The 144,179-nt window shown below is 43.7% G+C and overlaps 6 protein-coding genes and 2 long non-coding RNA genes across 8 annotated transcripts; 6 read left to right on the top strand and 2 right to left on the bottom strand.

The window, feature by feature from the left end:
* Positions 1-39,238: 39,238 nt before the first annotated feature.
* LOC140582753 (uncharacterized) lies at positions 39,239-40,440 on the top strand. Its single transcript, XM_072707066.1, has 4 exons — positions 39,239-39,696; positions 39,780-39,899; positions 39,981-40,141; positions 40,233-40,440. Exons 1-4 carry the CDS (start codon positions 39,499-39,501, stop codon positions 40,438-40,440), a joined length of 687 nt encoding a protein of 228 aa, XP_072563167.1. The 5' UTR covers positions 39,239-39,498.
* A 5,911-nt stretch (positions 40,441-46,351) lies between these two features.
* Positions 46,352-51,314, top strand: LOC140582752 (uncharacterized). Its single transcript, XM_072707065.1, has 9 exons — positions 46,352-46,415; positions 46,574-46,869; positions 46,948-47,164; positions 47,248-47,367; positions 47,450-47,610; positions 47,702-47,895; positions 48,182-48,280; positions 48,379-48,842; positions 51,294-51,314. Exons 2-9 carry the CDS (start codon positions 46,844-46,846, stop codon positions 51,312-51,314), a joined length of 1,302 nt encoding a protein of 433 aa, XP_072563166.1. The 5' UTR covers positions 46,352-46,415; positions 46,574-46,843.
* A 9,894-nt stretch (positions 51,315-61,208) lies between these two features.
* On the top strand, positions 61,209-62,765 carry LOC140582751 (uncharacterized). The gene is made up of 6 exons (XM_072707064.1): positions 61,209-61,272; positions 61,431-61,725; positions 61,804-62,020; positions 62,104-62,223; positions 62,306-62,466; positions 62,558-62,765. Exons 2-6 carry the CDS (start codon positions 61,700-61,702, stop codon positions 62,763-62,765), a joined length of 732 nt encoding a protein of 243 aa, XP_072563165.1. The 5' UTR covers positions 61,209-61,272; positions 61,431-61,699.
* A 143-nt stretch (positions 62,766-62,908) lies between these two features.
* LOC140582674 (N-lysine methyltransferase KMT5A-A-like) lies at positions 62,909-63,879 on the top strand. The gene is made up of 2 exons (XM_072706918.1): positions 62,909-63,136; positions 63,235-63,879. Exons 1-2 carry the CDS (start codon positions 62,968-62,970, stop codon positions 63,828-63,830), a joined length of 765 nt encoding a protein of 254 aa, XP_072563019.1. The 5' UTR covers positions 62,909-62,967; the 3' UTR covers positions 63,831-63,879.
* A 16,901-nt stretch (positions 63,880-80,780) lies between these two features.
* LOC111841233 (uncharacterized) lies at positions 80,781-93,769 on the bottom strand. The gene is made up of 6 exons (XR_011985821.1): positions 92,225-93,769; positions 81,974-82,031; positions 81,743-81,835; positions 81,505-81,625; positions 81,210-81,359; positions 80,781-81,097 (listed from the first exon to the last, which is right to left on the bottom strand). It is a non-coding gene; the product is annotated as an uncharacterized lncRNA (long non-coding RNA).
* A 13,590-nt stretch (positions 93,770-107,359) lies between these two features.
* LOC111834122 (uncharacterized) lies at positions 107,360-110,544 on the top strand. The gene is made up of 9 exons (XM_072707642.1): positions 107,360-107,557; positions 108,025-108,546; positions 108,844-108,927; positions 109,036-109,096; positions 109,259-109,309; positions 109,388-109,432; positions 109,534-109,598; positions 109,679-109,787; positions 110,034-110,544. Exons 2-9 carry the CDS (start codon positions 108,401-108,403, stop codon positions 110,163-110,165), a joined length of 693 nt encoding a protein of 230 aa, XP_072563743.1. The 5' UTR covers positions 107,360-107,557; positions 108,025-108,400; the 3' UTR covers positions 110,166-110,544.
* An 830-nt stretch (positions 110,545-111,374) lies between these two features.
* Positions 111,375-112,740, top strand: LOC140582678 (uncharacterized). Its single transcript, XR_011985489.1, has 2 exons — positions 111,375-111,934; positions 112,271-112,740. It is a non-coding gene; the product is annotated as an uncharacterized lncRNA (long non-coding RNA).
* A 3,873-nt stretch (positions 112,741-116,613) lies between these two features.
* On the bottom strand, positions 116,614-118,970 carry LOC140582750 (uncharacterized). Its single transcript, XM_072707063.1, has 7 exons — positions 118,906-118,970; positions 118,611-118,827; positions 118,408-118,527; positions 118,166-118,326; positions 117,871-118,074; positions 117,607-117,743; positions 116,614-116,651 (listed from the first exon to the last, which is right to left on the bottom strand). The coding sequence occupies exons 1-7, from the start codon at positions 118,929-118,931 to the stop codon at positions 116,614-116,616; spliced, it is 903 nt and encodes a 300-aa protein (XP_072563164.1). The 5' UTR covers positions 118,932-118,970.
* Positions 118,971-144,179: the final 25,209 nt, after the last annotated feature.

The following is a 144,179-nucleotide window of genomic DNA, read 5'->3' as shown; positions in this document are numbered from 1 at the left end:
ATCGCACATATAAAATGTGTGTTTTTATAAAGTCAGTCAGACTGATTGTCAAAACAGCCTGAAAATAAACGACATTCTCAACCTAAAGGAAGCGGAAATTTGCTGTGATGTAATTTGCATATCCTGCCGGCAACATTCATAAAATGCCTTACGGCTGCACATGTCTGAAATAGATCTCCGCGCCATTAACTGCTTAAAACAAACAGGTACGTGTTCATCCATTTCCATCACTGTTATTACAAACAATATTATCAAACTGTTTTATGATGTCGGTTGATACTGATGTTGTCACGATCCGCTCCGAATGATCCTCATGTGTGCCACGCCCCCTCATTACCTCATGTTACTTCCTGATTGTTCCCACCTATGTCTAGTTAATTCCAACCTGTCCTGTGTATTTAGTCCGCGTCTAAGTTCCGTCTAGTCAGATCTGTCATTGTCGTCTAATGCTTGTGAGTACCAGTCCTGTCAGTCCTTCCGTAATAAACCCCGTTCTTCGGTCAACCTGGCTGCTCTCGCCTCCATTGCCTGTTCGCCGCTCGCCGATCCTGACAGAATGACAGATCTCTCGAACAACGCAACGCAGCAGGGCGAGGACCTCTGGCTCGTCCTGCTGCATGAGGTCACGTTTTGGGGAGAGCAGACAGAGATCAAGGAGGACCCCACGCTGTTCGGCTTGGTCGAACGGAGCCAGGATCTCCTCCAGGGAGTAAACCCTCGGACAGAGGAGCGCAACATGGAGGAAGTGCGCTCCCTCCTGCAGCAGCTCGTCCGCCGGGTAAGGGAGAAGCGGCTCCAGCCGCTTGCCTGCACGGAGGTAACTCCGCCCCCACCTACCGGTCCCGGACGGCGAAAAAAGAAGAGGCGAAGGAGAAAGGGTGAAGAAGCCGCCCCGACCCTCTTCCTGGGGGCCTGCTCTCTACTCCTCACCTGGGATGACCCCGCCGCTACCCACCTGATCAGCACCCACCCGGAGAAGCCGCCTCCGATGGAGGCGTATCAGGAATTGGTGGTGCCCGCTGCAGCTCTGCCCGAGGTCCCGGCTTCACCTCCGCCTGCAGCTGAGGACACCGCTCTGCCTGCGGCACCCGCAGAGGCGCCCCCTGCTGGCCGCATGCCCGAGGTGCCCGCAGAGGCGCCCCCTGCTGGCCGCACGCCCGAGACGCTTGCCCAGGCGGTCCCTGCTGACCACGTGACGGCGGCGCCCGCCAAGGCGCCCTCTGCTGGGCACACGCTCGCGGCCCTGCCTGAGGCCGCCTCTCCCGTCCAGCCCGCGGCCCTGCCTGAGGCCGCCTCTCCCGTCCAGCCCGCGGCCCTGCCTGAGACCGTCTCTCCCGTCCAGCCTGTCCAGCCCAGCTATCCCGTCCAGCTCGTGGCTCCGGCTGCACCAGAGGCCCTGCCTCTAGTTCCCCCAGCCCTACTGACTCCCTCACCCTTGCCTCAGCGAGGCCAACGCCACCTGGGACCTCGCCTTTCATTGTCCCGTAAGGGACGGGGACATAGGTGTCGGGCCCAGGTCCCGCCAGCCCTGCCCCCTGGCTCGCCCGTTCGACCCCTGGCTGTGGCTCAGTGGCTGCCTGCGGGTCCTGCGTCTCGGGGTCGGCGGTCTCCGCCGGGTCCCCCCCTGGATCCTCGGTCCCGCCTCCGGGTCCGTGTCGGCCGCCTCCGGGCCCCCCTGCTCCGGCTTGGCGTCGGACGGCGCCTTCCCCGGCTCTGGCTGCGCCTCCGCCTGCCGCGGCTTCCCCCTCCTGCCTGCCTGCACCGGTGTTCCCTCCTGCTCCCTCCGTGTCCCCTCCGTCACTCCCTCGTCCCGTTCCCTTGGCCCCTGGGTTGTCCCCTCCTGCTCCCTCCTCCCTCTCGCCTGCGGCCCCTCCGGCCACTGCCCGTCGCCCGTCTGGGTTCCTTCGGGCTCCCCTTCTTCCTCATCCCTTTCCCTTCGTCCCACCTGTGTTTGCTCCTCGTCCCTGTGTTCCTCCTCTGTTCAACCCTGGCCCCTTCATGTCGCCTGTGGGTGTTCCTTCTGTGCCCTCTGTGTCTCCCTTCTCTGTCTGTCTGTCCGCGTTTCCTGTGCTTTGTCGGGTCTTGTCCTTCTTCTCGTCCCTGTTTCTGTTTTGTGTCTCGGTCCTGTTTCCTGTGTCTCGTTGATGTTTTGCTTTTGTTTTCCAGGTTTTGGGCCCCTCGTCTCGTCCGTCGCCTCCCCTCGGGCGCCCGGTGTGCGCGCCTTTGAGGGGGGGTTATGTCACGATCCACTCCGAACGATCCTCATGTGTGCCACGCCCCCTCATTACCTCATGTTACTTCCTGATTGTTCCCACCTATGTCTAGTTAATTCCAACCTATCCTGTGTATTTACTCCGCGTCTAAGTTCCGTCTAGTCAGATCTGTCATTGTCGTCTAATGCTTGTGAGTACCAGTCCTGTCAGTCCTTCTGTAATAAACCCCGTTCTTCTGTCAACGTGGCTGCTCTCGCCTCCATTGCCTGCTCGCCGCTCGCCGATCCTGACAGATGTGTTATTATGACAAAATGCACGATTGTTAGCCTAAATGAGATGGCCGCGCCATAAACTAATAAACTGCAAACTAACAGGTAACTTGTATGTCCATCCATTTCCATCATTGTGATTTCATGTCTGTTGATCCAACTGCTTTTATGATAGAATAGCCATTAGGGCTGGGAGATGCATTGAATATTAGAGATAATATCACAGTAATTTTAAGGACATTGTAGAATTTTGGAATATCGGAAATTTAGTATAATTTAAGTTCAAGCATGCTTAACTAAAACATTGTTCCAAGTGTCCAGTATTGCCCCTTTTTATATTCATTTATATATTTTATACATTTGCATTTTACTCCCTTAATAGCTGTTCTAAAATGGTTCTTTTTTTTATCAGACTTCAAATCATGGACCCTGATTTCAATGAATTTGTGAACCTGACTTCCACAACTGGTGTTCAGAACAAAAGCACCCTTAAGGTCATCAAACTCTTTGACTCTTTAGCAGTATCTCCATCTCCCTCATCATGTGACACAGACATTCTGTCTTCAAGATCATCCTCTGAAGTATCACCACCTTCATCCCTTGACCCCCAAGAGTTGACTTCGAATACAAGGTGTTCTTGGCCAACATGTTTTGTTGTGCCCCGTTTCTCCTATGATGCAGAAATTAAGCTGGAGCAAGGCAATTCTGAATACCAAAAAACTGGCTTTCTACTGAATCCAGACCCAAAGCTGAAATCAGACATTTTGGATGGACTTGCTGAAGAAATAATAAAATTCAAAGTGTACCTCTCTGATGCTGAATTTGATGAAGTGGCTGAAGCCCTTATAAAACGGAATCCTTGCCTGAAGGAACAGGGATCCTTAACAGGCTGCAGTGGCTGGAAAAGAAGCCTTAAATATAAAATGTCAAATTACAGAACCAAGCTGCGAAATCTTGGTTGTAGTGAAGTGACCGTTAATTCCATGCAGCACAAACCTATGGGTGTAAGCAATCCAGCTTTTGGTGTCAAGAAGCCACGCAAAGCTGAAGTTAACTTTTGTCCCTCATTTCTTCCTGGTGAAACTCCTGACAGCATGGAGCAAATCAGAGTCTCCCTAATTTCTGAGGTTAAGAAGAAGAACAACGAGCAAACTGTGAGAAGATTAATGGACCTTTCATTTGCATTGAGAAGACAAGAGGTTGTCAAAGAATCTCCACTTATTGCTGACTTTAAGAGCAGATGGCCGGCTTTGTTCCAAGAAAACGAGGTAATTCTCCCTGTCTTTATGTGAGATTTTACATAAAATTAAAATGCCAATAAGTCAAAATAAAATAATTTCACCATATAAGCAAGTTAGAACACAGGCTAGCTAGCTTTTTTTTGGCATACATTAACGTTGTGGTGTTTTTCTATTTTTGTGTTTTAGGTTTGTGCTGAATTTGCACCGATAACAACTGTCGCCTTAATTTCAAAATTCTTCTCAAAGCTGGATGAACACACTCCAAGTCTTCTGAGGATCTTTGCCAAGAGAGGTGGAGCTCAGGGACAAAGGATAAGGAAACTTCTTGTGCCACTTACACAGGTATGATAACTTTGAAAATTGTTTTTCTAGATAAATTAATCTTTGTTTCTCACTTATGACTTGTGTGAATTGAAGATGTATTTGTTGATTGGTACATGTTGCTAATTTTTCTTTATTTTCCCTAGTGTGACTGCATTAATGTTAAGAGGGAGTGTGTCCTCAAAGCCCTGTTTGTCTACCTAAATGAGGATCCTGACAATCTCATCAAGGAGTACGTGGTATTATTGCCTAAATATTTTGACAATATTTTTTGTGTATAACAATATATTTTATAGTACATTATTATTAATGTACTTTGTTCTGTTTATAGGATGCAGATTTTTCCAGTGCTGAAGCTGCAATCAAAGAAATGGTGATGGGTGTTTTTGTCATCAGATGTGAAGGTTGTGAAGTTGGTGATGAACCTGCGGATGTTGGAGTAGTTCTTGATGGAGTTACAGCACTAGAAGGGCTTGGTAATGTAGCAAATGGTGTTGCATTGCTGATTGGGCTTATATATGCCCTAAATCTAAGTTATCCGAAGGAGTTTCGATACACCTTTGAACTACTGCAAAAAGTGTTCCTGGAGCTTGATGGACATAAACTCTCCACCAAAGTTCAAGCGCTCAAGACCAAGCTTTTTACACCTCATTAAAGGACTGATGAACAGACTGACCTTTACCATGGAACTATGTTTTTGTGTCAAATAGTCAAAACATGTTCATACTTCATGTTCACACATTGTTTTTTATTGTCTTTTTTTTTTGGTACATCAGGGTATATGTGAAGAGGAATAGTTTCCTAAAAATTACATTTGTCCTTAACTCACCCAATTAAGTCAGAAGCTCAAGGCAAACCATCAAGGGTTTCAATGACTCATGGGTTAGTTAATGGTGACTATATTTTAATTTTTTTGTTTAACTTGTCCTTTTAAACGCCTTTTCTTTTTTAAATGATAGTTTTAATGGCTTCTGACTGTTCTTGAAGGAAAGACGTTTGAATGTTTTAAATAGTTTTCAAAGATGTTCCACATAGCACACATTGTGTTTGCTTATAACTTTACAAAAGTTACCCAGGCACATTTTGGAATTGGAATAGATTTACAGACTGCTTGATGGACACACAGTTTAGTAAAGTTTTGCATTTGAGTGGAGGGCTGATGAACAAAAATATATATATATATATTTTTTTTTTACTGTGGAATTGCAGATGTTACGTTCTTGTTGTGAAATGCATTAAAAGCAAGCACCCTTTGCTAAGTTTTTTTTTTAATATTAACAGGTTGTACATGTAGGAATGTGAACCTGTTGGTTTCATTTTGCATTGTGAAAGAAAAACTTTCTGTACACATTTGTTTTATATAAATTGTCACAAATGCAGGCTTAATGTGTTTAAGTGTTTGAAATGTTTTTGAAAGTGTAACACCTGCAGAAGCTGTTCCCTAGTAAAAAGGATTTATTACATATTTACTGCCTCTGTAGTCGTCATTGAAGTATGGGGAAAAATGGGTGATATTCATTATTTTATAACGTATAGTAGTAACTTGACTAAATGGGATTCATTAAAAGTGATGTAAACATATCGGCTTAACAACAAGGATTAAATTTAAGATGGCATGATTAATTGAAGTTCAATAAAAACCATTAATTCAAGTAAAAAATAAGTATTTAAATCATGTTTACTCAATGTCATCTGTTCATGTAAAATGAACACAAATACTTCAAGCTGGTTTAACATCATCCAGTGGTGTTAAGTTAATGTGGTGTAATCACGTGGAACCACTGTCCACGATTAAATCATGTTCAACCAAAGTGCTATTTTTTTGAGTGTAGTATTGAACAAGGGAGCCATGGTTTGAACAAAAGAGGCTCTGTGATGCACTTTGTGTGAGAGAATGGAAGGGAATAGCTGTGCAGACATCTGACATGGGATTAATGCCTACAGAAGGTCAGGATGACGATAATTATGGGATGGAGTATCTAAGGGGGTAACCCAGGTGATTACACAATCACGTACAAGAAAAATTGAGTCATTTGAAGGGAACTTCGATTACCTGTTCAGTAATGAACAAACACCAGTTTATTAGTAATAGTAATAGACAAATTTTAACTAATTATTCATCCACAGGGCGAAGCTGCAGCAATTTCACTGGGACTGGGCACTACCTGAACTGGGTTCAGTGATATCAGGTCAGCTGCCTTCCGCCATCTCCTCTTTCAATGTCCAGTGAAAGCGAGCAAAGCAGCTGTGTGCTTTGGGGAGTCAATGGAAGAATTTGTGGAGAGTTTCGAGGCACCATGCTGCAGAGAAGTGATGTGTTGAGTGGCCTTCCATGGCTGAGTTCCAGGGAGCCGGACCTTCTCGGCAACAAGAGGGAGCAGTAAGGGCAGGTTGTCTGCGTCACTACTAGAAGCCCAGTAAGGTCTTCCTCTTCCTTGGGCTCCTCCAGTCGCTATCGCTCCATGGATCAATTAGTGGACTGTTGACGATCCACTGAGGTGTGCAGGCCAGTGGCTTGGGCCAAGGCAGGAGGCTGGGTGCTGGGGCCAAAACAGATACCAAGGACTGGGGCTCTGACCCCATCACCACTGGGTCACCTGCAGGAGCAAAGGACACGAATCCCAGCAGAAGGGGTGTCACAGAGTCTGGGGATCATCCTGCTTAGGGAGTCATTCTGTCATGGCGTGGCATGACAGAGATTGCAGAACTATTCAACTGCTCCAGTTACTAATTTAATCCAATGTATGATATTTGTAAACATTCTTTAATAGACATTACCACCAAAATTCCTGTACTAATTAACAGCTATTTTAGAGCGGAATTCCAAAAATGTTACGTGTTTCCACAGTTTTGGCCACTAGTGTAGACTGTGGGGCCAGTTGCAATATTGTTTCTGTACACATAGTAATTCCTGACATTCTGACTGAAAAGACAAATCAGTTACTAGCAATGTATAACAAAAGTACACTGTAGCCCTTCGTCTGATGTAAACACGTACTGAAGAACCTAGAAATATGAAAAGGTATCATGTAGTCTTCATGGACTATGAATCTGTTGAAGGTGCAGTAAGAGAATATACTGGCACTAGACAGTGCTGTGACAGAAGATTCCACAGAAGGGCCATGGACAGTGGAGCACATTAAAGCTACGTATCCTGATGTTTTCAAAGGCGATGGCTGCTTGGATGGAGAATATGAGATAGAAGTAGACAGGAGGGCAACACCAGTCAAGCTATCAGAGAGACAGGTTCTGCTTTCCATCATGTCTGCTTTAAAGGAAGAGCTGCTTCACCTAAAGAGGAGGGGAATAGTAACACCTGTGGACAAAAGCATGGAGTGGATCAGCAGCCTAGTCCTCACAAAGAAGCCAAACGGTGAGCTCAGCGTGTGTACAGAACCTAAACCACTGAATAAAGCACTGAAGAGGAACCATTTTCCTCTCCCTACCATTGATGACATCTTGCTAGATCTAAAGAAGCTTTTCAGTGTGTGACATCAGAAATGCCTGTTGGCCTGTCAAGCTGGAGGAAAACTTCAGCTACCCGACCACTTTCTCGCCCCCTTGTGGCAGGTACAGGCGGCTGTGCATACCTATGGGCATCAGCACTGCTCCAGAGATTTTCCAAAGATGACTGAGCCCTGGAACGGCTTGGAGGGAGGTCATGTGATTACAGACGGCATTTCGATCACAGGTGAGGGAGACACAATGGAACTGGCAGAGAAAGATCGTGACAGAAGACTGACGTACTGTAATTTATGGACAGATGTACTGAGAAAAACATCAGGCTAAATGCAAAGTAAGACTGAGACAGACGCTGTTCCATTCATAGGATATTTACTGACAGTGGATGGACTTCAAATTGATCCAGAAAAAGGCAAAGCAATCCAGCAGATACCCAACACATGTTGTTGGGTTGAGATTGTGTATATATTATCACTCATGTGTATTCTTATGAATGTATACCTTGTTTTATGTGGCAACTGTGTAAGTGCTTAACAAGTAATTTTCTATCACGTGCAGCAGACGAGCCCACCTCTGCTGTATGTTCTGTTGTTCCTATTTCCACTCCCACTTCCACATCCCATTCTATCCCACTCGAATTGTTGTTCACACCCACAATGTAACCTGATCACCTTAAAGTATAAATAAACCCTCTCGTGGTGCCACACCCTTGTAGCTACACCGCGGTGTGCACCCTTGCAAGTAAAACAGCGCTTGTCTCATACTCTGTGGGCCAGCAGCCAGGGGGGGGCTGATCACTCTCTCCGACACATGTTAAGGGGGGCAAAGACTCCTAAAAATGGTAAATTTCTTAGCCAAGTTTTGCAGCCACCGTTCAGACCAGTGTGAGCCTCTGCGACAGCCGACCCATAAAGGCAGTTTGTGGGAGTGGACAGACATTCAGGATGCTGCATTCTCCAAAATCAGAGAGTCCATTGTGAATGCACCGGTACTGAAATATTATGATCCCAAGGAAGACTTGATTCTCCAGTGTGATGCTTCAGACACCAGTTTGGGTGCAGCTGTGATACAATGCAGAAAACCAGTGGCTTTTGGGAGCAGAGCACTCATGCAAACTTAGCAAGGATACAATAGATACTTCATTGATCAATACTGGTGACTAGAGGGGGTACCTGACTACCTAAGAGAGAATCGGATTTATCCAGGACTGGGTCATGGACAACATTAGCATCTGTTCCTGTAATGAACTCATAATCGTGGAGTTTAAGGATATGGCTTGAGAGGTCCAGGAAGAATGAGCTTTGTGGGGGGTGGGGGCATAAGCAGAAGCGAAACAGATCTTACTTCACCCAACTCAGACAGGATAGAATTAGAACATTTCTGTGCACTGCTGCCACATGGTGGACACAGAAAAGACTGCAGTCAATTCTAAAATCAGTCAGTCAGTCTTTACTCTGAGTATAACCTCTTACCTGACATTAATCCATAGGAGATGCCCGTCCATCAGAGGGCTCATACACAGTTAAGGGCGGAACTACATGCTGTCAAATTATAGTGAATTTGTACATTTTCCTAGGATGTCTGCTGTTAGTCATTATAAACAGGAAGTGAAAAAACAACCAACCTAAAGTAAGTGATTCTCACCTGGTGGCCCATCAGAGGATGAAGAGGAGCATCAGAGGAGCCTTTTTATGTGTCTCACTCACCTCAGATCTGTGGAGACTGACACTCACGTCCCAATTTTCCGTAACTTCACTGTTCCTCTGTCTTCTCTATGCTCACATACAGCAGTCACAGTAAAGAGGGAAGGGTCACTTTACACATCACACAGGAAGTGATGCAACAACAATGATGTTTCGTACACAATGGGGTCCCTGGTCCTCCTCAGTTATATCCAGGTTTTCATGGTTCATCATCATGAGTTTGACACTGTAATATTACTTGTCAGGGTTGGTGCCCGTCTGGCCCTGTACTCTGTGCCTTTTCCCTGTCTGATGTTGCCTTAGTCAGGCCGCCGCGTGGCTCAGTGGGCTGAGTGTGCAGCTCAGAGGCAGACATCCCTCCTTCATCAGCTTGAGGTCTGAGTTCAGTCTCACCTTCTGTGTCATATTTTGGTTTTATTTTATCTGTATCCATTCCTCACTGGAATACCAGGGTCTCTCTCTGCAGTGCTTCCCTTACAACTTTGCTATTTGCTTTTAAAGCACTCAGTGGATTAGCCCCACAATACATTTCAGATCTGCTATTTCCATATTCAACCCCCCCCCGGTCTTTCTCTGTAGCTGCCCCCTGACTTTGGAATAGTCTCCACATTAAGCCCTGCACTACTATTGAAGAGTATAAATCTTAAGTTAAAGATCCACCTTCTCTCTTGCTTTCCAGGTTCTCCTGTGGTTTTTGTCATGAAGTTTTTAATGACACATTTCATTTAATTTTAATTAACCTCTTACTCTTTACATCTGTTACTTATTGTACTACATTTCCATATTTTTTTTTTTCTTATTTCTTATATGCATGCTTTCATGTAATTTTATTTATACATTTTACCATCAATATAGTACTTGCTAATCAGTTCTCTCTAGACTGGGAAGCACTTTGGATAAACTCCTGTTGTTTTTAAATGTGCTCTATAAAATGACGACTTCCTGAGGCATCAGATCCCTTGGTTTAGATGGTTGGTTTTGAGCACAGGTGTCAAACTCCAGTGCTGGAGAGCAAGAGCCCTGCACATTTTTGGGTTTCCCCTCATTTAACACACCTGATTCAACTCCATGTGCTAATTACCACACAGCTCTTGAGCTGAATCATTTGTGGTGGAACAGGGAAAGAACTAAGCTATACAACCTCCAGGACTGGAGTCCGACACCCCTGGTTTAGACGGTGTGTTTAGTTTAGACGGTGTGGTCTGCTGGGGCAGCAGCATCTCTGCTGGGGACAGGAAGAGACTAAACAGGCTGATCCAGAGGGCCAGCTCTGTTCTAGGATGCCCTCTGGACCCAGTGGAAGGTGTGAGTGACAGGAGAATGGTGGCTAAGCCGCCATCCCTGTTGGATAACATCTATCACCCCATGCAGGAGACTCTGACAGCACTGAGCAGCTCCTTTAGTGGCCGGCTGCTGCATCCACGATGTGGGAAGGAGAGATTCAGAAGGTCTTTCCTTCCAACTGCTGTCAGACTCTATAACAAAGTCCTTGCAGCTGACCACACACACACACACACACACACACACACACACACACACACACACATAGACTAACAAAACACACACATCCAATACACCATGGGGTTTTCTTATGTGCAATATTTCTTTGAGTGCAATTCCACAGTGTTGTACATATATTTATGTTTATATTTTTATATCCACTCTGTTTTTATCCTATTGTTTTTCATTTTTGCTGCTTTATTCTTGTACTGTCCACTTTCTCCCGTGACAATGCAAATTTCCCACTTGATATAAAGGATATCTTATCTTATCTCATCTTATCTTATCTTATCTTATCTTATCTTACCTTATCTTATCTCCTGTGTGTGACTGCCCTCTAGTGGATAAACAAAATTCAGCTACATAAGTCAATATTACAGTTTTTTCCAATCATTTTCACACTTGTCTCAATACCATGTCCACTTTTTCCAAACACTTCACACTGTAAACTTTACAAACATGCACCTGAGCATATCAGCTAACTTTCGGTGCAAAATGCACTAAAACCACCAGAACACTTCACACTTCGCCCAAAAGTGACACATGCTGCCAAACCTATAGCACACGCACTCTCTCACAAGACGACTTTGTCACACAAAGTACAATGCATGAAAAAACACAAACAACTTGAAGCGCTGCAAAATGCATATATATGATGTGTTGTTGTATCCTATATTTTCACACGTTTATCGCAAAGTAAACATTGTAATACAAACAAATAATACAGTAAATAAATTCAGCTGCGCAATACACTGGAAAAGAAAAATACATTACAACCACCTACTGAAAGTACATTACATTCAATGCAAAAGAAAAAAAACCAAAACAAAAATCGCCAAATAGCAAATTTTCACTGTATACAGTTACGTATACTGTTGTCCTGGACTAATCCATTCGGTCCCTTGCATTTGGCCATAAATTTTCATCGACATCACACTGAATATTTTCTCTTGCAATACACCAAGGAAAAAATCTCTTTGAGTGCCTTATCCAGCTCTGGATGTCCTCCACATGGATGTCCACACACCCAGCAGCCATTGCATCTAAAAGCGACATCTGATCATGTGGCCGATGGTCATATACCTTCCATCCCCATGCAGAAAAAAATCCTTCAATCGGGTTGAGAAATGGAGAGTATGGTGGCAAGAATAATGACATCATCCAGGGATGGGTTATAAAGCACTCTGTGACTTGGTGGGAGTGATGAAAGGCCACATTGTCCCACACAATCACAAATACTGGTAAATTCTTCCTCTCCCTCCTGTGGGAGGTAAATGCTAAATCCTACAGTAGTGGGTTACAGTAAAGACAAACATGCATCGATGCGTCAGTTTTTTCCTGGAGACTTTTCTCAAATCACACCGCTACAGTAATATACACATCAATCAAATGCCTTCAGTCAGAATTCTCTAAATAGTGTATAGTATTTGTTGCTTTGTCTGAAAATCCTGACAATTGATGCCTCTGTGGATCTAGGCAGGTGGGGTTGAACTCTTAGACCCGCTTTCCTCAGGGACAGACCATGATTTCCAACATGGTCAAATACTGTGGCTCTGATTTCATCAGTAGCCATGGTTCTTCCTCTTCCTCTCCGTTGATGTCTTCTTGCTCTTCCTCTGCCTCTTGCTGCATCCATTGTTAACTGGCTAAAGAAAAATGGCAATGGAAAATGCGGATCCAAAGATTTGTACATATGGCAAATTGGCACTAACCACACAAATTCCTAGATAGGTGCTTAGCTGAAATTACAGGCAGGTATGTGCTTTCATTCAGCTTTCCAGCTTCAAGCATTGTAAAGTGCTTGGTGGTGATCTAGGGGGATGGTGGTGGTCTAGTAGTTAGGGATCTGGCTGGGCTCCCATTAGGAACACCGGAAGCTTGTGAGTTCACTCCCAGGGGATGCCACCATTGTGCCCCTGAGCAAAGGCCCTTGACCCCAACTTGCTCCAGAAGGACTGTCCCTGTAGATACAGTACTTCACTGTAAGTCGCTTTGGAAAAAAAGTACCTGCTAAATGAATAAATGTGAATGTTTTACTATAATATATGTGTTGCCATACCCAGTATTTATGCACAGAATACATTGTGTTGCGATGCAAAAAGGAAAGAGACACTCTATGACCTCATTTGTATAAATGGTAACAAAGCAGCAAACAAAAGCAAAATTATAAAATTTCTGCTAAAAGCATAATTATTTGTGTTAGTGCAAGTGCATAGTGTCCTTTGTCTGTCAAAATGGAGCATATTTCAATTTATAGTGCAATAAAATTTAATTTAAATTCACTGAAAGTTAACTGTTTTGAACAGATTATCTAAACGTCTGAAAAATCGGCTGTAGTTGTACAAAGTTTTGCTGGTGGCGAACACTGACTGAGAGAAGTATTCATAAAATTTGGGGGAAGTGGTGATTGAATGCATATCGTGTCAAAGCAATGCAAACATATACATAGTTTAGCTCACATAGTCCAATTTTATGGTGCATGTGTTAAGTGTTTGGAAAAAGTGGACATGGTATTGAGACACGATTGGAAAAAAGTGTAATACATTTAACCCAAGTGTGTTTCATGGCTTCACTGTGAGGCTTGACTGTATTTTCCTCCTCAATGATTAGTTTAATCTAGCTGGTGAAGCTGAAGGCAGAGAGGGAAATTAGTTTAGTCATGACTTCAGAAGTTACCCTGACAAGCGATTCTGTACAATCAGGGATGGAGCTGTTGGTTTGGCTGGTCATCGCCTGCTTTTTCTGATTGATGTAGGTCTGAATGTAAAGTATCAAACTGCTTTATTTGTATTAATCTGTTTTATAATGTTCACACAAAAAGAGCTTTTAATGTGTGTTGCACCTTACATCTCCTACTGTACAATGTGCTTCTGCATTTGATTCCTCCTTGACTGGGGGGTAAAGAGAAATAACTAGCAAGAGTGACAGAGAAAAACTTTTTGGAGGTGCTATTTGTCACGGTACGGGATGAAGGCGAGCAGGGAAGCAGGGAAACGGAGCCAGGGAGTCGGGTAAAGCGGGGATTTATTGGGCAGGAAAGGACTGGGGAAGCAGGACGGCAAACAAAGGGTAACACTACAATGACAAGTCTGGGGAAGACTGACTCAGACAAGGACTAAATACACAAGATAAGCTAGACTTAATAGGACACAGGCGATCACATTTAGGGCTGAACACGAGGTAATGAGGGGGGCGTGGCACACATCGGGATCGTACGGAGCGGGATGTGACATAACCCCCCCCCAAAGGCGCGCACACCGGGCGCGCCCGAGAGGAGGCGACGGACGAGACGGAACCGGGGAACAGGACCTGGAAGACAAAGCAAAACATCAACCAAAAACAGGGAACAAGACAGAGACACAAAACAGGAACAGGGACGAGACGAAGGACAGAACCCGACAAAGAACAGGGAAAGCGGACAGACAGACCTGGAAGGGAGACACAGAAGGGGAGAAAGGCGGAACAAAAGGGCCAGGAGTGAACGGAGGAAGAACAAAAGGACGAGGAGCAGAAACAGGCGGGACAAACGGAAAGGGAGGAGGAACAAGGGGAGCACGAGGGAGCCCAAGCGGGCGACGGGCAGCGGCCGGAGGGGCCGCAGGGGAGAGGGAGGAGGGAGCAGGAGGGGACCACCCAGGGGCCAAGGGAACGGGACGAGGGAGTGACGGAGGGGACACGGAGGGAGCAGGAGGGAACACCAGTGAAGGCAGGCAGGAGGGGGAAGCCGCGGCAGGCGGAGGCGCAGCCGAAGCCGGGGAAGGCGCCGTCCGACGCCCAGCCGGAGCAGGGGGGCCCGGAGGCGACTGACATGGAGCCGGAGGCGCGACCGAGGACCGGCACCGCGGATCCAGGGGGGGACCCGAAGGCGACCGCCGACCCCGAGCCGGAGGAACCGCAGGCGGCCCCGGAGCCCCAGCCAAGGCGAGCGAGGGCGAGCCAGGGGGCAGGGCGGGCGGGATCCGGGCCCCACGCCTATGGCTCCGTCCCTTTCGGGACACTGACAGGCGGGGTCCTGGGGGGCGTCGGCCTTGCCGGGGTAAGGGCGCGGGAGTTAGGAGGGAGGCAACCAGCGGGGCAGCCAGAGCCTCGGGCGTGGCCGCAGGCGGGGCAGCCAGAGCCTCGGGCGTGGCCGCAGGCGGGGCAGTCAGAGCCGCGGGCGTGGCCGCAGGCGGGGCAGTCAGAGCCGCGGGCGTGGCCGCAGGCGGAGCAGCCAGTGCCGCGGGCAGGACGGGAGAGGCGGCCTCAGACATGGCCGCGGGCAGGACGGAAGAGAGGGGGCCTCAGACATGCCCGCGGGCAGGACGGGAGAGGCGGCCTCAGGCATGGCCGCGGGCAGGACGGGAGAAGCGGCCTCAGGCATGGCTGCGGGCAGGACGAGAGAGGCGGCCTCAGGCATGGCCGCGGGCAGGACCGGAGAGGCGGCCTCAGGCGGGGCCGCGGGCAGGACTGGAGAGGCGGCCTCAGGCGGGGCCGCGGGCAGGACGGGAGAGGCGGCCTCAGGCGGGGCCGCGGGCAGGTGGCCAGCAGGGGGCGCCTCGGCGGGCTCCGCCAGCACGCGACCAGCAGGGGGCGCCTCGGCGGGCTCCGCCAGCACGCGACCAGCGGGGAGCGCCACAGCGGGCGCCGCCATCACACGGCCAGCAGGGGGCGCCACCGCGGCCGCCACAGGCAGTTCAGGAGCCGGCAGGACAGGCGAGACAGGCAGTTCAGGAGCCGGCAGGACGGGCGCCGCCCTCATGCGGCCAGCAGGGGGCGCCGCCGCGGGCGCCGCCATCACGCGGCCAGCAGGGGGCGCCGCAGCGCGTGCCGCCATCCCGCGGCCAGCAGGGGGCGCCGTCGCGGGCGCCGCCATCACGCGGCCAGCAGGGGCGCCGTCGCGGGCGCCGCCATCACGCGGCCAGCAGGGGGCGCCGCGGCGGGTGCCACAGCCAGAGTGGTGCCTGCTGCAGGCAGAGCAGGCAGGTCAGGCGGGACAGGCGGGTCAGGCAGGACAGGCAGGACAGGCAGGACAGGCAAAGCGGCGGCATCAGCCGCAGGCGGTGCCGCGGGCAGAGCGGCGGCGGCATCAGCAGTAGGCAGCGGTGCCGCGGGCAGAGCGGCGGCATCAGCAGCAGGCAGCAGAGCCGCGGGCAGAGCGGCGGCATCAGCAGCAGGCGGTGCCGCGGGCAGAGCGGCGGCATCAGCAGCAGGCGGTGCCGCGGGCAGAGCGGCGGCATCAGCAGCAGGCAGCGCAGCCGCGAGCAGATCGGTGGCGGCAGCAGACAGCGCAGCCGCGGGCAGATCGGCAGCCGCAGGCAGAGCGGCAGCAGCAGGCAGATCGGCGGCGGCAGCAGGCAGCGCAGCCGCGGGCAGGTCCGGAGCATGCAGGTCCGGAGCAGGCAGGAGGGATGCCGAGCGTGTTGGCGCTGTTCCTTTAAGGGCTCTCGGCACCCGGGGAATAGCGTCTCTCACGGCGCGTATTCCTCCGTGTCCCAGACGCTCCGGCCGGTAGAAGTACGCTTCTAAGGGAGGCGGCTTCTCCGGCGGGAAGCTGGCCAGGCTGGTTGCGGCGGTGTCCTCCCAGGCGCGGAGCAGAGAGCAGGCTCCTAGGTAGAGCGTTGGAGTTGCTTCCGCCAGCTCTCTGCTCCGCTTCTCCCGGCTGCTAACCAAGCGCTGGCTCAGGCGGCGAAGGCACTTACGTGCCCTCTGCAGCGGGTACTGTTGTCCGGGCGGGCGCTCTTCCTTGAGGAGGTCCGCGCCCCGGGTGGCCAGCTCCAGGGCTACCGGATCCTCCAGGACCTCGGGCTGGGATCGCCAATACACGAAATCTTGCAGGAGACCGAGCCGGTGGTGCTCGGTCTCCCGCGTCGTGTTGTCGTGGAGACTTGTCATTCTGTCACGGTACGGGATGAAGGCGAGCAGGGAAGCAGGGAAACGGAGCCAGGGAGTCGGGTAAAGCGGGGATTTATTGGGCAGGACAGGACTGGGGAAGCAGGACGGCAAACAAAGGGTAACACTACAATGACAAGTCTGGGGAAGACTGACTCAGACGAGGACTAAATACACAAGATAAGCTAGACTTAATAGGACACAGGCGATCACATTTAGGGCTGAACACGAGGTAATGAGGGGGGCGTGGCACACATCGGGATCGTACGGAGCGGGATGTGACACTATTGTCCAAAGTTGAACTGATTGTCCAAAGCCTTTTGGTTGTCAAATGTAAAAAAACCTATTACCCACTGTAATCCTTTCTATACCCACCTCTGTATGACATCACAGAGCATCACTACCAACAAAATAAGAGGGTTACAGTTAAAGTAGGTGAAAAAATTTCATGTAAAATTTGCCAATCCAGGTTTTCAGCACCATGGACAGCAGCCTACGGTTGCTTAAAGGGCATTATTATGCTCACTTTCAGTTTATAATTTTATATCTATGATCTACTAGAATAGAGTATGCATGCTTCAGTGTTCGAAAAGCACATATTGTTTTCTCATAATGCACATGTCTATTCACCCTCTGTCTAATCCCACCCCCAATGAGTCCAGTGTGGTTTGATTGGTCGGTTAACCCTTCATTCCCCTGTCTTTCAGTCTGCAGACAGATCCTTGCAGGTAGGCAGACAATAAGGATTGTGTTATAAGGTGACCTCATCATGTCATGGAAGTAAGGGCTGGAATTCCAATGAGGTGTTTTAGGCAGATGAGAGATGAGTGGTTTCTGTGGAGAGTTACTCCCTTTGCTATGTACTTTGCATATCTAAAGACTTTGCAGACCGTTTACATGCAGTTGAAGCCATGTAACACACTAATAGAAAGGGAAAAGCATAATAGGTCCCATTTACTGAGTGTTAGCAATATGCAATATATTATTTTATATATAAATTTCTTTTGACGTTGATCAGAAGGTATGTGATACCCCCCTTATCAGATAAGTAAGAGCTGCTGTCAGCTGAGACAAGCTGGTGTGATTCATTTCAATTCAATATTACTTGTGTCGCGCATTTTCACAACATTACATTGTCTCAAAGCACTTTACCTTATCCCTGCCCAAAGCCCACAAAGCGCAAGCCAGTGGCAAGGAAAAACTCCCTAGAAGGAAGAAACCTTGGGAGGAACCAGAATGAAAGGGGAAGCCCATCCTGCAAGTGCTGGCAGAGGAAGTGATATGAGCAAAATGGCAAAGTTCCAATTCACACTGTCCATATTTTAAGATTAAAATGAGTAAAAAGTGGGCGGTCCTGATTTCGTGTCCTACATCACACTCCAAGCACTGGCTGTACAGGTTCCCAGGAGACAATCCAACACTGCAGATAAACCTCCCTGTTTAACTGACTGCCATGGTATGACTACACAGATTGAGCAGGGCCGCATGAGAGAGGTCTCACTGCAGTTAGCGTAACCATTTATTTTACAACTCTTCTCGTCTCATTCTGCTTCATAAAGGTCACACCCCACTTCCAACTTCCTCTGACGCAAGGAGATTCATGCACAAATGGCTACAGCATAAACTGAAACAATAATGATATATAAAAAGGCATTTTATACAAACACAGCATAACAAACTACATGTCACTGCAGGGCTTTAGAGAATAGCTACTTCAATAATTGCATAGTGATATTGAAGAAGAACATGTCATCGACTATGCCCACTAATCATGGCAGCCTTAATGCATATATCAATAAAAGTTTTTACATTATTTATACGTATTGTCTCTGTTTACGTGATAACGAAGACCTAAATATATATTTGCTTTAAATATGTGACTCATGTTAGAGAAAATATAAGTAAACCATGAGGACAGAAAAGTCACTGAATAACAGGAATGACCGACATATAGTGCCAAACAGATAAGGTGCAAAGACTGTACTCATAGTACAGACAAAGTAAACGTAGGGCACTATGTAGGGTAGGTTGTAAATTTGTTTGCACTTTGCAGCTTACCTTGCGTTGACTCTTTGTAATATGGTTCCCACGACGGTGGTGGAAATAAAAGGGGCTGGTTATCAGGGGGCATGGATTTTGTGGCAGTTTCTATAATGGCGTTGCTGGTGGAGGGAGCTGCATTTCTGGGTTTGGATTCTGCAATGGCTTGAATGTCCTGTGTATTAAGGTGAACACGCGGACGATTACATCGTCCACACAGCATAGAATTAATAAGACTTGTTCACTGTCCTCCTGTTACTGTAATATTCTGGGAAGTTGTGATTGTTCAACTCCACTGCGCACAGTTAGGAGCAACTCCACCTAGCAGACATACGTACGAGGTGATTGATGTATGGAATGATTCTGTCCCTGTATGGACTAATCATCCCCAAATTCTATTGCGTCCATGATTCACCCATATCATTGTGCCAAGGTTGAGCAGCACAACATGTTTTTCCAAGCCTCAGATCACAAGACCCACGGATAGTGAGGATAGCTGAGAAGATCATTAGACTCTCTCCCCTCCGTCATGGACATTCACATCACACGCTCCATCTGCAATGCCACCAACATTGTGGATGACCCCACCCACCCCTCACATTATCTTTTCACACTCCTAGCGTCTGGAAAAGCATTCAGGCCTTCACACCCAGACTCAGAAACATGGCATCAGACTACTGAACTCTCAGGGACTGATCTGATACCACACACAACACACACACACACACACACACAGGTTTGTAATTATATTTTTGTGGGGACTCTCCATTCATTTCTATGGAGAAAACTGTAATCCCAACATGACATACCACACACACACACACACACACACACACAGAGAGAGAGAGAGAGAGAGATTAGGTATCTGAATATTTGTGGGGATTCTCCATTCATTTGTATGGGCATAACCCCAATCCTAACTATGGCAACCTTAATCCTTAATCCTTACAGTAGTAACCAAGAAGTAACAGTAAGTAAGCAAACAAAACACAAGACTTTGACAATTCCTTTGATTGCATTCACAGAATTCTATAAAATTGAGTTTTTTCATTTGGGCACCAAAAACATGTCCCTACAAAGTCAAAATAACATGTTTTTATAACACTGTGGGAACATTTGGTCCCCACAACATAATATATACATTACCACCCACCCAAACACAGACTGGCTTACCTATATCCTCTATAGATTCCTGAATGAAATATCTGCAAAGCAGTTATTATGGCATGGCGTTAGGTTTGAACATTTGAACATGCAGTTTTTAAGGACACTGCACTAATTCTGAAGGAAACACTGCACTAGTTGTAAAATGGTTTTAAATGAACTTTATTTAACATAAAATAAAATAGAAATCAAACCAAAATTTTGTCTCTCAAAAAACTAGAGATATGACATATCTTCGAAATTAAAAACACCAGGATACTGAATTTGAATAAAAAGAACTATAGTCTTCTTTCTCAAAAGCGTAAACAACTATCTGAAGACCTACTAGTTCCTGAATTGTAGATGTTGCCTATGAAATTCGTTGAGAGTTGACGTCGCCCTACCAATGTTGCTAAAATGCTAATTGCGTACACCCCCAATACAGCGGTATTACGCATTACCGTAATGCTGCCTAGCAAAAACATAATGTCATAAGAAAATTACAGACAGACTTTATAGAGAGAGCTGCGTGGTTACCTATTGACAAGTAGATACATGATTTGGGGGCTTGAAAGGCGGATAGATATTCAATCACGCCCAGCTACAGTAAGCACAATCTAAAGATACTGCTTCTGATTGGACCAGCTTCAAATTCGTCCCTCCCTGACAATTAATTCTTGTTTTCATTCGTTGAACATAATGTCAGTACATCGCTTCATACTTTTCGACCAATTAAATATTTCGATGGTTTCCATAGAAACAAAATCATTGCAGGTTAAAAACAAACATTCTGACAGAGAGATGGCGCAGAGGTGAGCAGCATCTCTTCGTATGTTTCTTGCTATTTCTTCAGATTATGTTTTGTTAGCATATTTAATTTTATATTTGATTTTATGTCCTGATATTGTACATGCAAATATTGCGGCACAATATCGTTGAAATATATTTATTATTAGTAGTTTAAACTGTAGATGCTGTGGCCATTATTCTTAATATGATTGTTTATATTTAAATGGTAAGAGAAAATATTTGTGTTAAACTTAAAAACAATAAGACTTATGGTTGATATGATTGGTTATACTCATCCGGCCTGTGATAATGCATTTCATGTGAAGATGTTATTCTGAAAAGATCGCCTATACCAGTGGTTCCCAACCTTTTTTAACTCACGGCCCACACAGCCAAACACATATGTTTCCGCGGCCCACTGCAAAAGAATTTAAACGATCCCGCTTTTTGTGTCGGGTTAACCAAGTACTCGGAAGCAAGGCTGTTAATTGTCTTTATTGAATAAACTGGTAATGTATTGAATAAACAGAAAATATACATAACGGATCAGCAAGCCCCCACAGGCTCAGGTTGACATTTCGAAAACGGGAAAACGAAATCCAGGCAGAGGTCGGCAGCGGGTAGAACGTCAGCGAGCCGAAGAGCCGTCAGAGGGAACAGGCAGAGCTGGGTTGAAACGAGCAGTCAAAACCGGCAGAGAAATGGAGCACTGGACAAAGCAAGACTAGAGTCAGACTCGAGTGACAAGCGCAAATCGAGAGCAGGCAAAAAAAAAAAAAAAAAATATTAAAAAGACACATTAAAGGGAAACGGAACTGCAATATGTAAATAAATTTAAAACAACAACCATGAAACAAATTTAGCTAAATTCTAGTCGCTACTATATTTTCTTCGTTTAGGTTTATTTTGAGGCTTTTCAGTGTCAGGCTTACTTGTTGCTGAAGAAACGTCTGTATTTTTTCTTTTCAGCGATCCTGTTGTCAACCATTTATCCATTTTTAAATCTGCTTCAGCATGTATGAATCAAAACTATTTTAGATAGTCTAAGTTGGCGGGTTGTTATTAAACCAATCAGCGAGCTCGAATAGTGAACGCATAGTAACAGTTTATTATTTAATTTCTCATTATTTAATTATATATCAAATTATGATTGATTTGATTTTGACTAGACCTTTTTTATTATATTAACAATATTACAATTTCTATTAATAATAATTGGCGGCCCCCCTGCAATACCGTCGCGGCCCACTAGGGGGCCGCGGCCCACAGGTTGAAAACCTCTGGCCTATACGTTTACTTTTTAAATGTCCCATGTTCCTGAGGTAAGATTAACCTTTTGCTAGGTTCGGTAACATGGCGATGTTATACAGTAGCGTATCGAAGCAGCGTCATAATTTCGCAAGCTTTACTGTATTGTGAAGCAGTTTTAGCAATTCGACCGTTACTGCCGGAGTAGCCTCGACGCCACGAGCAGCTAATGAAGGCTCCATCTCTTTCCATAGGCATTCTTGATGAATAGCATTTAGGAATGAAGTTTAAAAAATACAGTGCAGATTTGGCTTTGCGAGTATCACATATGGCTAGTTAATTATATGTCTTGTTTATTCACCAGAATGAGAATTGCGAGAGCTGTTTCCTGGACCAACGACCAGCACTGGGGAGCCTGGGACCTGTGGGACAAGGTGATCGACTGGGGAGATAAGGAAGGTTTGGAGGAGTACTCACCAGCGACACCCCCCACTGTCCAGGCTGGGGAGGTTATGGGGGAACTGGGAGGTGTGACTGACTGGTGTAAGGGAGGGGAGGGTGTGAGCATGAAAAGCTCTGAGGCTCTTCAGAACAATTACGGCCTGACATCTGAAGAGTGGGAAATTTATAAGACGTACTACCTTCAGAAAAAGAAGAAGGTCAGGAAGAATAGGAGCACTCAGGGGATAGGTGAGGTAAAGGGTGCGATTAGTGGGGAAAAGGTGGAGGTGGCAGAGAGGGAGAAACATGTGGGGGTGACCTCCAGTGTACAGGTGGAGGCCGCAGACCTGAATGTAGGCATTAATAAAATGCAAAATGGAAGCAAGGGGAAGCAAGGTGAGGTGGGGGTGAATGTGAAGGTGGTTAAGGTGGAGGGGGGGGGGGAAATTTACCTGAAGGCAGAGGATATGAAAGGAAATGTGAAGGTGGAGGCTGTGCAAGTCCAAGTGTGTGAGTTTGGGTTTGCAGAAGTAAAATCTGGGGATGTAAATGTTGAGATTGTGGGGGTAGAATTAGGGGAGGTAATTATTGAGGGTGCGGACATGGTGAGTGATGTAACCATGTTGGAAATAATAGTAAGTGATGTACTAGTTGAGATTATAAATAGAGAAGGAGGTCAGGAGGAAACTGGCGGTGTAGAGATAGATGTGGGTCAGGTAGAGATAGAAGAGGTAGAAGTGGTGGGAAATTAATATTAAAGTTGAGCTTGTAGAGCTCTTGACACAGAGAAGAGCCAAAATACGAAGAAGATGAAGTTGTGGTTCTGCTGCTGCTATTTGGGGAACATTAAATAATTGAAAGAGTATCACAGATAATGAATTAATGATAAATTGTGATAAATTTTGAGATGTATATGTGGAATGTTTCATAATAATGTTTAACGTTTATTAAGAGAATAATGTATATTTCTAAGTAGATTTTTAAACTACTCTTTAAAGTATTATTTTTCCGAATTCCAGAATTACCAAAATCTCCAGGTAAGTTACTTTGATTTCATTGTTTAAACTGCACACACATAAAAACGATTAGCCCTGTTATGTATTTGTGTTTTATTTATTGTTTATTTATTAAGCACTGTATCCCTCATTAAGGGCATGTTGTACAGTTCACCTGTGTTCCCATAAACTTTAACTTGTCTTGCAGTCTTGTTCCCCCCACACCCTCTGCTTGTTCCCTTCCTCTGTTTCTGTCTTCACTCCAGGTCCAAGACGTCTCCAGCCCACTGTCCTTGGGAAAAGCCACCATCCTTGGCCACTGCTCCAGCTTCTCTGGGCCCTCCTGCCCTGCAGGCCCCTCTGGTTCCTGTTCCTGCCCCCGTCCATGTCCTTGCCCTGCAGGTTCCCCTTCACCCTCAGGTCCCAGGCTTGCAGTACCGACGGTGCCCCTCCCGCCTTGTGGTCCCAACGACGGCCCCCTTCCTGCCCTGTGGTCCTGACAGCGCCCCCCAGCCTTACAGTCCTGGTGATGCCCACAGTGCCTCTCGGCCCCAACCCTGCCTTCCCATTGGCTGGATCTGGCCCTTCTGGCCTCCCGAGACCCAGCAGGGGCTCGTGTCCCAGGGTCAATGCCCTGCTTTCTGGGGACCAGCAGACCCCCTAGCTCAGTCCTGTCCCCTCCTGCCTCAGTTAAGTTTTTGCCCCAAGGTCGTGTCCCACCTTTGTTCTCCCAAAGCCCATTTCCAGTTCACCCTGTAGCGCCCCCATGTTTGTTTACTTGCCCTGCCCTGCCTCAGTTCCTGCCCCAGTGCCCTATCCCACCTTGACTCCTCCTGGGCCCATGGTTCTCCCTTGTCTGTCTGTCCTTCAGCTGTCCACCCTGTGATGGTCTGTGTGTCAGTTGTGCCCTGCGTTCCCTGTCTTTTCTGGTTTCTTGCCCGTGTTTGGTTCCTGTTAGTGTGGTGCCCCTGTCTGCGCATCATGTTTGCCCTGCTGTGTACCCAGTGTGTCTCTATGGTGTTCTGTTGTGTTTTCGTCCCGGTCCTAGTTCTCTCTTACCCGATCGTGATCCATTTCCTTACTCCTGCGTGGTCTTGTCCTGTCGGGTCTGCAGTCCATATAGTTCCTTGCCCCGCTTGTGTCCTCTATCTGGCCCCGTTAATGGCCTGTCTTGTCTTCCCCGGCTCCTGTAACCCACACGAAATGTTTCTTGTCCCGTGTTATCACTCGTATGTGGACCTGTCCTGCTGTGTGATGTACCTGTTATCATCCTGGTTGTCCCTAGTCTGGCCCCAGTTCTCCTAGTGGTGTCCCGTCTTGCCCCCAGAGTGCCCTGTCCTGGTGCTGCCCCTGCCTTCCCTTGTCTGTCTCGTCCCCTAGTGGTGTTCGGTCTCTGCGCCCTTGTCCCGCAGCAGTGCCCATCTGGTGTCTTGTCCTGCCCTCTTCCACTCTGTCTCCCATCTTAGTGTATGTATAGCCTGCTGTCTTCCCCGCTGTCCCATCTGCTCCCTCACATGCCCTGTAAAAAGTGTCCTTCAGTCCTGCGATCCTCAGTCCAGTCATTGATGTTGCTGCCTGCATGTGCTCCCCAGTGTGTCCTGTGTCTAGTGTTCTTGCCTGATCCTCCCTACCCTGTTTGGACCCCTTGTGGTCTGTTTCCTTTGCCCTTCCTGTAGTGTAGTTTTCTTTAATAAAGCCCCTTTTGGTTTTCCTCCATGCCTGTCTTCGCCTCTGTCCTTGCCCTCGACGTGACACCATTACAGTGTGACCAGGTAAATGCTGCTAGCTGGACACCACACTACTGTAAATGCTGCTGAAGGCTTACCTCAGTTTATCATTATTCCCTTCATCTTGAAAGAGAACAGCAGCAAAAAGTGGGAAAATGATTAAAAAGTAAAGAACACTGTTCTTCTTAATGTAAAGTCATTTTTGGAACTGAAATTAGAATAATGAAATATATTCAACAGAATGGTGGTCCATCCATCCATCTTCTGAAACCACTTAATCCCAACCAGGGTCATAGGGAGCCTATCCCAGGAACAATGGGCACAGACAGGGACCAACCCTGGGCAGTCGGCCACACACTACAGGGCCAATTTAGACTAATCAATCAACCTATCCTGCACATAGAGCTGGGCGATATGGCCTAAAGATAAAATCTCCTTTCATTTCCACAATAAATCCGATTTTCGATTTTCCCCTCCCCTACTCAAAATCAAACTACAGATGACAAATAAAGTTTTAATTTTATTTATTTTTTATTTTAGAGTTAAAGTGCAATCTGACAAGCCAAAAAAGATGCTTGTAAGTGAGATGGCAGACCACGCTATTGTAAACACTTTTAGAAACTTGTAAAAACTTTTAGCATGTTAATGAATCCCTGCTTTTCCACAGTATGTATGGGCACCATGTCTTTTGCAATATACATCGCGACAGCGTTTGTTATCGCCTTCCACCGTGCGCCATTATTATCATATGGCACACAGTTCGAAAACGTGTCAGGGATGGTTGCTTGCTTAACTTTGAATGTTGTGCTGGTGCTGCGGGTATTTTCATTTCGCTGGGAGCTGCACTTCGCTGCGTGCCTCGGCTTTAGGTGCTGGAATGAATTTGTCGTGCTGGTTCCTTTGGTTGCAACAGTTTTTAAACAGACTTTGCAACGAGGACTTGTTTGGTCTGTGTCCGACGGCGCAAAACCGAACCATTGCCATGTTTGTGAATCTGCTACAGTGTTTGGGTGCGCCGCGCTAATATACCCGTGAAGAACGGTGCCTCGCATTAATTTCGCTTTCAAATAGGCTACTAGTATTACAAAAATCTGATGTATTTCACCTTTTATCAGTATCCTTAGAATTAAAAAGGACAACACCAGAGGCGGAATTTTCTGTGTGCTAGCTATGTGTTTGGGCAGGTGAATCACTGAGTCTGCTAAAACGATTTGTCAGGACACTGTGGAAAACGTCCAATGAGGATGGAGGTGCTGATGTGCCAGTTTGCGTAGCAATTTGTGACAGTATTTGGCGGTTTAGGTTCCCAGTAGCTCTTGTCCTCTCAGGATTATTCGGCTTAAATCTGGAAATGCTTCAGAAGGAAGCGCCACTGACCCCGAATGCTGACAAATTATCGCAGTGAGGCTTTTTTTGAAGACCTATGGTCAGAAATACTTAGGCCTAATCCCAATTCTACCCCTTACCCCTACACTTCCCCTCCGTTTGGCGCGTTCACGTGTGGGGGTAGGGGTGTCTCAATTCTCTTGTGATTGGAGGGGTAGGGGTAAGGGGAAGGGCTAGATAGCCCTCGAAACGAAGATTTTTCGGGACCTCACTTCAAACGAAGGGCTAAGAGAAATTTACAACATGGCTGCCCACTCGAGCAAGCAGACCCATAAATGTTAAGTAATTTTTGCCATTAATAAGGATTTTTATGACATTTTTTCATTACATGTATATTACCATCAATCTTGTGTTTGTGTTTACGGTGATGTTCTGTAAAGAAAAGTTTGAAAAAAAATCGCTAAAGTTTGCTTGCGGATAGCACTGATTGCACAATATTAGGAAATATATTTTTATGTCATATAACGTTACCCGGTAACTGACTGCATGTTGTAACGCGTTGTTTTGTTTTGCTTACGGCCATATGTGTACATGTAAATGAACGGTGCTTACACTATTCGTACTTATTGCAACATGACAACATTTTTGTAAATTATATTCTGTATAGGGACAGCTGAGGAAACCCGAAGGCTCATACGTTTTCGAGGTGAAAACGAACATCTGTTTTTAAAGTCCAAATACGGCGCAAAAAAACTTTGGGAGTGAGTAATCTTTACATGCTACGATGCTGACGGCGACATCTTGGAATTTGTGATAAACATCGGCGCATGTCCTCTGACGTAACGTTAGGAGGTAGTGACAATGGATGATGACGTATAACAGTGTAGTAGTGGTGTCCCATTTCTTAGGGGAAATTTTTTAACCCTACCCCTTTCCACTTCATTTCAAGGGGCAAGGGGAAGGGGTGAGGGGTAGGCAAAGGGGTAGAAAATAGAATTGGGATTGGGCCTAAATACGTGTGAAAAGAGTCACATTTCAACAACATTTCACACTCGAAAGCGGTCAAAACAGATAGCTACAAAATTTCAAGATTCCATCGTTACTTCCACACTTGGACAGCATGTAGAACCAGACAGCAAGGAGACTTTTCGAGTCAAAGTGTTCTACCCAGTCTTGGACACCATGATTGGGGAAATGGAAAGAGGTTTTTCAGATACCGATTGCAACATCATGAAAGGCATTCAGGCTTTAAATCCGTCAAGCTGTAGTTTTTTAAGGGAGGAAGAGATTGTCTCTTTGGCTAATGCTTATGAGTCAAGTGTTGAAGATCTTAAACATGAGCTTCACCAGGTAGGGAGAGTCCTAGATAGACTTAAGATGAATGGAAAAGAAAGTCTTACTACTCTGATGGAGTTTGCTAATTTTCTGGAACCATATAAGCTTGTTTTCTTTGAGCTGTTCAGGTTGTGCAAAATAGCTGTAGTGTTACCAGTTAGCAACGCAACATGTGAAAGGAGTTTTTCAGCTCTGAAGATAATCAAAAATTACCTAAGGTCTACAATGGCAGAGAGTAGATTGTCGAGTTTGGCTATTCTCAGCATTGAATCAAAACGCACCAAGGCCTTGAATTTAGATGACTTTGTTAAAAGATTTGCTGAACAACATGGCAATCGTCGCATTCAGTTACAGTAGGTTCAGTTACTTGCATTCTTTAGATGTGAGTAGTAAATATGTCTGCAACTGTACACATATGCACCAAAGCTGCTTGTTGGATGGTTTAATAGACTGCTGGTCATAACCTTGTTACACCAAAATTTGTAATTTAGTTTTCGGTCCATCCAAATTTGTTGGTTTTGTTAAAAAAAGAAGAGATACTTGGATTTAAAGGGACTTTTGTTGCTTTACTTGCACTAAAATTATTGAATTTGTTTTTATGTCTCATCCAAGATATTTGAATACTTTAAAATGTCATTTTGTTGCTGTTGTTGCACTGAATATTGTGATTTATTTTATTCATTTTGAAGACATATGTTGGTGATTTAAATGTGGTTTCTGTATATTTATTATGTGTTTTTGACTTAACGATCCATTGAGATTTTGTATCAATGTGCAGTCTGCATTGTTTGTCATGCTTAGTAAATTAAACTTGGCATAGACTTAACCTCACTACAGGTTTGCGTAAAACACAATAAAGAGAAGTTAAATATACCGTACCATCTCATTTAATTTATCTGACTTTCCAATCCAGATATCAGATTCAAGTCAATCACAAATCAGCCTTTATTTCATTTTTATAGAACAATGTAAAAATGTGCACCCTAGTGTATACATCGAATAAAGAATAGCATTCCTTGAATCCACAAAAACCATGCAAGGATGCTTGCTTCAGTGTTGCCACCCCTCATAATTTTAATGCCACCCCCTTGCCACCCCATGAATAATTTTCTAGATCCGCCCCTGATCTAATCTAATTTCTGAATTCAAATTTCATTGCAAACTATTTGCAAATAGTTTATCTATTGTATTGCCAGATGAATTCAAATCTGTATAACAGACAAAACAATTCATATTATGATATCTCCACTAATTCATCACTTTGAAATCTACATAAACATAAACCTACAGGTTATACCGTTTTGTCTGTGGTGTGAAATTAAAGCGTTTTTGTGGACTCTGGTCCACATGCGGCACCATGGACGCAGTGCTCAGTGCTGCCGTCAGCACCGTGGACAGCACAGCCGGCCCACACGGCCCGCGGGTTCACACACGGCAGCAGGCAGGTGGGCTGCCGGCTCTGAACAGCTGCAAAGGGAACCTTCATCCTGACGCCTTACAGGATGCACTTCTGGATGCCCTCACCTCTTGTGATTGGCCACCGACACATTAATCTGTGGCTCCTTAGTCCAGAAGTTGGTTTATTTTCTTGTGTGTTGCTGAGAATGGATCAGAACCGTCACAGGAAAGGTGCCCCTCTTTCATTCATATGCGAACAGATGTGCTGTGCTCATGCTTTGCTGAGTGTGAAAAGATTGGCGCTTCCGCAGTCGGCTGAGAGCGATGAAAGCCGCATTTGCTGCCGCTTGATGGCTCACTGAACTTGCATGCAAATCCTTCGCACACACAGCTTCCTGGATGCAGCAGCGCCGGAAAGAGGGTGTGTCTTCCAGAAGCTGGGGTTTTGGTCACACCTCGGTTAAGGTCTCCCATTTCACCATTTATGCGTTGCACAGGGCTTTGGATGTAACTGGTCTAGGCTGCTCTCCCACTGACTCTATGCTGGACAGGTAGATGGCTGTTTGTTCGAATGACATTTCATTATTTTTTTTGTATGCATAGTATGATCCTATTATCGTATTGCTGTCTAGATTTATACTTATTCGTTAAGCATGAGGCTACAGCCAGATTCCTAGTCCATGGTTTCCTTTGGCATTCACAGCAAGCACATTCTTAGTGGTGGCATTGTGGCCGCTATCCTGGGCACAGGGACCAGGCCGAGTGCCACCTTAGGTGACCGTCACCCTCCCCCTGCTTGTTGTTGCCACTCAGTCATTCAGGGACTTGCATCTGGCTGCCAGTGTGCCAACAGTAGGATGCCATGTGATTACCATTCTCTTCAGGGGAAGTAGCTGATCTGCCCTCAGCTTTCTGCTGAATCGGGGTGGAGGCTGCCAGGAAGCCTTTCATCTCTTTCATCCAGCGTGTGATTATGGTCTTATCTCTCCATGAATCTGAATGCATCAGGACTCCCTGTGTCTTAAACCAAACTATCGGTGTAGCTTTAAAGTGTCAGAACTGGTGTGAGCCACCCATGAAGGTGTGTGTGTTCCCATCAGGCAGATAAGGGGAACTGGCAAAGGTACAGATGCTCGCGGGTAAGAGATTAGCACCTGGCCTGTCAAAAATACACTGATTACATGTATCTCTCCGCTACCGTGAGGCATGAGCCCCCAAGGACTCATGCTGAGGCATGTTACAGTGGGTAAATGGACCCAACATTTCTTGGGAAGCCGCATGTCAGCCCATGACCCGGTGCCCTCTCACAGAAGCACAGCACTTGCCGATGACCTCGTTGGATGATGGACTAAGAGCAGTGCTAAACACCGCTCACGCCCTGACTCCCCCCACCTGTCCCAAAGCAGGATGCATGGGGAAGTGCGGGGAAGCATTGGTGAATGCTGGTGAAGGTGCCGCTATTGCAACTTCAAACAAAGGCACCAGGACTTCGAGCCTCAGTGCCGAGTCTCTGAGAGCTCATCAAAACACTGACGGGCCAAGCAGCCCAGCAAATGGAATGTTGTCTTTCCCAGAAATGGATGCCAGAGGGCTCCAAAAATCTGCTGTGAGCCATAGACTGTGAGTGTCTGTGCCCTTGTTTGTGTACAGAGTGAAGGTGCCACTCACAGCTGGTTTTCCCACCATGCTGCTGGGATGGAGAGCTGCTCATGCGGAGACTGCTGGTCCAGCAGAAACCTGTGGCACGCCAGCAACACTGAATATGGTGTTGGGTCCAGCACTGGCGATGCATTGTTTGACCCTGTCGACCCTGTGTTTCACTGTCCCAGAACACCCTAAGGCGTGATGGTAATGGAACCCCTGTGCCAGAAATTGAGGGCTGATTCTATGCATGAGCCGTCTGCCTGCTGTCCCAGCATGCTCTGGGCTGGAGACACGTGTGGAGCCGCTGAGCTGCAGTGTGCTCGGGTAACACTGCCTTCAGTGACTCACACAGCCGTGCTCTGTTGCTTTGGAAGGCTTCTCTTCTTCAACACAGTAACTCACAATAGCAGAGCCCGAAATGACAGCCCTCCACAGGAACACACACCGCTGTGTGCATGTCCCTGGTGGGTGTGCACATCAATCTCACTGATTATACCCGGTCACTGAGCATGGTTGATCGATCTCTGATGAGATGATGAGTGTTCACTGCTCCAGTACCTTTCCTCGCATACCGACCTCCCCAGAACGTATGGTTCTGATGTGTTTTGGGTCACCGATGCCCTCAGCTTGGTGCTGATAGATGAAGGTTTGGGTCCGTTAGGTAGCTAGTGCCATGGCGCACACCTGTGGCTGAGCGTGCCAGCTCTTGTAGGCCTGGCAGTGGGCCCATCCAGATCGGGCTCCCGGCTGTTCCGGCTGGTTAGGAGGACATGCAAACCCTGGGCCCACTGGCCCTCAGGAGCCTGTCAGAGCGCATGTTAAATTAGCCATTTGTTTTCGCTCACAGGGAAGTCTGCATACAACACTGATGTGGAACGAGGCCTGGCCTGCCTGTGGTACAGCAAGGACCGACTCCATCCATACTAGCTGTAACAGGTCTCTTACCGTCACACACGCGGCCGGCGGGCAGGACAGTATTACCCTCCCCAACCTAGGGGTGTCAGGGAGAGGTGTGTGTATTTTCTTAGACCCTGCCGGTGGCTCTGTATCTGTGGTTGAGAACAAAGAGGCACAAAACTTTAGCTGGCGCTTAGTTTGGCTGCAAGATTTAATCTCATCTCAATTTCAATTTTCTCACATAATGACATAACATCACATAACAAACCATTACATTTATCCCAGAGCCAACAATAGATCCATTCTTAAAATTATCCTAACAGTACTTTACCTCATATATTCAATAGCCATATAAACATACACAAATACAGTAAAATAAACCAGAACGGTCAGTTAAATAACCCTTTAATGGGTCTGGCGCTAATTATGAAACCATCCCTCATGGCTTTAGCGTGTTACTGCTATTCACTCGCAACAGGTCTGTTAGCTTAGCTTTACCGTATATGGCTACACATCGATCCATCCCATTACGGCAAAACCGCTTAATTATGCACTTTACACGTTCTTTACACAGCTTCACAACAGTATCCTATCTCACTCAAAAATATCTGCATCTCTCTGGGAGGAATTTTAACCCACCTGTGGTTGAGAACAAAGAGGCACAAAACTTTAGCTGGCGCTTAGTTTGGCTGCAAGATTTAATCTGCAGCGCTGGCCTCTATGGTGTTTTAGGGTTCCTCCCTGGCGGTAAACGCCATCTAGTGACCTGTTACGGTACTGTCCCTGACATTGTGTTTACAGTAGAGCACCAAGTAAAATGAATTTAATACTTAGTAAATTCTAGGAAAATAGAAAAAAAATAAAAAATATATTGTGATGTCTGATTTTAACTTAATACATTCACGAACTGTACTACTCTGAACATTAAACTTATTATTTATTTATTTATTTATTTAACCTTTTACAGTTGCTACTCTTCCCAAAAGTGATGTGGGTAGATTATTCCACCATGCAAGGTCGGGCAGATTATTCATTCATCAAATTTAAAGCTCTTAATTTCTAATCAATTGGCCCAAGTACATCCTGATTGCACTGTACTATTTTCTTGTATGCAGTTTTTATGTGAAATAACTCTTTAAATGTGAAATAAAGTGACACTTTTCTAGTATAATTATTTTGGGTTTTTTTTTTGACAATGTATAAAGTTTAAGACCTTGTCGTTGCCCCAAGTATTACAGTAGTTTAAGTGCGACCCACAGGTCACTTACTCAAGCGGTTAACATCAACATCTGAGATGAGGGGTAACAGACTTCGGAAGGGCCTGACAATCTGTACGGATGCCTAGAATGAGGTCTGTTTGAGCTCCTACCTCAGGCTATAAAGCCAAATTAAGCATCAAATTAAAGCACAACATTTGTGGTCCACACAGAGACCAGACACATGTCAATAGCCCCAGCAGTTTTAGAGTAACCCTTCAAAATATTTGGAGCATTATAGACTGGGCCACTACCTATCTGATGCATGGCACACTGACCTGTAATACACCGCAAATACACCAAAGCACGTGACGAACTGAAACACACAGCCCGTCTACTCAAATAATCACGCTTTTATTTTACAGTTTGCAAGGGAATTAGCAGGATAACCTTAGCAAAATCACAGAGGTCAAAGCAATGACAGACAATATAAAATGTACACAGGCAAATAAAGCTGACAACCTACAGTATTTGTGGAGCATAAAAACATGATGACCGTTTAAGGAAAAATAACCTCAACTATTTTACCAGTGCGACCCACAGGTTACTTACTGAAGCGGTTAACATCAACATCTGAGATGACGGGTAACAGACTTCAGAAGGGCTAATTATGATATATATAGTTGATATACAATTAGTATTAAGCTTGTCCTAACTTATATTAAATTATAAAGTTATTAAACTTATATTAGACATATTATATATATGATGTTATTTATCAAAGACATTGAGCACTAAACAATGGAGATGACAATTGGAAATTCAACTAAAAGTAAGTGATAAGCAGAAGAAAACAAGGGACAGGGAACAGGGCCACACAGGCAAGTTAGCTGTAGCTGTGAGCAAATTACAATGATGCAAATATTTTTAATCCAACTATTTAGTTACAAATTCCTCAGCCTGGGAGTCATCAGCATTTGAATCAAGCAGGTCAGTTACTCAATCCGTTAACATCAGCTTCTGACATGAGGGGACAAATACCTGGATTGGGCTTGCCAGCCTAGGGCTATTGTTTCCTTGATTGCTGTTTTGCACTTCTCTGCGATGCACATGCAGGGCTACCCATCCCCCAACAATCTGCAAACGCAACAATTAGGCTGAGATCACGTAAACATCAGGTCACGTAAACAGAGTGACTCAAATAAATGTATTAAAGAACCAGTAATGCCGAGCAATATACCAAAATATTCGGAACATTATACATTGAGCCTATCCTGCTAATATTAGTAGTCACTGTATGTCATGTCTGTGTCACAACAGTACGGATTAGAACAATATGTGGTACCATCAGTAATGCGATCTGGGCCCTTTAAGGCTGGCTCGCTCCAATTAGTGAGCGAGTGCTTTCAGGCAGAAATTTCAGGGTCAAAACGGCGAAATCGAAATTGGATCATACTGGCAATATTGCTCAGAATCGCTGTAGCTGTCCGATGGGTATGCGGGGCGTTGCAGTTGCTTACCGCGACCGACAAATAAGAAAGCAAACATTCTTTATTATCATCCTATGTATTTTAAATTACGATCTTCCACATTAACCAAGAGAGTGTAAAACGTAAATTATTACAGCTCCAATAGCTTATATTAAAGTCACCCAAGAGTCACAACATGGTTTTGAAATGGCAAAGACAGACATAAATTAATTGTATATGAGCAAGCAACATAAGGGATCTGTTGCTTGAGTAAATTATATTGTAGTATACTATATATATGTGGTGTGGTGGCGAATTCGTGCAGAAATTTCAGGCAGAAATTTCAGGGTAAATACGGCGAAATCGAAATTGGATCATACTGCCAATATTGTGTAGCGGATATAAAGATCCGTAGTTTTTATTTTAAAGTTTCCCTGCTAGTCTCTGGGCTCGCTGGATCATGCGGTCATGCCTTAGCCTATCTAATGAGTAACGTTGCTGGGCGGGTCTCTGGTGGTGAGGGGAGCGGTAAAATAAGGTCGGTTGGGCGAAGTGGAAGCACAGTCGCGTGAAGTTTTTTTTTTTTTTTTTTTTTTACTTTTTACAAGGAATCGCGGCTAGTATAGTTGGAGCCCGGCTTCGTTTTGGCAGGACGAAAGTCTGTTGTTTTTTTTTGTTTGTGTTGGAGTTATATGGATTATTGGGGCTGCGCCACCCCAAGCGGAGAGCGTGGCGGGCAGCCTGGTGTGCATACGCCGGACGCCATCTCGGTCTGCAGCGGAAGACAGAGACGCGGAGGGGCTGTTTGAGTGGTGTCGACGACAGCGGGTATGACGAGTGGCATCTTCGGGAGTCTAAGTCGTGTCCTGGCATCCGGTGGAACTGAAGGAGCTGGGGAATATCGTGGAGGAGGGCACCCGGATTAGCGGTGCTGAAGTGGAGGCAGCGTGCGCCGGTTTTGAGATCCAGGGCCCCGGAGCTGTGTTACACGGGCGTATATGCGGGCGATTTCGACCTCGGATGCAGCGCGAGTGAGTGACCCTGCCATACAGAGGCCTCCCCCTACAACTCATCTCGACCCATTCCGTCGTTGACTGGTAAACCTGCTCCTTTTGTTCACTCTCCTCAATCGGGTGAAGGTCTCGGCAAAGTTGCAGATCTGGACAATTGTATGCATAAGTGTGTGTTGGATGTAATTAAGCGCAGTCGAAGTGTTTGTTTAATGTCATTTACGCGCTGTATTTTGAATAGGTGAATGACGATTGGTATTGTGCTATGCTTTGCTGTGTAACCCTGAGATGTTTTCTTTCTTTTTTTCCCGTTTTGAGTTAAATCTGTCTTTTTCTGTTATTGATGACAACGGGACAAATTGGTGAATTGCTAAAAAAGGGGATGTTTGAATTATTCAATTTCCTATGCGTCATCGGGGCCTAATTCAGCTCTGTGGCCTGAAGTATTTTCTTTCATGCCGTCCGTTTTATAGCTTGCTGTTTAAGGTTTGTTGGAGTCAGAACTCCGCCGGGTCCGTTGATGAGAAGAGATTCACTGCACAGTTGAGGAGTGGTTGCAAGTCACCAGTTTATTCTCTGACAGATTGCGCAATCTGGGAGCAAACATCCGACATACATTCAGCATGTACAAGAAGATGCTCGACCCTCATGGGTCGGTTCGAGACTTTTATAGACCTTTTGGGGTGGGCCCCCCTTCTTCTGTACTTTTCCATCTACATGATTACAACATATGGTGACTTTTGTTCTAGTTAGTGAGTACGTGTGCCCCCCTTTATGTCAAGTAAGGTTAATATAAGCATCGACTAATTTACGAGTTCCTGTTTTGCTAGAGCGGGGTCGTCTTGCCACAACTGCCCCCTGTCAGTTCCTGATTTCTTCCAACTGCTGGGTGTGCAGCCCCCTTGCCCTAGTATCGGTTCCCATGTCTAGTTCCTTCATTGGGTTAAAGGCCATTGGATTATAAACTTATTAGTTGTATTTCTTAAATAATTAACCCTTCAGGTTGGAGGACAGCGGAAAGAGAAGCGACCTTTCCGTTTGCAATAAATCACTCGTTTGTGTTTAGGGTGGTTTATGCGTTCAAACATTGTGTAACTACCCGGGGGTAGGGGCGTCGCACCCGACGTGCTAGGTTTTGGGAGTGCAGGGTTGTCGGCAGATTATATCGGTACCCGGCCGAAAACGTATATACTTCAGGGTGCCACCGTGTCCATTTTTGTCCCCTGAACCTGCCTTCCAACACCCTCCCGCAGCAGGACGGGTAAAACATATTTGCACACGCAAATACTGGGACTAAAAGAACTCGGGGTGAGGGACTCAGATCCTCTCATTACTTAGTCTCCCTGGGTAGAATAACCGCCAGTTTTCCCCTACCAAGGCGGGGCGAAATTTCTCCGCTACAATTGCTCAGAATCGCTGTAGCTTTCCGATGGTATGCGGGGCGTTGCGGTTGCTTTGCGTGACCGACGCATAAGAAAGCAAACATTTTTTATTATCATCCTATGTATGTTAAATTACGATCTTCCACATTAATCAAGGTATTGTAAAACGGAAATTATTACAGCGCCAATAGCTTATATTAAAGTCAGCCAAGAGTCACAACATGGTTTTGAAATGGCAAACGCAGACACAAATCAAATGTATATGAGCAAGCGACATAAGGGATCTGTTGTTTGTGTAAATTATATTATAGTATACACTATATATTTGTGGTGTGGTGGCGAATTCGTGCAGAAGTTTTAGAACTGCACTATCGATTTATCACTTTATTTAGAAATATAAATTCAGTTCTTATCCTTTTTTAAAAGTTACATTTTTTCAAATTGTCTTTCAAAGTGTCCCTCAGAATGACGCTGGGGCTGGGGTGGGCGGGGCTACGAGGGGGAGGGGACGCGGTCAGAATGGTATATTAAGAGGAGACCTCCGCATGTACAGTTACTCTACCTCTGCTTCCAGCGAGACAAGAGCTCCAGATTCTGCTCAAGGTTTCATCTTTTGTCGAACAACTCGTCAAGAATGGCTTCCAAGGTGAAAGTTGTGATCAATTTATTATTGCATTTGAATGTGTAGAAACTGTGGATAACTTGTTCATCCTTGTATGTAGTTTACTGACACTGTGCTTAAGTCTCTTAAACTGACTACTATTGTTAACTTAAATTGCATCCACTACAAAAGTAAAACAATATTTCGAAGCAACTTTTTTTAATTACTAAAAACTCATCTCTTTCGAAAGACATTTTGTTAAGGTACTTTATCGATTCTCCTGTTTTATCTCTTTATTTTTTGCTCTGTAGCACTTTTGAGATTGCTGAAATATAAAGTGCAATACAAATAAAATGTATTTTATACTAATTATCTTTAAATTAGTAGTAAGGAGTATTAAAGTGTAGAATACCATTTTTTTTATTTGCAGTGTTCACAAAGGGCTTATATTTCTTGATATAAATGTAACTAATTAGTAAACATGTTTCAGTAGTTGTGATCATGTAGTTTACTAATTACTTTTCTCAGTCTGGGACCCATCAGGATGACAATAGATATGCAAATGTTATTTATCCAAACCACTGAGGAATGAACAATGTTGATGATGATGACTGGAATGGGTCCTGAAAATCATGAATTAAATCTAATCTTAAGTAACACTTCCTTGACTGTTACATAAAACTGTTAATTGTTTTTTTTTGTTGTTTTTTTTATATCCGCAGTACTTCCAACAGGCATTTCCTGCTCTGCCCCGTGTGCAAGAAGACACAGGCAAGCCTCTCGGTGCATCTGACTAGGGTGTGCATGAAGAGATCTTCGAAAGAAGCCATCCAAGAAGTAGTGGAGAAGGCAAAGCAGGATGCGCTTGAAGTTCTGCAGTGGGGCAGGGTGTTCAGCTACAGGCACCTGCGAGACATTATGGATGATGCTAATCCTATGAGCAGGTTGGTGGGAAAACTCTTCAGTCTTTTTTACACATCTCGCTTCGTTTCTTCAGTATGACATTTACTAACAGTTTTTTATTTACTTATTTATCTGAAAGGATGATCCAGGAGCTGGAGCGTCGCCACATGGTGGTGCCTGACACCCCCTCCCCAGCAGTAGCGGCGCAGACCAGCAGTGTTCCTGTGATGGCTGGTACAACCGTGCAGCGACCGGAGAGCTCGGCGACTGAGCAGTCGGAGGACGCAGTCAGTGTCAGCAACGGCGAGATCTTTCAAGTGTGAGTATGAGTGTCTCGGATTTGCAGCTTCATTGATACCTTTTGCTTTTGCTTGTGAGCCAATTGAAGGTGCAATTTTAAGACGAAATATGTTTTCCACATGGCAGTACCCGGGAGGTGCAGTGGCCACAGACCTCCAGGCACATGATGCAGGAGAAGGGACTGTACCGGAAACATTCTCTGGACCATCCCCTCCTGAAGGGCTTCGCCGCATACTTGGAGAAGGATCTCCTGAATGAGAATTTCAAGCAGACGGTGAGGTCTCCCATAAAAGTTCACTCTATTAATATTTTTTGGAGCTTTATATCTACGCAATATATTCATTAAGTAATGCCGATTTTATTTTCCAGGTGGAAAACGTCAGCAGGTTCATGTTTTTTGTGAACCCTGAAGAGCCATCCCTTGAATTTCTGAGGGAGAGGGAGAAGACGAAGCTCTTCTTTCGGGAGCTGACTGAGGCTGGTCTCTCCAGGCAGACTCAGGTCAACTACATGAAGAGCCTGAAGAGGTTGGTAGCATGTAGATTTTTAACAGTATATTGTAGGTTTGTGTTGTATTGTCGTATCTGTTTTCTTCAAGGAAGTTCAGTCCTCCCACTATTGTCATGGTGGCATGTACAAGTTTATGTACATATGGATACTTACATACATGTCCTTCCTCTGACAGATTCCTCAAGTACCACACCGTGGCCACCGACCTCCGGCGTGACAACATTGCCTTGTGGAATGAGGCAATGTTCTTTGTGGAGTACCTGGGCTCACTCCAGCAGAGCTCTGCAAAGTTGGTGAGTAAGGAGATGACGCAAAGGAGGTAAGTTCAACTGTCAACACCCGTTAAATTCCATATTATGATTTGATTATACATCTCCTCTACTGTGTTTAACACACTCATAATGTTTTTTTTTTATCTCCCTCACTGCTCCTGGAGTGCACTGCATGGAGAAGCAGAGCCATTTTACATTGTGAGCACATTTTATTAAAATGTGTACTGTATTGATTAGGATTGACAGTAATTGAATTTTCTTCTCCCACCCACATAGTCATGTCATTCTCACGGGGATGAGCCCAGAGAAGAGTCCAGAGGACTGCTGGGCCGTGCTGAGGGCTGCCAAGAACGACTTCTTGGCAGTCCTTGGCAAGGTGTATCCGGAGGAGATGCCCCTGGAGTGTGCAGAGTGCTGCCTTGTCCTCTACTACCTGGAGGCCACGGTGATTCTGAAGCATCTCCAGCCACCAGGCGTGGTGGAGCACATGACCGTAAGTGTTGTATTCTTTTTGTCTTCACTTTTCCTTTTTGCCGATACTCTTATTTATCAGTGGGACATCATTGTATTGTGTAGGTCCAGGAGTGGATGACCAGGAGCACGTCCGAGGCCGACCATACGGTGATTGTGGTGAAGGAACACAAGACGTCGGCGCAGCAAGCGGCCACGTTTGCATTGTCCTCTGAGGAGGAGACGGTAAGTATATCAAGTTTGATAAGATTTATTTCATAGTTTATTTCAAGAGCAGCGATTTAATCTGTTTTCCTCTGCCAACAGTGGTTCGACATCTACTTCACCCAGGTACGGCCACAGCTCCTGAGCTCCAAGAGGAGCCGGACGACACTGGATGACCTGGGAGGAGACAAACGGTTCTTCGTCTCCACCGCAGGCAGGCCGGCGTTCAACGCTTCGAATGACCTCAACCGGCTGCACCAAAAGTGAGCTGATCGTCATGATTAATTCCCCCTATAATATGTTCTACATACGTGTTGTGTGAGACGTATTAATAAATGTATTTTTGTATTTTAGATACAAGCTGGATCCAGTCACCTACCAGACGGCCCGGCGCATCTTTGAGACGGCCACCAAGGACTTGACGGACCAAGAGAAGTCCTTGGTGGCCGATTACCTCACTCATTCCACTGCGACGGCTGACGAGCACTACCGGATGAAGCAGTCGCGGAATGTGGTGCTGGCCAGTAAGCTGCTGAAGAAGCTGGCAGGTGACTCAAGGTAGGCATGTTTTCTGTTTGTCAACACACTTACCAACATCAAGACACACAACCAAAGCCCTCACCACTGAACACTAACCTTAAACGTTTGTGGGTTATTTTTTTTTGTTTTTTTATTTTTATCTCAGCGCTGACTCCGCAGAGGAAGGGCCCAGCTGTTCTGCCCGTGGTGCCGCACGGGATGCTGCCCTGGCATCCAACCAACGGATGGATGTCCAGGCAGCGTTCGATCAGCTCCTTCGGACCCACCCCGTGACCCTGGATGGCGACATCCCAGACAAGACGGCACGCTCGCAGACGTCGGGCCGGTTTCAGCGGCAGCTCTATGATCGCTGGCTGAAGGCCCAGATGAGGATGCGCGTACGGCATGTCTTGTGTGAGTATTGTTTGTAGCACTAATGACATTTTTTACTGTGAAACGGTCCTATCTACATAGGCTTCTTAACTAACAACAATTTACTTTGTTCTTGACAGCACACTTTGGCAGACGGCAGCCCACCGAGTCCCGGGTCGTCGCTTGGATCAGGAACCAAGGCTGGAAAAGTAACGTTCCCAGCGCGGCCAGCGTTCTGAAGGACTGGAGACCAGTGGGTTCGGGGGACACTGCCGTGGACTCTAGCCACATCCAGGAGCTCATCCACAACCAGAAGTGGAAGGGACTTGTGGTGATGGACATTGCGGGGAAGGGGAAGGGAGTCTGCGCCACCCGGCAGTTCCAGGCTGGTGAGGTGGTGTGTGACTACCACGGGCCGGTAGTCACAGCCACTGAGGGCCAGCGGATTCACTCATCGACGAAGGAAGAAGAATCTGGCTACATGTTCTTCTTCCGGAACAGCCATAAGTCTGAGTGTGCCTGTCACCCGGGCATACAGCCTTTTGGCCGGCTGATTAATCATTCCCATAAGAAGGCCAACCTCCGGCCAAGACTGTACAGCCCAGCCGTCGGGGGACAGGATGTTATTTTGCTTTTGGCCCTGAACAGGATTAATGTTGGGGAGGAACTGTTGTTCGATTATGGGGTGCAGAGGAAATCGTTCAGGGGAGAGGGACTGAGAACCATTGAGAACATGTAGTTAATTTTTGGCAAGATCATCATTTTGATTGTTTGCTACTCTTCCCAAAAGTGATGTGGGTAGATTATTCCACCATGCAAGGTCGGGCAGATTATTCATTCATCAAATTTAAAGCTCTTAATTTCTAATCAATTGGCCCAAGTACATCCTGATTGCACTGTACTATTTTCTTGTATGCAGTTTTTATGTGAAATAACTCTTTAAATGTGAAATAAAGTGACACTTTTCTAGTATAATTATTTTGTTTTTTTTTTTGGCAATGTATAAAGTTTACGACCTTGTCGTTGCCCCAAGTATTACAGTAGTTTAAGTGCGACCCACAGGTCACTTACTCAAGCGGTTAACATCAACATCTGAGATGAGGGGCAACAGACTTCGGAAGGGCCTGACAATCTGTACGGATGCCTAGAATGAGGTCTGTTTGAGCTCCTACCTCAGGCTATAAAGCCAAATTAAGCATCAAATTAAAGCACAACATTTGTGGTCCACACAGAGACCAGACACATGTCAATAGCCCCAGCAGTTTTAGAGTAACCCTTCAAAATATTTGGAGCATTATAGACTGGGCCACTACCTATCTGATGCATGGCACACTGACCTGTAATACACCGCAAATACACCAAAGCACGTGACGAACTGAAACACACAGCCCGTCTACTCAAATAATCACGCTTTTATTTTACAGTTTGCAAGGGAATTAGCAGGATAACCTTAGCAAAATCACAGAGGTCAAAGCAATGACAGACAATATAAAATGTACACAGGCAAATAAAGCTGACAACCTACAGTATTTGTGGAGCATAAAAACATGATGACCGTTTAAGGAAAAATAACCTCAACTATTTTACCAGTGCGACCCACAGGTTACTTACTGAAGCGGTTAACATCAACATCTGAGATGACGGGTAACAGACTTCAGAAGGGCTAATTATGATTAAGCAAGTTAGCTGTAGTTGTGAGCAAATTACAATGATGCAAATATTTTTAATCCAACTATTTAGTTACAAATTCCTCAGCCTGGGAGTCATCAGCATTTGAATCAAGCAGGTCAGTTACTCAAGCCGTTAACATCGGCTTCTGAGATGAGGGCTATTGTTTCCTTGATTGCTGTTTTTCACCTCTCTGCGATGCACATGCACGGCTACCCATCCCCCAACTATCTGCCAGCGCAACAATTAGGCTGAGATCAGGTAAACAGAGTGACTAAAATAAATGTATTAAACAACCAGTAATGCCGAGCAATACACCAAAATATTCGGAACATTATACACTGAGTCTATCCTGCTAATATTAGTAATCACTGTATGTCAATTTGTCTGTCACAACAGTACGGATTAGAACAATATATGGTACCATCAGTAATGCGATCTGGCCCCTTTAAGGCTGGCTCGCTCCAAATAGTGAGCGAGTGCGAGAGTGGGTTAGAGCAAGGCGGCGGGGAGGGGGGGCAAATTCAGGCAGAAATTTCAGGGTAAAAACGGCGAAATCGAAATTGGATCATACTGCCAATATTGCTCAGAATCGCTGTAGCTTTCCGATGGTATGCGGGCCGTTGCGGTTGCTTACCGTGACCGACACATAAGAAAGCAAACATTCTTTATTATCATCCTATGTATGTTAAATTATGATCTTCCACATTAATCAAGAGAGTGTAAAAGGCAAATTATTACAGCTCCAATAGCTTATATTAAAGTCACCCAAGAGTCACAACATGGTTTTGAAATGGCAAAGACAGACAGAAATTAAATGTATATAAGCAAGCAACATAAGGGATACGTTGTTTGGGTAAATTATATTATAGTATACTATATATATGTGGTGTGGTGGCGAATTCGTGCAGAAATTTCGGGGTAAAAACGGCGAAATCGAAATTGGATCATACTGCCAATATTGCTCAGAATCGCTGTAGCTTGGTATGCGGGCCGTTGCGGTTGCTTACCGTGACCGACACATAAGAAAGCAAACATTCTTTATTATCATCCTATGTATGTTAAATTATGATCTTCCACATTAATCAAGAGAGTGTAAAAGGCAAATTATTACAGCTCCAATAGCTTATATTAAAGTCACCCAAGAGTCACAACATGGTTTTGAAATGGCAAAGACAGACAGAAATTAAATGTATATAAGCAAGCAACATAAGGGATACGTTGTTTGGGTAAATTATATTATAGTATACTATATATATGTGGTGTGGTGGCGAATTCGTGCAGAAATTTCGGGGTAAAAACGGCGAAATCGAAATTGGATCATACTGCCAATATTGCTCAGAATCGCTGTAGCTTGGTATGCGGGCCGTTGCGGTTGCTTACCGTGACCGACACATAAGAAAGCAAACATTCTTTATTATCATCCTATGTATGTTAAATTACGATCTTCCACATTAATCAAGAGATTGTAAAACTGACAATATTACAGCTCCAATAGCTTATATTAAAGTCACACAAGAGTCACAACATGGTTTTGAAATGGCAAAGACAGACACAAATGAAATGTATGTCAGCAAGCAACATAAGGGATCTTTTGTTTGGGTAGATTTATATTATATTAAATAGGCTACTATATTTTTGTGGTGTGGTGGCGAAATCGTGCAGAAGTTTTATAACTGCACTATCGATTTATCACCTTATTTAGAAATAAAAATTCAGTTCTTATCCTTTTTAAAAGTTATATTGTTTGAAACTGTCTTCCAGTGGAAGTGTCCCTCAGAGTGACACCGGGGGTGGAGTGGGGTGGGATGGGGTGGGCGGGGCTACGAGGGGGCGGGGGGGCGGTCAGAATCGTATATTAAGAGGAGACCTCCGCATGTACAGTCACTCTACCTCTGCTTCCAGCGAGACAAGAGCTCCAGATTCTGCTCAAGATTTCATCTTTTGTTGAACAACTCGTGAAGAATGGCTTCCAAGGCGTAAGTAATTACGATCAATTTATTATTGCTTTTGAATGTGTAGAAACTGTGTTGTTCATCTTTGTATGTAGTTTACTGACACTGCTTAAGTCTCTTAAACTGACTACAGTACTATTGTTTAAACTTAAATTGCATCCACTACAAAACTAAAACAATATTTCGAAGCAACTTTTTTTAATTACAAAAACTCATCTTTTTAGAAAGACATTTTATAGATTCTCCTGTTTAATCTCTTTATTTTTACTCTGTAGCACTTTCAGATTGCTAAAATATAAGGGCTTATATTGCTTGATATAAATGTAACTACAGTCGAACCTCGTTACAACATACCCCGTTTATAACGTTTACACCAATACAACGTTCAAATTTCGATGTCCCGAATTCGCGTATTGCATTATTCCATTTGCCGGTATCGCTTAGAACATACACCTTTACAGTGTAAACTTCGATATAACGTATGATTTTCAGAGGAAAATAGGCAAACTGACCATCGTTACAACGTACAGCCTCATCTTCCGAGCGCGTGCACAATTCAGAATCGGCTGTTGCCGGCCATCTACATCGCTTAGCAACGCGCCTAACTGTATGAACCTGTCCTCACGAAGCATTCCACGCCGGCCGCACTTCTTGCATGCAGCCCCCGTTCCATTCATTTTGAGGGACCTGGTTACAACATACTATGGTTATAACGTACAAATTCTTAATGTCCCCCGAGGTACGTTGTTACGAAGTTCGACTGTAATTAGTAAAAATCTTTCAGTAGTTGTGATCATGTAGTTTACTAATTACTTTTCTCAGTCTGGGACCCATCAGGATGACAATAGATATGCAAATGTTATTTATCCAAACCACTGAGGAATGAACAATGTTGATGATGATGACTGGAATGGGTCCTGAAAAACATGAATTAAATCTAATCTTAAGTAACACTTCCTTGACTGTTACATAAAACTGTTAATTGTTTTTTTTTTGTTGTTTTTTTTATATCCGCAGTACTTCCAACAGGCATTTCCTGCTCTGCCCCGTGTGCAAGAAGACACAGGCAAGCCTCTCGGTGCATCTGACTAGGGTGTGCATGAAGAGATCTTCGAAAGAAGCCATCCAAGAAGTAGTGGAGAAGGCAAAGCAGGATGCGCTTGAAGTTCTGCAGTGGGGCAGGGTGTTCAGCTACAGGCACCTGCGAGACATTATGGATGATGCTAATCCTATGAGCAGGTTGGTGGGAAAACTCTTCAGTCTTTTTTACACATCTCGCTTCGTTTCTTCAGTATGACATTTACTAACAGTTTTTTTATTTACTTATTTATCTGAAAGGATGATCCAGGAGCTGGAGCGTCGCCACATGGTGGTGCCTGACACCCCCTCCCCAGCAGTAGCGGCGCAGACCAGCAGTGTTCCTGTGGTGGCTGGTACAACCGTGCAGCGACCGGAGAGCTCGGCGACTGAGCAGTCGGAGGACGCAGTCAGTGTCAGCAACGGCGAGATCTTTCAAGTGTGAGTATGAGTGTCTCGGATTTGCAGCTTCATTGATACCTTTTGCTTTTGCTTGTGAGCCAATTGAAGGTGCAATTTTAAGACGAAATATGTTTTCCACATGGCAGTACCCGGGAGGTGCAGTGGCCACAGACCTCCAGGCACATGATGCAGGAGAAGGGACTGCACCGGAAACATTCTCTGGACCATCCCCTCCTGAAGGGCTTCGCCGCATACTTGGAGAAGGATCTCCTGATTGAGAATTTCAAGCAGACGGTGAGGTCTCCCATAAAAGTTCACTCTATTATTTTTTGGAGCTTTATATCTACGCAATATATTCATTAAGTAATGCCGATTTTATTTTCCAGGTGGAAAACGTCAGCAGGTTCATGTTTTTTGTGAACCCTGAAGAGCCATCCCTTGAATTTCTGAGGGAGAGGGAGAGGACGAAGCTCTTCTTTCGGGAGCTGACTGAGGCTGGTCTCTCCAGGCAGACTCAGGTCAACTACATGAAGAGCCTGAAGAGGTTGGTAGCATGTAGATTTTTAACAGTATATTGTAGGTTTGTGTTGTATTGTCGTATCTGTTTTCTTCAAGGAAGTTCAGTCCTCCCACTATTGTCATGGTGGCATGTACAAGTTTATGTACATATGGATACTTACATACCTGTCCTTCCTCTGACAGATTCCTCAAGTACCACACCGTGGCCACCGACCTCCGGCGTGACAACATTGCCTTGTGGAATGAGGCAATGTTCTTCGTGGAGTACCTGGGCTCACTCCAGCAGAGCTCTGCAAAGTTGGTGAGTAAGGAGATGACGCAAAGGAGGTAAGTTCAACTGTCAACACCCGTTAAATTCCATATTATGATTTGATTATACATCTCCTCTACTGTGTTTAACACACTCATGATGTTTTTTTTTTTATCTCCCTCACTGCTCCTGGAGTGCACTGCATGGAGAAGCAGAGCCATTTTACATTGTGAGCACATTTTATTAAAATGTGTACTGTATTGATTAGGATTGACAGTAATTGAATTTTCTTCTCCCACCCACATAGTCATGTCATTCTCACGGGGATGAGCCCAGAGAAGAGTCCAGAGGACTGCTGGGCCGTGCTGAGGGCTGCCAAGAACGACTTCTTGGCAGTCCTTGGCAAGGTGTATCCGGAGGAGATGCCCCTGGAGTGTGCAGAGTGCTGCCTTGTCCTCTACTACCTGGAGGCCACGGTGATTCTGAAGCATCTCCAGCCACCAGGCGTGGTGGAGCACATGACCGTAAGTGTTGTATTCTTTTTGTCTTCACTTTTCCTTTTTGCCGATACTCTTATTTATCAGTGGGACATCATTGTATTGTGTAGGTCCAGGAGTGGATGACCAGGAGCACGTCCGAGGCCGACCATACGGTGATTGTGGTGAAGGAACACAAGACGTCGGCGCAGCAAGCGGCCACGTTTGCATTGTCCTCTGAGGAGGAGACGGTAAGTATATCAAGTTTGATAAGATTTATTTCATAGTTTATTTCAAGAGCAGCGATTTTAATCTGTTTTCCTCTGCCAACAGTGGTTCGACATCTACTTCACCCAGGTACGGCCACAGCTCCTTAGCTCCAAGAGGAGCCGGACGACACTGGATGACCTGGGAGGAGACAAACGGTTCTTCGTCTCCACCGCAGGCAGGCCGGCGTTCAACGCTTCGAATGACCTCAACCGGCTGCACCAAAAGTGAGCTGATCGTCATGATTAATTCCCCCTATAATATGTTCTACATACGTGTTGTGTGAGACGTATTAATAAATGTATTTTTGTATTTTAGATACAAGCTGGATCCAGTCACCTACCAGACGGCCCGGCGCATCTTTGAGACGGCCACCAAGGACTTGACGGACCAAGAGAAGTCCTTGGTGGCCGATTACCTCACTCATTCCACTGCGACGGCTGACGAGCACTACCGGATGAAGCAGTCGCGGAATGTGGTGTTGGCCAGTAAGCTGCTGAAGAAGCTGGCAGGTGACTCAAGGTAGGCATGTTTTCTGTTTGTCAACACACTTACCAACATCAAGACACACAACCAAAGCCCTCACCACTGAACACTAACCTTAAACGTTTGTGGGTTATTTTTTTTTGTTTTTTTATTTTTATCTCAGCGCTGACTCCGGAGAGGAAGGGCCCAGCTGTTCTGCCCGTGGTGCCGCACGGGATGCTGCCCTGGCATCCAACCAACAGATGGATGTCCAGGCAGCGTTCGATCAGCTCCTTCGGACCCACCCCGTGACCCTGGATGGTGACATCCCAGACAAGACGGCACGCTCGCAGACGTCGGGCCGGTTTCAGCGGCAGCTCTATGATCGCTGGCTGAAGGCCCAGATGAGGATGCGCGTACGGCATGTCTTGTGTGAGTATTGTTTGTAGCACTAATGACATTTTTTACTGTGAAACGGTCCTATCTACATAGGCTTCTTAACTAACAACAATTTACTTTGTTCTTGACAGCACACTTTGGCAGACGGCAGCCCACCGAGTCCCGGGTCGACGCTTGGATCAGGAACCAAGGCTGGAAAAGTAACGTTCCCAGCGCGGCCAGCGTTCTGAAGGACTGGAGACCAGTGGGTTCGGTGGACACTGCCGTGGACTCTAGCCACATCCAGGAGCTCATCCACAACCAGAAGTGGAAGGGACTTGTGGTGATGGACATTGCGGGGAAGGGGAAGGGAGTCTGCGCCACCCGGCAGTTCCAGGCTGGTGAGGTGGTGTGTGACTACCACGGGCCGGTAGTCACAGCCACTGAGGGCCAGCGGATTCACTCATCGACGAAGGAAGAAGAATCTGGCTACATGTTCTTCTTCCGGAACAGCCATAAGTCTGAGTGTGCCTGTCACCCGGGCATACAGCCTTTTGGCCGGCTGATTAATCATTCCCATAAGGCCAACCTCCGGCCAAGACTATACAGCCCAGCCGTCGGGGGACAGGATGTTATTTTGCTTTTGGCCCTGAACAGGATTAATGTTGGGGAGGAACTGTTGTTCAATTATGGGGTGCAGAGGAAATCGTTCAGGGGAGAGGGACTGAGAACCATTGAGAACATGTAGTTAATTTTTGGCAAGATCATCATTTTGATTGTTTGCTACTCTTCCCAAAAGTGATGTGGGTAGATTATTCCACCATGCAAGGTCGGGCAGATTATTCATTCATCAAATTTAAAGCTCTTAATTTCTAATCAATTGGCCCAAGTACATCCTGATTGCACTGTACTATTTTCTTGTATGCAGTTTTTATGTGAAATAACTCTTTAAATGTGAAATAAAGTGACACTTTTCTAGTATAATTATTTTGTTTTTTTTTTGGCAATGTATAAAGTTTACGACCTTGTCGTTGCCCCAAGTATTACAGTAGTTTAAGTGCGACCCACAGGTCACTTACTCAAGCGGTTAACATCAACATCTGAGATGAGGGGCAACAGACTTCGGAAGGGCCTGACAATCTGTACGGATGCCTAGAATGAGGTCTGTTTGAGCTCCTACCTCAGGCTATAAAGCCAAATTAAGCATCAAATTAAAGCACAACATTTGTGGTCCACACAGAGACCAGACACATGTCAATAGCCCCAGCAGTTTTAGAGTAACCCTTCAAAATATTTGGAGCATTATAGACTGGGCCACTACCTATCTGATGCATGGCACACTGACCTGTAATACACCGCAAATACACCAAAGCACGTGACGAACTGAAACACACAGCCCGTCTACTCAAATAATCACGCTTTTATTTTACAGTTTGCAAGGGAATTAGCAGGATAACCTTAGCAAAATCACAGAGGTCAAAGCAATGACAGACAATATAAAATGTACACAGGCAAATAAAGCTGACAACCTACAGTATTTGTGGAGCATAAAAACATGATGACCGTTTAAGGAAAAATAACCTCAACTATTTTACCAGTGCGACCCACAGGTTACTTACTGAAGCGGTTAACATCAACATCTGAGATGACGGGTAACAGACTTCAGAAGGGCTAATTATGATTAAGCAAGTTAGCTGTAGTTGTGAGCAAATTACAATGATGCAAATATTTTTAATCCAACTATTTAGTTACAAATTCCTCAGCCTGGGAGTCATCAGCATTTGAATCAAGCAGGTCAGTTACTCAAGCCGTTAACATCGGCTTCTGAGATGAGGGCTATTGTTTCCTTGATTGCTGTTTTTCACCTCTCTGCGATGCACATGCACGGCTACCCATCCCCCAACTATCTGCCAGCGCAACAATTAGGCTGAGATCAGGTAAACAGAGTGACTAAAATAAATGTATTAAACAACCAGTAATGCCGAGCAATACACCAAAATATTCGGAACATTATACACTGAGTCTATCCTGCTAATATTAGTAATCACTGTATGTCAATTTGTCTGTCACAACAGTACGGATTAGAACAATATATGGTACCATCAGTAATGCGATCTGGCCCCTTTAAGGCTGGCTCGCTCCAAATAGTGAGCGAGTGCGAGAGTGGGTTAGAGCAAGGCGGCGGGGAGGGGGGGCAAATTCAGGCAGAAATTTCAGGGTAAAAACGGCGAAATCGAAATTGGATCATACTGCCAATATTGCTCAGAATCGCTGTAGCTTTCCGATGGTATGCGGGCCGTTGCGGTTGCTTACCGTGACCGACACATAAGAAAGCAAACATTCTTTATTATCATCCTATGTATGTTAAATTATGATCTTCCACATTAATCAAGAGAGTGTAAAAGGCAAATTATTACAGCTCCAATAGCTTATATTAAAGTCACCCAAGAGTCACAACATGGTTTTGAAATGGCAAAGACAGACAGAAATTAAATGTATATAAGCAAGCAACATAAGGGATACGTTGTTTGGGTAAATTATATTATAGTATACTATATATATGTGGTGTGGTGGCGAATTCGTGCAGAAATTTCGGGGTAAAAACGGCGAAATCGAAATTGGATCATACTGCCAATATTGCTCAGAATCGCTGTAGCTTGGTATGCGGGCCGTTGCGGTTGCTTACCGTGACCGACACATAAGAAAGCAAACATTCTTTATTATCATCCTATGTATGTTAAATTACGATCTTCCACATTAATCAAGAGATTGTAAAACTGACAATATTACAGCTCCAATAGCTTATATTAAAGTCACACAAGAGTCACAACATGGTTTTGAAATGGCAAAGACAGACACAAATGAAATGTATGTCAGCAAGCAACATAAGGGATCTTTTGTTTGGGTAGATTTATATTATATTAAATAGGCTACTATATTTTTGTGGTGTGGTGGCGAAATCGTGCAGAAGTTTTATAACTGCACTATCGATTTATCACCTTATTTAGAAATAAAAATTCAGTTCTTATCCTTTTTAAAAGTTATATTGTTTGAAACTGTCTTCCAGTGGAAGTGTCCCTCAGAGTGACACCGGGGGTGGAGTGGGGTGGGATGGGGTGGGCGGGGCTACGAGGGGGCGGGGGGGCGGTCAGAATCGTATATTAAGAGGAGACCTCCGCATGTACAGTCACTCTACCTCTGCTTCCAGCGAGACAAGAGCTCCAGATTCTGCTCAAGATTTCATCTTTTGTTGAACAACTCGTGAAGAATGGCTTCCAAGGCGTAAGTAATTACGATCAATTTATTATTGCTTTTGAATGTGTAGAAACTGTGTTGTTCATCTTTGTATGTAGTTTACTGACACTGCTTAAGTCTCTTAAAATGACTACAGTACTATTGTTTAAACTTAAATTGCATCCACTACAAAACTAAAACAATATTTCGAAGCTGTAGTGGAGACTGCTGTTAGGATCACTCTGTGAAGTTGCTGGGTTGGATTCTAGTCATGTGTATCCCGGAGTGTCGGCCAGAACACCACTTGAGGCTCAAGGATCCTGATGAATCTTTATTCATTCCAGTACAACATCCCCTTTTTTGGGCTCGCGTGACACAGGTGCTGATGTGGGTGCTTGGGGGTGTGTCTGTATGTGTGTGTGTGGTCTAAAGAAACAAAGGTATGGTAAGTATACACTCAGCAACTACCAATAACAAGGTCAGCTTACAACCATACATGAACACCGCGATCTCTCCATTCGCGTATAATTGAATCTGAATACTAAGGTTAATTATACAAGCACAGCACTGCGTTCTATAATGTGCCCCGCAATATAAGCACAATCTCTTCTTACCTTAACATTAACAGTGAGAATATACACGAACTCACGTTTAACATACAATACTTCACAGCGCGAAAGAAGCGAACGCGCATTTACAGATCACTTCACGGATAATAGAACAATTGCATAGAAATAAATATAACTAGTCGTATACTGAAGGCGCAAACATAAAGATTAATATTAATTTGGTTATCTTACCCTTTGTTCATTTACGCACACGAACAATGGATTAGCACTCGCAGTTAGCCCCGCTACTAACCTTTACTGTTACTGAACAGAAATAATAAATGGAGACGGCAACTAAGTTCGCGCCATGCGTGCCCACGTGCTACCATGGAAACAATAAACTAATGGCTGCTTCCATGTAACATTATAAATGAATTAGCGAAATCAACAAAATAAGAATTTCTATTACTGAACACTTAACAGTCGAGGGCCTTTTGTACAGCCGCCCCCAAATGTATACAATACATTTGCTCCTCATCAAGGGCCCGAAGTCCCCCAAAGTCTCATGGAGTTGAAGGCGTAGCATTGTCCTCATCTCCTCCTGGAGGTAGAGCTGGGAGGACTACTAGCTTGGCGACAGGTCGGGTGTATACTCGATCCCTGACTTTCACATCCGCAGACCTAATGTGACCATCAGGGCTGTGATGGGCCTTAACCACCCGCCCGATGGGCCAAAGAGCTCGTGGCATCTGTGGATCTACAATCATCACCACAGAACCCTCTGCGAGGTCAGCTGGTGTATTATGCCACTTCTGGCGGATTTGTAGGCTGGGAAGGTACAACCGGATGAAACAAGCCCAGAAACGATCAGCGAGTATCTGGGAGTGTCTCCATCGGCGTCGACTTAGGATGTCTCCTTCAGGATAAACGACTTGAGGTAGAGATCCATCAGGCCGCCCCATCAGCAACACATTGGGAGTTACTGGGTCCAGGTCATTCACATCTGATGGAACATAACCAAGGGGCTTGGAGTTAAGGATTGCTTCTACCTCTATGAGCGCCGTCCGAAGGACCTCTTCTGGGACTGGCTGAGCCCCAACTGTAGTGTTCAGAGCCGCTTTAATGGAGCGGATTTCCCTCTCCCATACCCCTCCGAAATGTGGAGCAGCTGGAGGGTTAAAGTGGAAGAGGATTTTCTGCTTTGCCAGGTGTTGCCGTAGGTCAGGAGATAATGCCGCAAAGGCCTCACGAAGTTCCCTCTCCCCTCCTCGGAAGTTTGTTCCCTGATCAGAGAACAGCTCGGTTGGTGTTCCTCTCCGGGCGATGAATCTCCTGAGGGCCATCAGGAAAGAGTCCGTATCCATGTTAGTCAACAGGTCCAGATGTACAGCTCTTGTGGTGAGACACTTAAATATTATCCCCCATCTCTTTTCGGTACGACGCCCCCACTTCACTTCCAGAGGCCCAAAGCAGTCCATCCCAGAGGAATAAAAGGCAGGCTTAAAGAGCCTCAGGCGAGCTAATGGGAGGTCTGCCATCTTTGGTACAGCAGGCCTAGCCTTCCACCTACGGCAGTCAGTACAGGTGCGCTGATAACGACGGATGGCTTCCCGCCCTCGCAAAACCCAGAAAGACCTTCGGATCTCAGCGAAGACCCGTTCGGGGCCTGGGTGGCACAAACGGCTATCATAATCCTGTATTAAGAGCCTGGTGACTGGATGAGACGAGTCAAGGACTACTGGGTGCTGGGTTGTCAGCTCTAGGTCCTCAGATCGGCGGAGTCGTCCACCAACCCGTATCAGCTCTCCAGTTTCATCCAGCTCAGGGGATAAGGTCAGCAATCTACTTGTCGAAGGAACGGACTTCCCAGCCTTCAGCAAACGAAGCTCCTCTGGGAAACACTCCTGCTGGGCTCTCCGCAAGATCAGATTCTCTGCATCGCGGTAATCTTTAGCTAATGGGCAATCACTTTGGTTGGCCGCCCCATGCAGTTCCTCGGCTGTGATCTGCAACAGTTCCTTCCAAGTACCCGGCAGGTTTGGTGCAGGGGAGACGAAGCCACAGAAGACAGTCTTACGGAGCTCTGAAATGTCATCCCCTTGGTTTATCACTGGGTATACTGGCCATGAGTCTGGGCTCAGGAGGAGGAAAGGGGGTCCATGAGTCCATCTATTTGGCTCTATCAGATCCCTCAACAGCTTGCCTCGGGTGATATCGTCGGCGGGATTTCTTGCAGTGTCTACGTATCGCCAAGTAGACTGCTCTGTGAGGTCCTGTATTTCCGCCACACGCGTGCCAACGAAAACCTTAAAGCGACATGACTCGGATTTCAGCCAAGTCAACACCGTGGTGGAATCTGACCACAGGATCGTCCGAGTGACTTCTAAGGTAAGCTCCTTCTCAAGTAATTTTGAGAGTTGAGCTCCGATGAGTGCGGCACAGAGCTCTAACCGAGGCATGGAATGTAACCGCTTAGGAGCAACCCTGGAGCGTGCCAAAAGGAAAGCTAGGTGCACGCCACCATCACTGTCCAATGTTCTCAGATAGGCTACGGCACCGTAAGCCTGCTCAGACGCATCACAGAAGATGTGCATCTCTTTGCTAGTGATCAGTGGGGGTATGTCCTTGGGTAAGTACGGTCGAGGAAAGAGGACCTGGGGCAGGACTTGAAGCTCTTCCTCCCAATCTTTCCACTGCTGCAGGAGGTCTTGCGGTAGCAGGGGTTCATCCCAACCCCTCTGCTTGTCCCAGAGATGTCTGACTAGCAGTTTAGCCCGGGTGGTGTAGGGTAGAATGAACCCTAAAGGATCGTACTGGCTGGCTAGGACTTTATAAATATTCCGCATGGTTGGGGCCCCATAATCCACATGACGATACTTGTAACCAAGGAGGTCGGTCTGAAAGTGCCAGCTAAGTCCTAAGGTGGACTCTGGAGCATCTGACCGGTCTTGAGCCAGCCAGAGCTCGACTGTGTCTGACCGCACTTCTTCAGGAAGGTGGCTTATGACGGCTGGCTCATTGCTAGCCCACTGACGCAGTTCAAACCCTGCTGACGACAGGAGTGCTCGGAGCTTGTCCACTAACTGTCTGGCTTCCTCAGTGGTGGGTAGGCTTTGTAAGCAATTATCAACATAGAAACATCGCTCAACGGAGCGCCTCATCTCTTCATCTGGCTGACTGTGGTTAGCTACATGGTGCTGTAGGGCAAACACTGCGCAGCAAGGACTACACGTTGTGCCAAAGGGCAACACTCGCCATTCATATACTTCTGGAGGTTCATGTTGATTCAGATTGCGCCACACAAACCTCAGGAGGCAGCAGTCCTCAGGGATCAGGCGAACCTGATGGAACATGCTCTTGATATCTCCGCTGACAGCCACTGCATGCTCGCGGAAGCGCAAAAGGACTCCAAGAAGTGATGCTCCCAGTGTTGGACCCGGCAGTAGGTACTCATTCAAACTCTGCCCTCGATACTGATAAGAGCAGTTAAATACAAGCCGATTCTTACCATTGTGGCTAACCATGTGGTGGGGTATATACCATGACTCCCCCTCTTCTCCTAACATCCTGGGGTCAACCTTCAACACTGATCCTGCCTTTATGAGCTTCTCCATCTCTTCCTTGTAAGCAGTGGCTTTCGTAGGGTCCCTACTGAGTCTCCTCTCTGTGCTTCTCAGGCTTGGCATGACAGCCTCCATTGGTGCTTGGAGGCGGGGCATGTTCTTCCGCCGGAGCAGTGGAGTTGCGTATCGAAGTATACCATTTACTTCTACACGCGTGGTCTGGGATTCAAGGATGTTGATGGCTTCATGATCCTGTTTGGAGCGAGTCACTAACTTCTCGCTCCTCAATGGGATGGTGTCTAGCTGCCATAATCTCTCTATGTGTTTCATCAGCTCGTTCACCTGGGGGGCCACGGAGGTCATGAGACACTGTTGTGGCTGGACGAGCTGACGGACCACCTTTGCAGGGCCTTGGAGTGTCCATCCTAGACGGGTACGAATAGCTGCTGGCCCGCCTGGTGGGCCTAGCCTAACGGGTTCAACAGGGGTTATGAGGTGTGGATGGTCACTCCCAATCAGCAGCAACGGTCTGACATTCTTGAATGACCTCATTGGCAGGCCAGTCAGGTGTCTGTACTTCTTCTGAAGCAGCTCCATGGGGTAGGTATGCTCTGCTAAATTAATGCGGGTTGCCGTGAAGGCTCCTGTAATGGAGAAACTAATTTTTGGTCTTGCGAATGGAGAGATGGAGAAGGACACTGAGGCGCCACTGATGGTTTGTACATCCTGCCTGATGGTGCGTAGTGGGAGATCTTCAGGTGTCCCTCTGAGCCCAAGTCTCTGGGCAGCGGCAGGTAGCAACATTGTCCTCTCTGATCCATCATCTAGTATTGCATACGCATCCAGTGTTCGATTACAACTGTGGATGAGGACTCTGACGACTTTGAGTAACACATGACTGTCCTCGGTTGGCCTATCCAGATAGAGCACTTCCGTTGGCGAAACCTCTGCCTGATCCCCCTCCACAATAGGCATCACCGCTCCCTTTGAGGCCCTGATGTTGACCTCATGTAAAGCCTGTAGATGCCTTCCCTGACACAAGCCGCAAGGTTTCTTAAGATCACATTGTGCTGCCTGGTGGGACCGTGCGCAGCGCCAACATCTTCTATTCGTCCTTATCCACATGGTTAACTGTTCTTTAGTTAACTTGGAGATCTTCTTACACTGACTGAGGTGATGCTCCGACTTGTCACAGAACGCACAGTATGGTTTGCTTCGGTTCATCTGAACAAGGCTGCCTTTAGCAGGGGGATCTTCCTTGCTGAGGCTGTCTTTAGTCCCATGGAGGACTGTGACCAGCCGTTTGTTTGACTGTCTGTCACCCTTAAACACAGGTCTATCTCTGGTCCCTCTGGACGGTAGCTGTCCATCAACATCTTGACACCACGACTCATACTTTAGCCAATCTGAGAGGTCAGTCAAGGTGTAGTCTGTTCCAGAACGCCTGAACATACAACGCCGGAACTCTGCTCTCTGCTCAGGTGGTAATTTGCTGAGAAGGCGGGCCACATGTGAGCGACACTGCAGCTCAGCCTCTCCCTCTGGGCCTAAAGTCTTCAGCATTCCCACCAGTGACTGGACCTGGAGCGCAAACCTCTCAAAGGCAGCTGCTTCTCCACGTCTGACATCTGGAGAGTCCATCACCGTAGCAATTTTCTTTAATGCCATCTGATGCGGTTGACCAAACTTGTCATTTAAAGCAATCATAGTGTCAGTATAAGGAGTGGTGGAATGGAGATAGGCATCAGCCACCAACTTTGCCTCCTCCAGTTTCAGGTGGTCGGCTAAAACCTGGTACTTAAATAACTCTGTTCCATCTATTGGTAGAATGTTTTCCAGGGCAATCTTAAGACGGGCAAACTCACTGGGATCCCGGGATGTAAGGTTAGGGATCGTTGGACGTGGCCCACGGTAGGCTGATTCAGGCATGAGGTGGTGGCTGAAAGGCTGTAACGGTGGTGGCTGTGGCCTTGGGCTGCCCGAGGGATATTGTTGGGGTTTAAACTGATGCCCTGGCCGAAAGTGATCCTTAAAGGGACGCGGCTGGGCTAGATGAAGCACAGAACTCCTAGGTACTAGGGGAGGTGGCGTGATGCCCAACTGTGGTGGAGACCGTACAGGTATGGATGACATCAGGGGCTGATGACCTGGGCTTTCTTGCCAGTCCTTAAGGAGGGGGGAGTCACGGAAGGCTGTGTAGATTGGTGATCTCACCTGGGCCGGTTGGTTTCCTTTGGTTACCATGGCCTCCTTCATGACCTGAAGTTCACTCATCATTCTGTTCAGTCGATCTGCCATAGGCGGAGTGCTGAAGGATGGGCCAGCTTCTCTCATACCTGGTCGGGCAGAAGGAGGGTGGCACTCTTCTTCTACTTCTCTACTTAGTTCACCTCTAACGTGTGGAGCTGGCTCTAGTACATCCTGATGCTGAGAACTGGAGAAAGGAGGAGGATGGTACTGCAGACTGTTAGCAGTATACACTAACTGCTTCACCTCAGCCCTAATAGCCCGGAGCTCTGCTAATGATGACGTCATGAGCTGTTGGGATTCTTGCATTAGGAGGCGCTCCTGCTGCAATTGCATTAACTCTCTTCTGAAATCGGCGGTAGGGGGCTCACGGGGTTGAGGTGGATGCTGGGGAGTGTAGTGCTCCTGTAGTCTCTCCTCATAATCTTGCTCCAACTGCAGCGGGGGGGCTAGTTGACCTTCTGAACTATGCAGTTGGCTTCCCAGCACATAGTCTCCGTCCGTCCTTGGAAGAGTCGCATCCTTCCTTAACCTCTGACTAGATGGAGAACCCTGGGGGGAGGGGAGGGGAGTCATCTTGTCCGGGCTCTCTTGGTCAGATGTCCACTCCCTTTCTCCATACTGGCGATAAGGGTAATTGGTATACTCTACGTGGTAATCTTCATAACGGGAAGGGGGCCGAATGCATCTCCTAGAACGTGCAGCCTGAGTCTCATACTCGGAAGCAGGATCCATCTTTAAGGATACACACCACTATTATCCGGCTCGAAGGACCATCAATGTAGTGGAGACTGCTGTTAGGATCACTCTGTGAAGTTGCTGGGTTGGATTCTAGTCATGTGTATCCCGGAGTGTCGGCCAGAACACCACTTGAGGCTCAAGGATCCTGATGAATCTTTATTCATTCCAGTACAACATCCCCTTTTTTGGGCTCGCGTGACACAGGTGCTGATGTGGGTGCTTGGGGGTGTGTCTGTATGTGTGTGTGTGGTCTAAAGAAACAAAGGTATGGTAAGTATACACTCAGCAACTACCAATAACAAGGTCAGCTTACAACCATACATGAACACCGCGATCTCTCCATTCGCGTATAATTGAATCTGAATACTAAGGTTAATTATACAAGCACAGCACTGCGTTCTATAATGTGCCCCGCAATATAAGCACAATCTCTTCTTACCTTAACATTAACAGTGAGAATATACACGAACTCACGTTTAACATACAATACTTCACAGCGCGAAAGAAGCGAACGCGCATTTACAGATCACTTCACGGATAATAGAACAATTGCATAGAAATAAATATAACTAGTCGTATACTGAAGGCGCAAACATAAAGATTAATATTAATTTGGTTATCTTACCCTTTGTTCATTTACGCACACGAACAATGGATTAGCACTCGCAGTTAGCCCCGCTACTAACCTTTACTGTTACTGAACAGAAATAATAAATGGAGACGGCAACTAAGTTCGCGCCATGCGTGCCCACGTGCTACCATGGAAACAATAAACTAATGGCTGCTTCCATGTAACATTATAAATGAATTAGCGAAATCAACAAAATAAGAATTTCTATTACTGAACACTTAACAGTCGAGGGCCTTTTGTACAGAAGCAACTTTTTTTAATTACAAAAACTCATCTTTTTAGAAAGACATTTTATAGATTCTCCTGTTTAATCTCTTTATTTTTACTCTGTAGCACTTTCAGATTGCTAAAATATAAGGGCTTATATTGCTTGATATAAATGTAACTACAGTCGAACCTCGTTACAACATACCCCGTTTATAACGTTTACACCAATACAACGTTCAAATTTCGATGTCCCGAATTCGCGTATTGCATTATTCCATTTGCCGGTATCGCTTAGAACATACACCTTTACAGCGTAAACTTCGATATAACGTATGATTTTCAGAGGAAAATAGGCAAACTGACCATCGTTACAACGTACAGCCTCATCTTCCGAGCGCGTGCACAATTCAGAATCGGCTGTTGCCGGCCATCTACATCGCTTAGCAACGCGCCTAACTGTATGAACCTATCCTCACGAAGCATTCCACGCCGGCCGCACTTCTTGCATGCAGCCCCCGTTCCATTCATTTTGAGGGACCTGGTTACAACATACTATGGTTATAACGTACAAATTCTTAATGTCCCCCGAGGTACGTTGTAACGAAGTTCGACTGTAATTAGTAAAAATCTTTCAGTAGTTGTGATCATGTAGTTTACTAATTACTTTTCTCAGTCTGGGACCCATCAGGATGACAATAGATATGCAAATGTTATTTATCCAAACCACTGAGGAATGAACAATGTTGATGATGATGACTGGAATGGGTCCTGAAAAACATTAATTAAATCTAATCTTAAGTAACACTTCCTTGACTGTTACATAAAACTGTTAATTGTTTTTTTTTTGTTGTTTTTTTTATATCCGCAGTACTTCCAACAGGCATTTCCTGCTCTGCCCCGTGTGCAAGAAGACACAGGCAAGCCTCTCGGTGCATCTGACTAGGGTGTGCATGAAGAGATCTTCGAAAGAAGCCATCCAAGAAGTAGTGGAGAAGGCAAAGCAGGATGCGCTTGAAGTTCTGCAGTGGGGCAGGGTGTTCAGCTACAGGCACCTGCGAGACATTATGGATGATGCTAATCCTATGAGCAGGTTGGTGGGAAAACTCTTCAGTCTTTTTTACACATCTCGCTTCGTTTCTTCAGTATGACATTTACTAACAGTTTTTTTTATTTACTTATTTATCTGAAAGGATGATCCAGGAGCTGGAGCGTCGCCACATGGTGGTGCCTGACACCCCCTCCCCAGCAGTAGCGGCGCAGACCAGCAGTGTTCCTGTGGTGGCTGGTACAACCGTGCAGCGACCGGAGAGCTCGGCGACTGAGCAGTCGGAGGACGCAGTCAGTGTCAGCAACGGCGAGATCTTTCAAGTGTGAGTATGAGTGTCTCGGATTTGCAGCTTCATTGATACCTTTTGCTTTTGCTTGTGAGCCAATTGAAGGTGCAATTTTAAGACGAAATATGTTTTCCACATGGCAGTACCCGGGAGGTGCAGTGGCCACAGACCTCCAGGCACATGATGCAGGAGAAGGGACTGTACCGGAAGCATTCTCTGGACCATCCCCTCCTGAAGGGCTTCGCCGCATACTTGGAGAAGGATCTCCTGATTGAGAATTTCAAGCAGACGGTGAGGTCTCCCATAAAAGTTCACTCTATTATTTTTTGGAGCTTTATATCTACGCAATATATTCATTAAGTAATGCCGATTTTATTTTCCAGGTGGAAAACGTCAGCAGGTTCATGTTTTTTGTGAACCCTGAAGAGCCATCCCTTGAATTTCTGAGGGAGAGGGAGAGGACGAAGCTCTTCTTTCGGGAGCTGACTGAGGCTGGTCTCTCCAGGCAGACTCAGGTCAACTACATGAAGAGCCTGAAGAGGTTGGTAGCATGTAGATTTTTAACAGTATATTGTAGGTTTGTGTTGTATTGTCGTATCTGTTTTCTTCAAGGAAGTTCAGTCCTCCCACTATTGTCATGGTGGCATGTACAAGTTTATGTACATATGGATACTTACATACCTGTCCTTCCTCTGACAGATTCCTCAAGTACCACACCGTGGCCACCGACCTCCGGCGTGACAACATTGCCTTGTGGAATGAGGCAATGTTCTTCGTGGAGTACCTGGGCTCACTCCAGCAGAGCTCTGCAAAGTTGGTGAGTAAGGAGATGACGCAAAGGAGGTAAGTTCAACTGTCAACACCCGTTAAATTCCATATTATGATTTGATTATACATCTCCTCTACTGTGTTTAACACACTCATAATGTTTTTTTTTTATCTCCCTCACTGCTCCTGGAGTGCACTGCATGGAGAAGCAGAGCCATTTTACATTGTGAGCACATTTTATTAAAATGTGTACTGTATTGATTAGGATTGACAGTAATTGAATTTTCTTCTCCCACCCACATAGTCATGTCATTCTCACGGGGATGAGCCCAGAGAAGAGTCCAGAGGACTGCTGGGCCGTGCTGAGGGCTGCCAAGAACGACTTCTTGGCAGTCCTTGGCAAGGTGTATCCGGAGGAGATGCCCCTGGAGTGTGCAGAGTGCTGCCTTGTCCTCTACTACCTGGAGGCCACGGTGATTCTGAAGCATCTCCAGCCACCAGGCGTGGTGGAGCACATGACCGTAAGTGTTGTATTCTTTTTGTCTTCACTTTTCCTTTTTGCCGATACTCTTATTTATCAGTGGGACATCATTGTATTGTGTAGGTCCAGGAGTGGATGACCAGGAGCACGTCCGAGGCCGACCATACGGTGATTGTGGTGAAGGAACACAAGACGTCGGTGCAGCAAGCGGCCACGTTTGCATTGTCCTCTGAGGAGGAGACGGTAAGTATATCAAGTTTGATAAGATTTATTTCATAGTTTATTTCAAGAGCAGCGATTTTAATCTGTTTTCCTCTGCCAAAAGTGGTTCGACATCTACTTCACCCAGGTACGGCCACAGCTCCTGAGCTCCAAGAGGAGCCGGACGACACTGGATGACCTGGGAGGAGACAAACGGTTCTTCGTCTCCACCGCAGGCAGGCCGGCGTTCAACGCTTCGAATGACCTCAACCGGCTGCACCAAAAGTGAGCTGATCGTCATGATTAATTCCCCCTATAATATGTTCTACATACGTGTTGTGTGAGACGTATTAATAAATGTATTTTTGTATTTTAGATACAAGCTGGATCCAGTCACCTACCAGACGGCCCGGCGCATCTTTGAGACGGCCACCAAGGACTTGACGGACCAAGAGAAGTCCTTGGTGGCCGATTACCTCACTCATTCCACTGCGACGGCTGACGAGCACTACCGGATGAAGCAGTCGCGGAATGTGGTGCTGGCCAGTAAGCTGCTGAAGAAGCTGGCAGGTGACTCAAGGTAGGCATGTTTTCTGTTTGTCAACACACTTACCAACATCAAGACACACAACCAAAGCCCTCACCACTGAACACTAACCTTAAACGTTTGTGGGTTATTTTTTTTTGTTTTTTTATTTTTATCTCAGCGCTGACTCCGGAGAGGAAGGGCCCAGCTGTTCTGCCCGTGGTGCCGCACGGGATGCTGCCCTGGCATCCAACCAACAGATGGATGTCCAGGCAGCGTTCGATCAGCTCCTTCGGACCCACCCCGTGACCCTGGATGGCGACATCCCAGACAAGACGGCACGCTCGCAGACGTCGGGCCGGTTTCAGCGGCAGCTCTATGATCGCTGGCTGAAGGCCCAGATGAGGATGCGCGTACGGCATGTCTTGTGTGAGTATTGTTTGTAGCACTAATGACATTTTTTACTGTGAAACGGTCCTATCTACATAGGCTTCTTAACTAACAACAATTTACTTTGTTCTTGACAGCACACTTTGGCAGACGGCAGCCCACCGAGTCCCGGGTCGACGCTTGGATCAGGAACCAAGGCTGGAAAAGTAACGTTCCCAGCGCGGCCAGCGTTCTGAAGGACTGGAGACCAGTGGGTTCGGTGGACACTGCCGTGGACTCTAGCCACATCCAGGAGCTCATCCACAACCAGAAGTGGAAGGGACTTGTGGTGATGGACATTGCGGGGAAGGGGAAGGGAGTCTGCGCCACCCGGCAGTTCCAGGCTGGTGAGGTGGTGTGTGACTACCACGGGCCGGTAGTCACAGCCACTGAGGGCCAGCGGATTCACTCATCGACGAAGGAAGAAGAATCTGGCTACATGTTCTTCTTCCGGAACAGCCATAAGTCTGAGTGTGCCTGTCACCCGGGCATACAGCCTTTTGGCCGGCTGATTAATCATTCCCATAAGGCCAACCTCCGGCCAAGACTGTACAGCCCAGCCGTCGGGGGACAGGATGTTATTTTGCTTTTGGCCCTGAACAGGATTAATGTTGGGGAGGAACTGTTGTTCGATTATGGGGTGCAGAGGAAATCGTTCAGGGGAGAGGGACTGAGAACCATTGAGAACATGTAGTTAATTTTTGGCAAGATCATCATTTTGATTGTTTGCTACTCTTCCCAAAAGTGATGTGGGTAGATTATTCCACCATGCAAGGTCGGGCAGATTATTCACTCATCAAATTTAAAGCTCTTAATTTCTAATCAATTGGCCCAAGTACATCCTGATTGCACTGTACTATTTTCTTGTATGCAGTTTTTATGTGAAATAACTCTTTAAATGTGAAATAAAGTGACACTTTTCTAGTATAATTATTTTGTTTTTTTTTTGGCAATGTATAAAGTTTACGACCTTGTCGTTGCCCCAAGTATTACAGTAGTTTAAGTGCGACCCACAGGTCACTTACTCAAGCGGTTAACATCAACATCTGAGATGAGGGGCAACAGACTTCGGAAGGGCCTGACAATCTGTACGGATGCCTAGAATGAGGTCTGTTTGAGCTCCTACCTCAGGCTATAAAGCCAAATTAAGCATCAAATTAAAGCACAACATTTGTGGTCCACACAGAGACCAGACACATGTCAATAGCCCCAGCAGTTTTAGAGTAACCCTTCAAAATATTTGGAGCATTATAGACTGGGCCACTACCTATCTGATGCATGGCACACTGACCTGTAATACACCGCAAATACACCAAAGCACGTGACGAACTGAAACACACAGCCCATCTACTCAAATAATCACGCTTTTATTTTACAGTTTGCAAGGGAATTAGCAGGATAACCTTAGCAAAATCACAGAGGTCAAAGCAATGACAGACAATATAAAATGTACACAGGCAAATAAAGCTGACAACCTACAGTATTTGTGGAGCATAAAAACATGATGACCGTTTAAGGAAAAATAACCTCAACTATTTTACCAGTGCGACCCACAGGTTACTTACTGAAGCGGTTAACATCAACATCTGAGATGACGGGTAACAGACTTCAGAAGGGCTAATTATGATTAAGCAAGTTAGCTGTAGTTGTGAGCAAATTACAATGATGCAAATATTTTTAATCCAACTATTTAGTTACAAATTCCTCAGCCTGGGAGTCATCAGCATTTGAATCAAGCAGGTTAGTTACTCAAGCCGTTAACATCGGCTTCTGAGATGAGGGCTATTGTTTCCTTGATTGCTGTTTTTCACCTCTCTGCGATGCACATGCACGGCTAATTTACTCCAGATTTTGGCCTTGTGCCCAGGCTTAATGGCCTTGTGCCCTAGAAAAAATATGAATAGCCAAGGCCAAAGTGGCTGTGCCCTCCTAAATCCTTATGTCTAGCCCTGAAGAAGGATGAATCTTTTACGAACTTTTAGAATTTATATTTCTAAATAGAGTGATAAATGAATAGTGCAGTTCTAAAACTTCTGCACGAATTCGCCACCACACCACAAATATATAGTGTATACTATAATATAATTAACCCAAACAACAGATCCCTTATGTTGCTGCTCATATACATTTGATTTGTGTCTGTCTTTGCCATTTCAAAACCATTTTGTGACTCTCGGGTGACTTTAATATAAGATATCGAGGCTGTAATTATGTCAGTTTTACCTTTTGATTAATGTGGAAGATCGCAATTTAACGTAAATAGAATGTAATAATGAATGTTTGTTTTCTTATGTGTCCCCCCACATACCATCGGAAAGCTACAGCGATTCTGAGCAACATTGCTAATATGATCCAATTTCGATTTCCCCCTTTTTACCCTGAAATTTCTGCCTGAAATTGCCACCCCGTCCCCGTCTTGCTCTAACGCACACTCGCGCTCGCTCACTATTTGCGGCGAGCCAGCCTTAAAGGGCCCAGATCGCATTACAGATGGCACCACAGATTGTTCTAATCCGTACTGTTCTGACACAGACAAATTGACATACAGTGACTACTAGTATTAGCAGGAGGATAGGCTCAGTCTAAAATGTTCCTAAAATTTTGGTGTATTGCTCTTTACTGGTTAAATTTGCAGACGACACTAAGGTGGGCGGGGTAGCAGATACTAATCTAGCAGCAGAGAGGCTCCAACGGGATCTGGATTTAATTAGCGAATGGGCTGATACTTGGCAGATGAAATTTAACACAGATAAATGTAAGGTAATCCATGCAGGGAGCAGAAATATACAGTACAGATATTTTATGGGTTCCACTGAAATAAAGGTAGCTGATTACGAGAAAGATCTCGGTATGTATGTTGATGCTTCCATGTCCCACTCTCGCCAATGTGGGGAAGCAATAAAAAAGGCGAACAGAATGTTGGGTTATATCTCTAGATGTGTGGAGTTTAAGTCAAGGGAGGTGATGTTACACTTATATAATTCCTTGGTAAGACCCCACCTAGAATACTGTGTGCAGGTTTGGTCACCATACCTCAAGAAGGACATTGCTGCCTTAGAAAAGGTGCAACGAAGAGCTACGAGAATGATTCCTGGTCTTAGAGGAATGTCTTACGAGGAGAGGTTAGCGGAACTGAATCTGTTCAGCCTTGAGCAAAGGAGACTAAGGGGGGATATGATTCAGGTCTATAAGATTCTAACGGGTCTGGATGCCGTTCAGCCAAATGACTATTTCAATATTAGTCTAAATACTAGAACTTGTGGCCATAAGTGGAAATTAGCGGGAGAACATTTTAAAACAAATTTGAGGAAGCACTTCTTTACACAGCGTGTAGTCAGAGTATGGAATAGTCTTCCTGCTATTGTAGTGGAAGCTAAAACCATGGGTTCCTTTAAATCAGAGCTAGATAAGATTTTAACAACTCTGAGCTATTAGCTAAGTTCTCCCCAAACGAGCTTGATGGGCCGAATGGCCTCCTCTCGTTTGTAAATTTCTTATGTTCTTATGTTCTTATGTTCATCCAATGGAGCTATCGGCATTACTGGTTAAAAAAAAAAAAAAACTTCCAAAATAAGTCATTAACGCCAGAACTACTAAACCTGCACAAATTTGCCTAAATTTTCTAGCACTACTAGGCCTGCCGCAGATTCTCGCTGAGCCATTAGCTCCATTGCCCTCCTACTTTTGTTGTGCAAACACACCAATTACCTGTGAAGCCTGTTACATTTGCATTTACTCAGACTGGTAGCTCAAATAAGCCTTTGTGTGTGACATGGAAACCTTCACAAAAGCCTGCCATATCTATACAAATTATCCCACACACTGACTGACCTGCAAATATGAAAGACACATATTCACAAAATATATTGAAACACAAGACTGATATATTTATAAAAAATAGAATTAAATGAATAGCGTGAAAACATGCTTACACATCAGTCTCCAATGAATGTTTGTTCACAAATGTCATAAGAACATAAGAAAATTACAAATGAGAGGGGGCCGTTTCTCAGACTCCCTCTGCAAAATCGAACCCTGATTCCCCATGTACATTGTATGTTTTTTGTGTAATGTCGCTGCAGATTCGGCCTGCTATTTTCTCCGATGGCGTTGCTTTGACCTCTGTGATACTGCTATGTTTTATTTATTTATTTTTTTTGCTAATTTCTATAAAATGAAAGCACACTTCCTTGAGCAGACAGGCTTTGTGATTAAGCTAAAATAAAGGGAACAGCATATGTGACCTGCAGATCTGCCCAAGGTGTGACGTCTGGATTTCACAGCGTGCTGGGGGATGGGTAGCTGTCTGTGTGCATCACAGAGGTGTGAAACTGCCATCAATCAAACAAAAGTCCAGGCAGCAACAGGAGGACAGGCACAGCCTGTAATGATCCTAATATTTTGTTGCATTGCTCTAAGACCACTGGGGTGATAATCAGTATCTTAAAGGTTATTTTTTCCCAGCACCTGGCCATTGCTTAACAAAATGTTACTTTACTCGCACTCTGTGTTTATGACTATGACATATATTACATATAAATCTATGTATTAATCTTATTGATTTTTAGCTGGTGACAAGTGTTGCAGCTAAATCTAGTCGGGCTATAAACATGTGTTTTGGGCAATTTGTGGAGCATAAATCCCGTACTTTAATTTAGTTAATAAATCCCCTGTGTGGCCTGTTGTTGTAGTGGTCCACACAGGCTGCATTTCAAGCACGCTTACAGACTGTAAGAGCCTTCCCAAGTGTAGGTGCTTTCAGCACAAATGGAGATCTTCTCAGCTTAAGGAAGTGACCTGAGAATTTCTGTTGTAATACTTCAGGCTGTGTTTTCTTATATGTTTGTGTTCTTATATGTGTAGGTCACTGTGGTCAACATGTGTTGACACAGACAGAGACATATGAATTTAACAGTACGACTTAGAATGGTGTAACTTTGAGAAGACAGGAATCTCACTGTTAAAAAAAAAGTATAGGCACATTTTATAGCAAAAATGCAATAAAGACCTTTATTACGTTTATCTGACTCACTCTATTTGATTATGTGACCTGCAGGTCAGCCATGGCTGTGTTCCCAGTGTGTTGGGGGGCGGGTACCTCTGTGTGTGCATCAGAGAGAGGTGTGAAACAGCCATCAAGGAAACAGAAGCCCTAGCAGCAGCAGGAGGACAGATATTTCTACAATGTGCCTAACATTTTGATGTGTTGCTCTAAAACTAGTTGGATGAAGGACAACTACATATTAAGAAGCATTAACATTAAGACTCTTTGCTGTAGGTGAGCATATATTACACAGGTCTACAAAAAAAGGTAATTCTGCTGTAGGACTGATAGCGGTTTTATTCTCTCCATCATGTTTGGTTTCAGTTGGCATTGGTGTCAGCGGTATGTAAACTGTGTAACATGAATAACTGCAGCATCTTTAACGTACCCTAATAGAGCTGGACTCACTTGGCTTCACAATCTCTAGTTTAATGTGGAAGATCATATTTTTACATTATGTCACACAAATTCATACATTGTCTAACTATATATTGAGGTCAGTGGAGAACTTCTTGTACATAAACCCACACATGTACAGAGCCCCATGCAGGTTTTTACACCCAGCATAGGTCTAAACCCTCTCCTCTGAATGACTTTCGCTCTACACCAAAATCAAAACGAAGTTCTTCACCAAGATCAATTTTCCTCTGAGCTAAGAAAAGGATGACGTCCTGCTCTTTCCCGTCCATCTCCACGGTGCAGAGCCTGGGCCGAATGTTGGCTTTCTTCCTGGAATGATTAATTAGCCGTCCAAAAGTTTGCTTCTTGGGGTGGCACTCACATTGAGGTGCGTGTGCATCAATGCACATGTGATTATTTTTACTGTCATATACCCAGTCTGCTCCTCAGTTGTAGCCTGGTGGATCTGCCAGCCCTCTGTGGCTGTGACTACCCGCCCATGGTAGTCACAGACCACCTCACCAGCCTGGAAATGCCGGGTCGTGCAGACGCCGTCTTCACAGATCCGGTGCAGACGCCGTCTTCACAGATCCGGTGGGCTTCCAGTCTTTTAGGATCCTGGCAGCGCTGGGGACGTTGCCCTTCCAACCCTGCTTCTTTATCCAAGCGTTGATCCTCGACTCTGTGGGTTCCCGTCTGCCAAAGTGTGCTGTCAAAAGCAAATGAAATTGGTTGGTTAGTCAAGATGACTAGTTTCTCAGTAAAAAGGTAATTAATTAGTGTCAATAACAATACTCAACAGAGGACATGCTTCACGCGCAGTTTCATCTGGGCCTTCAGCCAGCGCTCGTAAAGCTGCCTCTGGAACTGGCCTGACGTCTGTGAACGAACGGTCCTGTCTGGCACGTCTCCATCCAGGGTCACCGGATGAGTCTGCAGAAGCCGGTCATATGCTGCCTGGACGTCGGTCCGTTGATTTGATCCGGGGGCAGCACTCCGCACAGCGCCACGGGTAGCACGGATGGTTCCCTCTTCTGCAGAGGAGGCACTGAAATACAAACAGTTTAAGATTAGTGTTCAGTTATGAGGGCTTTGATTGTGTGTGTTGAAAGTCCGACAGCAAACATAAAACATGCTTACCTTAAGTCACCTGCCAGCTTGCTCAGCAGCTTACTGGCTGCCACCACATTTTTAGCCGTCGCAGCAGAATGACTGAGATAATCAGCCACCAAAGTCTTTTCAGAGTCTGTCATGTTCTTTGTGGCTGTCCCAAACACTCGCCAGGCTGTCTGGCTGGTCACTGGGTCCAGCTGGTATCTAAAGTGCAAAATTAACATGGCCTTTATTAATACTTCTCACATGACGCCTGATAACGTGTAATCAGAACATATTGTGAGGGAAATGCATCACGATGGTTAGCTTACCTTTGGTGCAGCCGGTGGAGGTCGGCTGATGCATTGTATATCGGCCTCCCTGAGGTGGAGACAAAGAACCTCTCATCTCCCCCCTGGTGATCGGTGGTTCTTTTGCTCCAATTGGAGGCCAGGAGCTGCGGACGCACGTGACTGAAGTAGGTATCAAACCACTGTCGACAGAGGAAAAACATGAACAAGGATTTAATTTTGAAAAGGTGCTGTTTGGTTGGGGCAGAAAATATGAAATAAATCTCAACCAGTTTGAATAACTTACCTTCTCCTCCTCAGAGGATAGGGCAAACGCAGCCACTCGTCGTGTGGACGATCTGTGCTCCTTTACCCCAATGACCGTGTAGCCCGACTCGACTCTGGTCCTCTCCATCCACTCCTGGACCTGCACAAAACAAGGACGTCACACTGATTAATAAAGGTAACGGCAAAAGTGTCAGTGACAGACAAAAAAAGAGTACAATACTTACAGTCATGTGCTCCACCACGCCTGCTTGCTGGAGATGCTTCAGGATGACAATGGCCTCCAGGTAGTAGAGCAGGAGGCAGCACTCTTTCAACTCCAGGGGTGTTTCTTCTGGATAAACCTTTCCGACGATCGCCAAGAAGTCGTGCTTGGCAGCCCTCAGCACGGCCCAGCAATCTTCTGGATTCAGAGGGTTCTTCTCTGTCAGAATGGCATGCCTATAGAAAAATCAATTATTCTCAATCCTGATTTATACAGTCCACATTTTAAAATGCGAGTAAGACGGAGGAGACTATGGGCAGAATTTATAAGCAAATCATGATGTCAAATGAAATATAACAATGGAACTTACCTCCTTTGAATGATCTCCTTACATGCCAGCTTAGCACAGCTCAGCTGTAGTGAGCTCAGTTCCTCCATGAAGAACTTGGCGTCGTTCCACAGTCCTCTGCTGTCGTGCCGGAGGTCGGTCATGACAGTGTGGTACTTCAGGAATCTGTCAGAGGAAGTACGGGTATCTAAGTATTCATATGTACAACAGTGGCGGAGCTACAATTTTTTACATGGGGTGGCCACTGCTATTTCAGGGGGTCCACACACACACACACACTGTACTCATAAAGTTGAAATAGTAAATTAAGGAATTCAAAAGTTTTATTTTATTTTATTAATTCAAAATATGAAAATATAATAATTTACTCATCATCTACTCACTTTGTTGTGAGTTAATAAGTAATGACAGGATTTGATTTTTTTAGTTGAACTTTCCAAAAGCTCAGCTTAAATTCTAACATTGGTTGAAACATGTGATTGCCTGGTAGATGCTCTGACCTGCTGGTGGACCTGAAGTCTGACCACATTGACTCTGACTAGTCTCAGGTATGGAGCTGCTGTGGGATCCAGTGCAAAGGGTAGGGTCTGTTTGAACCTGATCTGCCTGTTTGTGCTTCTTTATAAAGAAGTCTGATATCTTGCCCTTTCTTTTCATGTTTAATTGACCTTGTGCAAAAATATTACAGTCTGGCTACATCTGATCCAGTTAGAAACACGCATTAAAATCAGAAACCGATCTAAATAACATTATTCTGAAGAAAGTATATGAGCTGGCTATTACATTTCAACTAAATTTAACTCACAAACAGCTAGCCTAACATTACTTCCCCATATTAGCAAAATATTTGAGCATCGTAAATTAAATATAATAACTTAAATACATGGTATGTGTATGTAATACTAGCACAGATGAAGTATAGCGTTAATTGTCTAAAGTGCGAATTGATCTCTCTAATCTCATTAAGTTAACTGATGTTGTCGGTGCCTCGTTAACTTACACAGCGGATAGTAAATGTTACTCAGCAAACAAACCTTACAATAAACTATAAAACGTATTTCAAATATGATGTTTTATTATTCGTCTTACCTTGAAACCATGCTATTGTCTTCGGCTCGTCTTTGATTTGAAAATAGCTTGAGCAGCGTTGCCGGCAAAATTCAAAAACTTCTTTAGACAAATGAGATGTCAATCAGCATCAGGAACTGCCAGCAGCAAATAAAATTTTGGGGTGGCACCCGGGGTGGCCAATCGGATGTCAGGGGTGTCCAGTGCCACCACGGACACCCCTCTGGTTCTGCCACTGGTAAAAAGTTAATGTAAATCACCTATTACCCACTGTAATCCTTTCTATACCCACCCCTGTAGACTTCACAGAGCCTCACTGCCAACAAAATAAGAGGGTTACAGTTAAAGAGGGTAAAAAATTCATGTAAAACTTGCCAATCCAGGTTTTCAGCACCATGGACAGCAACCTAATGTTGTTTAAAAGGCCATTACTATGCTCATATTCACTGTTCATAATTCAATTTTTAGGGGTCTACAAGAATATATGTACATGCTTCAATGTTCTAAAAGCACATATTTTTTCTCATAATGTACATCTCTATTCACCCTCTGCCTGAAATGCTCCATTAGGGCTTTTAATCCCGCCTGGGTGATGAGCCTGCTGTGCCCTGATTGTTCAGCGTACCCTACATACCCCTACAGATAGATCCTTGCAGGTAGGCAGCCAATTAGGATTGTGTTACGAGGTGGATGTGTTGGCGCCCACTCCTGGGTTATTCCCTGCCCTGTGATGGGCTGGCGACCATAACACCTGAACTGTTGACGGTAGTTTGGCTTGACGCCAAAACCCCTGGAAACCCTCGTGTCTGTGCTTCCTTCCAGGTCTCACTTTTAGCCAGGCTGCCATAGTTACTTTAGTACTGCCGGAGGTTAGGTTAGGTGTAGGGCAATAACTCTTCTCCATCTTCTCTTTTCCAAGCTGATCCCGAGCCGACACTACACCACTTGAACCCTCACCTGGACTCCTTGGAGATAACTACATGAAACCAACTGGGACTTTAAAACTTTCTTGATTTAATTAGTGACTGGGCCGATACCTGGCAGATGAAATTTAACATAGACAAATGTAAGGTACTCCATATAGGGAGCAGAAATATAAAGTACAGGTATTTTATGGGACCTACTGAAATAAAGGTAGCTGATATATGAGAAAGACCTTGGTGTGTATGTTGATGCTTCCATGTCTCATTCTCGCCAGTGCGGGGAAGCAATAAAAAAGGCCAATAGGATGTTGGGGTATATCTCCAGGTGTGTGGAGTTTAAGTCAAGGGAGGTAATGCTAAGATTATACAATTCCTTGGTGAGACCTCACCTAGAATATTGTGTGCAGGTTTGGTCGCCATATTTTAAAAAGGACATTGCGGCCTTAGAAAAGGTGCAACGTAGGGCCACAAGAATGATTCCTGGTCTTAGAGTAATGTCATACAAGGAAAGGTTAGTTGAGCTAAATCTGTTCAGCCTCAAGCAAAGGAGACTGAGGGGGGACATGATCCAGGTCTATAAGATTCTAACAGGTTTGGATGCTGTTCAACCGAATAGTTACTTCAGCATTAGTTCAAATACATGAACTCGTGGTCATAGGTGGAAATTAGCGGGAGAACATTTCAAATTGGATTTAAGGAAGCACTTCTTTACACAGCGTGTAGTCAGAGTATGGAATAGTCTTCCTGTTAATGTAGTGCAAGCTGAATCCTTGGGTTCCTTTAAATCAGAGCTAGATAAGATTTTAACAACTCTGAGCTATTAGTTAAGTTCTCCCCAAGCGAGCTCGATGGGCCGAATGGCCTCCTCTCGTTTGTATAGTTCTTATGTTTTTATATGGAATCAAATTATTGTCAATGTTAATGCAGTTTCAGAATCAGAATAACTTTATTGTCATTGTAACAAGTACAACGTAATTAGGTGCAACCCCCATGTCGGACATAAAAAATTTATATAAATAACAACATGTCAGTGTAGACAACATTCACTCTACATGGGACAATATTGCACGAGTCCTTATTGCACATGAGGTAGAATTGAGGTGAAGAAAAAAAAAAAAAAAAAAATTAACTGATATTCAATGCCCTGATGGCAACAGGGTAGAAGCTGCTGTATAGTCCATTTGTCCTAGCTTTAATGCTCCTATATCTTTTGCCTGACGGCAGCAGTTGGAACAGATCATGAGCAGGGTGTGAGGGGTCTTTTAAAATGTTTTTCGCTCTGCTGAGGAAGCGTGAGTTGTGCAGTTCTTCTAGAGTGGGTAAATGACAGCCGATGATCTGCTGGGCGGTTCCTACGATCCTCTGTAATGTTTTTCTCTGTGCTAGTGTACAGCTGGAAAACCACGTGCAGAGGCAGTAGCACAGGATGCTCTCAATGGAACAGCGATAGAAGGACACCAGCAGTTTTTGAGAGATGTTGTTTTTCCTGAGGACTCTCAGAAAGTAAAGTCTCTGCTGGGCCTTCTTTGCCAGTTCTGTTGAGTTTGCGCCCCAGGACAGGTCGTCAGTGATACGAACACCCAGGAAGCGGAAGTCCGACACCCTCTCCACACAGTCCCCACTGATGTAAAGTGGTTTGGTGTCTGTTTTCTTTTTCCTGAAATCCACAACAATTTCCTTGGTCTTTGCTGTGTTCAGGAGCAGGTTGTTGTCAGTGCACCACGATGTCAGCCGTGCCACTTCGTGCCTGTAAGCAGACTCCTCTCCCCCAGAGATGAGCCCCACCACAGTGGTGTCATCTGCAAATTTGACAAAGGTGTTGCTGTTGTGGGCGGGAGCACAGTCGTGTGTGTACAACGTGAAGAGCAGGGGGCTCAGCACGCAGCCCTGGGGGGAGCCAGTGCTGACAGTGATTGCTGAGGAGATATGGGGGCCCACCCTAACCCTTTGTTTACGGTCTGTCAGGAAGTCCTTAATCCACAGACAGGTGGAGAAGGGGAGTCCCAGGTGTGACAGTTTGCACACCAGTCTGTGGGGGAGGATGGTGTTAAAAGCAGAGCTAAAGTCAATAAAGAGGAGACGTGCGTAGTTCCCCTGATGCTCCAGATGGGACAGGGTAGCATGAAGAGCAACAGCTACCGCATCCTCCGTAGACCTATTTGCTCTGTAGGCATCAAAGGTGGGAGGGATAAAGGACATGATATGACTCCGGACCAGTCTTTCAAAGCACTTCATCAGGACTGGGGTGAGCGCTACTGGCCGGTAGTCATTCAGGCAGGTTACGGATGATTTTTTTGGTAAGGGGACTATGGTTGAGGATTTCAGACAGGGTGGACAAGTCATTAGACTCGCCTTTCATGCTCCCCGGTCGCCCAGAGGAGGATGGGGTCCCCTTCCCAGTCTAGGTTCCTCTCAAGGTTTCTTCCTGCTAGAGGGAGTTTTTCCTTGCCACTCTCGCCTCAGGCTTGCTTGCTGGGGTTCTGGCCGGTTAAACGTAAAGTGCTTTGTGACAATGACTGTTGTTAAAAGCGCTATATAAATAAAATTGAATTGAACTGAACTGCAATAACTCCTAATGACTCTGAAACAAATTAGTCCAGCAAGCATTAAACTCGTTGGGCCGGTTTACCAGACAGAGACTAAGCCTAGTCCTAGAATAAAAAGGTCTTTTAATCCAGAATAACTGAAGTATGCTTTCTCAGTCAAGGATTGAAACCGTTTTGGACTTAGCCTAGTCCTGAACTAATTGAGCCAATTTCCTGATGGAAGATTAGAGTGACTGCAGGAGTAAATGATGCCTTAAATTAAGCCTCCAAGGAGGCAGGTTTAACTTCAGATTAATGCTGCTTGTCAGAAAAGACACATGGATTATTTAACCTATGTCAGTTAAGATCAACGAGTACCACTGTCATGACGGCTGACGGCACGGCTGCAATTAATTAGCACCACGCCTACCCAGCTACTTAAACTTATTGTTGGTCATGCCACTTCCGAGCGATTCTCACCCTTGTCTTTGTTACAGCTCCGCTCCGCCCGACTCTCCCCACTCCCTCTGAGTGTTCTGTCGTGACAACCACCAGATAGACAAGTTCTTGCTGACAGAAATGACCCATTGCAACATTTTCATGAATGTAATTTTCAAAATCATTTTTGAAGGCATAAAGAAAATGCAATGGAGATCATTTCTCTTTTGGAGGCCAGGCTTCCATCTATGATCCAAAGAGGAAAATCTGTTCCGGCTTGTGTCCACGTACTTATAACTTTAAGGTTTTTAGCGTGTGGCACTTTTCACCAAGAGACTGGGTACTGGTGTAGTGTCATTCACAGAGTATACAGGGCAATATGTGAATTAAGAGCACATTACATAATCTTCTCTGACCCTACAGCTCAGACTAAGTACAAGACACAGGCGGAACTCATCTTCCCATAAAATATACCTCTACTCCAGATGCTGAGGAATATAGGAACCGCAAAAACTTTTTTTCCATAATTGCGCAAGGTGTACGCACATCAAAGTTACAGTTTTCAAACATCCTTGAACATTGGAAAGATGCAACTCATGATTTGTGAATTTCCATTAAATCATTTCTGTATACTCAGCTTGAAAGAGGAGAGCATAATGGAATATTGCTTGATGACAGTGCGTATGCTCAGAAGAATTTTGTGTTTACATCATGCTCTCACCCAACAGCTGAGTGATGTCACTACAACCAGGCTCATGCACACTAGCAGTCTAGTAGAGCACATTTGGTGTTTGGAAGAGTCAATGTCAGTGCCTCGGGAAAGCACTTTGGTTCAAATTAAGAAGCTGTTGCACTGTCATCACTGCAACAGCTGTCCTTCACAAATGTCTGAAATGCATGGATGCCCAGATCCTCCAAGAGAAGAGGACAACAATGCAGATGTTCCACCATTTACAACAGACTATAGAGATGGACTTGCATACAGAGATGCTTTTGCATTGTGCCACATTGTTGACTTTATTTACATTTTCATCGTTCTACTCGGATCAGATAAATTTTCTTATTCAATCAGCAAATACAATTTAAAAGCAGAAGTGTACATTTTATCTGGTATGATACAGAAACAGCCATAACATCCAACATGAGTTAAGACGACAATATTTATTTATTTTGTTTCTGGTACTGATGAGACATCTGAGACGGTTGCATCTTTCTCTCCATCAGCATTTCCAATTGTAACTGAAGAATCTTCATTTTAATATCATGCTCTTCCTGCAGATACTTTAGCTTTTGCTCATAAAATTCAATTGCCAGCCTTTCCTGGAGAGAGAGTCTTTGGTGAGCAGTACTGGCTGACACTGCCACCCTTGCTCCTGCAGATGTGAGCGGTGAATCAACTTGCAGGTCTTGAGTACTGTCCACATCATTTTGTCCTTGAAACAAGAAAAGTCCATATGTATGGTCAAATAAATGCAGATTGCATGAAGAGATATTTCATATCAGATGACACAGAAGTAAATGAAAGTTTTAAAGTAGAGAAAGAAAAGGCAAAGTGAAATGTTCTCACATACTTGAGGTAGATGTGTGTGACACCTCATCTGAACCCTCCGGATGGTCGTCAGTTGAGATGTTCTCCAACATTGGCTGGCTCTCCGTTATTCCAGGCCGTGAATCATCCAACTGATCGGGTTCTTCATTTGCCTATAAATTGCATTTAAAGACAACCTCAGTTCAGCTAATTCAGACTAGTATAGGTGATTTTAAATTGATCTTGTCTACTACAATCAGTAGTAATCAGTAATTAATCATTTTTAAAACCATGATTAACTATTCCAGATTTAAGGGCAACCCCTGACTTAATTTAAACCCTGTCTGGGAAACTGCCCCCTTAAGATTAAACTCAGTACCTTGATGCTGGTCTCTGGGACCTCAACGAGGACAGAACTCTCACGTCTGTTACCCACAGCTTCAGTGGCGTCTCCCTTACTGTCTGCCTCAGGTCCCACACCTGAAAACAATACTGCATGGTGAGTACAGGCATTTGTTCCACTTTTTTTACCTCCTTCCTCAGCTTAGCCCATGGGCACAGGCTAGTCACTCAGTGGAAAGGTGTGTGATCTACAGGTGATGCAGTAGGCCTACCTGTCTCAGTCTCTGCAGCTGGGCTGCAGAAATCATCGTGAGCAGGAGGGCTGCATGCTTCCAGGCACTGATGCAGAGTGTGGTCCAATGAGAGAAAATTCTGGACAATACTTCTCACAAAGTACTGCCCAGCAAACTTCCACTCAGACCCTGCTTTCACGATGGCATTTGGTGCGTCATATTTGACAAAGCACCTTTTTCTGCCCTTTGTGATGGTGAACTCGATACACCGTGTAACGCCCCCCTGCTCATAAAAGACCTCCACACGGTAGACTACTCTCTTAACCTTGCACATTTTGGTGACTAAAAGAAGTTTGCAGTTAATGCGTGTTGCAGAAAATGTCAAACTGAGATGATCGTCCGACAACGATCAAATTTCTACTCTGGGTTCTAGAACTTACACACGTTTACGCACGTAAACAACTGCTTATGCACGTAAACTACTCTTCCAAGATCTCCACTGGAACTGAATGGAAGAACGTCACTTTGTAGACGAAATGTTTTTCGTGAGTGAAAGAAATGCATTTTGTTTACGTGGAGGGTGCGCGCCTGTGTAGTACCTTTCAATGACCAGAAGGTGGCGCGCCGGCTTTGATTTTGCAGTCCCGTGTGACTACGTTTAACTGTAATTTCAATGTAATTTAAATTTAATAAAATGTGATTTAAATTTAATAGAAATAGCTTCTGGGCTCATACTTTCACGTTTGCATGTACTCATTGGTGTCACTGTTTTTTATTACATTTTGAATATTTTTTAGCCTAGCCAATGAAAAATCGCGCCGCCTATTCCCTACTGTTGTGGGCTATATTACCCAGCCGCTGAATACCACTCTCCCCGGTACTTCACATCAGACACACTGAGTATCCTGCGTGTAGAATACAAGGTTAAAATTCCAATGGATTAATACCAGGAGTCACAGATGGTCTGCGGATCCTCGTAAAATCGCTGCAGCAAATGCGTTTTATGAACGAAATGACTTGTTGTTGGAAGCAGATACATTCAGCCTTCTGTCCGCGAAATGCAAGGTGCTGATATCAGATTTGACGTTTTATTAGAATGTCAGAGACTGTTTTAGTTCTGAAGTGTGTTCGGACTGAATGAACATTTGAACCAGACTGTAGCGGTCGCGCAGAGTTTGTTTACAGAGTTTGTAAGAGTTAACGTGAGTAATCTTGACGGAGCTTTGTAATTTAAATGCAAAAAAAATGTAATTGTAATCCGTTACAGTTACTAAAGAAAAAAGTGTAATTAAATTACAGTTACTTATGGAAATATTCATGATTACAATTTTAGTTACATCATAAGATTGTATGCTAAACCTTGCTAATATCTTTAATAAGTGTTTTTATTGCTTTTCATGTTTTTTTATATAAAACATCCTCTTTTGCTATTTTCACAGACGAACGTTTGAAACTATTCGATGCTTCTGATTGGTTATCCTGTCACGCATGGTTCGAATTACGGGGGGTACTGGGGGGTACGTACCCCCGATCAAGATCCAGACCCCCCCCCAAAAAGACAAAAATAGCAGTTTGGGGGGGTCTTAACGTTTTTCTTTTGTTGTAAAAAAAAAAAAAGAAAAAGCTAACCTCACCTCTATGTAAAACAATTCCAGACACCCCTAATGTGGACCGTACCATTTAAATCACCTCGGTGCTAGAAGCAGCCAGTCGGTTGCGTACTTGCGTTATTCATTCTCATTGAGTGACATGTTCGTTGTGTTCGTTTGTCATGGTACTGTTTGTTGTGCATTGGTCAAAGTAAGTAGTCAGCAGAAGTCTAGCCTGTTGAAAATGCGTTATTTTACAACCTTCATTTATTCGTTTAAGTGTTTCATCTACTAATGCAAGCTGACGTCTTTATAAATTGAATTACGTACCGTATTTTCCGCACTATAAGGCGCACTAAAAAGCCTTTGATTTTCTTAAAAAATAACAGTGCGCCTTATAATCCAGTGCGCTTTAAACGTGTATTAATTTCTGTTGTGCATACTGAACTCGAAGCGATTTGAATGTTTTAGTATTGAAAAGTGAGTGTATTGTGTAGTGCTTCACGTGTTATAAATGAACAATTTCATTTATTATGAATACGCTGAATACGCTGACTTTTGATTTAGCGGTATAGGACCATATTATAAGTATTATTCAATTTTGAGTTATTGTTAATAGGCTGACTTTTGATTTAGCGGTATAAGACTCTTGTTTTTTTACGTGTTAAAGAGTACCCACATAACAAAATTTGTCTGGCCCACTTGTGGGCCACACCCTTGCCTCAGTTCTGGCCCAAGTCTGGCTGGGTCCCCGGCCCAAAACTGGCCCAAACAATGAAAACCGAGACTAATAATTTGCTTTGGCCCAGATCTGGCCCACACACTTTAAAATGACTCCTATTGTTTCTGTTGGCCCAGACCTGGCCCGCACACCATAAAATGACTCCTATTGTTTCTGTTGGCCCAGACCTGGCCCGCGCACCATAAAATGACTCCTATTGTTTCTGTTGGCCCAGACCTGGCCCGCACACCATAAAATGACTCCTATTGTTTCTGTTGGCCCAGACCTGGCCCGCACACCATAAAATGACTCCTATTGTTTCTGTTGGCCCAGACCTGGTCCGCGCACCATAAAATGACTCCTATTGTTTCTGTTGGCCCAGACCTGGTCCGCGCACCATAAAATGACTCCTATTGTTTCTGTTGGCCCAGACCTGGTCCGCGCACCATAAAATGACTCCTATTGTTTCTGTTGGCCCAGACCTGGCCCGCACAATGTAAAACTAATCTGACTGAGTGTCGGCTGAGTGCCGGCTTGGTCCCCGGGCCAGATGTGGCCCATAAACTGCCATAAAGTGCTCAAAATGAAACACAAATTCAAAATTAGTAATCCATTTAAAAATACAAGGTATTTTTTATTATAAGAAATATAATAATTAACAAAAATGAATAATTACAACAAACAACCTACATTACAAAACCAATAACAAACTTTTCAATAAAACAAATTTGCGCAATTTTTAAAATATGTAAACATTACTGAAATTTTGTCTCACTCACACACACACTCACACACTAAAGACTTTCCCTCATGAGTTGTCTTCTTTTCCGCCCGCCTTCTCGGTCAGCTGCCAGCTGAAGCCACCGCTTTATTGTTGCCTCAATATCCGCTTCTGCTGCGCTACAGTCAAGGGGTTTCTCCGAACTGCAGCTAGGTATAAATGAATGCACACCGTAAGGGCATTATGGAGGTCTTAAGCATCAGTTAAACATGTCATCTGAGAGAGACCTTCTGTACTGTATGTCCAGACAAATATACTCACCAATCACTACCTCTCTCAGTTTAAGGGAGGCCAAAGAAGTCTTTCCATTAACCCCCCTCCAGTTGAGCTTCTTTGCCAGCGTGTTTGAGAACGCCTTCCTTAATACACGCCAAGTGCAGTCACGCACATCAGGCTCACCAAAATGTTTACCTGAAACAGATTTTAAAAGAAAACAAAAGGGAATCAATTATTTATCATCAACTGTGTGAAAAAAGTAGCATTAATGCTGTTATGCCCTGTGACTGCCATGCCAGTGAGCCTAGCTTACTGCTCCTGCCATCAAAGTGTTTCTCACCCTCAGTCACCACTCCGACATCCTCTGGTTTATCCTCTTTACCAGCACCTTCACTGCGAATCACAGAAATCCTCACTGTGGTCTGAGAGATCTCCCCCTTAGGATGTCAATGGTGAGGAAGCTAATAGTGGAAAAAACGAACACAGTCATGGCGCAAACAAGCAAACACAACACACAAAACAAATACTACAAATTTAAGTTAAATCTTAAAATCTCACACTAACATGGTACTACTGACCAAGTACTGCTTGATGAGCGTGTTGCTGTCTTCATTGAGGTAGACACATAGACTTATAATGACACTGTCCCTTTTGAGTTCAATGCTCTCACTCTGCAAAAGGCATATAAAATGAATTTTTTTTATATTTTCTAGCACACTGTCCATAATAATAATTGTAAGCTACATCATAAATGACAGACATATTAACACAAAAAATGACAAGGACTATAGACGATTAAAAAAACTCACCGATTCAAACTCCTTGACATCCGTCTGCTTCAGCCCTAATGATGTCCGACGTTCGAGGCTAGGCATGGCAATAATAATAATTTTACTGCACAATTGCTGCATTATCGCCACCTACTGTGCTGGAGTGTAATACCTGTCACTCCTTAAGTAATCCAGTCAAACATAGTTTACCTGGGCCGGTATGCATAAAACTTCTCAGAGTAAAATTTCACTCTTAATTGCGTCACAATTCTAAGAGTGACATGATTTTGCTCCTACTCCCAGACTTAAGAATAAGTGGCATGCATAAACATTCTTAAGTGTTAAGACTTGGTCTTAGCTCCTAAATTATTTAAGAGAGCTGGAGAGGACTCCTAAGCCAGTTATGAGTTGAATGATGGCAGCTGCACTACGCGCACCCAGACGGAGACTGCGCACTTTCCATCAAAGAAAGGATGTCCTGTAGACGTACGACAATAATGAATTGATAAAAAGGTACAGGCTCGATCATGAGGACATTCTTTTTGTTACCAACCTAACCGGATACAATCTCGTACGTCACCTAAAAATGCACTTACAGTTGAACTGAAAGTGATAATGATGCTACGTTAGAGAGGTTAGTTGGTACCTTGGGCGGGGCCTATTTTGTGGGCGGAGCTTAAAGCTCTCTCCCATCTGTGACGTCATAAGCGGGAGGTGGGCGTATCCTTTGTTCTGATTGGTCGGTGGGGAGGGGGGTTTTGGCCAATGGGGAGGGGGTTTTGGCCAAATGGTATACATGCTTATGCCACGTGTTGCCGATAGGGGGGTCGTAGTGTCTGGTGGTTGTTAAACTTTAATAGAATAAAAATACATTACATGTATTTTATTAATGTGTTATTTTTAATAACGTTTTTAAGGAATAATAAAACATATAGCAGTAAGAACGTAAGCTAGGGCAAAACTTTAGTGATACATTTAAAAGAAAGAAAAGCAGACGGCATTTAAGCTAGACATACCCAAGCGAACCACCGTATTTTTAAACAAACGACACGTCCCAAACTTTAACTTTTAAAAGAAAGAAAAGCAGGCGGAATTTAAACAAGTAGAGACATGTCCGAAACACTGACAAGATAAAACACCGTATTTTAAGCACAAACGACACAGGCCCCAAACTTTTAACTTTTAAACAAGCCCAAAAGAGCAAATGCGAAACAAGCACAAGCATTTTAAACCCATGACATTTAACCAACGTATTTAAAGAAGAACAAGAAAACCTTTTAGCGATATTTACCAGTGCTAGGTTGAAGAAAACATTTAACCAGCAAACATTTTAGCCCCGCAACGGAGCGAACCCAACATGAAGCCTGCCAGTTCGAAAGTTCCGCTTGAAATGGGAGATCGCTGGGGGAAGGGGAGGGGCGTAAACACGTTCAAAATGGCGGCGGCGGCGGAAATTGTAAACGCAAGCCCATGGCCCTTAATTGTGTGAACACGCCACCATCCTGACAGAATGCGCATTAACTCTATTTGTTAATCTGACTTATTTGTAAATAGTATAAATAATATATTTCTAAATTAAATAAATGTCGATTTGTAATAGTATTTTTTAAATAGACAAAATGTATGTACATGTGCCATGTTCACCAGGGTGCTCTCTCTCACTAGCTATCCACGTAGAGACAACGGCATATGTCCCAGCATGCCCTACTGGGGTAATGTGAACAGCCTAAACAATAAGTTTTAGGGCAGAATCAATATGCTTTAACATAAGGTGGCGTCGAAGAGCCAAGCGCTATCGTCCCCAAGATATTAAACATTTGTCGTAATATCATAAACCGCGGCAACCTGGATTGCGAGAACGCACCCATCCTGACAGAACGCACCTTAACTCTACTTGTTAATCTGACTTATTTGTAAACAGTATAAAATGATCTATTTTTAATTAAAATAAAAGACGGACTCTAGCACCACAAGTCCCGACTGTTTAGCAACATTTAGCTAATCTCATCAACGGACGGCTATTTTATGTCAATAAAAGCGTAGCCAGTATGTTTTAGGGTGAAATTATACGGTCTAGCATTGTTTCAATTGTTTTTTGATATGCCAGGCAGCTAATGGGCACAATGGGGGAACGGGGGTTAGCTACTGAAGACATTAACTGTTTTTGTTAATGTTTAAAGGTATAAAAACTTTAACAAATACAGCTAAATTGGTATAAAAATTCAGCCTTAACTACAGAAGTAAGGCGAGCGCCGCAAAGCCACGGGCACGCGCACAAGCGCGCACTCAAGGGTAGGCCGGCGAAACTTGTAATTTTATCAAGCCGACAGTAGGGGCACCTTAACAAAATGGGCATTACAGGGCACCTAACAGCCACAACTTCACGCGCCTTACAAAAAACACCAGACATATATAGTTCACGCTTTTCTTAAAGTTGCATAAGGATTGTTTTGTCATAGCGAAATTTTAAATTAGGATGAGTGTGATATAAATCAATTAGGCAACTAGTGTGCGGTATATATCAACATACATCGAAACATTTTAAAAACTTTGGTAAAATAATGCCTTGGTTATCTTAATTTAAGGGGACAAAAACATTAGTTGTGCTTGTCAACGTGCTATTTTAAATAATGCGTTATTTTCTAATGGTAAAAACACTGTCATCATGTTTTAGGGTGAAATTATATGGGCTAGTTTTCTTTTACAACACATTACAGGATACTGATTCACCCCAGCATGCAGAAGTGTGAAGTTTTAGCACGAGCCAAGGATGGGTTGAGGGGGGAGGTAGGGGAGCGGTCAAGAATTTAGGATATATTTTTGTTATTTTACCCTTCCTTTGTTAATGTGTTATTTTAAAATAAGTATTAAAACACGCCATGAAACATTTTATTCAAAGTACTTTAAGGGTAGCTTTGCTTTACAGAAGTTTAGTCAAGAGGCGACAAGCCACTCTCTCTTTGAAAATGCGCAGGGCATAGCCACTGATGATCCAAACAAGGAATAAAACAGTTTAGCAGTAACTGTTATTTTGCTATTTAAAGAAGGTAGGCATGGTTATTTAATCACATTTAATAGCACCTAGTAAGCTACATTTAGAATCAAGCATCAAATACGCATGAAAAACTTTGGTAGAATAATGTCTAGTTGTCCTGATGGAAACGCCCAGCTGGGAGGGGTAACTCACCTCATGCTTTATTAAGCGAGCAAGTGGCATGCACAAAATACAGATACATCTGAAAGCTTGAAACAGACACAGACATCTTCGCCGATCAACTTTCAGCGCAAAGATGGAAATGCTAAACTGGAGGTATGCTACATTTTCATTTAAATGTATTTTAGAATCGTTAGAATTGTTGCTACTGTGAAAACATATCACGAATGTTTTTGAACAAAAGTTTTTTCTATATCGTCAAGACCGAATAAGGACCGTGGAACAGAGGATTGGAATAGCGGTAAGTTATTGTTCATAGTTAGTTATCTCAACGGGTTTTATTGTTTAAATGCGGAAAAATGAAAGTGTTTATGCTCGCATTTGCAGATAACGGCGATCTATTAAGCACACCAACGGCTACTTTCAAAGACAACCAAGAAGGGCCTAAGACCAAGCATGACAACCTTAAGCGAAAAAGGGTTGATAGTTTTAATGGTGAGTGTACCTAGTTTACCGTACTGGTGTTTTTTGTTTTAAAATGGACAAAAGGCTGAATGTGTTTATATTCTCAGTTTCAGGGGATGGATGGCATAGCCCAGAAATGGCAGCACAGATTGATAAGCTTGTCAACGACGGATTTACAGAGCTGACATCATCAACGGTGGAAGACAACTGGGACAAAAGCATGAGACCGCTGAATGTTATACAATTTATTATAGGAGTAGTGGTATGGATTCTGGATACGATAATAGACAAGAACCTAGAGGAGAATTGTAAGGCGTGCGCCACATTCTGCTCAGACCCACAGCAGCACGCATGTCTCGATGATCCAAAACCGCAATACCTTTTTGACAATTTTGAAAAGTGGTCAAAAAAACTGTGTAGGCCGTGGTTGAAAAATGTTGTAGTGAAGGGGGTCTTGAGGTTTACCCCAATTCCGCCATCTCCCACAATGGTTCAGAGGGTTATTGATACAGTTTTAAATAAGTTGAAAAATGAGAGGGACATACGCAGCAAAATGGATGAATTGATATACGGTGTTATGGTCAATGAATACAGTAATGATGTAGATGCAGCCGCTCAAGCATTTTGGCATATGATGCGGGACAAGCATGTACCGACAGATGTTGTGCACTGAATGTAACTGTTTGTGATTGACTCTGGTCAAAAATATGTAGGAATATTTTTGTTTGTAATCATTCTAATTAAATGATCTGCCTCAAAAACATTGTGTAATTATCACTAGATGTTCACTATATCTAACAAAGGGTGACCACTTGAACCATGAAAACATTCACAATCCTATCAGTCAAGTATAGCCCGCTAAAGAATCACCTGTTTCATTTTATTTCAAAGCGGACACTTTGTGCAAAAAGCTGTTTCCTCATTTCTTTAACGGCAAACAGAATTGGAGGGTCCTTAAAGACCTTTCATAAGACTTGGGGCCTGTCCTGAGGTTTATCAAAGACCGGGTTCTTACATTAGAGGAGACTGATGCTGTTTAAGTACTAGGGGGAAGACCCCTGCAATGAAATTCGTAACATTTCAAGATGTATAGGTCGTAAAACTTTTTGTATACAACCAAAATATGTTGGAGGGGATGGCATGTCTCCAATTTTAAAGGATGAGAGGCCTAACCAGTAAAGGTGACATGGTATCGGATGTTGGAATACCGAGCAGGACTGTTAGAGGATTAGGAGATAGAACTATGTTTTGGCTCTGCCCATCGATTAGCTGAGTTCTGGACAGTCATATTCAAAACCATTGAGCAGACCCTCAGCATAGTTCTATCTCCTAATCCTCTAACAGTCCTGCTCGGTATTCCAACATCCGATACCATGTCACCTTTACTGGTTAGGCCTCTCATCCTTTAAAATTGGAGACATGCCATCCCCTCCAACATATTTTGGTTGTATACAAAAAGTTTTACGACCTATACATCTTGAAATGTTACGAATTTCATTGCAGGGGTCTTCCCCCTAGTACTTAAACAGCATCAGTCTCCTCTAATGTAAGAACCCGGTCTTTGATAAACCTCAGGACAGGCCCCAAGTCTTATGAAAGGTCTTTAAGGACCCTCCAATTCTGTTTGCCGTTAAAGAAATGAGGAAACAGCTTTTTGCACAAAGTGTCCGCTTTGAAATAAAATGAAACAGGTGATTCTTTAGCGGGCTATACTTGACTGATAGGATTGTGAATGTTTTCATGGTTCAAGTGGTCACCCTTTGTTAGATATAGTGAACATCTAGTGATAATTACACAATGTTTTTGAGGCAGATCATTTAATTAGAATGATTACAAACAAAAATATTCCTACATATTTTTGACCAGAGTCAATCACAAACAGTTACATTCAGTGCACAACATCTGTCGGTACATGCTTGTCCCGCATCATATGCCAAAATGCTTGAGCGGCTGCATCTACATCATTACTGTATTCATTGACCATAACACCGTATATCAATTCATCCATTTTGCTGCGTATGTCCCTCTCATTTTTCAACTTATTTAAAACTGTATCAATAACCCTCTGAACCATTGTGGGAGATGGCGGAATTGGGGTAAACCTCAAGACCCCCTTCACTACAACATTTTTCAACCACGGCCTACACAGTTTTTTTGACCACTTTTCAAAATTGTCAAAAAGGTATTGCGGTTTTGGATCATCGAGACATGCGTGCTGCTGTGGGTCTGAGCAGAATGTGGCGCACGCCTTACAATTCTCCTCTAGGTTCTTGTCTATTATCGTATCCAGAATCCATACCACTACTCCTATAATAAATTGTATAACATTCAGCGGTCTCATGCTTTTGTCCCAGTTGTCTTCCACCGTTGATGATGTCAGCTCTGTAAATCCGTCGTTGACAAGCTTATCAATCTGTGCTGCCATTTCTGGGCTATGCCATCCATCCCCTGAAACTGAGAATATAAACACATTCAGCCTTTTGTCCATTTTAAAACAAAAAACACCAGTACGGTAAACTAGGTACACTCACCATTAAAACTATCAACCCTTTTTCGCTTAAGGTTGTCATGCTTGGTCTTAGGCCCTTCTTGGTTGTCTTTGAAAGTAGCCGTTGGTGTGCTTAATAGATCGCCGTTATCTGCAAATGCGAGCATAAACACTTTCATTTTTCCGCATTTAAACAATAAAACCCGTTGAGATAACTAACTATGAACAATAACTTACCGCTATTCCAATCCTCTGTTCCACGGTCCTTATTCGGTCTTGACGATATAGAAAAAACTTTTGTTCAAAAACATTCGTGATATGTTTTCACAGTAGCAACAATTCTAACGATTCTAAAATACATTTAAATGAAAATGTAGCATACCTCCAGTTTAGCATTTCCATCTTTGCGCTGAAAGTTGATCGGCGAAGATGTCTGTGTCTGTTTCAAGCTTTCAGATGTATCTGTATTTTGTGCATGCCACTTGCTCGCTTAATAAAGCATGAGGTGAGTTACCCCTCCCAGCTGGGCGTTTCCATCAGGACAACTAGACATTATTCTACCAAAGTTTTTCATGCGTATTTGATGCTTGATTCTAAATGTAGCTTACTAGGTGCTATTAAATGTGATTAAATAACCATGCCTACCTTCTTTAAATAGCAAAATAACAGTTACTGCTAAACTGTTTTATTCCTTGTTTGGATCATCAGTGGCTATGCCCTGCGCATTTTCAAAGAGAGAGTGGCTTGTCGCCTCTTGACTAAACTTCTGTAAAGCAAAGCTACCCTTAAAGTACTTTGAATAAAATGTTTCATGGCGTGTTTTAATACTTATTTTAAAATAACACATTAACAAAGGAAGGGTAAAATAACAAAAATATATCCTAAATTCTTGACCGCTCCCCTACCTCCCCCCTCAACCCATCCTTGGCTCGTGCTAAAACTTCACACTTCTGCATGCTGGGGTGAATCAGTATCCTGTAATGTGTTGTAAAAGAAAACTAGCCCATATAATTTCACCCTAAAACATGATGACAGTGTTTTTACCATTAGAAAATAACGCATTATTTAAAATAGCACGTTGACAAGCACAACTAATGTTTTTGTCCCCTTAAATTAAGATAACCAAGGCATTATTTTACCAAAGTTTTTAAAATGTTTCGATGTATGTTGATATATACCGCACACTAGTTGCCTAATTGATTTATATCACACTCATCCTAATTTAAAATTTCGCTATGACAAAACAATCCTTATGCAACTTTAAGAAAAGCGTGAACTATATATGTCTGGTGTTTTTTGTAAGGCGCGTGAAGTTGTGGCTGTTAGGTGCCCTGTAATGCCCATTTTGTTAAGGTGCCCCTACTGTCGGCTTGATAAAATTACAAGTTTCGCCGGCCTACCCTTGAGTGCGCGCTTGTGCGCGTGCCCGTGGCTTTGCGGCGCTCGCCTTACTTCTGTAGTTAAGGCTGAATTTTTATACCAATTTAGCTGTATTTGTTAAAGTTTTTATACCTTTAAACATTAACAAAAACAGTTAATGTCTTCAGTAGCTAACCCCCGTTCCCCCATTGTGCCCATTAGCTGCCTGGCATATCAAAAAACAATTGAAACAATGCTAGACCGTATAATTTCACCCTAAAACATACTGGCTACGCTTTTATTGACATAAAATAGCCGTCCGTTGATGAGATTAGCTAAATGTTGCTAAACAGTCGGGACTTGTGGTGCTAGAGTCCGTCTTTTATTTTAATTAAAAATAGATCATTTTATACTGTTTACAAATAAGTCAGATTAACAAGTAGAGTTAAGGTGCGTTCTGTCAGGATGGGTGCGTTCTCGCAATCCAGGTTGCCGCGGTTTATGATATTACGACAAATGTTTAATATCTTGGGGACGATAGCGCTTGGCTCTTCGACGCCACCTTATGTTAAAGCATATTGATTCTGCCCTAAAACTTATTGTTTAGGCTGTTCACATTACCCCAGTAGGGCATGCTGGGACATATGCCGTTGTCTCTACGTGGATAGCTAGTGAGAGAGAGCACCCTGGTGAACATGGCACATGTACATACATTTTGTCTATTTAAAAAATACTATTACAAATCGACATTTATTTAATTTAGAAATATATTATTTATACTATTTACAAATAAGTCAGATTAACAAATAGAGTTAATGCGCATTCTGTCAGGATGGTGGCGTGTTCACACAATTAAGGGCCATGGGCTTGCGTTTACAATTTCCGCCGCCGCCGCCATTTTGAACGTGTTTACGCCCCTCCCCTTCCCCCAGCGATCTCCCATTTCAAGCGGAACTTTCGAACTGGCAGGCTTCATGTTGGGTTCGCTCCGTTGCGGGGCTAAAATGTTTGCTGGTTAAATGTTTTCTTCAACCTAGCACTGGTAAATATCGCTAAAAGGTTTTCTTGTTCTTCTTTAAATACGTTGGTTAAATGTCATGGGTTTAAAATGCTTGTGCTTGTTTCGCATTTGCTCTTTTGGGCTTGTTTAAAAGTTAAAAGTTTGGGGCCTGTGTCGTTTGTGCTTAAAATACGGTGTTTTATCTTGTCAGTGTTTCGGACATGTCTCTACTTGTTTAAATTCCGCCTGCTTTTCTTTCTTTTAAAAGTTAAAGTTTGGGACGTGTCGTTTGTTTAAAAATACGGTGGTTCGCTTGGGTATGTCTAGCTTAAATGCCGTCTGCTTTTCTTTCTTTTAAATGTATCACTAAAGTTTTGCCCTAGCTTACGTTCTTACTGCTATATGTTTTATTATTCCTTAAAAACGTTATTAAAAATAACACATTAATAAAATACATGTAATGTATTTTTATTCTATTAAAGTTTAACAACCACCAGACACTACGACCCCCCTATCGGCAACACGTGGCATAAGCATGTATACCATTTGGCCAAAACCCCCTCCCCATTGGCCAAAACCCCCCTCCCCACCGACCAATCAGAACAAAGGATACGCCCACCTCCCGCTTATGACGTCACAGATGGGAGAGAGCTTTAAGCTCCGCCCACAAAATAGGCCCCGCCCAAGGTACCAACTAACCTCTCTTACGTTTTTGGCAACTGGAAAAAATATAGTAATATATAATAATTATTATTATTATTATCATCATCATCATCCATTATAGCGAGGGTCATAAGAGCAATATAAGTAATGACACAAACCTGTAGCTTGCATGCTTGCTTTATAAACTGTGATTTCCTTTCGAGAGGTCGATAAAACATTATACCACCTTTTTTCACATTCTTCTGCTGAACGCCTTGTCTGAGGTGACGCAGCATTTACGGAGCTTGCAATAGCCTACTAAGCTTTTTTTGTCCGTGCTTGTAACAGCTGGGCCAAACTTTCCTCGCACTACCTCCTTCCATTTAAGCACCAACTGTGCCACAAGAACCGTTTTGTTTGTCGTCCAGTTTGATTTTCTTTTAGAATCCAATGTCTTGCTATGAGTTTTTAATTTATACAACATGTGCATCTATTAGTGGAAATTGATCGGTGATGTGCTAGATAGATTTTCGTACAACCAATTAAAGGTATGATCACAGAAAGGTATGTTGTATAAAGCTCTACATTAACGGTTTAATGTCACTAATATATTCACCGTGCAGCTCCTCTATTGGTTGAATTAACTTAGTATTTTGGCCGGGATTTTATTTGTAGTCCTCATTTCACTACACTTAAATGCTGGCTCCGTCAGCACTTAGGAATTGGGCTTAGACTTTGCTGAAAGTTACTTTTAGCAGCTTTTTACAATGCTCTTAGGTCCTACATTTTACTAAGATGTTTTTAACTCTTAAGTCCAAGTGTACGACCATTCTTAATTAAGACCATTCTTAGGAAGTTTTATGCATACCGGCCCAGAAGTCAGAAATTTGCAGAGAGCGACAAGTTTTTTATCAGTTAAGACAAAATTGTAAGTGTTAGCTTGCTAGTGACGTACTGTATTATCTCTTTTCAGGACTACTAACGTTATAAAATCCATATTCTTCTTAAGGCTTCATCTGACTAAAGTTAGCTAGCATAAGACTGACATTTCTCATTAAACTCATAATCTATGTGCTACATCTACGGCATCGTGGGGTAAAGTATAAGAATAGCCAAAATAAATATTAATATAACTCATATTAAATACTATAAAATAATTTTCAATGATATATTAGTACTTACAGGTTAGCACTGCTGCCTCACAACAAAAAGGTGCCGGGTCCATTCTGTGTAGAGTTCGCACTCTCTCTCCGTGTTCGTGTGGGTTTTCGCCGGGGGCTCCAGTTTCCTCCCACGGTCCAAAAGCGTAAGCAATCATGTTGATAGATTGTTTAAGCTATTTTTGTAAACAATTAGACTAATATTTTTCATTGATTAATAAGAATTAAAATGAAGTGTCACTTACCAGATGGTGTCGAAAAAGGGGTCGTTTGGCGCCGTCGTGGCTTCACATCACTGATGACAGTCGGCCTGTGGCCATTCCACAGGTAGTGGGCCATTGGCTGTTAAAATGTATCGGGCCGTGTACCGAGTAATGTCCGTATATCGTGTTGACTTTTTTTTTCGCCGCGAAACGGCATGACACCAATCTATGTCCGTTCTATTAGTATCGGGCCACATACTGTATTGCACCTTTTTGCCGCATAACAGCCCAGCTACACCAAACAACGGCAGGGAAACATCAAATCATAATCGGGCCAATTAAAATACAGTGTAGTAGGGCCGACTACACCATGTCAGACACAGCCCATTCAAGAGATACAGTGCTTCAGCCGACCCGGACCTCAGCCGATAGTGCCAACATTCAGCCGAAATCGGGCCGACTGTGCTTGCTATCTGGGTAGTGAAGACGCTCATAAACGTTTGAACAATGTTGATGTCATTGTGAACACGTGATCTAAAATAAATTTTCGTTGACTGGCTTATCTGACTGTTTTGTTTTGCTTAAAGCGCCTTAAGGTCCGGTGCGCCTTGTATGTGGAAAAAGTTTGAAAATAGACCACTGATTGACGGTGCGCCTTATAATGCAGTGCGCGTTATAGTGCGGAAAATACGGTACCATTGTCCTTCTGAGGCCGGTATAGTCAACGTTCGTCACTTTAACTAGCAAGATAAGCTAAGTTCTCTATTTAAACCAGGCTTATTTGGTGAGGTAAAATCGATCATGGTTATTTTCCAAGGAGATTAACTCTCTATGTTTTCATTCTCATTTTATCATGAATAAATTGTGCCTTTCTGAAATTAATACGCCATTTAGCCTGTGTGGTTTATTACTATTAGGCTAATGTTAATGCATAAGAAGGTCTAACGTTATGCTCTGAAAAAACATTACTATAAGTGAAACTTTTTTTTTTCCAAACAATTTTCATTTTTAAACTTTGTCATAAAGATTAATACAACGTTCGAGTTTTCTATTATAACCCGATATAAAATAAACTATGTAACTATAGGATACTTGTCTATATACTCTCAATGTCCATCAGTCTGTTCTTCAAAAAGTAGGTAATCTTTTCTAAAGCAAGAAATGAAGTCATCCCCTTTATCCATTGAGGCATGTCAGGACATTCTTCTTTTTTCCAAGAGCATGCAATTACACGTTTGGCTTCCAGCAGACAAAGAATCAGCAGCAATCTTTCATGTTTGGTAATTTAAAAATTCAAAGGACAAATATGTAATATACACAGCTTAGGATCAATAGGAATTACTTTACCGATGATTTTACTTACGATGTTCAATATTTTAACCCAAAAACAATTAACTTTAGTGCATTCCCACATACAATGAAATAAAGTTCCCTTCTCATGCTTACATTTATAGCATTCATCAGGAATATTCCGGTTGAAGTGGTGTAACTTGACTGGAGTGATATATTGTCTACTATCCATTTAGCCATTTATACTGAAGCAGTCTCAGATGAGTGTTCATTGTCTGGGTTTGGGCTTTTAAACATACGATTTGCCACTCTTTCTCAGTTATATTAACCTGCAGGTCAGATCGCCATGCTTGAAGTCTGTCATGAAATGATTCTTTAGAATTGGCTACAAATTGTTTATATAATAGAGATATTTGACCTCTACCTTTCAAACATTTAAGTGTAATATTTTCCAAAGTAGAAAGAGGAGGCTCAACCAGGCTTTGGCCTTGCCTTGATTGAATGAAGCTACGTAATTGCAAATATTTGAAAAAGTGTTTTTGCGGAATTCTAAACCTTGTCCTAATTCCTTCAAAGGACATGAATTTTCCTTCATTATAGAGATCAGACACCTTGCTAATACTTTGAGTCAACCAGATTTTAAAACCTGGATCTACCCTACCAGGATGGAAATTTTCATTACCAAAAGTGAAAAGCATGAAAGTCGTGGTAATTCACCTAAATGAGTAAGTGCCTCAAACCAAACCCTTATAGTACTTCTGGTATATGGATTTTTTGTGCACTTAATCAACTTTTTAACATTTGCTGAATAAAGATATAAATTCAAAGGAATTGAAATAGAATGAGCCTCTATAGATACCCAGGTTGGAGGGTAAACCTCAAAGTAAAACATTGCTGCTCTAATTTGAGCAAAATTTCATTAGGACAAAAAAAGAGGAATGTGGAGGAAGTGGGATGGATTGGAAGAGGTATAACAATTTAGGCAGAATTGACATTTATATTATATTAACACGGCCAATCAGAGAGATGGGGAGTTTTGTCCACCTGTTCAGCAGACCAATTATTGAATCTGATACAGGCTTATAATTAGCTGATACAATTTCATTAACAGTTGGTGTAATTTCAATCCCAAGATAAATGAAACCGTCTTGTGAAATTCTAAAGGGTGTCTGAACTGGGGGGAGAAGCCTTTCCACTTTATGAAGGAACATCAACACAGATTTAGAATTATTAATTTTATAGCCTGAGAATTCTCCAAATGTTTCAATCAAATTTAGCAATGCTGGGATAGATTGTTTTAAATTGGAAAGGAATATAACAATATCATCTGCATATAGTGAGATACGATGTTCTGAAGGGCCAATTGTAATACCTGAAATGTGTATATGTTACGGATTGCCATAGCCAGTGGCTCCGTTGCTAGGGTAAAAAGTAAGGGAGAGAGCGGGCAGCCCTGGCGTGTTCCCCTGTGGAGTCTGAAAGGGGCAGATATTATTCCATTTGTTATTATCTCAGCTGAAGGGTTAGTATACAGGATCCATACCCATTTCAAAAACCCATCCCCAAACCCCATTCTTTCCGTAGTTTTAAACAGGTACTGCCACTCAATCCTATCAAACGCTTTTTCAGCGTCTAATGACAGAAATGCATTATCACAAGTATTCGATTTCTCATGTAATATATTTAATACTCTACGAATATTATGCAATCCTTACCTCCCCCAAACAAAGCCATTTTGATCCATGTTAACAAGCCTAGGCAAATGTATTTCTAATCTTTTTGCTAGCACCTTGCAAAGAATCTTTAATTCATTATTCAGAAGAGAGATGGGTCTATATGAACCACAAGCAGTTGGTGGCTTGCCGGGTTTTAACAGCAGAGTTATTATCGCCATATTCAAAGAGGGAGACAAAGCCCCATTTTCCAAGGATTCCAGGAACATGTCTAAAAGGGGGCCAATTAATTTATGATGGAAAATTTTATATAACTCTATTGGTATGTCATCAGGCCCTGGGGTCTTCCCTTCTTTCATACTGGTAATGGCCTCAGACAGCTCCTCAGATTTTAGGTCCTCTTCAAGAGATGCCATGAAGCCTGAACCTGTGGATTTAAAGTCCAAAGCATCTAGAAAAGCTTTTTCTCTCACTGCAGCACTTTCCGAATATTCAGAGCTGTAAAGGGTCTGATAGTAATTCCTAAAGACCTCATTTATCTCAGTCTGATCCGATGTTACCTCACTCTCCTTTATCTGAATGGAATTTATGGCTTTCAGTTTGTAACTGCTTAATACGCCAAGCCAGTAACTTGCCCGCTCTCTCCCCCCCTTCATAATAAGTCTGTTTGAGTCTTAGCAAGCTTTTCTTTACGCGTTCTAATGAAAGTTTGTTATATTTCATCTTCAATTTGTGCAGCTCCAGAAGAAGATCAGGTGAAGTTTTTTGGTATACTTCAAATTCAATTTTCTTTATTTTCTTTTCAAGGTCTACCATTTCTACTTGACAATGTTTGTATTTATAATTTGTATAGCTACTCATTCATCCTCTTATAAAGGCTTAAAATGCTTCCCACTGGACTGAAGCAGATGTTTAATTTGTGTTCATTTCAAAATAATAATCTATCTGTTCATCAATGAACTCCAAAAATCCGGGATCTCTCAACCAGGTCATATGTAGGTGTGAAACTGCATCAATCAAACAAAAGTCCTGGCAGCAACAGGAGGACAGACTCTTTCTACAATGTGCCTAAAATTTTGATGTGTTGCTCTAAAACTAGTTGGATGAAGGACAACTACATATTAAGAAGCATTAACATTAAGAGTCTTTGCTGTAGGTGAGCATATATTACACAGGTCTACAAAAAAAAAATTCAGGTGCCAAGGTTTATTGAATGGATTTAGGGTATTTTGAGGGTGCTGAAATCAAAAATTTTGCTGAATTGGTTCTAGTTTTTGAGATAATGGAAATCCACGAAAATAATGCATTCCTCCAATGCGACGTGTGTGATAACAAATGCAATAGCTTTTGGTCTGTCTTTTGACTCGTTAACAGTGTCATAGGTAATGAAATGAATGATTAGATATTTTTTATTCCTTTTTGTGTGATGTTAGACTGTTTACTTACTAGTTGTAACTAAAATAAAAACATTCTTGCAATTCTGAATGCTTTTCAAAACGTGTTGCCTTAATTAAATAACTATTAAATGTCTCCTGGGGTGGCATGTTGGTGCAGTGGTTAGCACTGTTGCCTCATACCTCTGGGACCCAGGTTTGAGTCTCCCCCTGGGTTACATGCGTGTGGAGTTTGCATGTTCGCCCCATGTTGTCATGGGGTTTCCTCTAGGTACTCTGGTTTCCCCCCACAGTACATAGATATGCTGAGGCTAATTGGAATTACTGAATTGCCCATAGGTGTGCATGTGTGAGTGAGTGTCAGTGTGCCCTGCGATGGGCTGGCCCCCATCCTGGGTTGTTCCTCACCTTGTTTCCGTAGCTTCTGGGATAAGCTCCAGACACTGAAGTTTACCTTTCATATGAGAAAATGCTTTTTACATATTGATTCTCTGCAACATAAAAGTCTCATCCATAGGATTCGGACTCGGCTGTAGGACAGATAGCGGTTTTATTCTCTCCATCATGGTTGGTTTCAGTTGGCATTGGTGTCAGCGGTATGTAAACTGTGTAACATGAATAACTGCAGCATCTTTAACGTCGGTCCGTTGATTTGATCCGGACAGCGCCACGGGTAGCACGGATGGTTCCCTCTTCTGCAGAGGAGGCACTGAAATACAAACAGTTTAAGATTAGAAAAGCGACCTTTCCGTTAAAAATAAATCACTCGTTTGTGTTTAGGGTGGTTTATGCGTTCAAACATTGTGTAACTACCCGGGGGTAGGGGCGTCGCACCCGACGTGCTAGGTTTTGGGAGTGCAGGGTTGTCGGCAGATTATATTGGTACCCGGCCGAAAACGTATATACTTCAGGGTGCCACCGTGTCCATTTTTGTCCCCTGAACCTGCCTTCCAACACCCTCCCGCAGCAGGACGGGTAAAACATATTTGCACACGCAAATACTGGGACTAAAAGAACTCGGGGTGAGGGACTCAGATCCTCTCATTACTTAGTCTCCCTGGGTAGAATAACCGCCAGTTTTCCCCTACCAAGGTGGGGCGAAATTTCTCCGCTACAATTGCTCAGAATCGCTGTAGCTTTCCGATGGTATGCCGGGCGTTGCGGTTGCTTAGCGTGACCGACGCATAAGAAAGCAAACATTCTTTATTATCTTCCTATGTATGTTAAATTACGATCTTCCACATTAATCAAGGTATTGTAAAACGGAAATTATTACAGCTCCAATAGCTTATATTAAAGTCAGCCAAGAGTCACAACATGGTTTTGAAATGGCAAACGCAGACACAAATCAAATGTATATGAGCAAGCAACATAAGGGATCTGTTGTTTGGGTAAATTATATTATAGTATACACTATATATTTGTGGTGTGGTGGCGAATTGGTGCAGAAGTTTTAGAACTGCACTATCGATTTATCACTTTATTAAGAAATATAAATTCAGTTCTTATCCTTTTTAAAAGTTACATTTTTTGAAATTGTCTTTCAAAGTGTCCCTCAGAATGACACTGGGGCTGGGGTGGGCGGGGCTACGAGGGGGGGGGACGCGGTCAGAATGGTATATTAAGAGGAGACCTCCGCATGTACAGTTACTCTACCTCTGCTTCCAGCGAGACAAGAGCTCCAGATTCTGCTCAAGGTTTCATCTTTTGTCGAACAATTCGTCAAGAATGGCTTCCAAGGCGTAAGTTATGATCAATTTATGATTGCATTTGAATGTGTAGAAACTGTGGATAAACTGACACTGTGCTTAAGTCTTTTAAACTGACTACTATTGTTAAAACTTAAATTGCATCCACTACAAAACGAAAACAATATTTCGAAGCAACTTTTTTTAATTACTAAAAACTCATCTTTTTAGAAAGACATTTTGTTAAGGTACTTTATAGATTCTCCTGTTTTTTCTCTTTATTTTTTTTCTGTAGCACTTTTGAGATTGCTAAAATATGAAGTGCAATGCAAATAAAATGTATTTTATATTAATTATCTTTAAATTAGTAGTAAAGATGGTATTAAAGTGTAGAATACCATTTTTTTTATTTGCAGTGATCACAAAGGGCTTATATTGCTTATTTTTTCTCGGTAGCACTTTTGAGATTGCTAAAATATAAAGTGCAATGCAAATAAAATGTATTTTATACCAATTATCTTTAAATTAGTAGTAAAGATGGTATTAAAGTGTAGAATACCATTTTTTTTATTTGCAGTGATCACAAAGGACTTGTATTGCTTGATATTAATGTAACTAATTAGTAAACATGTTTCAGTAGTTGTGATCATGTAGTTTACTAATTACTTTTCTCAGTCTGGGACCCATCAGGATGACAATAGATATGCAAATGTTATTTATCCAAACCACTGAGGAATGAACAATGTTGATGATGATGACTGGAATGGGTCCTGAAAATCATGAATTAAATCTAATCTTAAGTAACACTTCCTTGACTGTTACATAAAACTGTTAATTGTTTTTTTTGTTGTTTTTTTATCCGCAGTACTTCCAACAGGCATTTCCTGCTCTGCCCCGTGTGCAAGAAGACACAGGCAAGCCTCTCGGTTCATCTGACTAGGGTGTGCATGAAGAGATCTTCGAAAGAAGCCATCCAAGAAGTAGTGGAGAAGGCAAAGCAGGATGTGCTTGAAGTTCTGCAGTGGGGCAGGGTGTTCAGCTACAGGCACCTGCGAGACATTATGGATGATGCTAATCCTATGAGCAGGTTGGTGGGAAAACTCTTCAGTCTTTTTTACACATCTCGCTTCGTTTCTTCAGTATGACATTTACTAACAGTTTTTTATTTACTTACTTATCTGAAAGGATGATCCAGGAGCTGGAGCGTCGCCACATGGTGGTGCCTGACACCCCCTCCCCAGCAGTAGCGGCGCAGACCAGCAGTGTTCCTGTGGTGGCTGGTACAACCGTGCAGCGACCGGAGAGCTCGGCGACTGAGCAGTCGGAGGACGCAGTCAGTGTCAGCAACGGCGAGATCTTTCAAGTGTGAGTATGAGTGTCTCGGATTTGCAGCTTCATTGATACCTTTTGCTTTTGCTTGTGAGCCAATTGAAGGTGCAATTTTAAGACAAAATATGTTTTTCACATGGCAGTACCCGGGAGGTGCAGTGGCCACAGACCTCCAGGCACATGATGCAGGAGAAGGGACTGTACCGGAAGCATTCTCTGGACCATCCCCTCCTGAAGGGCTTCGCCGCATACTTGGAGAAGGATCTCCTGAATGAGAATTTCAAGCAGACGGTGAGGTCTCCCATAAAAGTTCACTCTATTATTTTTTGGAGCTTTATATCTACGCAATATATTCATTAAGTAATGCCGATTTTATTTTCCAGGTGGAAAACGTCAGCAGGTTCATGTTTTTTGTGAACCCTGAAGAGCCATCCCTTGAATTTCTGAGGGAGAGGGAGAAGACGAAGCTCTTCTTTCGGGAGCTGACTGAGGCTGGTCTCTCCAGGCAGACTCAGGTCAACTACATGAAGAGCCTGAAGAGTGATAGCATGTAGATTTTTAACAGTATATTGTAGGTTTGTGTTGTATTGTCATATCTGTTTTCTTCAAGGAAGTTCAGTCCTCCCGCTATTGTCATGGTAGCATGTACAAGTTTATGTACATATGGATACTTACATACATGTCCTTCCTCTGACAGATTCCTCAAGTACCACACCGTGGCCACCGACCTCCGGCGTGACAACATTGCCTTGTGGAATGAGGCAATGTTCTTCGTGGAGTACCTGGGCTCACTCCAGCAGAGCTCTGCAAAGTTGGTGAGTAAGGAGATGACGCAAAGGAGGTAAGTTCAACTGTCAACACCCGTTAAATTCCATATTATGATTTGATTATACATCTCCTCTACTGTGTTTAACACACTCATAATGTTTTTTTTTATCTCCCTCACTGCTCCTGGAGTGCACTGCATGGAGAAGCAGAGCCATTTTACATTGTGAGCACATTTTATTAAAATGTGTACTGTATTGATTAGGATTGACAGTAATTGAATTTTCTTCTCCCACCCACATAGTCATGTCATTCTCACGGAGATGAGCCCAGAGAAGAGTCCAGAGGACTGCTGGGCCGTGCTGAGGGCTGCCAAGAACGACTTCTTGGCAGTCCTTGGCAAGGTGTATCCAGAGGAGATGCCCCTGGAGTGTGCAGAGTGCTGCCTTGTCCTCTACTACCTGGAGGCCACGGTCATTCTGAAGCATCTCCAGCGACCAGGCGTGGTGGAGCACATGACCGTAAGTGTTGTATTCTTTTTGTCTTCACTTTTCCTTTTTGCCGATACTCTTATTTATCAGTGGGACATCATTGTATTGTGTAGGTCCAGGAGTGGATGACCAGGAGCACGTCCGAGGCCGACCATACGGTGATTGTGGTGAAGGAACACAAGACGTCGGCGCAGCAAGCGGCCATGTTTGCATTGTCCTCTGAGGAGGAGACGGTAAGTATATCAAGTTTGATAAGATTTATTTCATAGTTTATTTCAAGAGCAGCGATTTAATCTGTTTTCCTCTGCCAACAGTGGTTCGACATCTACTTCACCCAGGTACGGCCACAGCTCCTGAGCTCCAAGAGGAGCCGGACGACATCGGATGACCTGGGAGGAGATGAACGGTTCTTCGTCTCCACCGCAGGCAGGCCGGTGTTCAACGCTTCGAATGACCTCACCCGGCTGCACCAAAAGTGAGCTGATCATCATGATTAATTCCCCCTATAATATGTTCTACATACGTGTTGTGTGAGACGTATTAATAAATGTATTTTTATATTTTAGATACAAGCTGGATCCAGTCACCTACCAGACGGCCCGGCGCATCTTTGAGACGGCCACCAAGGACTTGACGGACCAAGAGAAGTCCTTGGTGGCCGATTACCTCACTCATTCCACTGCGACGGCTGACGAGCACTACCGGATGAAGCAGTCGCGGAATGTGGTGCTGGCCAGTAAGCTGCTGAAGAAGCTGGCAGGTGACTCAAGGTAGGCATGTTTTCTGTTTGTCAACACACTTACAAACATCAAGACACACAACCAAAGCCCTCACCACTAAACACTAACCTTAAACTCTTGTGTTTTTTTTTTTTAATCTCAGCGCTGACTCCGCAGAGGAAGGACCCAGCTGTTCTGCCCGTGGTGCCGCACGGGATGATGCCCTGGCATCCAACCAACAGATGGATGTCCAGGCAGCGTTCGATCAGCTCCTTCGGACCCACCCCGTGACCCTGGATGGCGACGTCCCAGATAAGACCGCAGTCCATCTTCATCTGCTGTTTCCATAGTTCATCAAGCATAACCGCAGTAATTCTATTGGCGGTAACCACAGACTGACACCCTGGTCTTGCACAACATACTCCGCCAAGTGGCCCATTCACTGTCCAACCAAGCATGGTCTTAATGGCGAAAGGCCCATCATCCACACTCTGGACAACTTCTATTGGCTCTAGGGCTCTAGGCATATTCATGCCAATCAAAAGCTCCACTTGCGCTTGTATCTCAGGCAGACGAATGTGCTTCAAGTGTGGCCAGCCATCCAGGTCCCGTTGTCTTGGGATGTTGTACACGCTAACAGGCATTCTGTACTGTGTGAAAAGGTCAGGCATTTCACAGTAGACATCACTGTCCAATCCAGCCACCTACAGGTCAGGCACAATGAAACTGTCCACCACTTTCTCTTGTCCCATGGTGCGCAAGAGAATCTTTGTCTTCCTCCCAGAGATATTCAGCTTATCCATAAGACCCACTGTACAAAAAGACGCTGAGCTCCCCTGATCCAGAAAGGCATACGTTTCCACTGTTCTTTGACCTTTCCTTGACTTCACTTTAACTGGTACAATGGCAAGCTTGCAGTCTTGTTCTCCGGCCCCAGTAAGACCACTGGTCTGGACTGTAACAGGAGTGTTGTCTACCTCACTGTCAGGCTTGGCCTCATTCTTCTCCTTGTGGAGGATATGGAGCACACTTGGATGTCTGAAACCACAGATTTTACATAAGACGTTTTCTACATTCTTTACTGATGTGCCCAGTAGGGTTGGGTACCGAAAACCGGTGCCAATACGGCACCGGTACCTATATAACCGGTATGTACCGGACCGAAACAAAACACAAATTTCGGTGCCACTCAGATGCCTGAACTGTCGATTGAAATATTTGTTCTCTGGGGCTATGATGACACAGTTGTAATAAGCATCAGATTCATCAACACACACGTGACATCATCAGGAAATGAGACCATCCGAGATGCATGTGAATGCAGCAACTAACGTTACACTTGCTCTGACGGCAGCAGGCGGTCTACCGCTATCTTAGCTTGCTAAATTAAACAACTTTTGTTAAAATGCCTAAAACTAAACGGTCGAAAATGTGGCTATATTTCACAAGAAAGGATTCCGACACTGTGGCATGCAGCAAATGTTTTACAGCAGTTGCGTGTAAAGGGGGAAACACGTCAAATCTAATGAAACATTTGAGGGTACACGGAATAAACTTAAAAGCAGAGAGATGCACCGTGTTTGACAGCTTGCGGACAACAGCTGGCACGATCGGTGTGGATAACCCCAGCCCCAGTCATACCAACTGTAGCAAAAAGGAGTCCACCGATTATGATGACGACAGCAACCTTTCCGCAGGTTAGTAGTAGGCTAATGTAATGTTAAATTAACATTACATAGGTGGCTTATGTTTTGTTGTTGTTTTTTGTATTTACATATATATTCATATATACTTTAAACTTTTAATATATTGTTCAATTTTAAGCATTCAATTTTTTGTTCAATAAAAATGTATTCTTGAGTCATCCACCATCATTTTGTGGCTTTTGTAAAGTATCGGTTCAGGCACCGTTTTGGCACCGGTACCGTTTTAAAAGTATCGATTTGGCACCGGTATCGAAAAAACCCCAAACGATACCCAACCCTAGTGCCCAGTACACAAGCAGCCAAAACAGATGCCATTCCTTTTAAGAAAGGAAATCTTCTCATTATGAGGCTTCTTGTCAAGCAGAGTACATGACTCAAGTGTGTGTCTGCCTTTACAGAACAAACAAGTCCTTGTAGAAGTATGACCATCTCAAATCTCTGATTTTTTCCTTCAACAGCAGTGACAGTTGTGCCAAAGCTACTTCCTTTAGCCCGTGGACGAAGAGAATGTTTCCCTCTGTCGCCGTCCATGGCTGTTACATGTGTCAGTGAAGTGTCACATAGAATTCCGAAGACAGGATCTGTGATGATTTTAACTTGCCGCTCAAGGAAGACAACCAAGTCAATGAACACAGCTCTTTGGTGCTGCCTCTCCTGAATATCACACGCCACTGTTCGCCATTTGTCTTTCAACTTATAAGGCAATCTTTTAATCACAGCAAGCATATTAGCAGAAGTATTTAATTCAGAAAGACCATGAACTTCTTCCATTGCGTTGCAACACCCTCGCAAGAGAAGACAGTATATGCCTGAAGAGCCTTTCCATCATCTGCTGTAATCAATGGCCATGAGTGGACTTTGTCCAAGTAAGCAGATGTAATGACGTGCTCATTTCTAAAGTGTTCGTACAGCAAGGTCTTTGCCTTTGCATATCCAGCACCGCCAGACATATGTTGACAGCTCTTGACAAGCTTGTTGGGCTACCCCCTGGTGTACTGTGCAAGGTAATGCAGGCAGTCGTCAGCATCACCAGTCCTTGTCTCTATGACCTGTTCAAATGAGTGCATAAAAGCATGAAAGTGCAAAGGATTGCCATCGAAGACTTGGAATTTCTCTTCTAGATAAAGATGAAAGATTTTGCTGATGAACCAACATACTAGTTAGTTCATTCTGCTTCTCCATAATGGATAACACATATTGATTCTCACTGGATATAGGGTGCGAAGTTCGTTGTTCCAATGGCAAATGTGGAATTGTGCTACAGTACATTGTCTTAAGGAGTTTGAAGGCCCGTTAAGGAGAGGTACAGACTTATCCCTTTTCACACTTTGTTGGACCATATTTTCCCTTGGCGCTACATTTCCAGTATTTGCATTCCCCTTTGTATTTCCATTAAGTTTCTGCAGCACAAAGGTCTCTGCATCAGCATTAAGAATTTCAAGAGTCTTCTCCTTGGCTTTAAAATATGATTCCATTCCGTCTGTTTTCCGTAAAGAAGCACTTCGCGCAGTGGATCCAGTTCTCAGCACATTCACCACATTATCACCTGATAATTAGTCCATATATCGCGTGTAAACTCACTTTAGGACCGACAATATAGCCCAAATACACACATTTTAATAATTCCATTAATCATACATGCATTTAAACTGGTTAAAACTAATCAAGATGACTTGTGATGGTCAAACAAAGACCTTTCACATCTTCATATACCCCTCAGACACTGACATTGATTTGTTAAAGCTTTCACAAGTCATATTTTAAGAGTTATGACTGATTAAAGGCCCTAAAAATGACCAAGATTACCTCTGACTGACCAAATCAAAACTTTCACACCTTCATCTACCCCAGAAGGACTCACCCTGATTTGTGAAAGTTTTCACAAGTCATATTTCATGAGTTATGACTGATTAAAGTGCAGTAGTATTTATGGCGGATCAAGGTCTCAACCTAGGTGAATTTAAAGGCCCTAAAAAGGACCAAGATGACCTCTGACTGACCAAATCGAAACTTTCACACCTTCATAGAACAGTAACATAATATTTAACAAATTACAATTATTAATAAACAATAAAACAATAACTTAATAAAAGTTAGTTTTTACATATTATGTACAACATATACAAAACCATATTTTGTTTGGGTGATTTTCTGTGTAGATCCAATGTGACGAGTGCATGTTGTGGACACATGTGAAATGCACAGACCTCACAGAACAGGAAATTGACACCATCAGTAACCCAAACAAAACATGGTTTTGTATGTTGTACATAATATGTAAAAACTAACATTATGAATTTTATTAAGTTATTGTTTTATTGTTTATTAATAATTGTAATTAGTTAAATATTATGTTACTGTTCTATTTGATGTAATGTTTAAACTACACTAATAGTTAATTGTAATAAAATGATGTTCAACTTTCAACATAACACTTTTGAACTTTCACAACCCAGAGAAGTTCATGTATCGTTGTTGTAATGTCTGTTGTGGCTCTCTGTTGTGTCAAGGAGCACACATGGACTTCAGAGATGTTCATCACAACTGAATTTCCATGTACTGTTGTTTTGATTTGGTCAGTCAGAGGTCATCTTGGTCCTTTTTAGGGCCTTTAAATTCACCTAGGTTGAGACCTTGATCCGCCATAAATACTACTGCACTTTAATCAGTCATAACCCATGAAATATGACTTGTGAAAACTTTCACAAATCAGGGTGAGTCCTTCTGGGGTAGATGAAGGTGTGAAAGTTTTGATTTGGTCAGTCAGAGGTCATCTTGGTAATTATTAGGGCCTTTAATCAGTCATAACTCTTAAAATATGACTTGTGAAAGCTTTAACAAATCAATGTCAGTGTCTGAGGGGTATATGAAGATGTGAAAGGTCTTTGTTTGACCATCACAAGTCATCTTGATTAGTTTTAACCAGTTTAAATGCATGTATGATTAATGGAATTATTAAAATGTGTGTATTTGGGCTATATTGTCGGTCCTCCTTAAAACGCGCGTTTTTCAATGTGTTTTTATGGGTTTACACGCGATATATGGACTAATTATCAGTTGTGAAATTTTTCACAAATCAGGATGTTTAATATGAGACGCTTTTTGAGTCATGATGACGTCTGGTTTTGACGTGAGAAGCTAATGAAAATAACTGGTCAAAATACATTAAAGGCTGTTTTTACGCAATGTATTTATATTTTCTGAATTCACACAACAGGACTATCACAAGGAGCCATAATTCGTATTTTTTCGTGCATATATAAGGTTTTTATGGCCGTTTGCAACGTGAAAAACGAACCGCAAACTAACTTTACCGACGTTAACTACGTGGCCTACACATGACACAGAACAGCGACAACTATACCAACGCAACAAGTAGCGAGAGGTCTCAACAACAACAACGTCTTCTCGTGGAAGTAACCAATTCAACTGTGTTCCAAACAAGCAGATCACAGTACAAAAACGCAGGTTACATACCACCGTCGTCTCTCCGTAGGCTTTGTTGAACAGACCGCTTTCGTAGGCGTTAGTCCAAGTTGTTTACACAGAATGCGGGAGGCTCTATCGTCCGTCTTTTGCTGACAAAATGTAGGCGACTGTTTAAAACCTTTCAAGTCGCCAAGCGGCTGATCAGGGGAAAGTTAACCTGCCCGACGCGCTAGCTGACAATAATCCAAGGGCTGTTCTTTCGGTTTAATCTTTTATTCGATATCAAATCTTCAAGCACGAAGCGTTAAACATCCTACGAGACAGCTTATGAGACATCTGTAGGATCCACGAGTAGCGATAAAATCCATTAGTTTCAAAGGCAATAATCCGTAAACGCGAAACACATTCACTAGCATTCGAGATTATATTTAGGTTCACATTTGCGGTCAGCAAAAGGTAGGCTTTCCCCTATCACGAGAAGGGTCTGGCTGCAGGCTCCATCAGGAGGATCTCCACTAGAGGGACGGAAACACGTGATCTCCACGAGCGGGTCCGGACATGACGTTACGCAAACTTACGCCATGGAGGCGGTACCATCTATCACATGATCTTCACACACAGCTCGGACTTGTTAGTGGGAGAGTTTATAACTTCGTCGACAGAAAAAAGTGAGTAGAACAAGAAACAACAAATATTGCAGTTATATAATTTGCATGATTTAAAAATGTTCGTCAGTAAAAGATATTCGTTGCTATTAAAATGTATATTTGATGTAAACGTCTCGCTAAAGTTGTCGGTAGCATTCTAGTCACTGGAGTTTTAGAAAGTATCGGCCAATGTTTTTTCCCCCCAAATTTAGCTTTAAATTGGTTACTTAAGCGTAGACTGATTGTGTCCGCAAACTCCCGTGTTAGACAGTTTATAGTTTCTAATCAATTCCATACAAATTTTGCTACTGAAAAAGAAAAAAAGTATATGTATAAATATTTATTTAGTTCCGAATCTGTTTAGCTTTAGTGAACTAGGCAGCTCTTTTACAAATGCTACATGTGCTGTGTAATGTGTTTTTAGGCAGAGTGAAGTAATTATTACTGTATATGACAATTATACTTATCTATATATTATACTATTTTAGATGCACATATCTATATGGGATGCTTATTCCCAGCCGGTTCTGGAAGAATGCAACACCTGTTGCAAAAAACGTTTCCACTTCCCTCTTTGTCCAGCTTTTAAGCCGGCAAAGAGGGTCAAAATTGAGAGACATATGGATGTACATATGAAGAATGCCGCTCATTTCAAAGTTTTCATTTCCTCTTTCTTAAATGGCAAATATTTTAACTTTGTCTCTTGGTAATCTCAGGTTGTCATATAATTGAATGTACACATTAAACTTTCTACTTTGCTTTCTTTGATATATACTTTCATTTACTTTGCTATACCTAATATTTCCACATCATTAAAAAAAAATTCTGTTTTACAGACAAATGCATCTGTAGGTGCAGACTCTCATGCCGTGCAGAAGGCCACTACCACTGCCCCTTCTGTCAAAAGACAATTATACGACGAGCGGATATGGAAAGACATTTAATATCATGCCAAGGGCCTCTTCCAGCTGTTCTACCTGTGGCCTCCGCCCCTTGTACCGCTGTTCTACCTGTGGCCTCCGCCCCTTGTACCGCTGTTCTACCTGTGGTCTCCGCCCCTTGTACCGCTGTTCTACCTGTGGCCTCCGCCCCTTGTACCGCTGTTCTACCTGTGGCCTCCGCCCCTTGTACCGCTGTTCTACCTGTGGCCTCCGCCCCTTGTACCGCTGTTCTACCTGTGGCCTCCGCCCCTTGTACCGCTGTTCTACCTGTGGCCTCCGCCCCTTGTACCGCTGTTCTACCTGTGGCCTCCGCCCCTTGTACCGCTGTTCTACCTGTGGCCTCCGCCCCTTGTACCGCTGTTCTACCTGTGGCCTCCGCCCCTTCTACATATGTGTTACTGGACACTCTGATGACTTCTGTTTTAAACCAACTGCCATTTACATTGCACTGTGAGCATGTGAAGCACCTTTTGTTTTGACCTGTTGGTCATATTGTCTGTATAAAGCTGTTTAAACTTCACTGGATGGAAGTATATTAACTTTGTGTCTCATTAACAGGAAGCTTGCTGTGACCATAATACCTGGAAAATGGTCTGAGAGATATGGCTGTGACTTGGAGGTATATGTACTAACTTGTATGCACACATATTGGGCCAGTTTTGCAGAAAAGGATTAAGCCTAGACTTGAACTAGACTGCACTACCAATGAAGAGTCACCCATAGTGGCTAGTTGAGAAAGGCCAGTTTACTGACACTGTCTTTTTTCCTGTTATAACAACAGGGGTTTCCAATTCAAAGCTTGGGAATTGATTGTGGAATCTTCATGTTGATGGTGAGACATGCTGGTTAACATTTGTAGGCATAAATGTTGGATAATTGATTTGCATTTTAAAACATATTTCTTCTGCAGTCTGCTTTGTATGTGGCATTGGAAGCCCCCTTTGACTACTCCATAGTAAGTAGCTTTAAAATAAAGTAGAAATGTAATCCTGCCATCACAAAATAGGAAATTTGCAAATAATATGAATTTTCATTTTTTAAATGATTCTTTTACAGGCTGACATGCCCACTTTGCGAAAATGGTGGTGCGTGTTGTTAATGGAAAACTTTGAACTTGACAGGTGTCTATTATTTTCCCCATTTAAAATTGCCCTGAGGTTTTGGTGTTGTTACAATAGCTAACACAACTGTTTTTCCCAAGCTTGGGAAGATTGTTTGCACACTGGACAGAAAAGTCTAAGCCTGTCATTGAGGGGAATCATGTGCCCGTCTTCAGGCTGCCAAAAAGAAAACAGGTGGAGGTTTGTCAGGTCAGTATTGAATGTAGATTCCACTGAAACCAAATAATAATATCCATTGCTAACATAAAGTAATTAAGATTTATTTGTAAAGCACATTTATACACGGCTCACATTGATTAAAAGAAAACACAATAATAATAAATGTATAAAAAATAATAGTAGATATACAGCATAGTTGCTGTACAGAATTTATTTGATCCTATGTCATATGTTTTGGTCTCACTTTGCTTATAAAATTCTTGTTGCATTTTATAGGAGCCAGCAGTTGCGAGGGACCTACATGTTGCCATTCTGTGGGTGCAGTCCAATGAAAAACTGTTCCGGGGCCATTGTGACTGCACCGCGGTTTCTAGCTATGGACGCGCAGGACCGCCAGAAAGCTATTGACAATCTAAAACACAGTGATGACCTGGACAACCTCGATCCCTTTCTTTTTGTATTTCAATACAAAGAGGATATGGAACAATTTCTGAAGAACTGTGTAGATAATCAGCACCTCCGGGTCAACACTATGTTTTTATTGCCTTAGGAATGAGTCGCAGTGCCCATCACTAGTCTTTGTTTAAAGTTCATTTTTAATAACTTTGCTTTTGCTTTAATAATTATATTGTTGCTCATTTTTATTACAATAATCACATTATTTGTTTTATTCTTTTTTTCCACTCAATTCCACTATTTTTTTCTAGATGCTACTCCAATCTTTGTGGAAATGCGTCTATTTATTTATGCAATTTATATTTTATATTTATATGTTTATATGATAATAATAAAGCTGTTACTTTTCCAACCCTATGCAAATGGATACATTAATATTTAGGCTAAAACCTTTAAAAACTTGGTAAAACCTTTACAAGGTTACTTGTGTGGTTGATTGAGCTATTGGGACATTTTATATCATGTCTCATGTCATGCTTTAAAGGTCTGTTTGCACTTAGTTTCCTTTTAAGTTAAGGGGCTTTTGATACGAAGTATATCGAACTTCTTAAGTCCCATAGAGTGATTTGTTTTATCGTGTGCGCACAAGTTAATATTTGAAAGGAACAGGTTAGCTGAGTATAGCTGTCATGTTGTAAGAGGTTTATTCAAGCACGCCGTACTACGTTTGCTATACCTGTCATTAGGGTACAATAAGATACAACAGCCTTGCAATTAATATTACTAATAAATGCAACGCTCCCGCGAACTACTTTGACATTAAGGCTGAGGTATACAGTCCGTGTGAATGGTCGCGACAGAGGTGAAACGCCATGAACAATACTTTTTTCCTTCATTATCGGTAGTCAATAGTAAAGCAGGTACAATAAATAGGTGTCGGTAATGACAAGAAATGTTAGGGGAACTCGGTGAGGCGAACAAATCAACAAACTAAAGAGTATTAACGTCCGTTTCCAATGTTAATAAAATCGATCACCAAAATCAGTATATACTTTAAAAGACTCGCTTTCTGTTCGGTCGAGTTAAAGTCCAAGCTGTGTCTGAAATGATATGTGGTACCGCCTCCATGGCATAAGTTTGCGTAACGTCATGTCCGGACCCGCTCGTGGAGAACACGTGTTTCCGTCCCTCTAGTGGAGATCCTCCTGATGGAGCCATAGATATATATATAGAATGACTAGATGTATTATGACGAGGTCTAGAGCGTCCGCACAGGTCGGCCATCTTACCACAGGCTGGCTTTCTGGCGGGATCATTCGAACCTCAGGTAAACGGAGGTAAGGTAAGTGACCTGCACAAACGTTAATACTCTTATCTCGCTGAAATCTTGATGGATTTACAAACTGTGTGTTTTCTTACAAACATTATTAACGTGGTTATAGTTCTGGATGCTTGAACATGTTGAAATCGCAGCTTTTCTCCTCGAAAAAAAAACTGACTTAATCGTGCAGTTTAGTTGTGTATCACGCCTAGCTAGGCTACTAGCGATCCAGTAATTTGGGGCGAGGCAGAATTACGCTTTCTTTTCAATATAATACACACATTATAAACATGATTTAACTGAATTTACACATGATTTACTGTCTGGTTGGTTTGTTAAAACGTCTTACATTATGATTTCTACAGGAAATTGCTGACAAGATGCCAGACTTTTGTGCCGCCTATGTCTGCTGTAACCGCCGTTGTCTCGAAACGAGAACCCGAGGGATCACCTTTCACCTGTAGGATGTTACAATATTATGAATTATTTTTAGGATAATCGTTAGTTACTTAGTGGAAGTATGTACATATTACATAATAGTATTGCTAGATTGTTGTTGACACAAGGTTTAGAATATTTTGTTTAACGTACACCCATTTTTAAATCACATTCCCTCTCTCTGTCTCTCTCTCTCTCACTTTCTCACAAACACACATACAGACACAGGGAGAGAATGTTAACTTTTATCTATTATTTTGTCCGAATGCACCAGAATGCTCCGTTTGTATGTGAAAATGACACATTCACCAGCCGCCACTGATCATGAGTTATAGTAATGCTAACCCACTCTTATCAGGCCCAGCTGGATGAGGACCAGAACCAGCACCACTGGGACACCTTTGTTACTTCGCTAAATTTTTAATGAAAATGTAAAAAAAAAAAAAAAAATCCATCAAATGTCTCTAACACCTCTGTCTAAACATTGATTTTAATAAATCTTCAAAAATCTTTGAAAAGTGCCTTTATAATGTCTAAACAAACTGTTTACTACCATTTTATGTGTAAAAATATTTTTATTAACAATTTGGAAATATGGACTTTAGTTCTTTGTGCTGTGTTATAGTCATCACTGTACAGGGTGGGGATTTTAACATGCAGCGTTTCTTGATGTATATTTGTTAAGGGAAATCTTGTAGGCTTAGTCTACCTATTCTAGAACATTATTCTATTTTTTAGAACATAAGATAATTATTCAAAAGTATTCAGTGTCATAACTACATATTTGACGTTTATAATAAATCAAACCGTTTGAAAATCGGTTAAAAATTGAGCACGTTATGGCTATTTAAAAATTACATGTTTTACTATCAACACCATATTTTGGGTGAGCGAGCAGCCTGTGGTAAGATGGCCGCCATATGCGGACGTTCGACTCCGTTGGCCAGCAACGCAGACGAGACATCTAGTCATTCTATAGATATCTATGGATGGAGCTGCAGCCAGATACTCTTGGCCTATCACCCACTCACTACCGTTTCCACCTAACACGTGATATTACAAATCGCTACCGCCCCCACACCACGTGACCCAGCGTACGCGATTACGCAAACCCCGCCTACCTCCGTCTCCTACATATCCCTTATGTTGCTTTCTCATATACATTTAATTTCTGTCTGTCTTTGCCATTTCAAAACCATGTTGTGACTCTTGGGTGACTTTAATATAAGCTATTGGAGCTGCAATATTGTCCGTTTTACAATCTCTTGATTAATGTGGAAGATCGTAATTTAAAATACATAGGATGATAATAAAGAATGTTTGCTTTCTTATGTGTCGGTCACGGTAAGCAACCGCAACGCCCCGCATACCATCGGACAGCTACAGCGATTCTGAGCAATATTGGCAGTATGATCCAATTTCGATTTCGCCGTTTTTACCCTGAAATTTCTGCCTGAAATTGCGCCCCCTCCCCGCCGCCGTCTTGCTGTAACCCACTCTCGCACTCGCTCACTAATTGGAGCGAGCCAGCCTTAAAGGGCCCAGATCGCATTACTGATGGTACCACATATTGTTCTAATCCGTACTGTTGTGACACAGACATGACATACAGTGACTACTAATATTAGCAGGATAGGCTCAATGTATAATGTTCCGAATATTTTGGTATATTGCTCGGCATTACTGGTTATTTAATACATTTATTTGAGTCACTCTGTTTGTTTACGTGACCTGATGTTTACGTGAGATCTCAGCCTAATTGTTACGTTGGCAGATTGTTGGGGGATGGGTAGCCCTGCATGTGCATCGCAGAGAAGTGCAAAACAGCAATCAAGGAAACAATAGCCCTAGGCTGGCAAGCCCAATCCAGGTATTTGTCCCCTCATGTCAGAAGCTGATGTTAACGGATTGAGTAACTGACCTGCTTGATTCAAATGCTGATGACTCCCAGGCTGAGGAATTTGTAACTAAATAGTTGGATTAAAAATATTTGCATCATTGTAATTTGCTCACAACTACAGCTAACTTGCCTGTGTGGCCCTGTTCCCTGTCCCTTGTTTTCTTCTGCCTATCACTTACTTTTAGTTGAATTTCCAATTGTCATCTCCATTGTTTAGTGCTCAATGTCTTTGATAACATCATATATATAATATGTCTAATATAAGTTTAATAACTTTATAATTTAAGTTAGGACAAGCTTAATACTAATTGTATATCAACTATATATATCATAATTAGCCCTTCTGAAGTCTGTTACCCGTCATCTCAGATGTTGATGTTAACCGCTTCAGTAAGTAACCTGTGGGTCGCACTGGTAAAATAGTTGAGGTTATTTTTCCTTAAACGGTCATCATGTTTTTATGCTCCACAAATACTGTAGGTTGTCAGCTTTATTTGCCTGTGTACATTTTATATTGTCTGTCATTGCTTTGACCTCTGTGATTTTGCTAAGGTCATCCTGCTAATTCCCTTGCAAACTGTAAAATAAAAGCGTGATTATTTGAGTAGACGGGCTGTGTGTTTCAGTTCGTCACGTGCTTTGGTGTATTTGCGGTGTATTACAGGTCAGTGTGCCATGCATCAGATAGGTAGTGGCCCAGTCTATAATGCTCCAAATATTTTGAAGGGTTACTCTAAAACTGCTGGGGCTATTGACATGTGTCTGGTCTCTGTGTGGACCACAAATGTTGTGCTTTAATTTGATGCTTAATTTGGCTTTATAGCCTGAGGTAGGAGCTCAAACAGACCTCATTCTAGGCATCCGTACAGATTGTCAGGCCCTTCCGAAGTCTGTTACCCCTCATCTCAGATGTTGATGTTAACCGCTTGAGTAAGTGACCTGTGGGTCGCACTTAAACTACTGTAATACTTGGGGCAACGACAAGGTCTTAAACTTTATACATTGTCAAAAAAAAAACCAAAATAAAGTGACACTTTTCTAGTATAATTATTTCACATTTAAAGAGTTATTTCACATAAAAACTGCATACAAGAAAATAGTACAGTGCAATCAGGATGTACTTGGGCCAATTGATTAGAAATTAAGAGCTTTAACACTAGGTTTCCTAAACCTACGCAAATCTACGTAAAATCCCCTCGGCCCGACCTCGGGTTGAGAGGCCATTAGCTCCATTGTCCTCCTGCTTTTGTTGTGCAAAAACACTAGTTACCTGTGAACCCTGCCACATTTGCATTTCTTTACCCTCACTGCTGCTGGCAAGCTTGCCATGTTGTCCCGAGATAGATTCCTTTCCATCATGAAACACCTTCGATTTGACGACAAGGACACGAGGGCAGAACGGGTGAAAACAGACAGATTTGCGGCGATCTCGGACATCTGGAAATGCTTCACTAGGAACTGTATTGAGAGTTTCACTCCAGGACAACACATGACCGTAGATGAACAGCTGTTCCCGACCAAGGTTCGTTGTCCATTCACACAGTATATCGCATCCAAGCCGGACAAATTTGGAATCAAGTTCTGGATGGCGACGGATTTGGAGACCAAATACATCTGCAATGCATCCCCTTACTTGGGAAAGGACCCCAATCGTCAGAAGGGGGAGAGGCTGGCAGAGAACGTGGTCATGAGTCTGATGGAGCCATTTCTGGATGACGGGAGAAATGTCACAACAGACAATTTCTTCACCTCACTGTCGTTGTCACACAGACTGCTTCAGCGCAAAACCACACTACTGGGCACGATGAATAAAGCTCGTCGTGAGCTTCCTCCATCGGCAAAGGACACTGCAGGCCGAGAGAAATTCTGCACGTTAGTGTTTAGAAGCGGCAGTGTCTCCTTGACAATCTACGCACCAAAAAAAAAGAAAACTGTGTGTCTTCTGAGTTCCTTGCACCGAGACGTGATGATCGGGGATGGCATAAAGAGGAAACCCAACACGATAACAGACTACAACCATATGAAGGTATGTGAATGTGCATATAATTTTATACCAGTGCTACAATGTTTCCTGATATGTACTATACAGGCCTATATCGGGTAGAAAAAAATATACTCATGTCTCTCTCTCTCTCTGCTTTTACAGTGTGGTGTAGATGTGTTGGACCAGATGGCATGCAAGTATACAGTACGAACAGCAACACACAGGTGGCCAGTAGCCGTATTGTATAACATGCTGGACCTGGCGGCAGTGAATGCCTATGTTCTGTACGAGGCGTGCACAGGGTGGAAAGGCAAAAGAAGATCATTTCTGAGTCTTCTAGCCATGGAACTCCGTAACCGATTCATGCTGCAAAAGGCAATGGAAGCAGAGAGGGAAGCTTTTGCAGCTGCTGCATCATTTGCTGCTGCTGTGCCAGGAACTGTTCAGACAACTCAGTGCCAGGTACAAGAGAGCTGCAACAGGAATCGCAGCAGATATCTCTGCGCAAAGTGTTGCAAATTCACCTATGAAACCACTGAGATGATGAAGAGGAACTGAGGGACTGAGATTTTTTTTTTACTTCTTTTATTATTATTATTATTGATTCTGTTTTCAGTCTATTTTTGACAAATAAAACACTTGTGTTTCTATATTTTGTGAAATTGTGTCTTTCATATTTGTGGGTCAGTCAGAGTGTGGGATATTTTGTATAGATATGGCAAGCTTGCCAGCAGCAGTGGCGGTAAAGAAATGCAAATGTGGCAGGGTTCACAGGTAACTAGTGTTTTTGCACAACAAAAGCAGGAGGACAATGGAGCTAATGGCCTCTCCACCCGAGGTCGGGCAGAGGGAATTCTCACCAGAAAATAAAAAGCGCAGTAAACCTAGTGTTAAATTTGATGAATGAATAATCTGCCCGACCTTGCATGGTGGAATAATCTACCCACATCACTTTTGGGAAGAGTAGCAAACAATCAAAATGATGATCTTGCCAAAAATTAATTACATGTTCTCAATGGTTCTCAGTCCCTCTCCCCTGAACGATTTCCTCTGCACCCCATAATCGAACAACAGTTCCTCCCCAACATTAATCCTGTTCAGGGCCAAAAGCAAAATAACATCCTGTCCCCCGACGGCTGGGCTGTACAGTCTTGGCCGGAGGTTGGCCTTCTTATGGGATTGATTAATCAGCCGGCCAAAAGGCTGTATGCCCGGGTGACAGGCACACTCAGACTTATGGCTGTTCCGGAAGAAGAACATGTAGCCAGATTCTTCTTCCTTCGTCGATGAGTGAATCCGCTGGCCCTCAGTGGCTGTGACTACCGGCCCGTGGTAGTCACACACCACCTCACCAGCCTGGAACTGCCGGGTGGCGCAGACTCCCTTCCCCTTCCCCGCAATGTCCATCACCACAAGTCCCTTCCACTTCTGGTTGTGGATGAGCTCCTGGATGTGGCTAGAGTCCACGGCAGTGTCCACCGAACCCACTGGTCTCCAGTCCTTCAGAACGCTGGCCGCGCTGGGAACGTTACTTTTCCAGCCTTGGTTCCTGATCCAAGCGTCGACCCGGGACTCGGTGGGCTGCCGTCTGCCAAAGTGTGCTGTCAAGAACAAAGTAAATTGTTGTTAGTTAAGAAGCCTATGTAGATAGGACCGTTTCACAGTAAAAAATGTCATTAGTGCTACAAACAATACTCACACAAGACATGCCGTACGCGCATCCTCATCTGGGCCTTCAGCCAGCGATCATAGAGCTGCCGCTGAAACCGGCCCGACGTCTGCGAGCGTGCCGTCTTGTCTGGGATGTCGCCATCCAGGGTCACGGGGTGGGTCCGAAGGAGCTGATCGAACGCTGCCTGGACATCCATCCGTTGGTTGGATGCCAGGGCAGCATCCCGTGCGGCACCACGGGCAGAACAGCTGGGCCCTTCCTCTGCGGAGTCAGCGCTGACATAAAAATAAAAAAACAAAAAAAAATAACCCACAAACGTTTAAGGTTAGTGTTCAGTGGTGAGGGCTTTGGTTGTGTGTCTTGATGTTGGTAAGTGTGTTGACAAACAGAAAACATGCCTACCTTGAGTCACCTGCCAGCTTCTTCAGCAGCTTACTGGCCAGCACCACATTCCGCGACTGCTTCATCCGGTAGTGCTCGTCAGCCGTCGCAGTGGAATGAGTGAGGTAATCGGCCACCAAGGACTTCTCTTGGTCCGTCAAGTCCTTGGTGGCCGTCTCAAAGATGCGCCGGGCCGTCTGGTAGGTGACTGGATCCAGCTTGTATCTAAAATACAAAAATACATTTATTAATACGTCTCACACAACACGTATGTAGAACATATTATAGGGGGAATTAATCATGACGATCAGCTCACTTTTGGTGCAGCCGGTTGAGGTCATTCGAAGCGTTGAACGCCGGCCTGCCTGCGGTGGGGACGAAGAACCGTTTGTCTCCTCCCAGGTCATCCAGTGTCGTCCGGCTCCTCTTGGAGCTCAGGAGCTGTGGCCGTACCTGGGTGAAGTAGATGTCGAACCACTGTTGGCAGAGGAAAACAGATTAAATCGCTGCTCTTGAAATAAACTATGAAATAAATCTTATCAAACTTGATATACTTACCGTCTCCTCCTCAGAGGACAATGCAAACGTGGCCGCTTGCTGCGCCGACGTCTTGTGTTCCTTCACCACAATCACCGTATGGTCGGCCTCGGACGTGCTCCTGGTCATCCACTCCTGGACCTACACAATACAATGATGTCCCACTGATAAATAAGAGTATCGGCAAAAAGGAAAAGTGAAGACAAAAAGAACACAACACTTACGGTCATGTGCTCCACCACGCCTGGTGGCTGGAGATGCTTCAGAATCACCGTGGCCTCCAGGTAGTAGAGGACAAGGCAGCACTCTGCACACTCCAGGGGCATCTCCTCCGGATACACCTTGCCAAGGACTGCCAAGAAGTCGTTCTTGGCAGCCCTCAGCACGGCCCAGCAGTCCTCTGGACTCTTCTCTGGGCTCATCCCCGTGAGAATGACATGACTATGTGGGTGGGAGAAGAAAATTCAATTACTGTCAATCCTAATCAATACAGTACACATTTTAATAAAATGTGCTCACAATGTAAAATGGCTCTGCTTCTCCATGCAGTGCACTCCAGGAGCAGTGAGGGAGATAAAAAAAAAAACATTAGTGTGATAAACACAGTAGAGGAGATGTATAATCAAATCATAATATGGAATTTAACGGGTGTTGACAGTTGAACTTACCTCCTTTGCGTCATCTCCTTACTCACCAACTTTGCAGAGCTCTGCTGGAGTGAGCCCAGGTACTCCACGAAGAACATTGCCTCATTCCACAAGGCAATGTTGTCACGCCGGAGGTCGGTGGCCACGGTGTGGTACTTGAGGAATCTGTCAGAGGAAGGACATGTATGTAAGTATCCATATGTACATAAACTTGTACATGCCACCATGACAATAGTGGGAGGACTGAACTTCCTTGAAGAAAACAGATACGACAATACAACACAAACCTACAATATACTGTTAAAAATCTACATGCTACCAACCTCTTCAGGCTCTTCATGTAGTTGACCTGAGTCTGCCTGGAGAGACCAGCCTCAGTCAGCTCCCGAAAGAAGAGCTTCGTCTTCTCCCTCTCCCTCAGAAATTCAAGGGATGGCTCTTCAGGGTTCACAAAAAACATGAACCTGCTGACGTTTTCCACCTGGAAAATAAAATCGGCATTACTTAATGAATATATTGCGTAGATATAAAGCTCCAAAAAAATAATAGAGTGAACTTTTATGGGAGACCTCACCGTCTGCTTGAAATTCTCATTCAGGAGATCCTTCTCCAAGTATGCGGCGAAGCCCTTCAGGAGGGGATGGTCCAGAGAATGTTTCCGGTACAGTCCCTTCTCCTGCATCATGTGCCTGGAGGTCTGTGGCCACTGCACCTCCCGGGTACTGCCATGTGGAAAACATATTTAGTCTTAAAATTGCACCTTCAATTGGCTCACAAGCAAAAGCAAAAGGTATCAATGAAGCTGCAAATCCGAGACACTCATACTCACACTTGAAAGATCTCGCCGTTGCTGACACTGACTGCGTCCTCCGACTGCTCAGTCGCCGAGCTCTCCGGTCGCTGCACGGTTGTACCAGCCATCACAGGAACACTGCTGGTCTGCGCCGCTACTGCTGGGGAGGGGGTGTCAGGCACCACCATGTGGCGACGCTCCAGCTCCTGGATCATCCTTTCAGATAAGTAAGTAAATAAAAAAAACTGTTAGTAAATGTCATACTGAAGAAACGAAGCGAGATGTGTAAAAAAGACTGAAGAGTTTTCCCCACCAACCTGCTCATAGGATTAGCATCATCCATAATGTCTCGCAGGTGCCTGTAGCTGAACACCCTGCCCCACTGCAGAACTTCAAGCGCATCCTGCTTTGCCTTCTCCACTACTTCTTGGATGGCTTCTTTCGAAGATCTCTTCATGCACACCCTAGTCAGATGCACCGAGAGGCTTGCCTGTGTCTTCTTGCACACGGGGCAGAGCAGGAAATGCCTGTTGGAAGTACTGCGGATATAAAAAAAAACAACAAAAAAAAACAATTAACAGTTTTATGTAACAGTCAAGGAAGTGTTACTTTTAGATTAGATTTAGGAATCTAGATTAGATTTAATTAATGATTTTCAGGACCCATTCCAGTCATCATCATCAACATTGTTCATTCCTCAGTGGTTTGGATAAATAACATTTGCATATCTATTGTCATCCTGATGGGTCCCAGACTGAGAAAAGTAATTAGTAAACTACATGATCACAACTACTAAAAGATTTTTACTAATTACAGTCGAACTTCGTTACAACGTACCTCGGGGGACATTAAGAATTTGTACGTTATAACCATAGTATGTTGTAACCAGGTCCCTCAAAATGAATGGAACGGGGGCTGCATGCAAGAAGTGCGGCCGGCGTGGAATGCTTCGTGAGGATAGGTTCATACAGTTAGGCGTTGCTAAGCGATGTAGATGGCCGGCAACAGCCGATTCTGAATTGTGCACGCGCTCGGAAGATGAGGCTGTACGTTGTAACGATGGTCAGTTTGCCTATTTTCCTCTGAAAATCATACGTAATTATATCGAAGTTTACGCTGCAAAGGTGTATGTTCTAAGCGATACCGGCAAATGGAATAATGCAATACGCGAATTCGGGACATCGAAATTTGAACGTTGTATTGGTGTAAACGTTATAAACGGGGTATGTTGTAACGAGGATCGACTGTAGTTACATTTATATCAAGCAATATAAGCCCTTATATTTTAGCAATCTGAAAGTGCTACAGAGTAAAAATAAAGAGATTAAACAGGAGAATCTATAAAATGTCTTTCTAAAAAGATGAGTTTTTGTAATTAAAAAAAGTTGCTTCGAAATATTGTTTTAGTTTTGTAGTGGATGCAATTTAAGTTTAAACAATAGTACTGTAGTCAGTTTAAGAGACTTAAGCAGTGTCAGTAAACTACATACAAAGATGAACAACACAGTTTCTACACATTCAAAAGCAATAATAAATTGATCGTAATTACTTACGCCTTGGAAGCCATTCTTCACGAGTTGTTCAACAAAAGATGAAATCTTGAGCAGAATCTGGAGCTCTTGTCTCGCTGGAAGCAGAGGTAGAGTGACTGTACATGCGGAGGTCTCCTCTTAATATACGATTCTGACCGCCCCCCCGCCCCCTCGTAGCCCCGCCCACCCCATCCCACCCCACTCCACCCCCGGTGTCACTCTGAGGGACACTTCCACTGGAAGACAGTTTCAAACAATATAACTTTTAAAAAGGATAAGAACTGAATTTTTATTTCTAAATAAGGTGATAAATCGATAGTGCAGTTATAAAACTTCTGCACGATTTCGCCACCACACCACAAAAATATAGTAGCCTATTTAATATAATATAAATCTACCCAAACAAAAGATCCCTTATGTTGCTTGCTGACATACATTTCATTTGTGTCTGTCTTTGCCATTTCAAAACCATGTTGTGACTCTTGTGTGACTTTAATATAAGCTATTGGAGCTGTAATATTGTCAGTTTTACAATCTCTTGATTAATGTGGAAGATCGTAATTTAACATACATAGGATGATAATAAAGAATGTTTGCTTTCTTATGTGTCGGTCACGGTAAGCAACCGCAACGGCCCGCATACCAAGCTACAGCGATTCTGAGCAATATTGGCAGTATGATCCAATTTCGATTTCGCCGTTTTTACCCCGAAATTTCTGCACGAATTCGCCACCACACCACATATATATAGTATAGGCTACTATAATATAATTTACCCAAACAATAGATCCCTTATGTTGCTTGCTCATATACAATTAATTTCTGTCTGTTTTTGCCATTTCAAAACCGTGTTGTGACTCTTGGGTGACTTTAATATAAGCTATTGGAGCTGCAATATTGTCCGTTTTACACTCTCTTGATTAATGTGGAAGATCGTAATTTAAAATACATAGGATGATAATAAAGAATGTTTGCTTTCTTATTTGTCGGTCACGGTAAGCAACCGGAACGCCCCGCATACCATCGGACAGCCACAGCGATTCTGAGCAATATTGGCAGTATGATCCAATTTCGATTTCGCCGTTTTTACCCTGAAATTTCTGCCTGAAAGCACTCGCTCACTAATTGGAGCGAGCCAGCCTTAAAGGGCCCAGATCGCATTACTGATGGTACCACATATTGTTCTAATCCGTACTGTTGTGACACAGACATGACATACAGTGACTACTAATATTAGCAGGATAGGCTCAATGTATAATGTTCCGAATATTTTGGTATATTGCTCGGCATTACTGGTTCTTTAATACATTTATTTGAGTCACTGTTTACGTGACCCGATGTTTACGTGATCTCAGCCTAATTGTTGCGTTGGCAGATTGTTGGGGGATGGGTAGCCCTGCATGTGCATCGCAGAGAAGTGCAGAACAGCAATCAAGGAAACAATAGCCCTAGGCTGGCAAGCCCAATCCAGGTATTTGTCCCCTAATCTCAGAAACTGATGTTAACAGCTTGAGTAACTGACCTGCTTGATTCAAATGCTGATGACTCCCAGGCTGAGGAATTTGTAACTAAATAGTTGGATTAAAAATATTTGCATCATTGTAATTTGCTCACAACTACAGCTAACTTGCCTGTGTGGCCTGTTCCCTGTTTTCTTCTGCTTATCACTTACTTTTAGTTGAATTTACAATTGTCATCTCCATTGTTTAGTGCTCAATGTCTTTGATAAATAACATCATATATATAATATGTCTAATACATATAGTGTAATATAAGTTTAATAACTTTGTAATTTAATATGTTAGGACAAGCTTAATACTAATTGTATATCAACTATATACATCATAATTAGCCCTTCTGAAGTCTGTTACCCAATCACCTCTGTGATTTTGCTAAGGTTATCCTGCTAATTCCCTTGCAAACTGTAAAATAAAAGCGTGATTATTTGAGTAGACGGGCTGTGTGTTTCAGTTCGTCACGTGCTTTGGTGTATTTGCGGTGTATTACAGGTCAGTGTGCCACGCATCAGATAGGTAGTGGCCCAGTCTATAATGCTCCAAATATTTTGAAGGGTTACTCTAAAACTGCTGGGGCTATAGACATGTGTCTGGTCTCTGTGTGGACCAGAAATGTTGTGCTTTAATTTGATGCTTAATTTGGCTTTATAGCCTGAGGTAGGAGCTCAAACAGACCTCATTCCAGGCATCCGTACAGACTGTCAGGCCCTTCCGAAGTCTGTTACCCCTCATCTCAGATGTTGATGTTAACCGCTTGAGTAAGTGACCTGTGGGTCGCACTTAAAATACTGTAATACTTGGGGCAACGACAAGGTCTTAAACTTTATACATTGTCCAAAAAAAAAAAAAAAAACAATTATACCTGGATGTTGCTAGAAGAGTGTCACTTTATTCCACATTTAAAGAGTTATTTCACATAAAAACTGCATACAAGAAAATAGTACAGTGCAATCAGGATGTACTTGGGCCAATTGATTAGAAGTTAAGAGCTTCCACTTCTGGTTGTGGATGAGCTCCTGGATGTGGCTAGAGTCCATGGCAGTGTCCACCGAACCCACTGGTCTCCAGTCCTTCAGAACGCTGGCCGCGTTGGGAACGTTACTTTTCCAGCCTTGGTTCCTGATCCAAGCGTCGACCCGGCACTCGGTGGGCTGCCGTCTGCCGAAGTGTGCTGTCAAGAACAAAGTAAATTGTTGTTAGTTAAGAAGTTAATGTCTGTGGCCACTGCACCTCCCGGGTACTGCCATGTGGAAAACATATTTCGCCTTAAAATTGCACCTTCAATTGGCTCACAAGCAAAAGCAAAAGGTATCAATGAAGCTGCAAATCCGAGACACTCATACTCACACTTGAAAGATCTCGCCGTTGCTGACACTGACTGCGTCCTCCGACTGCTCAGTCGCCGAGCTCTCCGGTCGCTGCACGGTTGTACCAGCCACCACAGGAACACTGCTGGTCTGCGCCGCTACTGCTGGGGAGGGGGTGTCAGTCACCACCATGTGGCAACGCTCCAGCTCCTGGATCATCCTTTCAGATAAATAAGTAGATAAAAAAACTCTTAGTAAATGTCATACTGAAGAAACGACGTGAGATGTGTAAAAAAGACTGAAGAGTTTTCCCACCAACCTGCTCATAGGATTAGCATCATCCATAATGTCTCGCAGGTGCCTGTAGCTGAACACCCTGCCCCACTGCAGAACTTCAAGCACATCCTGCTTTGCCTTCTCCACTACTTCTTGGATGGCTTCTTTCGAAGATCTCTTCATGCACACCTTAGTCAGATGCACCGAGAGGCGTGCCTGTGTCTTCTTGCACACGGGGCAGAGCAGGAAATGCCTGTTGGAAGTACTGCAGATAAAAAAAAAAACAAAAAAAAAAACAATTAACAGTTATGTAACAGTCAAGGAAGTGTTACTTAAGATTAGATTTAATTCATGATTTTCAGGACCCATTCCAGTCATCATCATCAACATTGTTCATTCCTCAGTGGTCTGGATAAATAACATTTGCTTATCTATTGTCATCCTGATGGGTCCCAGACTGAGAAAAGTAATTTAGTAAACTACATGATCACAACTACTGAAACATGTTTACGAATTAGTTACATTTATATCAAGCAATATAAGCCCTTTGTGAACACTGCAAATAAAAAAATGGTATTCTACACTCTAATACCATATTTACTACTAACTTAAAGATAATTAGAATAAAATACTTATTTGTATTGCACTTTATATTTTAGCAATCTCAAAAGTGCTACAGAGAAAAAAATAGAGTTAAAACAGGAGAATCTATAAAGTAACTTAAAATGTCTTTCTAAAACGATGAGTTTTTAGTAATTAATAAAAGTTGCTTCGAAATATTGTTTTCGTTTTGTAGTGGATGCAATTTAAGTTTTAACAATAGTACTCAGTTTAAGAGACTTAAGCACAGTGTCAGTAAACTACATACAAGGACGAACAAGTTTATCCACAGTTTCTACACATTCAAATGCAATAATAAATTGATAATAACTTACGCCTTGGAAGCCATTCTTGACGAGTTGTTCGACAAAAGATGAAATCTTGAGCAGAATCTGGAGCTCTTGTCTCGCTGGAAGCAGAGGTAGAGTAACTGTACATGCGGAGGTCTCCTCTTAATATACCATTCTGTCCGCGTCCCCCTCCCCCCCTCGTAGCCCCGCCCACCCCAGCCCCAGTGTCATTCTGAGGGACACTTTGAAAGACAATTTCAAAAAATGTAACTTTTAAAAAGGATAAGAACTGAATTTATATTTCTAAATAAAGTGATAAATCCATAGTGCAGTTCTAAAACTTCTGCACCAATTCGCCACCACACCACAAATATATAGTGTATACTATAATATAAATTTACCCAAACAACAGATCCCTTATGTCGCTTGCTCATATACATTTGATTTGTGTCTGTGTTTGCCATTTCGAAATCATGTTGTGACTCTTGGGTGACTTTAATATAAGATATTGGAGCTGTAATATTGTCCGTTTTACAATCTCTTGATTAACGTGGAAGATCGTAATTTAACATACATAGGATGATAATAAAGAATGTTTGCTTTCTTATGCGTCGGTCACGCTAAGCAACCGCAACGCCCCGCATACCATCGGAAAGCTACAGCGATTCTGAGCAATTGTAGCGGAGAAATTTCGCCCCGCCTTGGTAGGGGAAAACTGGCGGTTATTCTACCCAGCGAGACTAAGTAATGAGAGGATCTGAGTCCCTCACCCCGAGTTCTTTTAGTCCCAGTATTTGCGTGTGCAAATATGTTTTACCCGTCCTGCTGCGGGAGGGTGTTGGAAGGCAGGTTCAGGGGACAAAAATGGACACGGTGGCACCCTGAAGTATATACGTTTTCGGCCGGGTACCGATATAATCTGCCGACAACCCTGCACTCCCAAAACCTAGCACGTCGGGTGCGACGCCCCTACCCCCGGGTAGTTACACAATGTTTGAACGCATAAACCACCCTAAACACAAATGAGTGATTTATTGTAAACGGAAAGGTCGCTTTTCTTTCCGCTGTCCTCCAACCTTAAACAGCAAGCTATAAAACGGACGGCATGAAAGAAAATACTTCAGGCCACAGAGCTGAATTAGGCCCCGATGACGCAGAGGAAATTGAATAATTCAAACCTCCCCCTTTTTTAGCAATTCACCAATTTGTCCCGTTGTCATCAATAACAGAAAAAGACAGATTTAACTCAAAACGGAAAAAAAAGAAAGAAAACATCTCAGGGTTACACAGCAAAGCATAGCACAATACCAATCGTCATTCACCTATTCAAAATACAGTGCGTAAATGACATTAAACAAACACTTCGACTGCGCTTAATTACATCCAACACACACTTATGCATACAATTGTCCAGATCTGCAACTTTGCCGAGACCTTCACCCGATTGAGGAGAGTGAAGAAAAGGAGCAGGTTTACCAGTCAACGACGGAATGGGTCGAGATGAGTTGTAGGGGGAGGCCTCTGTATGGCAGGGTCACTCACTCGCGCTGCATCCGAGGTCGAAATCGCCCGAGTATACGCCCGTGTAACACAGCTCCGGGGCCCTGGATCACAAAACCGGCGCGCGCTGCCTCCACTTCAGCACCGCTAATCCGGGTGCCCTCCTCCACGATATTCCCCAGCTCCTTCAGTTCCACCGGATGCCAGGACACGACTTAGACTCCCGAAGATGCCACTCGTCATACCCGCTGTCGTCGACACCACTCAAACAGCCCCTCCGCGTCTCTGTCTTCCGCTGCAGACCGAGATGGCGTCCGGCGTATGCACACCAGGCTGCCCGCCACGCTCTCCGCTTGGGATGGCGCAGCCCCAATAATCCCCAACTCCAACACAAACAAAAAAAAAACAACAGACTTTCGTCCTGCCAAAACGAAGCCGGGCTCCAACTATACTAGCCGCGATTCCTTGTAAAAAAAAAAAAAAAACTTCACGCGACTCTGCTTCCACTTCGCCCAACCGACCTTATTTTACCGCTCCCCTCACCACCAGAGACCCGCCCAGCAACGCTACTCATTAGATAGGCTAAGGCATGACCGCATGATCCACCGAGCCCAGAGACTAGCAGGAAAACTTTAAAATAAAAACTAGGGATCTTTATATCCGCTACACAATATTGGCAGTATGATCTAATTTCGATTTCGCCGTATTTACCCTGAAATTTCTGCATGAAATTTCTGCACGAATTCGCCACCACACCACATATATATAGTATAGGCTACTATAATATAATTTACCCAAACAATAGATCCCTTATGTTGCTTGCTCATATACAATTAATTTCTGTCTGTTTTTGCCATTTCAAAACCGTGTTGTGACTCTTGGGTGACTTTAATATAAGCTATTGGAGCTGCAATATTGTCCGTTTTACACTCTCTTGATTAATGTGGAAGATCGTAATTTAAAATACATAGGATGATAATAAAGAATGTTTGCTTTCTTATTTGTCGGTCACGGTAAGCAACCGGAACGCCCCGCATACCATCGGACAGCCACAGCGATTCTGAGCAATATTGGCAGTATGATCCAATTTCGATTTCGCCGTTTTTACCCTGAAATTTCTGCCTGAAAGCACTCGCTCACTAATTGGAGCGAGCCAGCCTTAAAGGGCCCAGATCGCATTACTGATGGTACCACATATTGTTCTAATCCGTACTGTTGTGACACAGACATGACATACAGTGACTACTAATATTAGCAGGATAGGCTCAATGTATAATGTTCCGAATATTTTGGTATATTGCTCGGCATTACTGGTTCTTTAATACATTTATTTGAGTCACTGTTTACGTGACCTGATGTTTACGTGATCTCAGCCTAATTGTTGCGTTGGCAGATTGTTGGGGGATGGGTAGCCCTGCATGTGCATCGCAGAGAAGTGCAGAACAGCAATCAAGGAAACAATAGCCCTAGGCTGGCAAGCCCAATCCAGGTATTTGTCCCCTAATCTCAGAAACTGATGTTAACAGCTTGAGTAACTGACCTGCTTGATTCAAATGCTGATGACTCCCAGGCTGAGGAATTTGTAACTAAATAGTTGGATTAAAAATATTTGCATCATTGTAATTTGCTCACAACTACAGCTAACTTGCCTGTGTGGCCTGTTCCCTGTTTTCTTCTGCTTATCACTTACTTTTAGTTGAATTTACAATTGTCATCTCCATTGTTTAGTGCTCAATGCCTTTGATAAATAACATCATATATATAATATGTCTAATACATATAGTGTAATATAAGTTTAATAACTTTGTAATTTAATATGTTAGGACAAGCTTAATACTAATTGTATATCAACTATATATATCATAATTAGCCCTTCTGAAGTCTGTTACCCAATCACCTCTGTGATTTTGCTAAGGTTATCCTGCTAATTCCCTTGCAAACTGTAAAATAAAAAGCGTGTTTATTTGAGTAGACGGGCTGTGTGTTTCAGTTCGTCACGTGCTTTGGTGTATTTGCGGTGTATTACAGGTCAGTGTGCCACGCATCAGATAGGTAGTGGCCCAGTCTATAATGCTCCAAATATTTTGAAGGGTTACTCTAAAACTGCTGGGGCTATAGACATGTGTCTGGTCTCTGTGTGGACCAGAAATGTTGTGCTTTAATTTGATGCTTAATTTGGCTTTATAGCCTGAGGTAGGAGCTCAAACAGACCTCATTCCAGGCATCCGTACAGACTGTCAGGCCCTTCCGAAGTCTGTTACCCCTCATCTCAGATGTTGATGTTAACCGCTTGAGTAAGTGACCTGTGGGTCGCACTTAAAATACTGTAATACTTGGGGCAACGACAAGGTCTTAAACTTTATACATTGTCCAAAAAAAAAAAAAACAATTATACCTGGATGTTGCTAGAAGAGTGTCACTTTATTCCACATTTAAAGAGTTATTTCACATAAAAACTGCATACAAGAAAATAGTACAGTGCAATCAGGATGTACTTGGGCCAATTGATTAGAAATTAAGAGCTTCCACTTCTGGTTGTGGATGAGCTCCTGGATGTGGCTAGAGTCCATGGCAGTGTCCACCGAACCCACTGGTCTCCAGTCCTTCAGAACGCTGGCCGCGTTGGGAACGTTACTTTTCCAGCCTTGGTTCCTGATCCAAGCGTCGACCCGGCACTCGGTGGGCTGCCGTCTGCCGAAGTGTGCTGTCAAGAACAAAGTAAATTGTTGTTAGTTAAGAAGTTAATGTCTGTGGCCACTGCACCTCCCGGGTACTGCCATGTGGAAAACATATTTCGCCTTAAAATTGCACCTTCAATTGGCTCACAAGCAAAAGCAAAAGGTATCAATGAAGCTGCAAATCCGAGACACTCATACTCACACTTGAAAGATCTCGCCGTTGCTGACACTGACTGCGTCCTCCGACTGCTCAGTCGCCGAGCTCTCCGGTCGCTGCACGGTTGTACCAGCCACCACAGGAACACTGCTGGTCTGCGCCGCTACTGCTGGGGAGGGGGTGTCAGTCACCACCATGTGGCAACGCTCCAGCTCCTGGATCATCCTTTCAGATAAATAAGTAGATAAAAAAACTCTTAGTAAATGTCATACTGAAGAAACGACGTGAGATGTGTAAAAAAGACTGAAGAGTTTTCCCACCAACCTGCTCATAGGATTAGCATCATCCATAATGTCTCGCAGGTGCCTGTAGCTGAACACCCTGCCCCACTGCAGAACTTCAAGCACATCCTGCTTTGCCTTCTCCACTACTTCTTGGATGGCTTCTTTCGAAGATCTCTTCATGCACACCTTAGTCAGATGCACCGAGAGGCGTGCCTGTGTCTTCTTGCACACGGGGCAGAGCAGGAAATGCCTGTTGGAAGTACTGCAGATAAAAAAAAAAACAAAAAAAAAAAACAATTAACAGTTATGTAACAGTCAAGGAAGTGTTACTTAAGATTAGATTTAATTCATGATTTTCAGGACCCATTCCAGTCATCATCAACATTGTTCATTCCTCAGTGGTCTGGATAAATAACATTTGCTTATCTATTGTCATCCTGATGGGTCCCAGACTGAGAAAAGTAATTTAGTAAACTACATGATCACAACTACTGAAACATGTTTATGAATTAGTTACATTTATATCAAGCAATATAAGCCCTTTGTGAACACTGCAAATAAAAAAATGGTATTCTACACTTTAATACCATATTTACTACTAACTTAAAGATAATTAGAATAAAATACTTATTTGTATTGCACTTTATATTTTAGCAATCTCAAAAGTGCTACAGAGAAAAAAATAGAGAGATAAAACAGGAGAATCTATAAAGTAACTTAAAATGTCTTTCTAAAACGATGAGTTTTTAGTAATTAATAAAAGTTGCTTCGAAATATTGTTTTCGTTTTGTAGTGGATGCAATTTAAGTTTTAACAATAGTACTCAGTTTAAGAGACTTAAGCACAGTGTCAGTAAACTACATACAAGGACGAACAAGTTTATCCACAGTTTCTACACATTCAAATGCAATAATAAATTGATCATAACTTACGCCTTGGAAGCCATTCTTGACGAGTTGTTCGACAAAAGATGAAATCTTGAGCAGAATCTGGAGCTCTTGTCTCGCTGGAAGCAGAGGTAGAGTAACTGTACATGCGGAGGTCTCCTCTTAATATACCATTCTGACCGCGTCCCCCTCCCCCCCTCGTAGCCCCGCCCACCCCAGCCCCAGTGTCATTCTGAGGGACACTTTGAAAGACAATTTCAAAAAATTTAACTTTTAAAAAGGATAAGAACTGAATTTATATTTCTAAATAAAGTGATAAATCCATAGTGCAGTTCTAAAACTTCTGCACCAATTCGCCACCACACCACAAATATATAGTGTATACTATAATATAAATTTACCCAAACAACAGATCCCTTATGTCGCTTGCTCATATACATTTGATTTGTGTCTGTGTTTGCCATTTCGAAATCATGTTGTGACTCTTGGGTGACTTTAATATAAGATATTGGTGTTGCAACTATATATTTAAAGTTGTTTGTTCGTTTAATTATAATATATTATTTATGTTTGTTGATTTAATATGCATAATTATTTCGTTTCTGATTAGACTGAATTGTATTTGATGATAACATAATACAATATGGTTGAACATCATTACCCATGATACCATGCAAATACCAGCATGCAAGAGTTTTCTTTTTGAAGAATAATAAAGGAGAGACCTTTTGAGTTGTCCGTGGTTTTATGCTGGCTAACTTGAAAACGAAGAATACAATAGTAAATTTGGTGCCGAAACCCGGGAAGTTAGTCAACAAACGTCGAAATGGAAACGGATGAACAAATGGGTAGATTAATTAGGAAACGAAGAGCAATACGAGGGGCTACAACTAGACTTCTGCAGTGTATCGACACGGAGGTTAACCAAGAAAATGCTGATGTTGGACGTTTGAGTGAGTTAATAGCGAACTTGTCTGTTAAACAAGAAGCACTGATGGATTTGGATAAAGAAATTGAACAAAGAACTGCCACGGAAGATTTGGAAGGAGAAATCATGAACGCGGAGGAATATAAGGAACGAGTTATTACGATGAAGACGCGTGCAGAAAGAGTGATCCGGAATGTTCAAGAGAACGTGAGTAGCCTAAGGGAGCGCGAGGCAGGGAGATTGCCAAGCCAGAAATCAGTAAAGTTACCTAAATTGACGATTCAACGATTTAGTGGCGATTTAAGTTTATGGAGAGAATTTTGGAATCAATTTGAGACGGCAATACATAAAAATGAGACGCTATGCAAAACTGAAAAGTTTACGTATTTAAAATCGTACCTTACCGGCGCTGCAGCCAAAACAGTGACTGGACTAATGTTATCAGACAGCAACTACGACCATGCACTAGAGATTTTACAAAAGAGATATGGAAGGAAAGACCTTATAGTGAATGCTCATATGACAAAGTTGCTGAATCTTAAACCGGTGAAGAAATCATCTGACATTGCTGCTTTAAGACAGCTCTATGATGAATGTGAGATACAGATACGTAGTTTGGAGTCACTAGGGGTTGTGTCAGAGACTTATGGCAGTCTGCTCTGCCCAGTCCTGCTGCAGCTAATACCCGAGGACATAGCTCTCCTGTATAATAGACAAAGATGTTTGAGTGAAGAATGGCAAGTCTCAGAGGTGATGAAATTTCTACAAAATGAGATCCTGAGCAGGGAGAGAACAACGCAGTTGTTAAGAGGCAATATAGAGAAAGATAGTCATAGCCTCCATACACCATTTAAAAGGACTGATGCAACTACTGAGTTAAAACATAAAAGGAGTCTGTCATCAGCTGCTGCTTTGCACACTGCTAGCCAGAGGACACTAAATTGTGTATTTTGTGATGGTGTAGAGCACAAACCAGAACTTTGTCCTAACTACAATGTAGCTGATCGAAGAGAAAAACTTAAAAGGATGGGAAGATGTTTCGTGTGTCTTGGACCGAGGCACATAGCAAGAAACTGTAGGTTTAAGGACACCTCATGTGACCAGTGCGGAAAGAGACATCACAGTGCTGTATGTGGAACCCATGAAAGGTCTACACCACTCACCAGTGACAAATTAGAAGATGTGGTCTCTTCATTTGCTACACATTCAATGAAGGTGAAACCAAGGAACCAGAATACAGTGCTGCTACAGACTGCCCAGGCTCATGCAGTAGGTCCAGGTGGACGGAGATTAGTACGCTGCCTGCTAGATGGAGGAAGTCAAAGGAGTTTTGTGTGTGAAAAGCAGGCGAGAGCTCTGAAGCTACCTGTTATAAGACAAGAGACCTTCACTCTTCATACATTTGCCACCGCTGCACCTGTAACAACGAAACGCAATACTGTAAAGGTAATTCTGGAGAACATTTGGGACAAGGGACAGAAAATAGAAATTGAAGCAATTGAAATACCACAAGTGTGCACTGCTGTGATGAAGGTTCCAGGAGACCGCATTCAGCATGAATTGAAAGGAAGAGGTCTACAGTTGGCCGATGTAACTGAAGATGGCGTTGCTGAGGTCGAACTGTCAGTGTTAATAGGGGCAGACTATTACTGGAGCACAGTGTCAGGCCGCGTAGAAAGACTTACTGGCTCGCTGGTCGCTCTTGAGAGTGTATTTGGATGGTGTGTGCAGGGACCAATGACAATGTCAAGCGTTAATGAAGCAGCATGTATGCATATTCATGTTGAAGAGGATAGACTGATCTCAAGCCAGCTGAAAGCCTTTTGGGAGATAGAATCTCTTGGCATCACAAGACTGGACCCTGGTGATCCAGAAGAGGAGAAGGCACTTCAGAGGTTTGAGAAAACAGCACAGTTTAAGAATGGGCGATATGAAGTGGAGTTGCCATGGCGGCATGAGAAACCAGAACTCCCTGACAACTACAGAATCGCAAGAAAAAGATTTGAAGGACTGAAACGGAGGTTGCGGTCAGATGCAGTCATCTTCCAGAGATACAGTGAAGTAATAGAGGATTATCTTCAACAGGGCATTGCTGAAGAAGTGAACCAGGGTGAGTGTTTAACATCACCTGTCGAATACTACTTACCTCACCATGCTGTGGTACGAGAGGATAAGATGACAACAAAGCTAAGAGTGGTGTTTGATGCCTCTTCGCATGAAGAAGGCTGTCCCTCACTAAATAACTGTCTGTCTACTGGTCCGAACCTGAATCCAGATCTGCTTGGCATATTGATCAGATTCCGACTGCATGAAATTGCATTTATGGCCGACATTAAGCAAGCCTTTTTGCAGATCTCTCTTGCAGAAAGGGACAGAGATGCGGTGAGGTTTTTGTGGTTCACTGCTACCCCGAAGGAAGATGTTGATGAGAAGCTGCGCGTGTTGAGGATGACCAGAGTGGTGTTTGGAGTGTCATCAAGTCCATTCTTGTTAGCAGCTACAGTGAGAAAGCATCTTCGGCAGTATGAAGAACAGCCTCATATTGCCCAGCTTATTAAAGAGTCATTATATGTTGATGATTTTATTGCCAGTGTTGGTGACGTCGAAGAGGCAGTCTCTGTGACAACCAGAGCAAAGGAAATCATGTCTGCTGCTGGCATGAACCTGTGTAAGTGGATGACTAACTCTACAGCACTGAAGGAAAGGTGGAAGCAGACACCTATTGGCCAAGCTGAAGAACCAGAGGCCCATGGAACAGTGCTCAAGGTACTTGGCTTGGTGTGGAGGACCCAAACTGACGACTTTGTGTTTGATCTAAGACCTCTGTTGAAAAAACCAATGAGGAAGAGCACCAAAAGGAGTGTTCTTCAGCACTCAGCCAGCATCTTTGATCCCATAGGGTTTTTAACCCCTTTCACCATAAGAGTTAAATGTCTGCTGCAAGAGATGTGGGAAAGAGGGCTTGGCTGGGATGAAGAACTTCCACCTGATCTGAATCAACAATGGATTAGCTGGTGTTCTGAGCTCCCAGTGATTCACCAAATATCTATACCACGCTGGTATGGAGAAAGAGTGGAGCAGAGTGGCAGTGCATCTAGACTCCATGTGTTCTGTGACGCCAGTGAAAAGGCTACACTGGATTCACAGCTCAGCACATAAGTGGAAACAGTTTGTTGCCAACCGAGTGACAGAAATTCAATCCCTGACGGACCCTGCATCATGGTCTCACTGTAAGGGTAAAGAGAACCCAGCTGATCTCCCCACCCGTGGCCAGACTGTGGTGAACCTGAGTCGGAGTCACCTGTGGTGGAGAGGGCCTGAGTTTCTGGTCTTATCTGAACCTGAGAAAGAGTCTGATGACTATTCAGTGGAAAATGACATGGTCAGAGAAGAGCTGGAAGTAAGTGAATATGTAACAGTACAGCTAAGCAGTGAAGAGCATGAAGCAACGAATCCAGTATTAGACCTACAAAAACACAGTAAGCTGGTGACAGTATTGCGAATAACAGCCTGGATAAGAAGATTTGCCGACAACACACGCTTGACCACAAAAAGGACAGGAGAACTGACCGCAGAAGAATTGTTTGAGGCAGAAAAGTTCTGGATGAAGTTGACGCAACGACAAGGCTTTGCAAATGAAGTGTCACTTTTGGAAACTGGGACGGCTTTAAACAAAGATTCAAAGATTAGAGAGTTAAGGCCGTTCTTGGATGAGGATGGATTGTTGTGTGTTGGAGGCAGGTTGCAGCAATCCGACTTCAGCTGCAGGCAACAGCACCCATGGATCTTGCCTGCGAAAGGCAAATATTGTGAACTGTTAGTTCAGCACAACCATGAACACCTGATGCATGCAGGTGTGCGAGACACTCTGGTTCAATTAAGAGAAAGACACTGGATATTGCGAGGGAGACAGATGGTGAAAAGTGTTCTATCGCGGTGTAATGTCTGCAGAAGATTCAAGGCGAAGCCTGTACAACAGGTTACTGCTCCATTGCCTCGTGACAGAATTACAGAATCTCCTCCATTTGAAATCACTGGTTTGGATTTTGCTGGGCCACTGTTTGTCAAGAGCGGCAGCACCCTTGACAAGGCCTATGTTGCATTATTCACTTGTGCAGTGACCAGAGCAGTACATTTAGAGCTCGTCTCCAGTCAAACAACAGAACATTTCCTGTTAGCTCTGAAAAGATTTGTCGCTAGAAGGGGACTATGCAAGGTCATTTATTCAGATAATGCAAAAACCTTCAAACGAGCTGACAGAGATCTGAAAGAGCTATGGCAAGGAATTAAAGAGCAGCAACTTTTAGAACATTTCTCAAAAAGGGGTATACATTGGCGATTCATCGCTGAAAGAGCGGCCTGGTGGGGTGGTTTCTGGGAAAGGCTAGTTAGATCAGTGAAAAGCTGCCTGAGAAAGGTTCTAGGACGTGCTTCCCTGAACTTTGAAGAGCTTACCACCATTCTGACAGAGGTAGAAGCCATCCTAAACTCCAGACCACTTACATTTGTCAGCAATGACCTGGATGAACCACAGCCACTGACGCCAGCCCATTTTCTTGTGGGAAAAAGACTTACCTCTTTACCACCAAAGCAGTTTACGGCTGACTCTGAGAATGCCAATCTGAACAGAGAAAAGATTACAAAGAGATGGCGGTACCGGCAACGGCTCCTTACAATTTTCTGGAACAGCTGGCGAAAGGATTACCTGTTGAGCCTAAAGTCAGCCCATTGTTCCAACACATTGCAACCTACTTTGTTAAAGGTGGGAGATATTGTCCTCCTTGGGAATGACAACGTGCCAAGACAGACTTGGAAGCTAGGAAGAGTGGAGGACCTGTTTCCTGGTCGTGATGGGAAAGTTCGGTCCTGTGCAGTCCGCACATCGTCTGGAACCTTACTGAGAAGACCAGTTCAATTGTTATATAATTTGGAGATTTAAATGATGAACTAAGGGTTCATCGGGGGGGGAGTCTGTTGCAACTATATATTTAAAGTTGTTTGTTCGTTTAATTATAATATATTATTTATGTTTGTTGATTTAATATGCATAATTATTTCGTTTCTGATTAGACTGAATTGTATTTGATGATAACATAATACAATATGGTTGAACATCATTACCCATGATACCATGCAAATACCAGCATGCAAGAGTTTTCTTTTTGAAGAAAAATAAAGGAGAGACCTTTTGAGTTGTCCGTGGTTTTATGCTGGCTAACTTGAAAACGAAGAATACAATACGCAGTGGCTGCCACAGCTCTGAGGCAGGCTGGCAGAGAGCTGGCCACCGTGTCCAGACGTTTAGAATAATACGCAATGGGGCGCAACCTGTCACCATGAATCTGGCCAAGGACGGCGGTCATGAAACCATGCCGTTCATCCACATACAATGGAAATGGCTTGGAAAAATTTGGTACTCCTAAAGCAGGCGCATCGCATAGCGCTTGTTTAAGGTCAGAGAACGCCGTCTCAGCCTTAGTCGTCCAGTCCAGTCTGTCATTAGGTCTAAGTCCTTGTCCCCCATGCATAAGGTCTAGTAAAGGTTGGGATCTTTCAGCAAAATCCTGGATCCAGGGACGGCAGTAGCCGACCATTCCCATCCATTTCATCAATTGCCTTTTAGTATCTGGGATGGGGGCCTTGCGAATCCCTTCTGCCCGTTTTAGACCTAGGCGTCTGCCTAGGTGATTGAGGACATGTCCGAGATATTGAACCTCTTGTTTGACTAACTGCAGTTTTGCCTTTGAGGCTTTATGGCCATTTTGGGCTAGAAACAGCAACAGCGCTTTGGTATCTTGCTCACAACTCTGCCTAGTGGTGGAACACAACAGCAGGTCATCTACATATTGAATTAGGGTGCTCCCGCCCGGGGGCTTGAACCCCTCTAAGTTCTTTCCTAATTCTTGAGCATAAACGCTAGGTGACTCAGTGTACCCCTGGGGCATCACTGTCCACGTATAACGCTTGCCTCTAAAGGTGTGCGCAAACCAGTACTGTGAGTCTGGGTGAACAGGGACAGAGAAAAATGCATTTGCTAGATCAATAACAGAAAACCACTGAGCCTGAGGTGGTATGGATGATAGGATAGTTACTGGATTAGGAACAATAGGTGCACGGGGATGTATGGCGTCATTCACCCCCCTCAGGTCCTGTACAAACCGCCAGGATCCATCTGCCTTCCTCACAGGCAGGATCGGAGAATTAACGGGGGAGTAGGGAATTTCCTTCAGAGCCCCCTTTTGTACCAGTTCTTGGTGCACCATGGTGATACCCTTCTCTGCCTCAGGTGAGAGTGGGTACTGAGCTTTTACTGGTCTGTGGTTGGACTTTGGCTGGACTTGCAGTGGTGCCGCGGTACAGATTCTCCCAAAGTCATTCTTGCCACTTGCCCATAGGGTTTCTGGTATCTCAGACAGCCACAGGTTCAGTTGGTGGGGCTGGTAGGTTCGTGGTCTGGCGATGTTCTCCAGAGAGGAACGCTTCTCTCCTGACATCTACTGTGAGGGAGATGGTATGTCTTTGAATGGTTCCATCAGTAGTGATACTTCGGCCATCCTCGACTGGAATCCAGTCTTGTCTCTCTTCACAGTCTTTGATCCATGGGCCTAGGTCTTTCCATTGGTGGGCGTCAGTTTTTCCCAGTGACACATGGGGCATATGATGATCGAAGATCCATGTACTTTGATCTTGGTTGAGCTGGACAGACATGCCGGCCATGGACGCGCTTACATACAGAAACGTCATTAACACGGTCTCAGGGGGTTTCTGTTCTTCCAGGAAGAATATCATCCATTCCCTTATCTCATGGTCGCAGTGTGAACTATAGAGAGCCGTGCAATGGAGGATGGGGGGTTGTTCAAGTGAGTGTGGCACCTTGTCTCGACCAATGGTGTTATCAGTGAGGACCCATGCGGCGTAGCATGGCTTGCTTTCTTGGGAGACATACAATCCAAGTGGGGGAGAGGTCAGGTGGACTCCCCTCTGGTCCAAATCAATTTTGCATTGCAGTTTACATAGTAGGTCTCTGCCCAAAAGGTTAACTGGACAGTGGTTATTCAACAGGAAGGCGTGATGGACAGGACCGGACCTTGTGGCAATGGATAACGGAACAGTCTCTAACAAGGTGTGGGGTAGGCCAGAGGACCCCACAACTGTCACATGATTTCCAGACTTAGGGACTCCAGGGAGGTCTGTGTCTTTCACTGTGGACTTGGTAGCTCCTGTGTCCACTAAGAAGACAACAGCATGATTGTCAATCTCGAGGGTTATCGTGGGGTCCTCCCTTGATGTCTCTGTGAGGGACAGGAACTGGCCGTTTCCTGGTCCCTCAGTCCCCTCGCCTCTTCATTGTGGGCCATCTGCACCCCACTGGGGTGGGGGCCCCTCCCACTTGGTTTGGGTCTGGCAGACTGTTGACCACCTCCTTCAGTTCACTTAGATCCCAGTTCCTCTGCACCTGTACCATCCCGTCGTCTCTGGGGTTTGGCATTTCCACCAAGGGGAACTGTCTTGGCACTCCAACAGGTGCCCTTTGCTCTTCAGTCAGAGGCTGTTGCATGCGTTGTTGAATACGCTCACTCCTTCGAGGAGGAGTATCTTCTTCATCTTCTGCCGAATCTGCAGCTCTTGTGGCTTGCGCTGGCGAGTATGCAGGGGGCGGATCCTGTCTCGCTGGAGGTGGCAGGATTTCCTGAGCAGGGGGAGCTGGCGGCGCTGAAGGGAGGGGTGGGTAGATGCAGCTGTCTTCCGCTTTCATTTTTTCGCACGACAGACGCACTGCATTTGCCTCTATCTTCTTTCTCTTTTAACAACATATTCAGACTTTGTTGTGCTTGGACTGCCTTTGCTGTTTCCTCGCCTATTTTTTTTCATGATTCCCTCATTCTTGCGTCTCTCAGCCTCTATTTCGATCTGTCTTGCCACATTTTCCCACATTTCCAAACATCTCTGAAAAGTCCTTTCCAGTTCTTTCCTCTACTGCTTCCCTACATGTTTTACCCCGTAGTAAACCCTTATTTCCCTTATCACGTTTACGCATTTCCCTTTCAAATGCTGTTTCACCTTCCGGATCATAAGCCGGATCAGGAGCCCAATTTGACTTGCTACTGCTATTTCCCATTTTGTCGCACCAGACTTTCAGTACTGATTTTTTTTTTTTTTTTTTTTTTTTACGATAGGTTACTTAAACATGCACAGAATATGTTAGACAAGCCAGTCTTCTTTGCATAAAGAAAAAGAGAAAAGGTAAACTTGTTTTCTTTGCAGGGAAAGAATATATATACAGTATATATATTAAAATCGTCACACAGTAGAAAACTTCTATGCCTGTGTTATTTTGCAAAGCAAGTTCTTCATTGCAACATTGCAGACTTTTACAAAAGACTTATCACAAAACAATTATATTTGTATAATTTATGTATCCCAAATGCACATCCCAGTAACATAAATCTCAATTCGGGGCGCAGTTCTGATAATAGGGACAAAGCAGTCGTGGGGATAATCTACAGTACATGGAGGTCTTTGTCTCAGCCTCTCTGTTAAACTATATGTTTACGGAACCTTTTACACCTTAATTTCTGCTTAATTATTATTTTATTTTTATTTATTTATTTTATTATTATTATTATTATTATTATTATTATTTAATAATACTTATGAGCTCATTTATTTGATATTCTTAACTTGTCAGGTTTCTAATTTCACACTCGGCACACTCATCCAAACCACAAACCTTACACATTCATACCGTGCACGTTACATTCATACAATCTTATTTTATCTAGTTTGCAGACAAAACACATTTCACATCTCGCTGGACGTGATACAGATATTTTACGACTCTCTCAGTCGAAACTGGTTATTTTACGACTCTCCCAGTCGAACTTGGTTATTTTACGACTCTCCCAGTCGAACTTGGTTATTTTACGACTCTCCCAGTCGAACGTGAGGCCTTTACCTTCAGAAAGATACCGCAACAAATTTTCTATTCCACAAAATTTGTCCTACCTTTTAGTCCGGTCGGAGTGACGGGGGACCGCAGGCCTCAGGAACTGCGATGGGTCAGGCTAAAATTCTCTGTCCTCGACTCCAGACGGGTACCTCATCGTCCTTGTAGGACTCGCGTCCTTCTGAAGGTCCTGGCGGTCCCCGTGCAACCGAATCCCGGACGAGCCCCCAAGTCTGTTATGGAAATTTGGAGGTAGGAAGCAACAGATGAGTCCAATGGTTTAGCTTGGTTTCATTTATTGAGATATCTTTCTATGCGAGCTCGGGGAGACTCTCCACAGACAGTTCTGAGAAGTTCTCCAAATAGCAGACGCAGTTGCTTTCATTTTATACTGACAGACAAATGACCTTTCTCTCCAACCACAACCGGAAGACCCATGTCTGCTTTTGCACATTCTATGCTCAGGACAAGCTTTTCGTCTAGCACAAGCATCTTATATTTACCATATATAGAATAAAAATTCATCTCTTGTCTAGCTTAACATGGGTAAGGTCTAAAACCCCTCCCCAGTCTCTTGCATCTGTTTCTTCAAGCATAGCAACCTTATTTTGCAGCCTAACTTCCTTAGTAACCATCAGACATCATGCTTGGTGGTAATTTTCCACTACAGCACTCATATTCATCTCGATAGTGATGGAAAATAGCCATGCAGGACTCTTTCGAGGCCTTTCGATCATGATGTTAAAAAATGATCTTCCATATTAATCTAGGGATTGAAAATATGATTTCAGCTCATATTCAGTCTCCAGCAGATATCACTGCAAGAACAGAGTTATAGATATTTAGTCATTACACACATCTCAATCTCTTACCCTCAGTTTCAGTGCATTCTTGTCCCCCAACAGACCGGGAAGGCACCTATCAGGCAGCTCCAGCAGAAGTGTTAATTGGGCACTCAGTCAAACAATAGAAATGGCCAGCCCTCCCACATAGCCATAGCTGACAGGAATCATGCAGAGAGACAACAGAAAACTGTATGAGACTTGGGGAAGAAATTGGGATGTACAATGACTGCATTTCAGGAGCCATGATGTTTTTAATTGATGAGTGTGTTTTTGTTTTGATTTTGATACATTAAATGGTCGTTCATCGAATGTCTGCCCTATCAACTTTCGATGGTATTATAAGTGCCTACCATGGTGACCACGGGTAACGGGGAATCAGGGTTCGATTCCGGAGAGGGAGCCTGAGAAACGGCTCCCACATCCAAGGAAGGCAGCAGGCGCGCAGATTACCCACTCCTGACACGGGGAGGTAGTGACGAAAAATAACCACACAGGACTCTTTCGAGGCCCTGTAATGTGTGATTATCCGTTTTATGTTTCTGTTTTATGTTAAATAGATGTGCAATAAAATTACAGTTTTCTATTAAAAAGCCGGTATACTCGTTTTTGGATATTGTTTAATGCCTTGTAATATCTTTGAATCCTTTGAATCACTTTGCCTTTCCAATGGTTTGCGGCCCGTGGCGGTAGGAAACGTGCAAAAATATTCCTAGAGACATGGGATCACACACAATTTTGGCTTACTCTGGGTGTCGGAGACAGTGATCAGCCCCCCCCGGCCGCTGGCCCACAGAGTATGAGACACGCGCTGTTTTACTTGCAAGGGTGCACACCGCAGTGTAGCTACAAGGGTGTGGCACCACGAGAGGGTTTATTTATACTTTAAGGTGATCAGGTTACATTGTGGGTGTGAACAACATTTCGAGTGGGATAGAATGGGATGTGGAAGTGGGAGTGGAAATAGGAACAACAGAACGTACAGCAGAGGTGGGCTCGTCTGCTGCACGTGATAGAAAATTACTACTAAACACTTACACAGTTGCCATATAAAACAAGTTATACATTCATAAGAATACACGAGTGATAATATATACACAATCTCAACCTAACAGTCCCTCCTGTTTATCATGAACCGTGTATTCTACATCCACCATCCACATCTTGTCTAAACATTTTCTGTGGGCGGCATCACTAAACAACGGCGTCATCATGTTCTTCATCAGCGAGGAACTCTTGTTGGCTCAGGTTAGTGTATGCTACAACAAAAGAATTAACAACCATTCTGCTAATCACAGCTTTACAACATGGTACAATACAAATGGAAAGAATACAAAGAAAAATCAAACATGTGATAACCATTATTGCAAGAAATTTGAGTAGTCCGAGCCAGCCCCCTTGAAATAGCCAATCAAACCAGGATGTGCTAGGGTGAAAGTCCACGGCTAGGACTCTCCGCAGATCCCTGAGATAGTTCATGGCTTCAGTCATATTAGGGGAATGGACATTGTCCGGAATGTATGTACAACAAGTATTGTTCAATAAAACACAAACACCTCCTTGGGCCGCTGTTAACATATCGAGCACCATACGGTTTTGAACCACCATTTGCCTCGTGACATCCAATTGTGCATTTTGTTGTTCATTAATTACAATAGAATTATTAATAACGAGCCCTAAACGATACTCTATGGTTTCCAGTCGTAAAGTGTTCTTTGCTACTCCGACCCAGGGGAACAGTGCTAATAAAACCTTCTGGTCTGTGGACCAATGTTTGAACTCTGGGGTCACATCAGTTCCCCAGACGCTGTCATGTGGCTGTAGTGCTGGTGCGGTAGAACGTCGTCTGCGAGTGGAACCTGAAACAGAACTGGTTGATACAATAAAGGTATGATCTGAAATGAAGATGGGCGCGCAAACCCCATATCAATTGGGTGGCAGCACAAAGTAGGCACGACTACCACATAACCAGGCTACACCTTGCACCCAATAGGATCCATTGCTGGGGCCGGACATGTTGACTGGTGCACCTTCACCTGAAACAGCAATTTGGTCACAGTTCGTGGTGTTACCTAAAGGACGTGTACCATATATCTGGTCATAACACATTGTATGGTTAAATGTTCCTGGGTCCTTGTTCATGAAAACAGAGAATGGAAATGAGGAAGTGGATTTAGTGACATTGAAGTCGATCCAGAACAGAAGATTACAAGTACCATTAATAAGCCCTCGGGCATAGGGATTCGTATTATTAATGGTGATACCAAAATGCTGATATCCAACCCCTCCAAACGAAGAAGCACATTTAGCTTGGGATTTATTCATGGGCTTAGCAAATATTGCGGGACCTTCCGCATGTGTGGGCATATGTGAGCATATGTAACAGTTAGAAACATTGGACTTCATAACTGTGTCGTGTACGTAGCGATACCAGTAATTTTGCATATAGGGATGTGAGTGGTCAGTTGTAAGAGGTCTCAGGTGGGAGCCATCGTGCGTCCACCTGGGGACGCGGCGAGTGTTATCCGATGCGGACCTCGTCCACAAAAGCAACCCGCTGACTACAGTCAGGAGGATCAGAAGCCATTGTATAAGAAACCGCTTACAG

Source organism: Paramormyrops kingsleyae, chromosome 25 (assembly GCF_048594095.1).
Source record: "Paramormyrops kingsleyae isolate MSU_618 chromosome 25, PKINGS_0.4, whole genome shotgun sequence".
Taxonomy (NCBI): domain Eukaryota; kingdom Metazoa; phylum Chordata; class Actinopteri; order Osteoglossiformes; family Mormyridae; genus Paramormyrops; species Paramormyrops kingsleyae.
Note: the sequence above shows the minus strand (reverse complement) of the source record. Positions and strands in the feature narration are given on the sequence as shown.

Bases quoted from the DNA above. Each gene is read 5' to 3' on its own strand.
- LOC140582753 (XM_072707066.1), top strand. From the start codon at position 39,499: ATGAGCCCAGAGAAGAGTCCAGAGGACTGCTGGGCCGTGCTGAGGGCT. The intron at 39,697-39,779 runs GTAAGTGTTGTA...TGTATTGTGTAG, and splicing joins GCGTGGTGGAGCACATGACC to GTCCAGGAGTGGATGACCAG. The intron at 39,900-39,980 runs GTAAGTATATCA...CTCTGCCAACAG, and splicing joins TGTCCTCTGAGGAGGAGACG to TGGTTCGACATCTACTTCAC.
- LOC140582752 (XM_072707065.1), top strand. From the start codon at position 46,844: ATGGAGAAGCAGAGCCATTTTACATT. The intron at 47,165-47,247 runs GTAAGTGTTGTA...TGTATTGTGTAG, and splicing joins GCGTGGTGGAGCACATGACC to GTCCAGGAGTGGATGACCAG. The intron at 48,281-48,378 runs GTGAGTATTGTT...TGTTCTTGACAG, and splicing joins GCGCGTACGGCATGTCTTGT to CACACTTTGGCAGACGGCAG.
- LOC140582751 (XM_072707064.1), top strand. From the start codon at position 61,700: ATGGAGAAGCAGAGCCATTTTACATT. The intron at 61,726-61,803 runs GTGAGCACATTT...CCACCCACATAG, and splicing joins AAGCAGAGCCATTTTACATT to TCATGTCATTCTCACGGGGA. The intron at 62,224-62,305 runs GTAAGTATATCA...CTCTGCCAAAAG, and splicing joins TGTCCTCTGAGGAGGAGACG to TGGTTCGACATCTACTTCAC.
- LOC140582674 (XM_072706918.1), top strand. From the start codon at position 62,968: ATGGATGTCCAGGCAGCGTTCGATCAGCTCCTTCGGACCCACCCCGTG. The intron at 63,137-63,234 runs GTGAGTATTGTT...TGTTCTTGACAG, and splicing joins GCGCGTACGGCATGTCTTGT to CACACTTTGGCAGACGGCAG.
- LOC111834122 (XM_072707642.1), top strand. From the start codon at position 108,401: ATGCCGTGCAGAAGGCCACTACCACTGCCCCTTCTGTCAAAAGACAAT. The intron at 108,928-109,035 runs GTGAGCATGTGA...TCTCATTAACAG, and splicing joins ACTGCCATTTACATTGCACT to GAAGCTTGCTGTGACCATAA. The intron at 109,788-110,033 runs GTCAGTATTGAA...TGCATTTTATAG, and splicing joins AACAGGTGGAGGTTTGTCAG to GAGCCAGCAGTTGCGAGGGA.
- LOC140582750 (XM_072707063.1), bottom strand. From the start codon at position 118,931: ATGGAGAAGCAGAGCCATTTTACATT. The intron at 118,327-118,407 runs GTAAGTATATCA...CTCTGCCAACAG, and splicing joins TGTCCTCTGAGGAGGAGACG to TGGTTCGACATCTACTTCAC. The intron at 117,744-117,870 runs GTAGGCATGTTT...TTTTTATGTCAG, and splicing joins AAGCTGGCAGGTGACTCAAG to CGCTGACTCCGCAGAGGAAG.